Consider the following 144,179-nt stretch of genomic DNA (forward strand, 5'->3'; position numbering starts at 1 on the left):
ATCTCTCACCATGAGGAAATGAATCATCTCCCCAGAATGAACACTAAGGTTCCTAAAACAAAGAGTCTGCAAGTCTTTCCCAAGATTGGCTCAAACACAAGATGGAATCCTATCGCCCCACAAAACAAACAATGATGTAATGGGTAGTTCCAACACTAACCATTAAGAGACACCAACAAGAAAACTCAAGTTAAGATGGTAATGAGTTCGATGAGAACTCCACAGGATCCTATTAGAACTCTAAACGCAAAATCCCAAGTCTCCAAGGATGAGGGAGAGTAATTAATTGCACCAATGCAATTAATTACATGAAACCATTCACACCCCAACCTTAGCTCATATGAGCCGTCCAAGGCAAGACAAGAAGAATCATAGGTCAATGCACCTATCAAATCCCTAACCATCACTCTAAGAAGAAAAGACATGAGAAACCCGTCGTTGAGGCTCAAGAAAATAAACCTCCCAATCCCCAAGGAAGGACTCGAGTCAATCTGACTCATCGTCCCATGACACTAGAAATGAGACCCCAATGACATCATCACATTAAGGTCACCCTAAAACCCCAAGAGATGACACCAACACCCTAGACACTCCCCGACCACGTCATGAAGCCACGAAGGAAAAAGGAAAATGAAACAGAGCCTCCCTGGCCCATGTCTCATTCCATCAGACAAGGACTATGACTCTACGCTCATATGAGCCTTACTCGCATCAAATGTCAGACCAAGGTCTTGGAACACCCAAACCAATAAAACAGACAACAAGATTCCCGGCATGGGGCCCTTATAGAATGAATGTCTCCTACCCAAGGAAGAAACTCCGCAAAACAAGAATATATTTGGGGGGCACAATGGACTCTAAGAGACAATACCCTAGCATCAATCGCTACCAACCAGGCTGAAACAACCCATAGTGCCTAAGCAAGACACAGGAATAAATAGCTACTAAGTAACATAGCAACGGACTACATACTCACACAAGTAGTAAGGAATCATATGAGGCATGTCAATGTATACATCATACAGTCATACTAAAAAAATAACAAGCACATGTAATACGCGAAAGAAAACAAGCACAACCCTCATGCTCAGTAGACAAGCATAAATCAACATGCTATGACAGACAAGCATATACAATGTACTAAAGCCGACAAACATATACAGTATGCTAAGGCAGACAAGTACATACAACATGCTAGGACCTATAAGTATATACAATATACTCAGATAGACTAGCACATACAATATACTAGAGCAACTACCATATATATCATGCTGAGATAGTTAAGGTAACTTCTAAACATATATCCACATAAGCACGTAAACATGTGATCACATTCAACATGTTATCAAAAGCAATTTAACACATAGAACATGGCAACACAAGCATGATATGCACCCAAAACCCGTCGTCCTAAGGTTTTTGAACCTCGGAGCTCTGATACCACTTGTAACGACCCTGGATTTTACAAACCCAGTGTGTCCTATGATGACCCGAGATGGATCCAAAAAAAAAAATGCGGAAGCTAAAAAGAACCACGGCCTCTAGAGATGTACATCGTCCCTAAGACACAAAAAAAATGTCTTCTCAAGGAGTCCCATGACTTAACGGAAACAAGAATGAAACAAGGGTTTCAAAACCCTATAAGAAATGGACCAAGGGTAAAAGGGTTATTTTACCCAGAAATGGGTATCATCGTGCACACCATTGAATAGACAGTGAAAAATTAATCAAGATGGACTCAAGAATCGCATGATTCGGAGTCCGAACGAAGGAGAAATGACAAGATGAAGAAAAACGAGCAAAATCCGTTAATCAAGGGCAAAATGGTTAATTTGCAAATAAGAAGGGAAATTTGATTCCAAACAAGTCAAATAAGGTCCAAAAAACCTATACTAATCATTTCACAACATTCTAAGAGGTTCTAAGAACTTTGGACAAGAATCCCACAAAACGCCCTTTCCCGTTTTAAGCGGAAACAGGCATCCTCTCACTAAAACATGAATAACTCTCACTGTGATTGGAATCTAAGAATGACATTAGTACCATTGGAAAGCTGACTCAAAATCCATAAGTCTAGGCTCAAGAATCACCCCATTTGGATTAGAAATGAAGGAGATATGACCGTTTAAAGTTGGAACTTTAGTGCTGAAACATACCAGAGAGACTATGTGCAAGCAAGCTATTTTGGTCGACCGAAATAGAGTTTCGGTTGATCGAACTGGGCAGAAAATTTTCTGAAAACATGTTTTTGAGGGTTGGTTGGTTCGGTAGACCGAAACAAACCATCGATCGACCGAAATAAGCCATCGGTCGATAGAAATGGCCCTAAATGGCAATTTTGGCTACTGGAATGAGTGCTTTTAATGTTCAAACAAATACCAAAAGCCATCGGTCGACTGAAATAGAGTTTTGGACGACTGAAATGACTTGAAAAGGTGCAAAAACACTTATTATGCACTTGAATTGATAAGGCTTCACCCAAGCCTCAAACCCCATCATGAAATAGTTTAAAAACAAATTTTATGAATTTAATCAAATGATTCATGATATTCAAGTGGAGGACCTGGCTATTAACAATGGGGGATGGTCTTGGAGTAACAAACAAGAGAATCATAGAAGAATCAATGTCAAGCTGGATAGAGCTCTTGTTAATGAAGCTTGGCTTTATAAGTTTACTGACACTCGAGTTCATTTGACAGCTGCTTCGCTATCAGATCATTATGGGTTGGCAATCAATTGGCATTTAGATAGTGCTGTAGGGCCTAAACCTTTCAAGTTTTTGAAAATTTGGTGCTTCCAACAAGAGGTCGAGGAATTGGTGGTTCAAGTGTGGAATGAATCAGTTGGAGGAAATCCTTTACACAAGTTGCAGAAGAAGCTTAGAGCTGTCAAACTTGCTGTCAGTGAATGGAATAAGAAGAAGGGTAAGGTGTCTGAACAGGTTCAAATTGTGACTGAGGAGTTGTATAAGGTTCAAATGGATTTGCTTAATGATCCTTTGAATCATCTTTTAATTTCTAAGGAAAGGGATGCAAGTATGAAGTTGAAATCTACTTTGGATTTAGAAGAACTTCTGTGGTGTCAGAAATCACGGGTAAAATGGCTAAAAGAAGGGGACAAGTGTTCTACTTATTTTCATAACATGGTCAAACAGCGAAGATGTTATAATTCCATTACTTGTTTGAAGCATCTCGATGGGACAATTTCCTCTGATCCTAAAGTTATTAAAGATTGGTTAGTTCATTATTATGATGAGTTATATACTGCTACAGCTTCTGTTGTGACAGAGGTTGTGCCTCCTAGGAAAATTTTACAGATTGAAGAGGGTCAGGAGCTTGATAAGGAGGTTACAGCTGAGGAAATTAAAAGGGTTTTGATGGCTTTTAGTCCTGACAAAGCCCCTAGTCTGGATGGGTTCCCAGCCAGGTTCTTTCAGAAATATTGGTATATTGTAGGTACGGATGTGATCAGTTCTATCCTATTCTATTTCAATGCTGTGGTAATGCCTAGGGGGATAAATTCTACATTTCTTACATTGATTCCAAAGATAAATCATGGTGATAAATTAGAGAATTACAGACTTATTGCATTATGCAATCTCAGTTACAAAATTATTTCCAAAATTTTGGCAAATAAATTAAGTGATGTCCTTACTAATATTATTAGGCTGGAGCAGTTTGCTTTTATCAAGGGAAGGAGAATCCATGACAATATCTTATTGGTGACTGATGTGATTAAAAATTTTGGATTAAAGACAATAGGTCCTGCTATGGCTTTAAAGGTTGATCTCAGGAAAGCGTACGATTATGTTAGTTGGGATTTCATTCATCAAATTCTTCAGTTATATGATTATGAAGTGTGTTACTTCTTCTAAGTTTTCTGTCTTTGCAATGGTGTTCCCACTGGTTATTTCTCAGCTGGGAGAGGGATTCGGCAAGGTTGCCCTCTTTCTCCTCTTCTGTTTACTCCAATCACTGATCACTTTTCTACTCTTATGCATGAAAATTTTTTGGGAGGCCAGATTAAGTTATGTAATGTGGTCCAGAAAACTGATATGTTGGTCTTTCATGCTTTCTATGCTGATGACTTATTTATTATTGTGAAGGCTGATATTTCCACTGCAAAGCACATTGATGAGGTGCTGAAAAGGTTTCATGTTTTCTCTGGGCTTGCTGTGAATAAAGACAAGAGTTCAGTAATCTTTTCAAAAGTTGTTCGAGGAAAGAGAAGGCTGTCATAGATTTTACAAATGAAAATTGAAGATTTCCCTCTAAAGTACCTTGGTATTACCCTAGTAAACAGAGTCCTGAAGAGTGTGGATTGTAAGGATTTATTTGACAAAGTTAATGCAAGGTTGGATCATTAGAATACTTTGAACTTATCTCTTGCAGGAAGAATTGAGCTCATCAGATCAGTTTTTTATTCTTTCTTGTATCATTGGGTTTTTGGATTAAAAGTACCATGGGGCTGTATCATTGCTTTGGAGAAAAAGTTTAAAATTTTTTTGTGGAGTGGAAAAATGGATTTAAGAAAGATGTCTCAACTCAAATGGAACCAAGCTACACTCCCTTATGTAGAAGGTGGGTTTAATCTTCGTAGAATTTTTGACATTGATTTTGCAGCTAAGGTTTCTATATGGTGGGATTTTCTGAGTAATAAGGAGACTTTATGGGTGCAGTGGATGCATGCTAGATATTTATTACAACAGAATTTCTGGAGGGTATCACCAAAAGTTCAAGATTCAAGTATTTGGAAGCAAATTCTGAATACAAGAGATTTCATCCAAGAAAATGTGTTGTTCAAGATTGGTAATGGTGGGGATTTCAATATGTTATTTGATCCTTGGTGTGTAGGTTTGTCTCTGGTTCAGAGATTTGGGTTCAAATTGTTTAGGGATTTTGACACTCAAGCTAAAGTAGCCACACTTATCATTGATGGTGGATGGGTTTTCCCTCCTTTCTTTCCAGGAATTGCTGCAGATTTTGTTGCTAATATTACTTTGAAGGCTGGTAATGATGAGATCAGTTGGGTTCATGGTGAATTCAGTTTAAAGAATGCTTGGAAAGCTTGTAGGGCTAGAGGGCAAGTGGTCAGGTGGAATGGTCTGTGTTGGAAACATTGTAGACCTCGGCTGCGGTTTTTGCAATCATCATGCATAATAAGAACTTATCCTTTGTTAATCTACAGAGGCGGGGATTTCAGGGTCCATCAGTGTGCCACAATTGCTTCAAGGCAGAGACACCAATAATGACTTATTTTGTACTTGTGAGTATGCTAATCAAGTATGGCAACAGGTTGCTCTTCGGTTCAATATTACTAATAGGAGTTTTCAAGAACTCCATTTGGTTATGGAATGGATACATCAAAGTACACAGGGTAAGGAAATCAGGTCTAAGGTGCTAAAGGGGTTGTTTGTGATTTATGTTTGGAAGATTTGGAAGGAGAGGAACTCGGCTTTACACCGTGACATCAAAACCTCATCTGCTGTTGCTGCAAATGACATTGTTTGGGAAGTTTTACACTTCTTTTCTCTTGGCCTTGTTGATATTCTCGCCATTTTCAATGTGGTATAATTTTCTTTGCTGTTTATCAGTTTGCTTTTGATTTGGATTGGTTTCCAATTCATTCTCATTGTAAAGAGGGGTATGCCTCTCTATTGTACTTGTAATTTTAATCTCTTTTTTGTTTTATAAAATCAACCCATTCAGGGAAAAAAAAAAAAAAAAAAAACTTTAAAACTATGTACGCATGCTAATAAGTATACTTTATATATTGAAGTGTGATACAATGGCCCATGGCCTCATTACATATCATTTACAAAATTTGACATGCCAAACCTCCATAGATGATCAAAATGTATTTCAAAGGCAAAACTTAGAGTTTACATACATACACTTGAACTTTAAATTTTGTGGCCCTTGGCCTCATGTCATACACGTCAAACACGTTATAAAAAGTGTACTTATATACACATTACATATTTGGAACAAAATTACAAGTTTTGTCATACAAAGTTACAAATAGGATTTCATGCTAACATTTTCATGAGAATGATACTCCAAGTCTACGAAACTTCTATGGCGTAGTGTGCATCCCAAATCAAGGTCCCTGTACCTAAAAAATGTCCCCACTACGTGGGTGAGTAACATAAAGCTACTCGTTGGAGATGAGCATGTATCGACCTAACTGTAATGACCCGGTCTTTTTCCTCCTTTCCATTTTCGGTGATTTTCTTTTTTTTTTCTTTTTTTTTTTCTTTCTTATTTCGTCCTTTACTCATCTATCATTTTTCCTCGCTTAACCTCACTTCGGGTGTTCGGATTTGATTCCTGTTTGGCATGCATTCATGATACTCAATTTCCATGACATTGGTATTTTCACTTTTGTTGAAAAGCATGCTAGTTATTTATTTTTATTTTTTTTCAAAAAAGGTATGAATGCTTACTTTAGTGTAATTATTCATAACTTTTGGGATTTTAGTGTAATTATGCAAAATTATTATTTTTCATTTGGGAGACCTTTTTGCAATTTATTTTAGAAGATATTTTGAAAAAGGACCATTTTGTAATTTTTGGAAAGTGTGACAAGTGTCACACTCTCATGGAGCCATTTGTTAGCATTTAGGTGAAGAGACTTGGCACCATGACCTCTTGACATTTGGCGGGTGGAGATTCATCCATGTGTTGGCCTTAGATTGGTGCACATGTGACCATTGAATTGTTGACAAGTGTAAGCTTAGGATTAAGTCTTGGAAGAGGCATTGGATTGTTGACAAGTGTAAGCTTAGGATTAAGTCTTGGAAGAGGCATTTGATTAGTGACAAGTGTAAGGCCATGATCTAGTCTTGCATTGTGTGTGTGAGAGAGGTAGTGTAAGAGCACATAGTGAGTGGAGGATCTCTAGCCCTTCGACTCACCCTTTTTCACTTATCCTCTTCATTTTCCTTAGTTCTTCAAAGTTCTAACCTAGCCACCATTGGAGAAAAGCTTGGTTAATAGCTTTTTTCTTCAATTTTGGTGCCCTTCCATTTATCTTAGACTAAGAACCTTAACTAGTAAAAGTTTCCTCTCATTCTCCTCTTCATTAACCCTAAGCTTGTTTTCCATTTAGCGCTTGGTTGCTTGGATTATAGAGATTCAATTCTCTATTGAGGTAGGGGTGGTAGTATGTTTATATCTTAAGTGTTTTATAATCCTTTGGGGTTTAATATATATTGTGTACATGCTTCTAATATGATAGTCTTGCATATTATAGGAAATCCTTATGATTGACTTAGGGTTTTATTTGATTTAAGCATGTATATTGTGTATGTATCTTGTGTAGGATTATTGATGTTGTATATAACTCTTACTGATTTGAATTACTATACTATTGTGATGATAATTCTACATTCAAGTTGACTACTATTGGTGATTGTAATTATTTTAGAAGCTTAATACTATAAATGTTGTAATCTAGTATATAAAGCTTATTGTTGAGACATGGTTTAAATTGATGAGTTGTGGTATTATTTTGCACATTATATCATGTTAAGAACTTGTCATTTATTAGGCCATTCTAGATTTGGAACCCTAAGACATGGTTTATGTGGTTTCAAAGATACTTGTGCATGGAATGTGGTTCATATGCCTTAAATTATGATATATAAGTTTTGAACTTGATATATTTTGGATTCTCTTGGGACATTGTGTTACAAGTGACATGGCTAAGGCTTGGCTTTAGTGCGGGAGGTATGAGTTCTCCCCAATTGAGATAGTGCGCACTAGGGTGGTCTTCCCAGTGGGTTAATGCCCGGAATAACCATATTGATCTTGGTTTAGTCCAAGACGAGATGTCCAAGTTTTCCATTATGTGATTTCGCATTAAATTTCAAGTTGACAACCAATGTTTAATTGTAACTTATAATTTTTGGTTGATTGCAAATTGATGTTGTTAAGTACATTGACATTGTTATGTGTTGTTTAAGAATCATTTAAGTTAGCTTAAGATGATCCCTTAGCACACCTTGAACATAGACGTTAAGTGGAATGCTCCCCTGTATTCGTCTATATTGATCTCGCAATGATATTGAAACTTTAGGGTATACGCATATACTTCTCCTACGAGTAACTTGATTACTCACCCTAGTGGTTTGGGTTGTTTTTCAGGTAAAGAGACCATGTTCATGGATGCTCATCATCCTTAGAAGCTTTTGAGTTAGTTGAAGCATTTTTGTATATTAGCATGCACTTGTTTAGCATGTTTTATCTTTGGGATGTAATACTTTTGTATACTATGGATGTATGGTATTTTAGAAGCTAAGATGGCTTCCTTCATGTAAGGTCTATCTAAGTACTCTCCTTGATGCTTGTTTTGTATGTATAACATGAGGCCAAGTGCCATGTACATTTTTATCACATGTATGCTAGTTTATCACATGAGGTGTGTCAGTTTTTGGCTCAAACCGGGATAGGGCCTTTCTTCCTTCGACTTCAAGACTTGATATCTTTGCCGTCCGGACTCCGAATCAAGTGATTCTTGAGTCTAAATTCATTTAGTTTTCATTGTCTTTCCAACGGTATGCTTGGTAGTACTCACTTTTAGGATGGAAATGACCATTTTACCCTTGGGTTCCTTTTTGTCAATTTTTGAAATCTTGTTTCCACATTTGTTTTCTTTGGGTTCTGTGATCTCATTGAGGGTCTCTTTGGTGTCCTAGAGACATGTTGTTCCCCTAGGGAAGTCGTTTCATCTTTTGCTTTAGCAATTTGGATCCGTTATCGGGTCATCTTTCGGTTCATCACTGACGCACCGGGTTGAAAAACATTGGGCCGTCACAAGTGGTATCAGAGCTCCTAGGTTTGAACACCTTAGGATGATGGGTTTTGGGTGCATATCATGCTTTTGTTGATGTACTTTGATGCATTCACATGCTTATGATAACATGTTTTGACTTTATAACATGTTTAGATGTTTCGTGATAACATGCTTAGTAGTATGACATGTCTTTGTGCTTATATGCCTATGTGGTTAAGAGCATTTTAGTTGAACATGTATGCTTATTTGCTTTAAGTGCTTGACTATTTTAGGAGCTTTCTTTGATTGCTTTAGCATGACAGTATGTTGCATATCGTGTCTTGCTTCGTGTCTTACGCATTCATAGTGTGAAGTACACTTGGTCATAATAACTTGTGTTATTATTGACCTCCCTTCTTTTACACGATTAGCATCATGGTTATCACGCATGGTGAGTCTTCACGTTGGGGAATTGAGGAGTAGGTGGCTGACACCGAGTTCACGAGGGGTCCGGGAAGGCCCATGATTCTAGTTCGTGGCGCGGATGCTGATCCGCCGCGGGCACTGACTTATGAGGAGTGAGTGGCTCAGAGAATCAATCAGGGGATTGCTGAATCCCTACAGGAATTGATACGCAAGCAGGTAGCAGGGGTGCAGAATCTGGCACCGGCACCGGCACCAGTAGTCTCTGAGGCTTTGGAGTATCTTAGGGGACTTCGAGATGGCTTACAGCTTGAGGTCAGGCCACAGTCTCCACTCCCAGACTTAAGGACTTACGAGGATATAATTCAGCTGGCTGTACTCGTCAGGGCAGAGGCTTTAGATGTAGTATGGGTTAAGGAGTCTAGGAAGCGATGTGAGGATGAGGCTTCATCTTTAGGGGTACAGGCAAAGATGGCTAAAGTCGGGGATGTTGCTTGCTCACGGGGACCATCACAGTAGATTCGTCCTACGATCACAGTTCCTTTGACAGCAGGGTTCACTCGTGAGATAGTGTGTCGCCATTGCCATCAGCCAGGGCACATTAGGCCTCATTGCCCACGGCTTCAAGCTTAAATCATTCGGCATGCAGCTGTTGCTATCAATGAGGTTCACTGGACTTGCAACTACTGTAAACAGTAGGGCCACTTCAAGAGGGGGTGTCCAAAGCTGCAGGCCAAGGCATGTAAGGTTGTTTCTCTCCCACAGGCGGATGCTTCCGTAGGGATTTTGACTGACCGAGGTACCTTTCCTCTATTCAGTTTTTCGTTTGAGCCTTCATTTTCGTATGCATTTCGTTCTTTCATCCATTTTTGCATCATTTGCACATTCATTGGGTCGGAGGTCACACTTCGGGACAGTTTTCTCTGTGTTGACACACCAGTAGGGGGTCCAGTGTCTTTGGATCGTGTTTGTCGAGGTTGTGCTATTGAGATAGTTGGACGGACTTTGGAGTTTGATTTTGTTGTTCTCGACATGACGGGTTTTGACATCATTCTTGGGATGGATTGGTTGTCACTCTTCCTGGCTACGATCGATTGCTTCTGCGGGAAGGTGTCTGTTTGCACTCCCAAGGGAGATTATTTTCATTTTGTGGGAGATTGGAGCGATTTCCACTCGGCAATGGTTTTCAGCATTGGTGACTGGAGTCACCACAGATCCTACTTGGCTAGTTTGCTAGTTGATGAGGATAGCAGTTTAGGCCGTGTTCTTCCGGCAGTTGTTGAGGAATTTGTTGATGTTTTTCCAGAGGAACTGACAGAGTTACCTCCTTTAAGGGAAGTGGTTTTTGCCATTGATGTCATTCTCGACACGGCACCCATCTCTATGGCACTGTACCGTATGGCACCGGCAGAACTTGATGAACTAAGGGGTCAGTTGGATGATTTGAAAGCTAAGGGCTTTATTCATCCTAGTGCTTCACCATGGGGAGCACCGGTTCTTTTTGCAAAGAAGAAGGATGGGTCTTTGAGACTTTGCATCGATTATCGCAAGTTAAATCAAGCTACGATCAAGAACAGGTATCCTTTGCCTAGGATTGATGACTTGTTTGATCAGTTGAAGGGAGCGACATGCTTTTCGAAGATTGATTTGAGGTCGGGATACTATCAGTTAAGGGTTAAGGATGAGGATATATCCAAGACTACTTTTCGTACATGATATGGCTATTATGAGTTTCTAGTGATGCCATTTGGTTTAACCAATGCTCCAGCAGCTTTCACGGACTTGATAAACCGTGTATTCAGTGACTATCTTGATAAGTTTGTGGTGGTGTTCGTTGATGACATTCTCGTATACTCAGCTTCTAGAGAGGAGCATGAGTATCACCTGAGAGCAGTTTTATAGATCCTTAGGGATAACCAATTGTATGACAAGTTCGAGAAATGCGAATTTTGGCTACTAGAGGTGAAGTTCCTTGGACACGTTGTGTCAGGGGGTGGTGTTGTAGTGGATCCGTCGAAGATTGAGTTTGTGATGGATTGGGAGCATCCGAAGACAGTGTTTGAAGTTCAGAGTTTTCTTAGCCTAGCCGGCTATTATAGGAGATTTGTTCGGGATTTCTCTCGTTTACTGGCACCTATGACTCGACTTACTCGCAAAGGGGTCAAGTTCATATGGAATGAGGCTTGTGATTTTGCTTTTCAGGAGTTGAAGGTCAGGTTGACATCAGCTCCAGTTTTGATCATACCTGAACGTGGTCTGGGTTATGTGATCTATTGTGATGCTTCATGGGAAGGTTTGGGTTGTGTTCTGATGCAGACTGAACGGGTGGTAGCTTATGGGTCTCGACAGTTAAAGACTCACGAATTGAACTATCCGACACATGATTTGGAGTTGGCAGCAGTTATCTTTGCCCTTAAGGGGTGGAGACACTATTTGTATGGGGAGAAGTTTGAAGTTTTCTCCGATCACCAGAGTCTCAAATATCTCTTCTCTCAGAAGGATTTGAATTTGAGACAGCGCAGATGGGTTGAGTTCATGGGGGACTATGATTTTGTATTGCAGTATCATCCGGGGAAAGCCAATGTGGTGGCCGATGCATTGAGTAGGAAGTCACAGGGTACTCTTGCTAGCATTTCCATTCACAGATGGAAGATGCTAGAAGAGCTTGCAGATCTTGGTTTGCAGTTGTATGAGGATGTTTCACCGGCTATTTTATTTAGCCTTGTGGCTCAACCGGCTCTTGTTAGTAGAGTTATTGAGGCACAGCAGGAGGATGGGGATATCAAGTCCATCCACGATCAGATTTCAGGCGGCGGGAATGTAGAGGGTTGGACCTTGCATTCAGATAGTGGTCTCAGGTACAGAGGGAGAATGTTTGTCCCTTTGTCTTATCGTGACGATGTTCTTCGGGATTTTCACCATTCTCGACTCGCAGTTCATCCAGGTGGTACGAAGAAGTATCACAATTTGCGGAGATAGTTTTGGTGGAAGGGTATGAAACGGGATGTTTCTCAGTTCGTGGCTAAATGCCTTACTTGTCAGCAAGTGAAGGCAGAGCATCAGAGACCGGCAGGTCTGTTGCAACCACTACCAGTGGCAAAGTGGAAGTGGGAGCACATCACTATGGATTTCGTGACGGGACTTCCGAGATCCAAGGTAGGGAATGATGCCGTTTAGGTCATTGTTGATAGATTGACTAAGACGGCTCACTTTCTACCTATCGCAGTGACCGATGATGTAGAGAGACTTAGTGGACTGTATGTGGGGTAGATTGTCAGGCTTCACGGGGTTCCAGTATCCATTGTTTCGGATAGGGATCCCAGATTCACATCTCACTTTTGGCAGAGTTTTCAGGAGGCTCTTGACACGGGGCTTCAGTTTAGCACGACATTCCATCCTCAGACTGATGGTCAGTCGGAGCGTACCATTCAGATATTGGAGGATATGCTACAGGCTTGCATTTTGGATTTTGGGGATAGTTGGGAAGACTACTTACCTTTGGTTGAGTTTGCCTACAACAACAGTCACTAGACCAGTATTGGAATGGCACCTTTTGAGGCGTTGTATGGCAGACCTTGCAGATCTCCAATTTGTTAGACCGAGGTAGGTGATACAGTCGCCTTACGTCCCGATATTGTCCTTAAGACTACAGAGAAGATTAAGTTGATTCGGCAGCGGTTGGCTACAGCTCAGAGCAGACAAAAGAGTTATGCTGATAAGAGGAGGAGATCCTTGTCTTTTGAGGTAGGGGACCATGTCTTTCTCTAGATTTCTCCACGGAAGGGACTTCTGAGATTTAAACAGACAGGCAAGTTGTCTCCTAGGTTCATTGGGCCATTTCAGATTTTGGAGCGTGTCGGTGAAGTTGCTTATCGTTTGGCATTACCGCCAGACCTGGATAGGGTTCACGACGTCTTTCATGTATCTATGTTGAGGAAGTACGAGCTGGATCCATCGCATGTTTTACTGTAGACAGATGTTGTTGTTGATGAGGACATGACCTACGAGGAGGGTCCGGTCCAGATTCTTGATTCACGGGAGCAGGTTTTGAGGACCAAGACCATCCCATTGGTTAAAGTTTTGTGGAGACACTATGGTGTTGAGGAGGCTACCTGGGAGCTTGAGCAGGAGGTTCACTCTCGGTATCCCCATTTGTTCTCTCCTTCAGGTACGGCTCGATTTCGAAGACGAAATCCTTTTAAGGAGGGTAGGTTGTAATGACCCAGTCTTTTTCCTCCTTTCCATTTTCAGTGATTTTCTTTTTCTTTTTTTTTCTTTTTTTTTTTCTTTCTTATTTCGTCCTTTACTCATTTATCGTTTTTCCTCGCTTAACCTCACTTCGGGTGTTCGGATTTGATTCCGGTTTGGCATGCATTCATGATACTCGATCTCCATGACATTGGTATTTTCACTTTTGTTGAAAAGCATGCTAGTTACTTTTATTTTTTATTTTTCAAAAAGGGCATGAATGCTTACTTTAGTGTAATTATTCATAACTTTTAGGATTTTAGTGTAATTATGCAAAATTATTATTTTTCGTTTGGGGGACCTTTTTGCAATTTATTTTAGAAGATATTTTGAAAAAGGACCATTTTGTAATTTTTGGAAAGTGTGACAAGTGTCACACTCTCATGGAGCCATTTGTTGGCATTTAGGTGAAGAGACTTGGCACCATTACCCTTGACATTTGGTGGGTAGAGATTCATCCATGTGTTGGCCTTATATTGGTGCATATGTAACCATTGGATTGTTGACAAGTGTAAGCTTAGGATTAAGTCTTGGAAGAGGCATTGGATTGTTGACAAGTGTAAGCTTAGGATTAAGTCTTGGAAGAGGCATTTGATTAGTGACAAGTGTTAGGCCATGATCTAGTCTTGCATTGTGTGTGTGAGAGGTAGTGTAAGAGCACATAGTGAGTGGAGGATCTCTAGCCTTTCCGCTCACCATTTTTCACTTATCCTCTTCATTTTCCTTAGTTCTTCAAAGTTCTAACCTAGCCACCATTGGAGAAAAGCTTGGTTAATAGCTTTCTTCTTCAATTTTGGTGCGCTTCCATTTATCTTAGACTAAGAACCTTAACTAGTAAAAGTTTCCTCTCATTCTCCTCTTCATTAACCCTAAGCTTGTTTTCCATTTAGTGCTTGGTTGCTTAGATTATTGAGATTCAATTCTCTATTGAGGTGGGGGTGGTAGTATGTTTATATTTTAAGTGTTTGATAATCCTTTGGGGTTTAATATATATTGTGTACATGCTTCTAATATGATAGTCTTGCATATTATAAGAAATCCTTATGATTGACTTAGGGTTTATTTGATTTAAGCATGTATATTGTGTATGTATCTTGTGTAAGATTATTGATGTTGTATATAACTCTTATTGATTTGAATTACTATACTATTGTGATGATAATTCTACATTCAAGTTGATTACTATTGGTGATTGTAATTATTTTAGAAGCTTAATACTATAAATGTTGTAATCTAGTATATAAAGCTTATTGTTGAGACATGGTTTAAATTGATGAGTTGTGGTATTATATTGCACATTATATCATGTTAAGAACTTGTCATTTATTATGCCATTCTAGATTTGGAACCCTTAGACATGGTTTGTGTGGTTTAAAAGATACTTGTGCATGGAATGTGGTTTATATGCCTTAAATTATGATATATAAGTTTTGAACTTGATATATTTTGGATTCTCTTGGGACATTGTGTTACAAGTGACATGGCTAAAGTTTGGCTTTAGTGCGGGTGGTCTTCCCAGTGGGTTAATGCCCGGAATAACCATATTGATCTTGGTTTAGTCCAAGACGAGATGTCCAAGTTTTCCATTATGTGATTTCGCATTAAATTTCAAGTTGACAACCAATGTTTAATTGTAACTTATAATTTTTGGTTGATTGCGAATTGATGTTGTTAAGTACATTGACATTGTTATGTGTTGTTTAAGAATCATTTAAGTTAGCTTAAGATGATCCCTTAGCACACCTTGAACATAGACGTTAAGTGGAATGCTCCCCTGTATTCGTCTATATTGATCTCGCAATGATATTGAAACTTTAGGGTATACGCATATGCTTCTCCTACGAGTAACTTGATTACTCACCCTAGTGGTTTGGGTTGTTTTTTAGGTAAAGAGACCATGTTCATGGATGCTCATCATCCTTAGAAGCTTTTGAGTTAGTTGAAGCATTTTTGTATATTAGCATGCACTTGTTTAGCATGTTTTATCTTTTGGATGTAATACTTTTGTATACCATGGATGTATGGTATTTTAGAAGCTAAGATGGCTTCCTTCATGTAATGTGTATCTAAGTACTCTCCTTGATGCTTGTTTTGTATGTATAACATGAGGCCAAGTGCCATGTACATTTTTATCACATGTATGCTAGTTTAATCCCATAGTTGTCTTATGAAATGATGAGAATTCGAGGTTTGACAGATTGTATTTTGTATATGACATGTTATGTGACCATGAGTTGTTAGAACATGTGTATTTACTCATTTTACATATGTGTGCATGTTCACTTTGGCACACAACACCATTCTTGATGAAATGAACACTTAGAGTAGCATTCATTTGCATATTTTTGTTAAATCAAACCTCAAGGGCATTTTTGGTATTTCACTTGAAAAATAAATGTTGGTCTTAATATGGTTGACCAGAAAACATGATTTTAAGGTGGGTTACTTCACAACTTTTTCCAAAAAAAGACCCAGAATGTCCTCAAAATTGCATTTCAAGGTTGCATTTCAGGTGCAGCTACAGGAGTTCGAGCGCTCTAAAAGGGAGTTCGAGCACTCGAAGTTTGGGCAGAAAGTTTTGGCCTCGGGCATGTACTGTTCGAGCACTTGAAGTCCTAGTTCGAGTGCTCGAAGTAGTGTTCATAGGGTGTGTTTGTGTGTCTTGGTTCAGCATTGTACCTCCAATTTCAAATTGTCATATCTTCCTCGTTTTAACTCCGAATTGGTCCGTTCTTGAGTCTAAACTGACCGCATCGAAATAAGCTTTCCAATGGTACCAATTAGAGTTTCAGATTTCTTTGGGAGCTCAAGTTATTTAAGTTTTAGTGGAGGTGTGTCAGTTTTTGGCTCGAGCTGGGATAGGGCTTTTCTTCCTTCGACTTCAAGACTTGATATCTTTGCCATCCGGACTCCGAATCAAGTGATTCTTGAGTCTAAATTCATTTATTTTTCATTGTCTTTCCAACGGTGTACTTGGTAGAACTCACTTTTAGGATGGAAATGACCATTTTACCCTTGGGTTCCTTTTTATCCATTTTGGAAATCTTATTTCAACATTTGTTTTCTTTGGGTTTTGTGATCTCATTGAGGGTTTCTTTGGTGTCCTAGAGACATGTTGTGCCCCTAGGGATGTCATTTCATCTTTTGCTTCCGCAATTCGGATTCGTTATTAGGTCATCTTTCGGTTCATCACTGACGCACCGGGTTGAAAAACCTTGGGCCGTCACACTAACATTTTACAATTATATCACCTTAAGGTGAAACATGTTAAAGGGGCTCATGCCACCTAACGTCTACATCAAAGCGAGACTTAGGGATGATCCTGAGCTACTCATGTAATTTAAAATGAACAACAACACACAAGTATACATGCTAAAGTATACTAAGCAATGTTAAAACATGCTATACAACATACAAGCATCATTTCCAAGTATACTAAACTGTATTAAGACATGTCATGCAATGCCTAAGCATATGTACACAAGTATATTTTATATGAAAATCTCGTAAATCAAGTATATGAACACAAGTATACTAAGCTAAAAGAGATACGCCCAAAACAAGTATACATGGCACAAACATACTAAACAAAATTTAAACTCATGGAACGAGTATACAAGTTTAAGTATACTAAATAGGATTCAAATATCCAAGGCAAGCATTAATTCTCAAGTTACAAGTAATCAATGTTTAACAACTTGAAATCAAATGCGAAATCAAATAGTTGAAAGACTAGGACATGCGGTCGCTAGACCAAACAAGTATTTTCAGGTAATTACGACCCACAAGGTACCACCTAGTACGCACTTATGACTTAGAAGACTCTTGTCTCTGTACTAGAGTCAAACCCTAGCCATCATATAAATTATGTCCTCACAAGCTTTCTAAAACCAATAAGTTCAAAACTTATACAAAATCAAATGCAAATTTCCACATTCCATGCACAAGTACGGTTGAATCTAGATAATTCATATCTTAGAATTCAAATCTAAATAGCATATGACATGTCATGTCCTCAATATGCAATTTATACACAAAACAAGAATATTTTACAATAATTGAGCCACATTACCCTCCTAAGCCACAAGTACTAAATAGGCTACAATTTAGTATCAAGCTTTCAAGGTAAACAATTGTAATATTCTAACAAGCTATATACCAAGATATATTTAAACAAGCTATTCAAGATAATGATATCACCTATTATGCTAAGTCAAATTACCATCTTTAGAGCTTACGAGTACTAATTCTACAACAAGTTAGTAGCATGCTCACAAGATAATTAAACATATTCCATTTCAAGGGATTATCAACTTAATCATGAAAAGTCTCTGAATTTCAAGTCAATTCCAACTTGGCTCAAATTAATATATGTTAAAAGTCATAACATGGTCTTCACATACATTATACCCAAAAGCAATTTAAGTGACTACAACACTGAAAGCAAAATTAATTAAGCTAATTAATTAATTTTTCTCTAGATTTTCAAACATATCCAAATGTCCTCAATTTAATATATGTTAAAAAACTTACCAAGGCCTACTTTAATATCACATTACAAGTTGATTTCATGCTTGTTACAACTATGTGAATTAATCTTTTATAAAAGATAAATATTAAATAAGTTTTGCAATTCTTATTTAAACGCCCCAAATTTAATATATGTTAACAAACATACCAAGGCCTAATTTACTAACATGCCACAATTTAATTCTAAGCAACATACATCCATGTGAATTAATTCTTAAACATAGAAAATAATTAAATTAAATTCTAAAACTTAAACAAAGGAATGTTTACAAGTTGTATATGCTCATATAACAATTAATACAACATTAATATAAACCTAAGACATCCCCTACCTCATTTTGAGATGAAATCTCAAATCCCCACCGAATTGAAACCGTTCCGAATCCGACGAAACTCCTAGGCTTTGTCAGGGACAACACAATGAACATGAATCCCAAGGAAGCCCCATGAAAATCACAACTTGACTTCAAACCCGAATTCACAAAATGGTCAGAAATGGGTTCTAATAAGGGGAAAAGATGCGCGTCGTCAAGGCGAGCATTAAACATTAAGGCCGAAGACTTTTCACCAAGGAAAAGTGGTTCAAAGGAGGAGAGAGAAGGTGGCAGCCCCATGGTTTTCCATGGCTGCCGGTCAAGAGAGGAAGAAGAAGTGAAAAATCTGGTTTTTCTTCTTAAGTCACCCTATTTATAGAAAACCCTAAAAGTGCCCCGAAAGGGTCCCGCCGGGACCGAAAAAGTAGAATTTGAGCAAACGCGCTCAAACGGCCAAACTCCTTGAACAAAAAAGATTCAAAAATGAGAAAATATGATCAACGGAAGAAACGACATCGAAAATCGAGTCTCGAGAAGAGAGATATGCCCCAAACAAGTTCGGCGGCAACTGGGTCCAGAAACCCTGAAACTGGAGAAAAATGACCAGAAGGAAATTCTATGAGTACATGACTCGACAGAATTTGAAAATGAATCCTGTACGAGGATCCAGGCTCAAGAAAAGGTATTTTGTAATAACTTTTGTTAATTGCACAATGGCCCCTACAAAAAGGGTTAATTGCAAAACTACCCCAGAATGAAAATATCTTCCAAAAGATATTTTCTTAGATACCCCTAAAATAAAATATCTTCAAAAGATATTTATAAAAACACCCTAAGAAAAGAAAAAATTCTAAAGAACTGTGCATCCATGCCCCTATGGACACCGGGAGCAACCAGAGTATTTTTTCGCAAAAGTAAATAGACGTATTTCATGGAAACCAATTAGGATGAAGGCACGTGAAATCAAAAACCAACTCCGAGCATGAGAAGTGAGGTTGTGTCAACAAGGTGACAAACAGAGAAAAGACGAAACAGGGAAAAGGACAAAAAGTGAATAGTGTCAAAAACGAAAAATACGGAAATGACTCAGTCCTCAAAGGAAGTTATCAATCTGAACAAAAGAGTCTCAGAAACCATTTCTGAGCACTCGAGATGACACTATTAGATGAGAAACTGAACTCAGAAAAGAAATTTTAACGAAAAAAATTCATCCGTAAAATTATGAGGAAAAGGAAAGGAAGGAAATAACTGGGTCATTACAGTTGCGGTCGGGCCACCCTGCCTACCTTGGATGGCATTTGGCGCGGTACGAAATCTGGCTCTGATACTAGTTGTAACAGGTGGGTGCTTTACGATTCTAACAAAAATTAAACTTAAGCTTTTAGGTGAGCTACTACTCAATCCATTTGTACCCATTTCACTTACTATCCAGATATTCAATGTGGGATAAGTCTCCCATTGTAACACCTACTTACCTAGTAGTGTCATTTGGTATACAAGGTCTCAAAGTCAACACGAATATGTGAAATTACTCGCAAATCACACATACCATTTATTTTGATATTTTTTGGACACTCTGAAAGTCAAATTCAGAATGTCCGAGTTTTTGATTCACTTCATGAGATTCCTTACCACTGGCATACTGTAATAAGGGGGAGCTTGGCCCATATCGGATCCGAATGGAAAAGTGAATGGGCATAAATGGGTGGGTATGCAACACCACCCAATAGTTTGAGTTCTTGGGCAAATGGGCAAGCGCCCAGCCATTTCAATTGGTATTAGAGTCAGTCCTTGATCTGGTGTCACGCTAAGCACTTGGCCCAGAGGGCGTGTCTTGGCCTTAGTTTTTCAAGCCAGTACGTCTTATGATGACTCGTAAGATGACCCAAAACGGATTTGGAATGTGGAAGAGAAAATATAAACAAGGTCTCTAGGGATATATGACATCCTTAAGATGCCAAGGTGACCTTCCATGAAGTCATGAAACTCAAAAGAAACAAATACGGAAGCTAAGATTATAAAATGGGAAGGGTACTTGACTAGGGGTAAAATGGTCTTTCCAAACAAAATAGGAAGCAACCGAGCATACCATTAGATAGACAAAAGAGAAATTAATAAATCTAGATTCAAGAATCACTTGATTCGGATTCCGGATGAAGAAGATATGAAACTCCAAAGTTTCATAAAATTAGACTTTTGAACTTTAAATCAATGCGGTAAGGGTACATGACAAAGGGGTAAAATGGTCCTTTAAGATATAATTGGATGCAACCGTGCATACCATTGGATAGAAAGCAAAAAATAATAAACTTAGACTCAAAAATCACTTGATTCGGAGTCCAGACAAAGAAGATATGAAGCCTCAAAGTTTCATAAAATTAGACTTCTGGGTTTCAAATCAATGCGGCAAGGATACTTGACAAGGGGTAAAATGGTCTTTTTAGATAGAATTGGATGCAACCGTGTAGACCATTGGATAGACAAGCAAAAATTAATAAACTCAGACTCAAAAATCACTTGATTCGGAGTCCGGACGATGAAGATGTGAAGCCTCAAAGTTTCTTAAAAAAAAAAAAACAAAAATGGTGCTCAAGTGTTGCTGCCAAAAAATCAGCAGATGCAAAAAAAAAAAAAAATTTGCGGTCCAAAGCAGAGAGCTGAAACGGGCTAGAAGATGACGTTTTCTGGAAAAACACGAAGAAGAAATACCCCCTAAAATTGAGTTTTCTACCCATCATTGAGAAAGAAAACAAAAGAAACTCACTGTAAAATACCCAGAATGCCCCCAAGATAAATCAGGTCAAGAGTGCCACAAAGCTGCTATAGGGACTGTTCTGAAATCTGCCAGAATTAAGAGCAAAAACAGGGTCCTTAGCGACATTTTCTAAAAAAACACAAAGAAGAAACCCCCCCCTAAAATTGAGTTTTCTACCCGAAAATGTAGAAGAAAATGAAAAAAACACGCTGTGAGATTCCCAGAATGCCCTTAGATTAGAAAAGGGCAAAAACTCAAAAAAAAAATGCAACTTTGCACCAAGTATGCATTTGACCCTAAATGCATTTCTAGGCTGAAACGAGTATGCACACAAGCGTAATAAATTATTTCAAGCAAACGGGAATGGTCCATGGCTCCCAAGAAGACCCAATGCAAAATTCGACCCCCCGACGGCCAAAAAAGGCGAAAATGCATATTAAAAGGGAATTTTGAAACTTAAAATTATAAAATGGTTTCAAATTACCATTTGGCCCTTGGCGACACTTCATGCATGATTAATGAGACCCTATGGAAGAATAAAAATGCAATACCCACATTTGATGCAATGCAATGGTGAGACAATGACTTGTCATTTTTCTATCTTTTTCTATAATAAACCTTGAAAGTGAAAATGCATGGAATAGAAATTAGATGTCATTGGCCTATGGCCTCATCTCATACATGTCAGATACAATGTAAAAAGTGTACTTATGCACACATTACATGTTTAGATTCAAATATACACATTTTTACATATAAGTCTACAAGTGGCATTTTAAGCCAACTTTTACAAGAATTGAACCCTTCAAGTCTACAAATTATCCAAGCATAATGAGAATCTCAAACCTTGATTCCTGCACCTGAAATATGTCCCTATTACGTGGGTGAGTAACATAAAGCTACTCGTAGGAGATGAGCATGCAAAGACCTAGCGTTTTACAAAGTTATTAAGTTGATACAAATCCATTCATATGGTCATGCCACCCAGCGTATATGTCAAAGGTGAGGCTCAAGGAGCATCCTAAGCTACCTAGAGTATTCCTAGCATAAACCACATAATTCATGCAATTTAAACAACATAGGAGCATGCGGTACACGCAACAAGACATTCAAGATACAAGTATACGTACGCAAGTATACAATCAAAATTGAAATGCATTTAAGACAAGTATGTAAGATACAAGTATACTAGGTTATTTAGAAAGTAAAACATCAATATATAAGTGTACATACTAAGTACGCTAAGCAATATTGAAATGAAAGAATGACATATATTTTCAAATATAAATTTCTAAGTATACTAAGCAATGTTGACATACATAGCATACAAGTATCAAATCCAAATTTACAATGCAAGAAATGAAGTATCATGCATCCTAGAACAAGTTAAAAGCAATCCAAGATTACAATTAGGAATTGAATACGAAATCAATAATTAACGGAAAGACAAAGGACATAAGGTCTCAATGACCAAGCAAGTGGTTCCGGGTTACTAGCCTGCAAGGTACTACCTAGTGCACAACTAAACCCAAAATAAAATCGTTATATTGGTGATTTTAGGTTACTAGCCCTCAGGGTACCACTCGGTGCGCACTATATGAAATAGAGGGAACTCTCATCCCCCGTACTAAAGCCATGCCCTAGTTGTAACAATTTCTAATGTCCATACAAACTTTCCAAAAATCATCAAATTGTGCAACAAGTAGATCATGTATACACAATGCACCAGAATCAATTACCACGCACAACTAAGTCATGGAATACACACAAGCCATGCCCTAGGCATTCAAGCTACAATGGCATATTAAATATCATATAAATAAAATGTGAATACTTACACGTTAAATCATAACTTCAACTCATGGAATACTATCATGTAATCATATTACAAGTTCCAAACTACAAATTAAGTAAGAATACAACATCAATGCCGAATTACCTCAATGGAAGAATAAAAGGGAATTTAATTATTTTAAGTAATTAAATTCTCAAGATTACAAAGCAATTCCAAATATTATACAAATTATATATGTCAAAGGTCATATCAAGGACTATCTTAATTTCATTTTTCAAGTTAATTCAACACTAGGCATCACTAGGTGAATTAAATTTCATGCTAGGAAATAATTAAACAAAGTATTCAAGGCTCATTCAAATATTCTCAATTCAGGGTATGTTAATGAATAGATCAAGTCCTACTTTCCAAGAAGCTCAGAACATCCTACGACAAAATAAAAACACTTTTAAGATCGTACAAACCAATAAACCTGGAGTGATATTTGTTAATAATCTCCTGATTTACCCTCAACAAAAGATTTATATCCAGATGCCATTAACACGTACCTGTCCCATACGATCCCAGTAACCCTGACAGATTCCAATGAAGACATGGGTCTCAAACACAGTGTGCAGGTGGTCTAGGGTATCTTTCAGCTGGTCTTTCAGTGGTTGCATTCTACTCCTTATGTCTGATTCAACCACACTTTCTTTCGAATCCTGGAGAATCTTTTCTAACCTTGTCTGGAACATAGAAAAGAAAAGAAAACTAAGAAATACCCAAGAAATGAAATCTAGATAGTTAATTTTAAAAAATAGAACATATGAATTGAAGAACAAGAAAGCTGGAGTGCTGCACATCACAAAAATGAGTGAGCGGACATTCACACAAAATAGAAATATCACATCTGACAAGAAGTCTTATTTTCTATCCAATCGCGTCAAAGCTTGCATTTCAAGGATACCAACTCATGGCGAGTCTTTCAAAGAACTTTAAGGATAATTTACAAGTGTTATCACTGTAAAAAGAATAATTTTCAACATTTGAAGAAAAATGATTGCAAAGGAAATTAAAAATGGCCATGCCTGGTAGATCAAACACCATTTGGCAAACACAATTATGGAAGATAGCCAGTGACAGGATTCACATGCTTAATCCCAATTATGGTAGATAACTAGAGATAGGATTCATATGCTTAATAAGCGGGCAGATTATGCACAAATTCTTGTGTACTTGCAACTTTCACAAGATTATTTGAGAAACTAACATGTACATCTATTCTCTAGGAGACGATCATCTATATTTCTGAAAGATCAAGCACTCATGTATTTCTTTAACAGGTGATGAGTTTTATATCTTTCCTTATCCGCGAACAAAATGATTATAGATTTAGTACCTTTAATCATTTTCAAAAGACCACTTATATCTTTCATTTACCTAGATGATCTAATAATCAAATATGTTATAGGGAAACCTTAGAGTTTAATATGATTTGTGGTATTGAGAAGGAATTCAAGGTAAGGCATGAAACATAAGGAATGATACTCACATTTTCCACAACTGCTTGCAAGTAATTTCTAAATTTGGTTCTTAACATCACCGTTACTTCACTGAGACTCTCTCCAGGGGCCGTGTTTCCCCCAACAGGAATGCAGGAACCCCATGACTTCAACTGACATTCTATCTTGGGGTGCAGGACATCAAGCATCCTCTTCATAGAATTCAAAAGAATTCCCAGCTGAAATTAAAAGTGTGGGCAAATTAATTTTCAACATAAAAAGGGGGGTGACAAGTTGAGAATTTGACTATTGCAGCTCACCTCATTGGGAACCATATAGGGGCAAATGGATAGTTTTGCCAGCTGCTGGACATATTTGAGTCCAAATTTCTTCAGTGCAATGTTTCCCTTTAGTGGTGACAACACATCGGCATATTGCTTATCCAACGCCTCCACAATTGCCTTTTCTATGTCAGCGATGACCTTTATGTAAATGATACACAACCAAAAGAAAAAAACCAAGAAAAGAACAAAAACAATGAAGTTATAATGTGAGTCATTACATCACAGAATAATAATAACAATAAATAGCAGTCCATAATAAGACGACATATCATCTTTCTTTTTTCTTTTTCCTTTTTGATAACTTCCATGAGAAACAAGGGTAACTCCTGGCTCCAAACTTGGATAGGATGGACCCCTACCCTCTTTTCCTATGGAACAAGTATCTTCAGATTCATATGCAAGTCATAGTGCAGGTAAATTGATGTCAAAATCAAATGGCTGGATAATACTTCAACAAAGTTTAACAAATAACACTAAAAATAAATAAATAAGAAGAGGATAAGAAAAACCCATACATTTTCCAAAACAAAAGTGTATTCCGGCCAACGACAAACGATGAATTCATAATCATTCAAAGTTTCTTTCAGGCGGTCATACATATCATCGACAAAAGGGGTTGTGGAGTGCTGTGTCCTGACACCTGACCATTTAACCTGCAAGTGAATAAACTTTTTCAAGCATCAAAATAATAAACCACAAACGAAAATATGCAATAATGCGTATGATGTGCAATATATCCCAAAGACTCCTTCAAAATAATTTCATTTATGAAAAACAGGGAAGAAAAGCTGTAGAGTTGCTCAACTGTATTTTTTTTTTGATAAGTCAACTGTGTTACTATTAATTATGGGCTTTTCTGTCCAAGCAGTTATGAAAAACCAAATCAAAGCTTCCCCGTGATAGACAAGTGGCATCAAGTGTTAGGCTGTTTATACTACAGGTGAAAATGGCCCCATTATATACTCATTATTAAGTTGGTTTAAAAATAACAAGAAATGCAAGCATAATAAATTCAGCTACCTGTAATGCAATATGCACCCCTTTTTCTAGAATTAAATCTGAATGTAACCAAAATTTGATTTAAATGTTGATGAAGCTGAGGGGTGTTATTTAGTGGCATGCTGCTTAAGTCTAATTTACAAGTTTTCACTATGAAACATACAACATAAACTTACAGAAGTAAATCACATATATAGTGCATTGCTCAATATATGTACCTTCTCTAATTTGCATGACTCGAGCAAAGCAAGGCGCTTATCTTGAATCCATAGGATAATATACAGATGGAATAATTCTTTTGCGTCAAGTCCACCTTTGAAAGGACTGAGAAAGAACAATGAAATGAGCAAAAAAGTTCAAATTAATGTAATGGAATTTGCAACAATGAGCACAACTATGACAAATAAATTACGTTATGTTCCAGCTGACAAGATCTCTTTGAAAATCTGCAGTCGCAATGACAAGTTCTGCTACATGAGGTGATGGACCTGTTGGAGGATATGCAATAAGGAATGCACGCAATCTACTGCAAAGTTCTGCGCTGTATATGGATGCAGAAAGATTTGGAAGGTCTATAAAACTGCAGAAATTAGAAATTCAGATGACGACATAAGATAACCAGCAAGCGACGCCAAGCAAAAAAAATCACAATTGAGCAACTTGTAAAGTTGTAAATGTTACACATATGCATGCAGACAAGACCAATTCCATCAATTACCAGGAAAAAGAAAAGAAGGAAAAACAAAAGAAAGAGAAAAGAAGAGCAATTCCTATCTCGTGTATCATTCTGATTAATGCAACCTTTGACCATTGTAAAGTTAACACAGTCAAATAATGACCAACTCTTCAAAAAAAGATGAATGAGAGAGAGAGAGATAAAGATAAAATTGTCCACCTTTAACCATAAAACATAAAACTTATCTAGTCATGGGTTGAAGCTTTTCTAATTTCTTGGAAGTTACAAGAGATATCAAAGCTCAGAGAAGATTGCCTTCTGTATATATGATCAGTATAGCATCAGACAGTAACCTAGGAAAATCTATCACCATGTACCTGTTCATCGTTTCCTGTGCTTCCTAACAACTATTAGAAGTTTGCAACACATACTGTTCCTGTGTAAAGGTTGTTAAATCTGTTACTCAGGATAAGGGACAATGTGCAGTGATTTTTTTTTTTTTTCCTCCCTTGTCTTTCTAGGTTCCTGTCACACCCAGGATTTCGAGATCCAAAAACCGAGGTGTGATTAGAGGGATTTAGGTGGTTAGGAAAACTAAGGGTATTCAATCTACTAAAATAATCATTTTGCTCCAATGAGTTTACATTTCAAAGTTCTTAAAAGCCATTTCATTGAGAACATCTGTTAGGTGAAAATTTCAGTAATATGTCAACATAATTTTGAACTTCTAGTAGCAATAGGAACCTGTATAAACTATTGATATTCAATAATTAACATATCCAACTACTATACTCAAAACTCAGAAAAATAAAAGATATCTCATTCCCAGCTCATAAGCACAGTAAACACAGGGTTGAATTCTAATTTACAGACCACTTCCAAACATACAAACTTTACATGTGAAATTTACAAGCCTTTTATTTTACATCATCAATTATTTCAAACCAAAAGCTAATATATACATATGGCAAAAACACACAGAAGCTCCTCTACTTCTAGGCATGTGGGTCAAGCAAGCATGTGAGTAGAAAGCATCAAGTCTCAGATATCCCAATCATCTCTAGCCTCCAATGTGTGCTCAATCTGGGAGGGGAACAGATAATAGGGGTGAGCTAATAAAGCCCAGTAGAGAAGAAACACTATTCTAAATCCTATAACCACCTAATATGGAAACTTTGTAACCGATTAAGCATATGTGTATATGTAAGTGCCAGCACAAACTCACCCACACATGATACATGGACATATGGTATATATCTGCCAAGTTAGTCAAAAAGCTTGATGTGGAAGCTTTCTGAACAGCCTCAGAGCCTAGTTATATTAAAGAAACAAAGGGACAGAAAGGGAGTTTTGGCATATATGATAAGTGCCAAATGTTGCACATTCGAGCCGTCTTATTTACATTTGTTAGTTATTTAGTTGTTTTTATTTTATGATTTTATTTTGTTTTCGTGTTTTTGCCATTTTAAGGTAACTATCCTCAAAATCAAGTAGAATCGAGAATTTCGGGCCTTCAAACGATGCTTCTATCCAAGCAAGTTCCTAATGAAGACTTCAAGTACTTGGACCAATTCTGGGCCTAGTTGAAGACAAGGTCATTGGGCCAAGCATTTCAAGCCCAAGGGCAACTTGGGCCAACTTTCAAGACTGCTACCGGTCGCCCATGCTAAATACTGAATTCAATTGCAATCTCAAACACAGAGTTGCTAAGGCAGCGACCAGTCGCCCACCATGTGCACCAAGGTTGCTTGAGGCTCAAACTTTATTCTTGAAGAGAGATTTGAAAACAAAACATGCTAAAGATATTTATTTGCTAGGTTCATCAACTCCTATCGGACATTTACAAATTGTAAAGAAAGTTGGGGTGCATGCCTCACAAGTAAGATGTCGGTGTGCAGATGTGCAAATTGAAGTAACCTAGAAGTCGGTGACTACAAGATAGGCAATCTAAGCTATGGTGTGGATATTTATTTGCTAGTTTCATCAACTCCTATCGGACATTTACAAACTGTAAAGAAAGTTGGGGTGCATGCCTCACAAGTAAGATGTTGGTGTGCAGATGTGCAAAGTGAAGTACCCTAGAAGTCGGTGACTACAGGATAGGCAATCTAAGCTATGGTGTGGACCACTTGCATCAAAACACAGTTTTCCAACATTTTTATTGACCCCGGACAGCAATTGAAGACATATAACATGTACAATTCTCTTGATCCAAAAATCTTTATATATATATACATATATTAGCTTCCAAAGGGATGAACTCATTGCTTAACAAGATTTAACTACACAACAAAAATAAAAATTTGGTTCCATACCCCCAAACTTGGTTCATACATTGTCCTCAATGTAGAACAACAATGAAGCATAAGAGAAAGGAAGGAACAATAATACCATGGTGATGGGCATAGTGCAATAGAACCCAAAAGATGCAAGTGAAGGCCGGAAACGAAAACATTGAGCCTATAATTTTTTTTTAAAGAATCTATATTGCAGAGAATGATTATGAAAATTCTGGAGCACATGCTATCAAATCTTAAATCTTGCCAACTTGAATGCAGAAAGTTGCAATTTGCAACTAACATAATTGGTTTTAGTGAAATGAAATCTGGGAAATTAATATGCCATGATATAATCTAATATATGACCTAGACACTTAGCTCCATGCAATAGATTGAGCATTTTATTTTTTATGATAGCAAATTGAAATCCCAAAGATATCGAAAGTTATGGCTGAAGGTGAAGCTCCATATTGTGAATGGACAGGTTAACTTTTGCTTAAGCTCAAATAATGTTCACGTGAGCAAAAAAATTTACCTGGGAAGAGTGTGTTGATTATTGATCTCGATATCAGTGAAAATTTCATTTCTCAAGTTCAAACAAAGGGATTTCATCTTCTTGTAAGCAGTGGAAACAGTAACAGCATCCATCAAAATGCCTTCATTGTTTCCAGCAACAAACTCATCAGTCTCAGTTAAGTGCCTTCTTGATCTCTTTTTGGCAGCAGCCTGGGTTTTCACAACAACTTACTAAAATGATGGAATAGTAGAAACGAAAACAAGCATCATTACACATATGTCAATTTCACGAACCTGGAAATAGCTATACAGTTTCTTCTGTGCCTCAGGAGATAATATATCATGAAGAAGGGTGTATAGTTTTACAGCAGGCTCCAATCCAAGTGCTGCAAGCCCAGTCGATGGTCTAAAAACATCCATAATCCCAGATGGTGCTGACTCATCCAATGATTTATAGTTCTCCAAGACAAGTGCAAGAATCTGTTCAATTTGATCCTCTATTTCTCGTAACATACGATTCTAATGAACCAAATATTAACATGCAAAGTGTTAGAAGAACTACAGGCAGAAGGAAGCTTATTCTAAACAAAACATGGCTGTAGCACAAAAGCAACTCTAAAAAAAACATAAGTGCCACAAACAGATTAATAGTAGCATAGAAATGGTACTAATAATAATAACAAATTTAAGAATTTGAGTTATACCTCTTGATGACTCCGGGTGCTCTTACTGTGTCTAACCACAAACAATAACAAATCATTTACCAGAGTGAGACAGTCAGCTGTGGGCGTGACCACATCCATTATATAAGAAAGATACCTACAAACATATATAAGAGAGGCATCATTACCGAAGTATATTGCTGCCTAAGAAATACAGAGTCAGAGATGTAGCCACAAGCTGATGAATTTATTACAAATTTACACATCTTAACGGCTTAACATTCCAAAAATAGAAACTAGCAGACAACCAAGAACTCCCAGTACCTTAGCTTAGTGTATATGTCAGAGACCCCATAATATGATGCAATTCCTGCAGAAGCCACTTCCACGGCCCATGGAGCAATAAATTTCTTGGTTGAAAGTGTTGAATTTTCAACACCACTTCCAAAACCAGGTCGTAAGCGACAGTTTCTGCAACAGAACCACACTACAAACCAAAAAAAAGTACAAATTGTAAAACTACTTCCAAAGACAGGATTATATGAAGATCCCATCTCTCCAAGTTCAGACAAAAAAAAAAAAGAAACTTGAAACAATTAATCCAAGTTCAAAGGATAATGATAATATATAAATACTATAATGGAATTTAGAAATGACTCTATCATTGATTAAAAATTATATCAGCAACGAAAGGATACACATTATCTTTAGGCTACCTATTGATGTGATGCCATGGGGGTTATCTAATAAAAAGATATATGTCAATTCTTCTATAAAGAATCAACAGTATGACGAAAACTAAAGTTACCAAGTATTCAAAAATTTAAATATAGAAGTGAAACAGATAATCATCATATTTAAAATATATCTCAATGCTGTCCAAGCTATTACCTCCATTTCAATTTTTAACACAATTCCCAATATATTGTAATACAAAATGTCACCATATAATAACCTTTTTATTAGTTAAAGAGTGCATTTGCATCCTAATTCCTAAATCATCTTATATGGAACATATACCAGCATTATGTCATGCTCAAAACAACATTATGCCTTACACTACTAAATCAAACTTCAACTTAATTACAAGCAGCAACTTATTAAAAAATAATTTCTTTTTTTTTGAAGAGATTGGTTGTTTTAATTATATGTTTTTCTACATGGAGCACAGAGAAGCTCACCTTCAGATTATTGTTCACATCTGAACTTGTTGAATAGTTTATGCAGAGCTGTAGTTTGCCAACAACCTCATGCTCTGGTTCATGATAAATAGACCACCAGCGTAGTTTGTCACCCTGTAGTGATCTTTACTATAAGCCTCACACCAAAACAATCTTCGGTACCAACTAAATTTTACAACTAAAGTTAGGATTTAGAGAACTTCACTGGATCTTCGGCAATAGTAGCCACTTGAGCAAGCACAAGACCATATTGCTTCCCCTTGGAGTCCTGGACTTCAACAATTAGATCATTTCGTAGGCTATCCGGAAAGCTGTAAAGTCATCAATACTTTCAGCTCAAAATATACCTATACATATAGAAGAAGAAGAAGAAGAAGAGAGTACATACAATACATGGGTTTCACCAGATCCAGGTTGCATTCGAATAGTATCCTCTTCAGTTGAGCTTTTCAACCGTAGCAAACAACAGTATGTTTCTGATGACATTTACAAGAATCACTTTAAGTGAGAGTTGCAAAGTAAAGTGCATATATATAAAGTAATTAGCCATTTGATGGGCTCAACATGTCAAAAATCCAAAAGGCAACCAGTTAAATACATGGGGATCAGCGTATAAATGGTCCACTGATTCCAACATCATATGCCTATTTATCATCTACGAATGTATTCTTATCAAGATGGGCACCAGTGCCTTGAATAACTATAAAAACTCCAGTGCCTACAACTAAAAATTGTCAGTATATATTAATTGTTATGGTATTTAAACTATTCCAAAGGTTGTGATCAGAGCCCAAAACTATGGTGCCTACAACTAAAAAATTGTCAGGTTATATTAACTTTTATTGCATTTAAACTACTCCAAAGACCGCCATCAGAGCCCAAATCCACTGATTCCAATAACATATGCCTATTTATCATCTAGGAATGTCTTCTATGCTATTAATTTTTATGGAATTTAAATTCTTCAAAGGCTGCCATGAGAGTGCAACTCTTCAGGAAACACAGCTTCGATGACTAATAGTTGTGTATAAAAAATAGTAAAATACATAATTTTTCCATGAATAAAGCATGTAGTACAATTACCTTGCACAACTTCATAAGATGATGAACTACTGCATAAGGTTGTTACGCCAGGCTGCATGTTTGCCTGGCTCTGCCTTGAAAAATAGCCATTTTCAAGTAAACGAGGTACAAAACAGATTTGCCTCACTGATTGCCACGCAGACGAGAATGTCGATTCTAAACTGGAAAACTGACTTCGGACAGAATTCAGTTTAATCTTTGGTGTCCCAATGGAAGAAAAACTGCAGCCTGTAGGCCGGTCAAGAGCCATTTTCACCTTACGAACTGCATAATGAACAAAATTTCAGGACAGTTTCACAAATGAAAGCACTTGACCAGCAAGAATGCCCAATCTGGAAATCAATACTACCTTGCACCTTCATCTTTCCCATCATTTTCTTAGGTTTAGGGGCAGATCCCTCATTAGCAGGCTTAGAAGAGCGCTTTTTCAATAACTCCTCCTCTGATTGTAGTAGCACTTGTTGCAAACTGTGATACAAATACAAGAAAATCACTAATTGTAGTAAACTAGTGGAACACCCACAAATCAGAGGTCAATATTGCTTTAAAAATCTAAAATTTACAGACAATGTCTTTATAATGTATTTACTTTAACAACAAAGACCAAGTGCCATAGAAGTCAGATTTTCAGGTTGATGCTTAAATGAAGGTAGACAAATGAACAGTTGAGCAACAAATTAATTTCAGTAGTACAATGTTGAAACATTTTCACGTGATCTGGAACTTCAATGGGCTCCTGTAAATTTTGAAAACTTTACTGGTAAGTCTAAATATCAACAATATAAGCCCCGTGTGAGGCTGCAATTATTCGTATATTCAGAATTCTTCATCATTTCTCAGACTGCAAAATATTTTCACTTCTGCAGTGATATGTATGATTTTGTAAAAGGTTGATTATTAGCTGGATGAGTTTAGCTCGCATGTGCATGCACCCAACTAAGATAAAGGTGTTAACTTAGATGACTACAAGTACTGAAAAATATTCTATGCGGAAGGGATACAAAAATTCCATAGCAGATGCATTCTCTGAAAAGTCCTTAGGCCTTTCCACAGGTTGTAAAGGGATGGGATGGGATGGGATGGGTTGGGTTAGTCATAGGTGCACAACCAAGAAAATAAAAAGGAAACAATGAAAAAGTAAAGGATACATTGAGATAATGAGTAAACAGCACTGACAAAGATGTAGAACTTTGAATAGCTACTAATGAAGCACCAATATAATATGATACACAAGGTGGTGAAAATTGAAATGTTACATGAGATAAGATTTCTACGCAAGTTGTAAAGGGAAGTGATGGGTTGGGTTAGGTCTTAGGTGCACAACCAAAAAAATAAAAAAGAAACAGTGAAAAAGTAAAGGATACATTGAGATAATAAGTAAACAAGCACTGATAATGATGTAGAACTTTGAATGGTTACTAATGAAGCACCAATAAAATATGATACACACCAACAGGCCTGTGGCCTAGCGGTACAAGGCTTCTATTTCCCAAATAGGGAGGTCAAGGGTTTGAACCTCAGTGGAGGCAATGTGTTGCGTCCCAACTAGGAAAAAAAAAATATATGATACGCAAGGTGGTGAAAACTGAAATGTTACACGAGTAACATATCCAGTAGAGATAAGATTTTTTTTAATTTTCAATATAATATGATACACAATATGAAGCACCAGTAACATATCTCTACTGGATGAGATTTTTTTAAAAAAAGCAAGTAGTATAATAGGATAAGAAAAGATTTAACTCACCCAAATGCATTTCGCAATAAAGCACATTCATTGTCTAAAAACATGGGCGCTTCCATGCATTGCTTCGCCCAAGCATGAAGGCAAAGCCGAACACATGCGTCATATGCAATCACAGCATGCCACGGCCCTTGGGAACTGATATTAAATAACACAGCATGTAACTACAGATAACAGAAATGACATCATTACCAATTCCATATTCAAAATTCTAATATTTCATTTTATCTTCATCTAGAATGTAAGTAAGAAATACCTAGCACGAAATGTGGGGAGGCGAGCTGGAAATGACCCCGAGGGGACAGTGCTTTCTACACCAGCATCAGTCCTGTGGAACAAACATAAGGTATTATTTTAATCCAAATTACAACAATATGAAAAATATGCTTCTGGATGCTTACAAATATGCCTCCCAATGTACCAGTTATTACACAAGGTTTCTGAAAATGGAAACAGCAACATTTATACAAACCTTGCAGACTGGTTAGATATCTTCTGTCCAGTATTATCCTTTGGATTAACCCTAGTTGCCACACTTTCTGAAGTATTTGGCTCATTTCTAACCGAAAAACCATGCTTGATTTCTTCAGTATCTTGCTTGATTTCCCCAGCTGAACCACAAAAGGGAGCACTCGCAATATCAAAATCGCTCTGCAGGTTTCTAGCACAAAAGTCCTGCAAAACAGTGATCAGCTTGGCAACAAATTATCTACATTTGAACTTTGAAATGATCATTTCAAATACAAATTTTGCAGGTAATTAGTAATGAAAATATGATTCTGCAATCATACTTCTATTATAGAAGAAAAAGTTAAATTCAGACAAATATATAATTGGCACTGAAATTCCGAGAGCAAATAACAATATAGACGACCTTGAGAGTCAGATTCATGCTTCAGTTCAGCAAATTTTTATTTTACATGGACAATATTTAAAAATAAAGTACCTATGCAGGACACAACATGAAATGACTGACAACACTTCGGCATGTACAGTGTACCCACACCTGATCAGAACAACCAAATAAAAGAACGCTAAACATTTTTATGGCCAAGATGCGTACTGTTCCGGGGCGGCCACCGGGAGGAACTACAGATTTTCTTTCTATTCAGCTGGAGAAGACATGTAAATCTATCAAGCTCATGCCACTTTTTTCTCCTACAAGATAGTTTTGCTTCTACCAACATCTTTCTCCGTTCTAAATCCTTTCACTGCATTCTTTTAGGAATCAAAAGCATCGTTATTTTTTAGCATATCCAAAAGGTGGCCACTGTCTACGTTGTTCTGATAAATTCATCTATTTGCCAAGTGAGAATTCATGTAGTGCCTACACGGGCCATTTCCAAAAGATAGTTCTAACTTTTGACACCATTTCTACAGTGACTGCCGTCATGCTTGAAATCACATGTGATCATTCATAAATGTGATAAAATAGCCTGCATTTCCAGCTTCACTTGAAAACAACTAGCTACCCTGAAGGATGACTCTGAAGCACTCATCACGCAGTTACTTTAGAAAGGAAATACTCCATAGAACATGATTTATGAAATACATTAATAGTACAGGATGAGTATTTACTCCAACTCAAAATTGGAATAAGAAGATGCATTATATCAGCTCTCCACTCACAATTACGGGACTCAGTTCTCAGTTCCAACAATCAGGCAGACTCAAAAGGTAAATATTGCAGTACTAACTTCTTATTCTTCAAGATTTCAAATTTGGATTCCCAATACCATAAGAATAGAAGAAATATCTACATTATAAATGAGTTTGAAATACTCAAAATTCCAATTCTTGGGGCCATGAGAAGGCAGGCCCCAAGAAGTAAGAGCACGATTCAAAAATACCCAAGCGTAAGCGTAAGCATCAACATCCACAAAATGAGAGGAGGAGGGGGAACATATTATCTCTTGCACGTTATAGAAAATGCTCTTGAGAATTCCTTCATGTCTTATGTCATCATACTCCCCCTTAAGAGCTCTTGGGAATTTCAATACTTTAAAGATGTAAAATCAACACAAATGTTGCAAATATATAATTTAATCTACTGTCATATTCTCTGCCCACTAACAGATAAACAAAGAATAAAAATGGAGAAAAATCCCAAAATGATTTCCTTACACTAATTTTTACAGATAATAGAGAAGTGAATGTTCTGGTGCTACAAAATCTTTTAAAATTGGTCAATCCACATTTATTAGAATGGAAGCTCAAAATGTACTGCACACATTTATTCCAATACCTTGATCGAGCAGCATAACTAATACAGCATGCAGAAATTTGCTAAACCTTAGCATCATTAATCGCCGTAATTTCTAAGTTAAAACCAAGTAACGATATGTAATTCCTACATCATAAACACACAACATCAACACAATCACTTATCATTTAGCACTTACAAGAGAACCCAAAGTGTATTTAAACCATAAAATACCTCATTTGGAGCAGTTTCTGCACTCGTCCCTGAAACAAAACTCCACTCATGCCCCCTGGAAACATGTGCTCTTGTACGAGGCACGCCTCTACTGTTGCTCTGCAGTTGCGTGGTTGAAAAATCGGAGCTCATGGCAGAATCCGATGACTCGTCCTCGGTAAAACAATTCCGTCCAACTGGATACCCATCGTAAACCTCCTCCTCCGAATCAGTGGTCAGATCATTCTCAGACGCAGACTCACTATCATCCATATCACCAATGGCTCTTGAGACTCGAATTAACCCTGACAAATGCCCACTCCGGAATCTCGACGGGATAGAACCCTGAATTCCAATTTTGGATTTTAAGTTTGGTGAAATGTGAAAAAATCAACACAAAACCATTTCACAGCGCACAAGGAACAAGCAAATATTCATAGAACTATCAGATTATCATTCTTTAAATAATGCAAGTTAAATCAACACCACAATACACCATTAACAATCAAAATATTACAGGGAAAAGCAAAGAAAAGAAAAGAAAATTGAAGCAATATTCATAGAACATTCAGATAAACATTCCTTAAGAATGCAACCAAAATCAAATACCACAATACACCAGGGAAAAGAAAAGAAATCCAGAATCGAAATCACATTTTTCGAACAAGAAACAAACATCGATATCTTCTACTACGAGTATTAAACAGCACTAAAACTCACGTACTAATCACAATCCAAGGGGCGCTTTTCACGCAAATCACCGATTACAAACTGAACCAGAGTGATGTAGAGAGAGAGAGTGAAGCAGTGAAAAAATGTGACCTAAAGAGAGAAAGAGAGAGATCAGAGCAGATCAAAATTGAAAGGAAACAAGAATCCATTCCGCTCAACTCAGACTTATCCATCTGTGACTATACGCTCTGCTACTGAAGTGGAGTTGCAAATTGGGCGGGGTTTTTCTCTCTCTAAAACATTCCCTTTCTCTCTCTAAAAAAGAAAAAGAAAATTTCGAATTTCAAAAAAAAAAAAAAATTAGTGTATCATTTTTACTACAGCATTTTTTAAAAAAATTCCCATTAAAAACCAAATATCCAATAAAGTAAGACAACGTATTGTCACTGTGTCCGTTGGGATCCACCTTAAACGGCGTCGAGTGGGTTTATAAACAAATAATACGACGTTGTATTACTTAGGATGTACAAAATGACAAATATATAGACAATGAGCGAAAATTGAGAGGAGATACAGAACACGTCGACGAGTAGAGGCTGACGTGGCAGGTGAAAAAAAGAGAGTCGGACGGTGTAGTAGTGGGAACACACGCACTCCAACCATTTTACCAGCTTCCCGCGCTTGTAATGTTTACCACGAGAAGTATGAGTCTCACATGGTGTGGTGGGTCCCACCCACCATTCTTTTGTTTCTCTCTCTTAACGGTGATTTGTTTGACGTGCTGCTGGTCGTTTGGTTTGCTCACTTGGGATTCAAGACTCGAGCTAAATGACCAAATTGCCCAAAACTTGTCACTGGACTCACTACATCTGAATAAACTGTCAATTGGTTTATTTGGCCTTTCAAACCCAATTTTATTGCAAACCCTAGGTAAGTCACTTGTATTAAAAAAAAAATGATATTTTAGGCGACAAAAAAAAAAAACCAACAAAATGCCGATTTCAACGTGGCAATAAATAAATAGTTCTCTCCAGCACCTCCACACCATATTAAATACAATAAATTTTTTTAGACAAAAATATCATTTCAGCAATTTTCTTCCATGTCTTCTTTACCTTTTTCTTTCCTGACTCTTTTGTATGATTAATTCATTTCCTTATTTATCATCTTAATCTTTTTCTTTGTATGTTAATCTCTTTATATTTTTCTTTGAAATTTTGTTCTCTATAAAATATTTTTTCCACTAAAAACTTGTTATAGTGAATGAGATTTTTATCTTGATCTGTTGTCTTAATATCATATAAGATTTTCACCTAAGAAAAAACACACAGAAAAGAAAAGAGAGAAGATTTTCAATTTGCGATGGAAGATTTTCGATTTTCTTTCACTTACAACTTTAAAGCAATTAAAATCTAGGTTTGTGGAATTTCGGTTAATTTTTTTTCTCTCACCTCTCATATATACACACATTGCAAAAGAAGAGTAAAGTAAGATGAGAGAAAATAATTAACAGAAATCCCACAAACCCAAATCTTTAAAGATTCAATTTAATTGTAATTTGAACAAATTTTACAAATTGGGCCGTCAAATTGGTGTCCGATCGCGTTGGCGATAAATAATCACGCTATGTCTCCGATGATGATTGCAGTTTCATGGTGTTCCACAAAGAGGATGGTCATTATCTCTTTATTTGAATATAGAGAGAAAAAACGATTTTACAACTTTTGTTAACAGCTATATTGATATATTTAGATTTTAAAATAGTCCATATAGTAATATACACGGAAAAGTCGTAATATATCGATTTTTTCTAAGTTAGGCGAAATAACAATACTCTAAAAAAAAATTCTACTAATTTTAATTTTAACTAAACTAACAAATTTATATTTTAACTAAAACTAATTGGATACAAAATCACTACAACGACAGGGCCTCGACCAACAACAGATATACATTTTTCTTTTTTTCTTTTTTCTTTTTTTATCTCATGTATTGTTTAATATTGAACAGCGTGAAAATACCCGGGAGATGGAAATAGTGTATTGAGAACTAAGGATTTGAGATAACATGTGTATTTCTGTTCGCCAACATGAACATAAACTTTAAGTCAAATCAAAGTAAATCTTTGTTTTAAATATGATGTGTATTTTAGTTTATGTGATTGTATTTTTCGTTAAATTTCTGTTTCAAATGTGATGGACTCTAGCTTATGTGATTGTTTTTGGTCTTTGCATTGGCTTGTGACAAACAGAGCAGAATCAATTTGTCAAGAGAGGTTGGTTGTTCTGAAAGTTTATTTAATAAGGGGGTTTGACCATTTCTTTTTCTCTACCTTCTGAGAATAAAAAATAAATAAATTTGTTTTTCTCTTAGTAGTAGGACTTCTAGAAGTTATGTCTCTTGACGACTGTAGCGTAAAATATACATATATACATAATTTATATGTTATTTAGATGAACGTGCTTCAAGTATTTTTTTTATTTTTTTCCTCCTTGTTGTGTGACAGTTTGTGATTAATTGAGATCATATACTCCCAAACCATCTAATAATTTTTCATTCTTATTCTTTAGGACTAAGCTCCAACTCTTTCATCAGACTCGATGTGATAGGGTCAACTTTAATTGAATTATCTCGTTTCGTCTTTACAGGGAGACCTTGCCTATACTTAATGTTCAAATGCAAGCTAGGTACGCTATTTACCAACCGAAATAACTTGTATGTAATATTAGGAAAAGTTCATGAAACGAAACAATCTTCAACGAAAAAAATGTGTATTTGAAATGGATGCATGTTGAAAATAACCATAAGTGTCTTACAATCATTGATTATGCGTACTCATGACTTGCAGAACCAAATGTTACTTCATAATTATTAAAATGTTATAAGTACTTTTCAAATTTTATTTCTTTTTTTATATATGTGTCAGTGCACGGACCTAACATAGTACCAAGGCCCTTTCCTGAATTTTTAATATTTTCATTTTATATCTCAATTTTTTTAGAATTTATGAAAATGCCCCCACTAAAATTACAATTCACCCCACTTAATTCTTTTATTTATTTATTTATTTTTTTTTTTTTGTCACTTTATACTTCAAATTTTTGAGAATAATGCTACAATAATGTTGATTGGGAAATGGAGAGCCTTTGTCCAAAATGGAGAGACTTAGTTCAAAGTTTAAACTAATTTTTTTTTCAATTTCAAGATAATAATTCCATACAATTGAAAGAATATTTTAACTAAGTCTCATTATAGTTGTCCTTTTAACTAAGTCTCATTATAGTTGTCCTTTTAATTGTTTTTGAAGGGGTAGTGAAAATTAAATTTTTGGTAATTGAATGAATATGGTACTTATTTTGATCCAATATTTGATATACGAAAACATATAATAGTATATTTATGTAGTGTATGATTAGTCGTTATAAAAATATAAACAACTCAAATCTAACGGTACTTCGAGACAAAATTGAATAGAACCAAAAATTATATATATATATTAACCGCCACAATTATTCCTATATATTTAATTTTGGCTATCTAATTTTTTTTTTTTTTTTTTTTTTTTTATAATTACGTATCATTGCGGAAATAATATATAGGACAAAGGATAATAAATCTCCCTCGACTATGAATTTTTTTTACTAAACCCCTCTCGTGACACACCCCAATCCAATTTACAATATTTAATAAATTGAACAATTGGAATGTAACTAACCATCTGCGTTAACTTCATACATAAGTGACGTCATCATATATCAGAATGCTTGCTTAAAAGTTTACAATTAAAAATAAACTATAAATCCACCTTACAAGTTCTAAAAAAACTAAACAATTAATTACAAGTCACAATATTAAATTCTACTGCAATATTTACATTTTATACAAAAGACATTCCATTGTTCTTTTTCCCATTCACACCCAAGATTCTAAGCCTGGCAGTAGCGACCCAACCTTGTACTTGAAAATATAGATATGGAAAGAGTGAGCTTAAAGCCTAGTGAATACAATACTGCTACATTAGAATAATATAAATAAATATTATCTGATAACTTTGATTAAACTTCACTAACATATTACATGCATTAAAATATAGTACTCTCTTTCTAGGCCAAAGTATAGACCTTATTTAAATATAATACTTTCCTTCTTGGCCAGAGTATAAACCTTATTTAATATAGTACTCTCATTCCAAGTTAGGGTACGGACCTTATATAATATATTCATATTATATCAACATCCTCATTTCATATAAACATTATCAATACTTCAATTAACACGTTCAACTGTAAAAATTCCAATGAATACACTTACCTTGATTACTTCTCAAATTGTTTACTTATCATTTGATATTGTCGAAGTGATCGGTTCCTTCTCCTTGCTTGAACAATATTATAACTATGTCATATTCATTTCTAAAGAAAAACAAACAATAATCAAACTTTACACAATTGTAAATAAAAATATAATTAAAGCCCTTTATTTAAAATCTCAAGACAATAATTCTTATAATATAATCATCATCTCAGTCACTGCAATTGTACACTCAATTAACAGAAAATAATGGCAAACAATAGAATTATTCAAGGGCAACTCTCTAAATTACTTATTGAAGACTTATATACAATTTCCAAAAAAAAATTTAAAATACACTGCTCTATACCTGCTGTAAGTGCCGAAGTATTGTATAAGCTCTATCGTGTTTTTTTTCGTCCCTCTACCTCTTTCCTTTTCTTTCTTGGTGGCTTCCAAAACTTACCGTGTAATGGAGTTGGAAGGGATTTTAAAACAAGCTTATCAATATGCCTCTTCAACTATATATATATATATATAGTATCTTCTTCTTAGGAGGTATCCGACGCTAACGCTCCGACTAATCCCTCAAGTTATGCACAACGATCAGTCTAAGAACTAAGCAGGCGAGGTAGGAATCGAACACTGGCCATTGCGAACCAACACCCAAGACTTACAATCACTGCTAGTGTGGGAGTTGTTTGTGTACAGCTAATGCTCGTCCATTCTAAAGCTTTCTATATTTAAAACAATACATAAATTTAGAAACTAACTCCCAGCGGCTATGTACTTATGTAGTACACCCATCACCACTTGCAATCACCAAACACAAACACACTTCCTTGTATCAAACACACACACACACATCTTCGGTACATACCCACTTCATGAGAGCACACCCTCTACACATACGTGTCACCTGTTACAATACTATTACTAATATTATTATTCTTATTATTTATTTTCTTACCATCGCCTGCCACAAACTTAATAAGCTTTGCCATCAACCATTAATTTCACAATACAATTCACTCCACAAAATATTTAATAAATCATGTTTAATCAAAATTAAATTATACTAATGAAATTAATTTTGTATAGGAATCTTACACCTCAACTAATTTTTGCCAACAAATCTCTCTCCCAAACTAATCCAATCGGGTAGCTTAATAGATATTTGGACCAAAATACTCTTATTTTTATTACATAAAAAAAATTACATAAGACACCCTCTATTTTGAATTTTTGACAAAAAAACCTTTTTGAATAAAAATATTCACATAAAACCCTTTAACTATCCAATTTGTTGCAAAGTGATGTTATAATGACTAAAGCGCCCCTTAATATAAATTTAATAAATTGGTTCTTCTTAGTATTAAATTAAAATTAATACAAATTCATTTGGCATAGTGTTGTTCTAAATATTTTGATTTTTTAATTATCATATAGAGTATTATATACGATATAAAATTTCACTCATTTCATAATTGAATTTATTTGCATTCATTAATTTCATAAAAATTATAATTACTAAGATTTTTTATTAACTACGTCAACTCAAAATTCATGGCTAGATTATTTTTTTTTGTCTGGAAGATCTTCAAAAGTTCAATAAAAATCCATCACTAAAAATACATATTTATTGAATTATGTTGTAAAAATTGAAACTTTCGACTGATCACACACACCAGACAGTGTTCAATTCCTTGCAAAAGCAAATGAGTATCTGATTTTGTATTTTTCTTTGCCCATACTCGCTATATTACTGCCCAGTATAGTGAAAAACATAAAGGAATAAGAAAGAAGGAACAAATGAAAGTGGGCATTTTAGACTATAAATACATCAGTTCTAAGCCACCAACTACAAAACCCTAAACCGTACTCTCTGTCTCTCATTCTCTAACTTTCTCTCTCTAAGTTCGAGCTCTGTAGACCGTACGACAATGGCAACGCAATCGCTCGACGAAGTAACAGCAAAGAAAGTGATTCGTCAGGTTGAGTATTGAAGGGTTTTTAGTTCTGATTTTGTTATTTCAATGGAAAAAATCTAACCTTTTTTATGTTTTTCTTTGGTGTTGTTACACAGGTTGAATTCTACTTCAGCGATAGTAATCTTCCCAGAGATAACTTTCTCAGGAAAACGATCAGTGAGAATGAAGACGGCTGTATCCTTCAATCTCACCATTCGTATTTGTGCCGGTCTATGCCGGTGTGTATATGTGTGTATGCCATCTGTCTCTGTGTTACTAGTCTTATACGTTTATGGCCCATTCTGCTGAAAGAACATTGGAAAGAAATGAAGAATATATATATATACACACACGCACACAAACCAAAGTTAATGTGGATAGAGTGAGTAAAGAAAGTATGATAGCATGTGGATTGTCTATGGCCTTAGATAGAAAATACGGGATTCATGTAGAATCGGGAAAAGGCTTGGTTGTTGTTGTGGATATAAACATTTGCCTCTTTCTGATTTATGAGCTTTGAGTGCTTATGCTGATCTGGTTGCTGAAAAAATGTAGGAAAGAAAAATAAAGTCAAATTTTTGGAAGTTAAATGGCAATAAAATTAGGATTTAGGTCTTTATATTCCTTTTATCTGTTTCATGGCAACTGGATGGAGAGAGAATTGATTATACTTTGATTGTTTGCTGAGAAAATACAGGATTAAAAGAGAATTTGGGATCCCCCCAGAGTTCTTGTTATACTTGCAAAACAGTATGAAACTCGAACTTTTGGATCCTATATTCTTTACTTTCTTCAATTTTATGTTGCAACCGAAAGAGTGTTGACCATAATGTTGCAACCGAACAGAGTGTTTACCAGAATGTTGCATCCCTTGTTTCTATCATGTTCTCTTGACTAAAACACTAGTGATTAGTTTGGCTTTGATATGTTCGTTCACTCGAATGAGAAGCCATCTTAATTTGAAGGACGTGAAGCCAGAAGAGGTTTCAGAAGATATGGTTAAGGCTGTGGCTGAAACTTTGAGGACTTCTTCTTTTCTTAAGGTCTCTGAAGATGGTGAGTCCTTTTTATTTATTTTTTACTCTTTTAATAATTAATTTTGCCTTATGCCCTGTTTGGGCTCTGAGAAAATATAGGAAGAAATTTGGAACTGTAGCTCATATGTGGTGTATATATATTGTTGGTTATGCATTTAGGGAAGAAGATTGGTAGGGCTACCGAGCTTCAAAAGCCAGAAGAGGTTATAGAGCAATTAGATGTGAGGACAATTGCTGCATCACCGCTAGAGTATGATGTGAAGCTTGAAGATGTGGAATCCTTCTTTGGTCAGTGTGCCAAGGTATTAGCCGCCCCCACCCCTTCTTCTCTCTCTCTAAGATGCCAAGGTTGAAGATGCTTGTTTTTATTTTTTATTTTTATTTTTATTTTTATAAAAAAGAATTAAATTAAATATCTTGTTCACTTCCTTTTTACGTATGGATTTCAAATTATAGTCTTGTTCTAAGTTAGTTTTATTGGTGTCTGATTATTGTGACATAGGTTGAATAAGAATCAGAAAAAAGGATGCATATCTGTTGCTTAAGCTAGTTAAAATTATGGACAGAGAAGTAGAATTTATTTGAGTGTAAGACCACCTGGTGTTATCATCAGAACACTTCTCTTTATGGTTGTCAATGTTGGATTCCAGAGGCTAGACTCTTATGAACATGTGCCTATGGTCCAAAAATACTCAGCCACCAGTTCTGCCATGTCAAATGTATGATTCTCTGTAAACGAGTTTATTTTTGCTGATTTCAGGTTAATAGTGTGAGGCTTCCTCGCCATGTCACAGACAAAAGGGTTTTTTGTGGCACTGCTTTGATTGAGTTCTCAGCTGAGGAGGATGCCAAGAAGGTCTTAGAGCAAAGTTTGGTTTATGCTGGTGTCGAGCTAGAACTGAAACCAAAGTAAGTTATGCCTATGCTTGCCTTTTAATCAGTTGTAATACATTTTAATAATAAAAACTGAATGTGTATTGCTGGAACTGATTTAAAATCATAAACTCTAGGCTTCTCCCAGCACCCTTCGTTCTTTGAAGTTATAAAAATGGTTATAAAAATAGTTCGTGCTATCTGTTGCATGGTAGATCGTGGTTCACAACGGTCATTATTGGTTAGACACAGACAACAATGCAGGGTTCCTAGAGACATGCTCATCAAAATTTTAAAAATTAGGGACCTGGCCTCCTTTTTAGGTTCAAACTTCTCATATGGATGCATACGTAGAGGCAGACAGCAGACGTTGTAGTTGAACAATCAGCCATCTATGGCGTGTTCTTTAAGGGTACAGCCCATCTTGATGGACATGTTGGAGACTGTCTTTCTTTGTTATCAACTTATCATATGGTTTAATGCTCCTCTTTCTAATCCCTCTTCGGTGGTGTCATTTATAAAAAAAATCATTGGTGTCGCTGGTCCTTTTTTTTTGATAAGTAGTCACTGGTCCTTTTACTTGTTCTTTCTTTTGATATATTGTTGTTTTTTCTAAAATGTTAATTTAGCTTTTAGTGAGTACTATGGTTTTCTATGACAAAAATAGAAAAAAAGGAAAGTGGGTCTTTGTCATCTTGCTGGAATGCATTTCTAATATATGTTTTCTTTCCAATTCAGAAAGGATTTTGATGAAGAAAGAGCAAAGCAAGCTGAAGAAGTTGAGAAATCTCGTCCCCAATTCGATTCAAATCATAAAAACAGATCAAATCCTGAAGAAAAGTAAGTGATGACATAACTATGTGACTTCCGGCTATTTACATTTTTCCTGCTTCAAAATTAATCTTTATTGTTATCATCCATGACAATCACAGCTACCCCAAAGGCTTAATTGTTGCATTTAAATTGAAGAGCACGTCAACTGGAGGTTCAGCAGAACATAATGGAAGTAATAAGCCAGCTAGTGATAATTCTGATGTTCGCAAAACGGATGGGGAACCAGACTTCACAGTAAGTGTTACTGAAGGGGCTGAAGACAAGGTGCCAGAAAACAGTAAAGATGATGAAAACCCTGGGAGTTGTATTGAGGAGAGCGAAGTGAAGCTTAATGAGGAAACAGAGTTGGATAGTGAAGGAAAAGAAACCGAAGATGGAGAGAACTCTCTTGACAGTCCCGTTCAAATGGATGAGAATGATGGCAATGGGGGGAAGAAATCGGCTGCCGTGTACAAGGAGGACAAGGATGTTGTTTTACGGGAGGATCTGAAGGGCGTTTTTCAAAAATTTGGCACTGTTAAGGTATTATGATGTATCCTATTCTTTGTCTTAGTTGCTACTTCATGGCATTGTTTCTCGTAAAATATAATATTTTTTTATATTCCTTTATGTTTCAGTAATATATATATATGTATATATATTTAAAATTCATTACCTATCATTTGTTTCTTCTCTATTTCATTTCCTCCTTTTCCAGACCTTATGTTAAGCTATTCTTTGTTTCATTCTTGCCTACGATTGAACCTGGTAGAAACTTGATTTTCTTGCAATCCTTGATTTTGAAACTGAACTATATGTTGTTTGAAGTACTACATATCATTGTTTTGTTATTAGAAGGTCTTTGTTTTCTTAAATACTCATTTATCTGCGTGTTCTCCCCGGTTTACATTAATTTTGGTCAAATGACATGAATATTTTGCCATCTCAAGAAGCTGTTGACAGTAAAATCTCAGTCTGAAACTGCCCAGAGGCTATTGCATAATGACTATTTTTACGGGTATCAGAACATGTACCTTCAGCAAACTCTCTCCCTATTTTCTAGGGACACGGCCCACTCCACTCCACCACATGGTATGATATTGTTTGCTTTTGGCCCGAGCCCGCACGGTTTTGCCCTTGGGTTTTACCCCAAAAGCCTCGTACCAATTGGAGTGTTCAAATCTTACATATATAACACTTCCCTTTTTCATGCCCAAGCGATGTGGGATTGTGCACCTATAGCTCGCTCAGTGTAGTAGCCTGCAAGTGCCTCGCACTTGCCTACATAGGTCTTCACAATCACACCCAACCCTCTAGGGGCATAATGTCCCCGTTGGCCACACTTCCGGCTTAGTCAGGCTCTAGTACCATTTGTAACTTTCCACACTACCATGTGGTATGATATTGTCTGCTTTGGGCCCGAGCCCGCACGGTTTTGTTCTTGGGTTTTACCCCAAAAGGTCTCATACCAATTGTAGTGTACAAATCCTACATATGTAGCACTAACCTTTCCAAACCTTTAGTTCGCCCAGTGTGGTAGCTTGCCAGTGCCTCGCACCCTCCCACACAGGTCGCCACAATCACTCAAATAAAATGCTGGAGGAATTCTCCATCGGGGCGTTGAAGTTTTCTATTATTAATTCTCTTTTTAGTTTGGTGATGGGGAGAAATTGTACATCTTTAGATGAAATCGTGGATTTTTTGGATTCTTTGGGTCCATAGGACTCCTTTTTTGGTTTCGGTATATGTATAGCTCTTGGGAGGCGTTCCCCTTTTGAAAGCTTTCTATTACACTTTTACTTATAAAAAAAAAAGAAAAAAAATTATTGCAGAATCGCAGCCAAGATGTGGTATCACCCACCTAACCCCTGTATCAACTATGTCTTTTCGTTGTTAACTTTCAAACATTATAAAACACAGCAAATATTCGGCTGCTTATGATTGTCGTACATTAGAAAAAAAAAAAAAAAAAAGTGGACATTCTTGCATTCCACCTTGACCCACCAGAAGATCACCAACCAAGCCCCCCTAAACTGTTCTTGAAAACATACCATGTAATACCTCCATGATTAAAATAAATAGAAATAGAAGAGCACAGAGAAGTGTGTCTTTAATCCCTGGAGCTTGTAGGATATGCAGATGTCAGTGTTACTCAGCTTGTGTGGAATGCCAAAGAGGAACATGCATTAGAAGCTTAAAATTTTATGTATGCTAAAATGTCTCCAAGTAAGGTAGATGCAACAGAACGCGTGCCACTGCAATCTTTCATATGATACTCAGCAATTCAGTGTCTTGGTTATTTAGTGTGCATATGGAAACCCTGTGTTGGTTTTTCAAAGTTGAAATTCATGCAGATTTTACTTGAAATTTGTGCAGACAATTAGTTTTACTTGTTTAAAGCTGAATATAAACAATATGTTACTTATACCTGTATTGGTTGCAAATATAGTTATTTAAGAAAATGCATCGTGTCAGATCGACTTCGTATATGGATAAATTTTATTGTTGCTTGCCTCCATGGAGATATTTTGTGGACCTTAGGTTGATGTCATAATAAAAGCACCTCTAAAGTGGCTAATGTTTTGTGTTATAAATACTTTTAAAAATATATAGTTAGCGTTATAAAAAAGTAATTGTTGAGGTTTACCAAAGTTTATAAGTGTAAAATACAGGATCATGAAATCTGAATAGCATGTTAAATTACATTTGGAATGAAGCTTACAGTGCCTTGTCCTTGGACAATGATATAGTGTGAAGCTGGCTTTCATGCAACTTGGGGGGAATAGATGTCAGATGGGTTCCTTGTTAAGATCAGTGCTTGTTCCCTGTTCCCTGCAAGAAGTTCAATTAATTGGATATTGTTAGATGTTCTGGCCTTGATAATGGAACACAATAATGCAAGATTTGTTGGCTCAAACTTCTCTTGTTCACAAATAGATAGGTAATGCCTTTCAAATAGGTGCGTTAATACTTCATTTTTACCTCTTCTATTCCTTCATTTCTGTATCATTTTCTGTTAGTTATGGTTCTTAAGCTTTGAGTTTATGGGCTAGACTACTGTCACTGTTGTATCCAAAACCTTTCACAAGCCTTATCTCATATTCTTTGTCATTATAGCTTTCATAATCAAATTATTGAGCGTGAGCTTAATTTTTCTGCCTCAATTGTGTGTGGGCTGGTGCTCTTGAATGCTCAATACTCGCAAATTGCTTCAAAAAGAGAGGAAAATATTGATTTCTTATTAATCTTTTGCCAAACCCATAGTTTTTATAAACCCTTACAACGCTCATCATGCAAGCCAAATTTTAATTTGTTCAGATACGTAGAGCTATTCAATCAATTGGCTCATATTTCTTTTGCTCATTGATAAATTTTGACTCTAGTAGTAAGGATTAAGCTCAGATTCGTTTAGTAATTGTTGTTTTAATCATTATTACTTCATCCCAATTAAAATGTCCCTTTGTGGATTCGAATTTCCAAGAAAGTGGCATTTAATGTATTGACATTCTGTTGGAAAAGATTGACATTTCCCTCTAAGATATAATTTTTAACTGGTAATTTTATCATGGCCCAACCATCTTGACACATGTTCCCCTTCATTTGTTATGCTTAACCCACTATCAATTGAAAACTACCCAATTTGCTGTGTCTGAGTTTGTGATTATTCTTTTAGATTGAGCGCTATTTTCGTTTGGTGTTGTCATTCTGTGCTTCACTTGGGTTTCATTTTTGTCATTGTGAAGACTGAACTAATTATGCCTTGCATGCCTCCAATCACATTCCTCTTTTGTGGAGTGTGATAAAAAGAGCTTTTGGGGGGTTTCTTGAGTTTTAATTTAATGTTTTTGCCTTTGTTCTTTTTTCTCCTTGCAGTACATTGATTTCCGCATGGGGGAGGATTCAGGATACATTCGGTTTGAAGAACCAGGAGCAGTTCAGAAAGCACGCACTGCTGCTGCGCTTGCCGAGGAAGGCGGACTGGTTGTGAAAAATTACATTGCTACTTTAGATCCTGTGACTGGTAGGCAGCAACTCGTTGCTCTGTGTTCATTTCATTTGAAGCGTTTCTTGAAAGTTCCTTTGTTGCTTGACTAGATTTTGCGCTACTACAAATATCTTTCATTACTTTTGAATTCCCAGCCGTAGGATTTGCCGTTTGGAATAGTTATGTTATTTGAGATTCACAATACATAGTATGTCATATGCTATATACTGCTCAATCTATCGATGTGAATGTGCATATAGATCCAACAACATTGGAGCAAAAGAAGAAAAACACTACACAAAAAGATATTAAAGGATATTTACAAGTTGGAATTACTATAAAAAATAATGAATGCATCAGTTATGCATTTAGCTAAAGTGTACAGTTTTTACAAGTTATAATATTGAATTTGTTGTTCAAGTGGGAGTGAGGGAACTTACTCCAAGGGCAACTCCTGTAGCACTCAAAAGCGTAGGAGAGGGCCCATTTGAGGTAGTGATGAATGACCCGTTGTACAATCTTATAGTGCATGCATCAGTGATGTTTTATGGCTGAAGTGTATAGGGCTCCTGCTCCCTCTCTGCCTCTTTCATGCATTTTTTATGTTTTCTTTTTTCTTTCTTTTTTTCTCTGAATTGGGGGATGCGCATCTTTTGGTCTTCTTTGGGTGTTCAAATTTCAAATTCAACTCTATTTCTGTACAGCGTCTCCTTTGATGACTAATTCAACCCTAGAGATGTCTCCGGCTGTATTAGACTTTATTTTCATAAATGCATCTGAGTTATCTGAGCACGTGGTTCCTTTTGGTATATACATGCATGCCTTTGTTGGTTTATACACTCATCTCTTGCTGGGGTATCTTGAATTGGTTGGATACTGATGCCAATTTTCCTTGGTGATATATTTTTGGTATATAAAAGACAACCTATACAGTGTACTTACATGTGTGTGTCATGTTTTTATTCTGCAATATTGATTTTAAAATGATAACAAAGTTTAAGGGTCTTATGTCCTGTCACTCTTTCAGGTGATGCTGAAAGGGAGTATTGGAGTGTACTTCGAGGTAGCCAAGATAAGCGCAAAGAAAACTGGAGCAACCGTGGAAGGTATGAATCTTCTCTCCTTAGTTCAGAATGCCTGTAGGAGCTGTTTGGTTCAGTTTTTCAAGGACAGTTTTTGTTCTTTGAGAACTCGAAAACAACATGAAAATTCATTTGGTTGATAATTTGTTGAAAATTGTTTTCTGATAGAGTTAGGGGGAAAAAAAAGGTTCTCTTTTAAAAAGTCCTATGGATTTCTGGAGAACTGTTTTAGAAAATTAAATAAAAAAAGTTTCTTTTTTCTGGAGTTTAATTTGCTTTTTGTTTTTGTAGAACTCTGAGCTGAATATGTATGTACAAATATGGGTCATTGCATAAATTCCATTAAAGCATCAGCACCGTAAAAAGAGTTGAACATATTTTCTTCACATTTTAAGCTATTATAGAGGGCCTTTTTTTTTTTGGTCAATTTTCTTATCAGGGGAGGAGGAAGAGGAGGCCAGAGGGGCGGGAGACATTTCAACAAGAGGCACTCTCGCTCTAGAGGAAATGATTCTGGAAATCGCTCAAATAAAGTTCAGAAAGTTGGAGCTGCATGAGTTTACCAAACACCACCTCAGTCGGTTTTGTGACCTTTTTCCTACAACCCGCCACAATTTTGTGCCATAACGTTTGTGTTGTTCGATGGCTTGGTTTCTGTTAGAGCTCACAAGAATATGTTACTAATTCGTGCTCAACAATTATATGTTTTAATTCTTATTATCTATAATGTAACTGCGATTCTGTTGACTAATAAGTTCTATTCTCGTTTTTATGATCTAGATTTTGTTTGTTGATCTTGTTAGTACACCCAATTCCAATTCTAAATTTGTTGAAAAATGCTGTGACCAACTGCAGACTTGATTTTGGTTACCCCTTGTGGCGCTGAAGCTCGTACAAGTCCTCTCATGACTTCTTTCTTTCTCTTTCTATTCTTTCAAGTTACTGTGTCGTGTAAGCAAAGATTAGTGAAAAAGGGTAGTTCGGATCTAAAGAGTATTAGTCAAGTGGAAGAGGAGCAGAATGAAAAAAAACTAAGATTAGTGTTGTTGATAAGCACCGAATTGGCAGCTTAGATTTAAAATTAGTGAAAAATTAGTTCAAAATGTTGTATTAAAATTCTTCTAATCTCAAATTCAAAGCACCAATATTATTTGTAATCAAATCCTTAAATCATCATTCTTTTATAAACTCGTGTTAAAAGTAACGTAGGTCATTTCTAAGTTAAATTACCAACCTAAAATCCAGTTTGGTTTGTTGGATTTGTCTAATCCTATTTAAAGAAATTGTACCTTAAGGGTGTTTTTGAAAAAAAAAAAAATAATAATAATAATAATAAAATTGGCAGGGGATAAACAACACAAATAATGGGATGGATTAAATGGACTACAGTTATGAGGGACTCTTGTTTCCATGCCTATATTTTGTGGGTGAGAATTATATATCTTTTAACTTATTTAACAAAAAAGGAAAAAAAAAAAAGAGAAAAAGAAAGAACTAAATAAACCACTTTATTAGATAGATTTTTTTTTTAAAAAAAGAGTTTAATAAACGATGTTTGGGAGAATCCATACAATTTGAGGCCATTTTAGCTCACCGAATCGCTGACGCGATTAATAAATTATACAACTATACATGCTATTTATAAAAATAAAAAAATAAAAAGAAGAAAATCGTGACCCGACCCTGTTCTATTACCCGACCCTTTCTCAAACCATTTTCAAAGCATGCCGTTGAGGGTTTAAATATTTAAATCGTTACCAAACAACCCTATTGAAAATGGAAGGCCGAGATTGCTACGTGAGTCAATTATTCCCGTTGTTATATTAGAACATGTTCGACGTTTAGCAGAGGATTTGAACTACGTTGTCCGCCCCTTTTTATGTTGGAATAGAGCTCCTTCAGATCGTTCTTACTGTCTCTCTCTCTCTCTCTAAAACTCTATCTTCTCTCTCTAAATTCGCCGAGCATCTGCAGGTTCCTCTCTCTGTCTCCACTGGGACTTGCAATGCGCGGTGAGTCGGCAGACTCTTGGACTCCATTTCTCATCCGATTACATTATTTTCAGCACACTTCGGTGAGTCTCTTTTGGGTTTATGTTGTTCTTTTCTTTTTCTTTGTGTGTGTGTAGGAATTGTTCTAATTTGTTCGAAAATGTAAAAACCCCTTGGTTTTCTTTGATATCAATTTTTAATCCTAAATTTTTCTCTGATGGGTTCATGAAAACCCTATTCAATTTTTTCTTTTTAATGTGTTTTTGGTTGATGCTCTTGTGCATTCGTTCGTTTTAGACTTGGTAAAATTAGGGATTGGGTGCCAGAATTCGATGAATTTTGATATACTGATCTGTTGAAAATCAAGTTTCAGGGAAAGAGGCCGCGGGACTAGTATTTGGATTTTGCCGAGATTTGATAGTTTAAATGTCTAATTCTTTTTCCTTTAGCTGGTTTTTGGCTAATTTATGTCCGAGCCATTTATAAGGCTATTCAATTCAACAAGTAATATTTCCTTATTTCGTTTCTTGAATTCTTGATCTATTGTAAGTTAGGTTTTTAATTTCTAAAATTTAATGCTCAGAAGTAAGAGATTTGATTGTACATTCATTAAAGGCAATTGAATGCAGATTGTGTATTCCAGTAAAGTTTTTACTTTCTTACTGAGTTTTGATATGATTCCTGTTCTTTCTCCTTTTTTAGCCTGTGAGTTTATCCTGCAAAAGGGTAGATCCTGCCACATCTTAGAGAAATTGATAATGATTTGGGTAAGACATTACGGGAAGAATTGCCGTCGTGCTGGAATCAGGATATGTAGATTTGCTTTTCTGTCAAATGACTATGAGAGGTGATAAGATTAGTACTACTACTTCAGACGGGGTTGGTGATGGTTATCAGAAATTGCGACCTCCACACGGGTATCATTTTAAACCACACTACATGGTTCTTTGCATGTCCTTTCATAGTTCCAACTTTATTTTTATTTATTTCTTGTTTTTCTTATATACATTTTCTCATGCCATATCTTGTAGTAACTTCTATTAGTTCTATACCTTGAAAAAGGGGATAGCTGCTACACAATAATATGTGTTCATGGGGTACTTTAACACCTATTTGTTAGTGAAAGCATGTGTGGTGACAAAAAATCTTGAGACAGTACTAATTCTACACTCTGTAATAGTGTTTGTAACTCCTTCACAATAATATGTGTTCATGGGTACTTTAACACCTATTTGTTAGTGAAAGCATGTAAATCTCGAGACAGTGCTAATTCTACACTGTAATAGTGTTTGTAACTCTTTCACAATAATATGTGTTCATGGGTACTTTAACACCTATTTGTTAGTGGAAAGCATGAGCGGTGACAAAAAATCTTGGGACAGTGCTAATTCTACACTCTGTAATAGTGTTTGTAACTCCTTCAGCTAGATGAAATATTCCTATTGGTGCCTGGCACCTTCAGTTGTTACCAATTTACATGTTTAACTTGGTGGTGATGTTGGTCCTTGTTGTTGATAATGTAAATCAAAACTACATCAATCTCTATCAGCTTGTGCTTCAAGAGCAATCCATTGTTAACTTCTTTTAGTAAACTGATAATTTGTGGGAATTCTTTCATTTTTGTTTTGTTGGACATAAGTATTGCTATTCTTTTTCTTTGTTAAAATTTATTAAACAAAAAACTAATATTGTATCACTTACTTTCTAGCCAGAATATTCCTTACAAAATGTCAAAAGCCTTCTTCCAAACCCACACCGATACATCCTCACACACATGCACACAACTAATCTATAACTATGGATGTTTTACATGGCGAAAATCTCATTTGATTGAGAGAATTACCATTATTTCAACAACTTGACAATGTTTAACAGTATTCCACTGGTTTATAGGAGGACTAGTGGCCCTACGAGGCGTTCTACGAAGGGACAGTGGACAGCTGAAGAGGTATGTGATTACTTTTTTTTGAAGTAGAGATATATATGTCAAGGTCACTAACCTGTTATTGTTTAGCTTTAGCTTAATAGTGTTGCTGTCTTGTGCTGTCAATTTTTATGCATTCCATTTATATCGGATGCTCTATTAACATTAATACTATTTATGCATGAAGATGTTGAAGTTCAAAATCATTTCATTTTTTTTTTACACTTGTTGTAGTCTCTTGCCCATTTCTTCAATTTTTTCTTTAGTAGGTGACTGGGATGCAAATTGGCATTTTTAATACCTATATTTATTTTAAAATGTGGATTGAGATTTTTATAGTTACTCTGCAAACTTGTATGTAATATTTGCCTCTTGGCACGGTTCCAACCTAAGTCACATAAAGCGGGAGTGGGAGCGAGAGTGAATTCGAGAGCGGGAGTACGAAAATGGAAAAATTAAATCACAAATAGTGAGAACTTGAGCGAGAGTGCGCGCTTGGAGCGTGAGAGCGACACCCGTTGCGAATGATTGTGTGACTTAGGTTCCAACAACATAAATTTATCTCTTTATATCAAGTTGTACAGACTTGTATTTGTTATTTGCACCTCTCACTGTATGCATGCAGACCTGCGTCTATGGGTTTATATATATCATCATGATGTGCATATATTGATGATAATCACTGCACCGGCATTTATACATCTAAAAATGTTCCTTATCTAATTTGATCTATCAATTATTTTGCATGTTATTACTGCAGTTTATTTTTTTTTTTGGTGATTGATGTTATTCTTATATTCTCTCCATTTGTCAGAAGTGCACTATTGTTTTGTATGGTAATGATGTCTTGCAACCATAGTTGTTTGCATCTTAGTTTTTGTTTTGATTGAGCTTCAATGATTATTGATCTTCATAAAAATCTAGATTTTTTATTTTTCTTTGCACATATTCCTAACGGGATGGATTTTGCTTTTAATTTCAGGATGAGATTTTGCGCAAGGCTGTCCAACGTTTTAAAGGGAAAAATTGGAAAAAGATAGGTATGCTTGTGAAATCAATGCATTTATTTTCATTAGCATCTCATGACACTAGATGTAGGTTTGAGTATCATATACTTTCCTCCTTTTTTTCCTCTTTATTGAAATGTATAAACATAATTGGACGCAATGGGCTTTCTAGCTTCTTGAATTGTGCACAATAGGATATATTTTCTGGAAAGAGAAGCAAACTATCTTCAATTCTATCTTTAAACTTTACTTGCATTTGGATTTTTGGGTCTTTGTATCACCAAATCTGATTTTGTGAGAAGATTTTCAGACCTTTTTATCTATTTAAATGGTCCAGATCAGATTGATGCATTTGTTTTTGGATTAAATGGTCTTGCTGCAGGCAATAGTACCCTACTTGCATTTGGATTTTTGGTTCTTTCTATCACCAAATCTGATTATGTGAGAAGATGTTCAGACCTTTTTCTCTATTTTAAATGGTCTAGATCAGATTGATGCATTTGTTTTTGGATTAAATGGTCTTGCAGCATATATAGGCAATAGTACTCTACTTCTTCTAACCTATTATTAACCACCAATTAGATATTGAGTAAATTTCTTTCTTTCACTTATTACCCTGTGCTTATTATGCTCAAGATATGTAGATTGCAACACAACAACATCAATCAGTTAAAGTATAGAGAGCAGAAATAAATAAATTATGCACCTGAACACACAATTTTTACCTGGAAACCCAACGGGGAAAAATCACAAGTCCTGGTCCAGGAAGACCAAATCCATTACGAGAAGAGACTGTACAAGTAGGTTGACTGTCCAATTCCTGGGACTCCTCGTTGTTACCTCTTGATACAGACTGATCACCAAACTCCACACTTGAGTTAACAGATTGTGGTCCTCACGTGATATGCTTCTCCACAAGCACTTTGATCTCCTCGGCTAGTCGTCCAAGTTGCGTGTTCGTTTTGTAGAGACACTTTGGTATTGAATTCTCCGTATAGCAGAAGGATTAAGAAATAGCACTCAGAACAATAACTCACCATCTGATGCAAGATGTAGATGATGAAAAATAAAATATGCTCTCTAAAAATATATAATTTGAGATTAGAAGTCTTCGTATAATGCTTTGAGTCCAAAGGAATTATGGTTTCTTAATTGTAATTAGGTTAGAAAAGTCTCCAAAAATTGTTCCTGCACAGGTCGATCAATTGAGCTATCGACCTACAACTACTATTCTGGACTTCTATATAATTTTATTTGGAAACTTTCAATTGATTTACACATTCTATCTTTGTGAAAAATTCTTGTTTAAACATATTTATGCCAAAAACAACTTCATGCATTCAGAACATCGAAACATGTGTCTGTCATGCCTTAAAATGAATCATGGTAAGAATGCATGACATGAATCCTTTAATTACTCCCTCCGTCCCATATTAGTAGTCCATTTTTCTCTTTTTACATGTCCCAAATTAGTTGTCCTCTTTGAAAAGTCAAAGCATCTTTTCATTATATTTCCATCACTATCCTTTATCTTTTTAAAAAATTTTGAACTTTATAACTATATATATTTAAATTAAAAAGGACAATTTGGTAATTTTAAAAGGAGACAATGCATTAATTGCATGTCCCCTTAAAAACTCCAATTTCTAAACATGGACTTCTATTGTGGGATGGAGGGAGTCGTTAGTTATCCAAGTGGTGATTTTATCTTTTTGCTCTTTGATGTGTCTTCAAATTGTGGTTCTGCCCTTGGACATAGGTATCACCATTAAGTCATTAACTAACTATCTAACTAAATTGAACTAAATTGACTTTTGAAAAACTAATTAAAAGAAAAAAATAAAAGTACAGACTCTGACTTTATAACAAAATTGTCAACTACTAAGTTCTAGTCCTAGCAAGTTCAGTTTTTTCAGAAACATGACCCAAGATTCCTTTGGCATATCAAAAGTGCAGGTCCTCCATGCTTAGATGCTTTTCTTGAGAGACATGTCCACTTCATGTATGCCTTGCACTCATGCACGATGGTTGTTTGTTGAGTTAGCCCTTGTTTCTTCCTACAGAATTCTTTTGGAAAATGATGTGGACAAATGTTTAAGGATCCTTACTTACTGGAATATCATAGGCATACTTAACTGAATACTTTCTTTTTCTCAACAAATACCTACCCGATTTTTGCCAGGTCTAATTTAACAAACAGCTACCTCGTATGCACTGTGATAGGAGGAAAAAATTGGAGGGAGACAAATTTAACATTTGTATTATAGACATAATTTTCTTTCAATTGTGAAATTTTGCTTTATGTAGCGGAATGTTTCAAGGATCGAACCGATGTACAGTGCTTACACAGGTGGCAGAAAGTTTTGAATCCAGAACTTGTCAAAGGTCCATGGTCTAAAGAGGTTAGGCTTATTGTTGTTCTTACTTCTTTGTAATTTCCCTTCTTTAGTTTGCTTTTCTAATATATACAATGGTTTTGACTATTGGAATTCCTTTTCGTAATTCATAATAACACAATTGTATCTGTAATGATATGTACAGGAGGATGAAATAATAATTGAATTAGTGGACAAATATGGGGCAAAAAAATGGTCTACCATTGCACAGCATTTACCTGGACGAATTGGGAAGCAATGTCGGGAAAGGTAAGATCTGAAAGGCTTTTCTTTCTATTTTTGTGGGATTTCTTTATCTTTCCTCGTTTTATGCTTATCTTGCCTCCCTAGTCTGAAAGTACTTTCTGATTATAAACAAGGAACCAATTTAGAAAGCTAGCAAAATATAGCCAGACGTATCTGCATGAGAAATCATTCAATTACAACGAAGTTGCTACAGATACATTATACAGTAGTGCCAAACTTAAATACTGTATTTTGACTATGAATACCTTAAGATACTTGGTGTTAGTATTAGTAGTTGTTTTTTATTTTGTCTTTTTCTAGGTGATAGAATACTGCCCAACCAATCTTCACCTATTATATTGATTGGCATGCCACATTCTAAACTGGAAAGCACATTATGATGGTTCACTGAAAGGTCAACTGGGTGGGAGTTGGCTTTTGTGTTTTTAATTGGTCATTGTTGTTTACAAGGTTTTATGACATGTTATAAACAAGGAGCTAATATGATAAAGCTAGTCGATTATAGCAAGACATTTCTACATATGAAATTATGCAATTACAATGAATTTGTGGCAGATACAGCATATAGTAATGGCAAATGTAACTAATATTTTTTGTGATTTAATTGTTAATTTGTAAAGAACCATAATTTTGTTTGAGGTTTAGTATTTTTTTCCTCTTACCTGACTGTCTTTGACCACTAAAAGGAACCTTTGGATAGTCATTTTTCTTATTGGTTTTTGTTTTGTTTTGTTTTTTTTTTCTTTTTCAATTTGTTATTATTGGTTATTTGGGTTTCCGTGTGATGGATAATTATCCATACTGGTTTCTTTATTACTTATGGAGTCCCAGTATGATCTCTCTCTAAGTTGAGCTTTCACAGTGTTACCTTAGGAATTAGGATAGTGATGATTTAGGTTTTGATTGATTGAGCATTAGAGGATGCTGGTACAAAACAAAGTTGCTATATTTCACCCATTTGGAGGAATTTTTTTTGGGTTCTACAATTATCTACAGAGGCCATACTGTATATTGAATAAAAAATTATAAAAGCTCATCAAAGCATATATTGGTCCATTTCTTTCTTTTGTACTTCCCTTTTTGCTAGGGGATTGATTTTGGCTTTACTCCATTTATTTATTTTCCTTTCATCTAATGTCTGGAAGAGTATTGCTTGAGCTAGTGGATGCAGTTTGATTGCATTTACATGTCTAATTGTTTTTTATTTCTTACTTGTCCCATACATTTGGTGCAATGCTTCATGGCTTTAAATGATACTATTTTCTAGGTGGCATAATCATCTTAATCCCACCATAAACAAGGAGGCTTGGACACAGGAAGAGGAATTGGCTTTAATTCATGCCCATCAAATTTATGGGAACAAGTGGGCAGAGTTAATGAAATTCTTGCCTGGAAGGTATGCTCATTAGTTATTTCAATGAAATAGTTTTTAATTCATTTTTATTGAATTTAGAGCTTTAAAATCTTCTGCTGTCAGATATATACTCCTTTGCTTGCGTTTTTTTATATCTTCCAAGATTTACGCTTCTTGAACTTGCTCATTTGTCTGGTGGTAATGTAATGCCTTCATGTGGAGTTCTGTTTATTCAAAATTTGTGAACTTCTGTTTTTATGTTAGAACTTATATTTATTAGCATGATTTCTGAAATATTTGTTTTTATATGATCATCAGGTCAGACAATGCCATAAAAAATCATTGGAACAGCTCTGTGAAGAAGAAACTGGACTCTTACTTGACATCAGGATTACTAGTGCAGTTCCAAGGCCTCCCTCATGTCAGCCATCCGAACCAATCCATGGCTTCGTCTTCTTCAAGGGTGATACAGACCAGTGGGGAGAATGGGATAGAAGCGGAGGAGATTTCAGAATGTAGTCAAGGTTCAAATGTTGTTGGTTGTTTGCAATCTACAAGTGACATGGTCAATGTAGATGCACATGCTAGAGAAGAATGCCGATTAACTGAAGAATCTTCTCATGGAAAGAATCCATGCTCCAGTCCAGCATCATGTTCTGAGCATTATCACGTAGCTCTTGAAGATGTTGCTTTTTCAACTCCAGAAGTACTTTACGAATTTGGTGACTCCTCAAACCTTGATCACAATTTCTCACACGATTGGGGAATTTCTGCAGGTAAAGATTGGCAGCATAATTTGAAGGAGTCATCTGATATAACTTCAATGGATTTGGGACAGGAATCATCAGGGTTGTTGATGCATTCTATAGGTGGCAATGGAAATCATGAGGCGGTACATTTCCCATTACAAACTACTGAGGGTTTAAGTGTGTCTACTTCCGTGGGAAACATGATAACAGATTCTGATAAAACAGAGTGCATGTTGATATCCGAAGATAGCAGTTGCAGGGTGATATTCTCAGATACAAGGACTGATGGAGGGAATCTTATGGAGTGCTCAAATATCAACTTAGATGGATCCACAGATTCATTACTATACCAATCATCAAACTGTCAGCTCCCCGAAGTTTCAGGCACTTTAGCTTCACAATCATATTATCCTCTGAGGTCTGAGATTCTGGAATCGTCAGAATGTCAGCCGTTTTCTGTTCCTCCACTACTTTCAGATGATGTTGCACCTATCTTTGTTAATGATTCGAATCAGTTTGATATTCTTTCACTTGAGAACCAAGAAGAGGAGCCAACCATAGGTTTACATGATGGCTTCATCTATGCCAATGACACTGCCGGTACTCCTTGCAGTGACAGCATGGATAACATGGGCCTGCAAATGCAACAGGATCAGACAAAGGACTCCACAAAGCTAGTTCCTGTGGATGATTTTGGTTCGGTACCATCAAATGATAAAACTTGCCCTTCAATGGATGAAAGTGCAATTGTACCAACTGAACAGCAGGATGCAGGATCTCTATTTTACGAACCTCCTCATTTTCCTAGCCTGGATATTCCTTTCTTTAGCTGTGATCTAGTTCAATCTGATAGTGATATGCAGCAAGAGTACAGCCCTCTTGGTATCCGACAACTCATGATGCCTTCCATGACCTGTTTCACTCCATTTAGGTTATGGGACTCACCGTCTAGGGATGGTAGTCCAGATGCAGTGCTGAAAAGTGCTGCCAAAACTTTTACATGCACACCATCCATATTGAAGAAACGGCACCGTGATCTGTTGTCACCTTTGTCAGAGAAGAGGAGTGAGAAAAAATTTGAGAGTGACATGAATCAGTTTTCATTTTCCAGCTTGACCAAAGATTTTTCCCAATTAGATGTTACATTTGATGGCAATGCGAACCAGAAAGCATCTTTGCGTTCTTCATTGTCAAACCAGAAAAGGAATTCCACAATCTCGTCCAAAGATAAAGAAAATCTGGGTCATGATTTTGAAGTGGGCAAAGATGACACTGGACTTTTGGACAAAAGAAACTCAGAGAAAGAGTTTGATAGCACTATTTCCCAGGACAAGGCAGGGGAAGGGACTTCTGCCACTGATCCTAAAACTAAGGGTTTAGTTGATGCAGCGGTTCGAACTGTGAGTTTTTTTTTGGGATTAATTTTACATAACCTTATAAAGATAATGGCTATAAAGTGTCTTTTCTAAATTACGTCGTGAAACTTGTAAGGACAAAGATAGTTACTCTGTTTGAAAAAGAATTTAGTTCTGAACAGGGTCATACTTGTCACTTGTCAGTATCAAGCGTCTTTCACTTGGACTCCTGTCCATGTTACAAATTTCTCAGCTCCTTGTTGGCATTTTTCTTTTCTCTGTTCAATTCTTCAAACTCTGTGTTGATGCTTAGATTGTTGGAGTAAAGAGTTAAAAGTGTCGTTACTTAATTTGGCACCCCAATATGGAGATTTTGGGAGGGAGGGATTGGATCCCTCAGTTTTATTTGCATGTCAAGCGGTTGCTCCCAGACTTGAATCTTAATTGTGCTTGCCAGCTCGTTCTTTTTATGATTGCATTAAGCAATGGCCCTTACTATGACAATTGACTCATTTGATTTTAGTTGTATAAATCCTGTCCAGATGGTTCAAACTTTTATCATTATATTGGAAGTTGAAAAGTACTACATTAGATTGGTTTTTTAAATCTTTTTGTTTGTTATTTTCAGGTGCAACATCCTTCTGGAATCCTTCTTGAACATGACATAAACGATCTACTTTTCTTTTCCCCTGATCGATTCGAAATTAAATCAGACAGAGCCATGGGTCCAAGTTCTAAAACTCTTGGAAATCAGCATTCTAGAAGATTGGAGGCTGCACCAAATCAAGGCACTCTTTCAGAATTTTCATCCACAAATTCCCACTTACCTGTTGTTACCTCTACAGTTTGTGAGAAGAATGACACAAATCATTTGGTTGCTTCTAAGTCTGTAAAATCTGCTACTACATTGACCCCCTTAAAGATTACAGTTGAAAATTCTGGGAATAATGCTGGTGTTGAAAACTTGAGCATGTAAGATACTGCAGCTTTTCCTGTTGTTATATTGTCATTTTGTATACTCCATAATGCTGTTTCCTTGTCTTTTTTTTTTTTTTCCCTTCTTTTTGATCACTTAACAAAATGATGGCTTTTTCTGGGAGATTAGGAGATTTTTTTTTTTTTTTTTTTTGTTGGATTTGTACAAGTTTCCATTATAGATGTGGTTAAATTTTACTCATATTACTTTTATGTCAGATTAGTATCATACATTGTTTTTCATTCGTCTCTTGTTTGTTAGTAGAAGAAAAATCTTCAGATGGTTTTTAATGAGAAAGCTTATGATAATAGGATACCTAGAGATCTAATGTGTATGTTATCTGCTATGATATTATTTCAAATGATGAATCTAGAGATGAGTTAAGTACTAAATTGGAAGTTTAGAAGGATCTCTAGAATTAAAAGGATTTAAGATAAGTAAGAATGAAACTTAATATATAGTGTAATTTTAGTAAAATCGAAAAACACAAATAGGGATACAGTGAAGATTGAGGATAAAGAGAGTGAACATTTTTGCTATTTAGGCTGATAGTTTACAATAAAGAAAAAATTGGAGATATTTTTAATCATAGAATCAAGGCAGGATGAGTTTAGTGGAGGAGTTGATGTTAATCATAGAACCAAATAGGGATACAGTGAAGATTGAGAATAAAGAGAGTGAACATTTTTTGTTATTTAGGCTGATAGTTTACAATAAAGGGGAAACTGGAGATATTTTTAATCATAGAATCAAGGCAGGATGAGTTTAGTGGAGGAGTTGATGTTAATCATAGAACCAAGGCAAGATGGGTGTATATTGTGTGATTCGCGTATCCCTCTAAGATCGGAAGTTAAATTATATAAAACAGCTATTTGACTAGTCATTCCATACGAGTCAGAATTTTGGGCAACTGAGAAACAACATATACATAAAGTGCATATGGCGGAAATGTGAATGTTGAGATGGATGTGCAGTAAGACAAGAAAGGATACAACTAGAAATGAACACATTATGACATTAGTGAGTTAATTTGAAGTGGTGATCATTGCGATAAAAAGTGAGAAAATCGACTAAAATGGTTTAGACATGTGCAAAGAAGACCACTAGGTGCATTTGTTAGGAAGGAGTGATATGGTCCACAATGGGGGTAATGCTAGGGAAGAGGAGATCGAAATTAACATGAATAGAATTAATAATGAAAGGTGTGGTAACATGTGGTTTGCTGAAGTTATGGCATTAGATAGTGTAGAATGGGAAAATAAAATTTATGTAACCACCCTAAATGTTGGCAAAAGCTTTGTTGATTTGAGCTGTATTCATCTATTGTTTGTTTCTTGGTCAACAATCACATTAGTATCAGAAACATCCCATGACTGATGATTTTTGTTTCCAGATTCGGCGGAACCCCTTTCAAGAGAAGTTTCGAGTCCCCTTCAGCTTGGAAGTCCCCCTCAGCTTGGAAGTCCCCTTGGTTCATTAACTCTTTTCTGCCGGGTCCAAGAGTTGATACTGATATAACAATTGAGGTATCTCAAGTTCTTGCAGTTACATGTAATATTGAAGTATATGATGGATTTTGTTATAGGTTCTTTTTATTTTATTTTATTTCTTCTGATTTGCTTTTCCATCTGTGTAATACTTGGAATTTTCTTCCAGGATATAGGGTATTTTATGAGCCCAGGGAACAGAAGCTATGATGCCATTGGATTGATGAAACAGTTGAGTGACCATACTGCAGCTGCATTGGCTGATGCGCAGGAGGTTTTGGGAAATGAAACTCTTGAAACAGAATTAACAGAAAATGACTACCACAATCAGAAACTGGACCGGGAAAATAATCATATTGCTGATAGTCAGCCAGAGAACCGTGACATTGTGGCTTCAAATGTATTGGTATGAATTTTTTGGCATAATTTTCAATATTTGGTTTAGATTCTCTGATTCTGTTGCTTCAGTCAGCTCCATAGAATGGTAGTACTAGTTTCTGAACGCAACTAGTCCAATTTGTTAATAAACTTACAATGGAACTCTCAGGCAATGGTACGCCTACCACCCTCATTTGAGTGCAATTAGACAAGCAATGATCAAATGGGTCCATGCCACTATTTCTTACTTACGCTAGAAGTGGGTAATTCACGAAACTGGAGAAGTCGATGTTCTTCTCTCGCTCTTTTATTTTTATTTTATTTTTTATTTTATTTTATTTTTTTTTCTGACTTGTTTTGTGTCGTGTATGTTGTGAAGTCCTTTTCCAATGATAATAATGTCAAGCCCCTCTTCCCATATTGCTCTCTTTTAAGTGAACTAAAAAGTTTCTTCTTGTAAGTAATTTTCTGGACCTATAAAGATGACATGCCAAAGGGAAAAGGAAGAACTATCAAATCCTAGTTCTTCCAAAGATTAGGTATATAGTTTGTGAAGCAAAAAGGAGAATTTTGCAATATGTATATATATAAAATATATGAATTTGGTAAACATTTGTTATAGTTAACTAATTGGAGCCTCAAAAACTATTTGTATTATTCGTACTAGTAGCAGCAGCTGCTGAGCAATTGGAGCGAAAAAGTATAATTACTATTATCAGTTTATTATCGTCATTGTCATTTCTAGCTTGAATTAGTTTTCTTTCGACACTTCACTTGAGCTTATCTGATCACCACTCAATATAAAATGTAGTTTGGAGTTGACGAAGTTTAGGACTGATTTGGGTAATGCAAAATTTCTCTCCTGGAATAACTAATGGGATCCTTGCTACATATAGCATGGGACTCCTGAATCTGCATTTCCCAGAATTTGGATGAATTGTTGAATTAACTTGATGTTTTTATTTTTTTATTTTTTTTTATGACGTTTTGTATTTGGTATCCTTTGCAGAAAGAGTGGCGTGTTCTTGATTTTAGTGAATGTGGGACTCCTGGTAAGGGGACAGAAAGCGCGAAATTGTCTACGTCCACAAGCTCCTTAAGTCCATCTGCCATCTTTTGAAGTGCTGCAGGTAGTAGTAAGTTGTTATAGCTATAGAGGAGTATTCTGTAAGATATTACTGTAGAACTAATACATGTGTGCATATCTGCCTTTTTTGGCTTCTCAATCTTTGTTATGGTGTATGGATTTTGATATAATTACTAATAGATTAAAGATTGTTCTTGTGCTTTCTGATTTATCTTTTGGTGTTCCTTCATATCTTAGCACATTAGTATGGGAGGAGTTGAAACTTTTTATTATTGGGATGCAAAATGGATTTTGATACGACTATTTTTAGTGTTCTCTTTTCTCAATGATGATCCCTTGAAATGATTTTTCTTGATAAGCTCGTACTTGAATGACAAGAAAATGTCAACACCATGCAGCACAATATTTCAAATTACAGTTCTATGATGTGGAATAAAATTCAATTGAGATAAACCTATTACATAACATAGCTATAAAGACTCGAATAATATTGCTCTGCAACTTAAAGATTTGGGAAGCAATGCACAAATGATGCGAACTATGTGACAGATCAAAATTCTTATTATTGCAAAAAGTAAATAATGGAACAAATATTATGTAATAGGCATACACTTATCATCAAATTCAAAAGTTTAAATTGTTTTATGTTGCTGCGTATCCACTCTTGTAAGCCAAGATATCCTCCGTATCCGGATTTAATATGAGCCATAACACTCTCCTCCATCATTAAACTCACAATGCTCATTGCAGATATATTATTCTATCTATCTCGTACCTTAACCGTGAGAATACCCAAACACATACTGCACTCATCATGTGTGCACTTAGCATAAAAGCCATCGAGAATTGAATCTGCTCCAATACCACTTCTAATGAATTAGACCTTTGTCATCTCCCTTAATAACTTAAATTTTTAGTCAAAATATAAACTTCTATAAATTCTTGATCCACCTAATTTTTAAAACTGCTCTCAATTAAGTGTTATAATAATTTTTATTTATCTGAGTTGGTATCATGCGGTGCACTTAATGCATGATGTGCAAAAAGCTTTTCTTCTTTTCATTTTCTCCCCAATTTGCAAAAAGTTTTGGTATGGATCAAGGAATATCTCTCGTAAGTCTGTGCCCTTTGAAAAAAAAAAATTTGCCATGGTCAAAACATTGTGACCCATGATGTGCAAGAAGCTGCTGCTGCCCCTTTTTTTTTTTTTTTTTTTTTTTTTTTCATCTCTCCTATGTTTGCAATTATGATGCAAACAAAAGAACTAAGTAAACCACCACTACGTCGTGTCCTCCGGAATCGATTTAGGAAGGAGAAATTTATGTAGAGAGATTTTTTTTATTATTATTTCAGTGAGGGTAATTTTAAATTTTTTTGAATATAAATATAAAAAAGTACAAATTTAAAAATATAAAATATAGTAATAAAAAATTTCAGCGGGAGTGCATGCTCTCAATGAACCTTTCACAAATCCGTGCCTGCGTGTCCTGCCATGTTCTGAAGGTGCCACGTTGGCATGCTAGACGACAACATGGCATATGCATCATGCATGACGTGTGTATTATATAGATAGTATCTAGAATATTTGCTTGGCACATAGGCTTGTATATAATAACTATGATGGTAGCTATACTCTCTAGAAGTTGTGTGGAGTCTTGTAGTGTCCTGAAAATCTTAGAACTATTTCCTAGTGATTTTAGGCACTTTTAACCCCATAGTAACTGCTTATAAATGGCCCATAGTAACTGCTTATAAATGGAGTGAAATATTATTGGTGCACCATGTCCATATCAATTCATCACTCTTCAGAAAAATATTTTGTAATATTAGTAGAATCATTCTCGATTAACTCTTCATCCCTCTACAAGAAATCCGCAAATAGCTGTTTTGAAGTAAGGTTGGAGCATTTTCTCATTTAACTTTCTTGTAAATAAATGCACATTGAAAGAAACATAGATATAAGTACAAAATGCATGATTAGTTACATGTCTTACAAAACAAAAGAATTTATAGGGAAAAATGGAAAAATTCAATTGCTCCAAATGATTATGAAGTTTGATTCTAACATTTTTTTTTTATATTTCTGTACACACAAATTTTGATTCTAGAATTTCAGGAAGGAAAATAAATGTGATAAACAATAATTTTATTAAATATTGTCAAAAAATAAATGAATATAGTCCTCTGTTTGGCGATTCTATTACAGTATAGAATCTCCCTCTGATTGAATCTCCGTAAAACGTCGGTGCAAGGGCTTTATAAGCTTAATCTTAGGCCCCTCTAATTGAATCTCCGTGGAACGTAGCAAGGGCTTCATAAGCTTAATCTTGGGCTGGTGGTTGAACTGTATTTGAGTTCATCAAAATTGAAGAAAACTCAAATGGATTTCTGAGGGCCGGTGAGGCTTGATCTCGAACGGTGGATTTGAAAGTCTTTGAAGGAGAACGACACTTGTGTGCTTGTTGTTCTTCAGAATCTTTGAATGTTGACTAGCACGCTTGTTGTTTTCTTCTTTAGAAACTTCGTAGTTTTTGTTGAGTCAAAACTTTGATAGAGTTTCAATGTTTTGTTTGTCTTTTTCTCTGTGTGAGCTCAAAATGTGAGGGATGGCCTTGTATTTATAAGCCAAAAGGTAGGTTGTTTAATTTGGAAATTCCCCAATATTATGAGATTTTTCCATAAATAAAGGATTTATTTCCTTTTATATGGAAATCAATTCAAATTCAAATTTGAATTGAATTTGAATTAAACCGTCATTTTCTTTAAATGTCTGCATCTTTAGGATTTTGACACGATGGAACCCGTATTTGTGAAATTTAATTAATCAAGAAATATTTGACTTCTTGACTAATCGGACGGTGATTAAATCATTACAAATTTTAGGCGTCTACAAATTGCCCCCACTTCAAAACTTGACGACATGCATGTATAGATAACAAGCTTTGAAGTATTTGTTGGTTCGCCGATGTATCTTAGTCTTATCTCGACCAAATGTATCTCTTTGGTGTGACCCCAAGCAATTCACTTTCAGCCATTACCCCATATATATATATATATATATAATAACATGCTAGATAACATCCTTTGTGGAAGAATTTGAGCCCACCCAAGTGGTCTTGGATCTAATGGGTTGGGAACCTTCTTGTAACGTTTCTGATTTTCTGTATTTTTTTTCATTTTTCTGAAAATTCATTGACACAGGGGTATTTCGGCCTTTTCACATTTTTCATATGGGATTGTGGTTGGGTCCAGTTGCATTTTGTGCATTTTAATTTATGTGATGATGTAGTATTTATGTGGTGGTGCACTTATATGTGTTGTGGTGTGAAATTGATACAAAAGAAAAAGGAAAAAGAAAAGAAATTCGCGGGACCCACCACCCACTTAATTTATGGTCTAGAAACCATTTATTTTCCTTCATTCTTTCTCTCCCCGTCACTCTCTCTCTTCCTCCCTTTCTTCTTCATTTTCTTTTTCACTTTGGTTTCAACTTTTGAATCTTGATAACTCACTTAATTCTTGGAGTTTTGGTGTACCGTTTGAGGCAAAACGAAGCCCACGACAAGCTCTACGTGGTAGTACCATCAATTTCAGTTTCAGGCCTTCCCTTGGAGTTCGAAATTCTTGACCCATTTTAAGGGTTTTGTGCAATCTTGAGGTAGGGGCCCTTAATCCACGAAATCTTGTACCTTAGTAAGTTAATACCCTCTAATTGTTGCTTAATTTGATTAATTGTTTGATATCTAGAGAATTGTTGATACATATGCATATATGTTGATTAAGTGACTATGTGTGTTATGTAAAGAGCATGTGTAAGAATTGACTATATGTATTCATCTTGCTAGATTCTTGTTGTTTGAAAGCATGCTTTGATTTTTCTTGATATTCTTGTGAGTTATGCCATGTTGCTTAAATTAGACTAGTTGTGGAATGATGAGTATATGCATGTACTTGAAGCATCCATGAATTGACATTGGGCATGAAAGGGAAGAAATGATTTTGAAATAAAAAGAAAAATTTTAGGGAAAGAGTTTTGATGAAAAAAAAAAAAAAAAAAACTGTTTTATGAAAACCCGGTCGCCGCGGGAGTACCAAAGGGCCGGAAGGTTAATATAGCCTAGAAAGAACTAGGGAGTCGTCCTAGCGTGGTTGTGATATCCCTCGGATCTGAGACACGGGTTGATCAGGCCCAAGCCCAAACCCGAGGGATATCAAACAATTAATATGTTATAACGAACACAGATTACTAAATGAAATAAGAAATAAAGTTTAAGCTGAAAGGAACTAAAATAAAATCCTCAAATATAAATATTGAAACCCATTCAATCCAAACTCCAAAACTCCATTAGTTTACAACTCGGGAATCCATCTCTAGTGGACCCCTAATAACATCCAGACTGAAAATAAAACAACTGAATAAAAATTCAGAAATAAACTATGGATAGAATCCTACATCGTCGGAAGAGTGAATAGAAACCTCTACTCAGCACGAGCACGTCTAAGTCTGGAACTGTCGTGTACCTGAAAAATAGAAGTGGGTTAGGCCCACGAACAAGTTCTATACTACTACAATCCAAACAGAGGCCCGATACGCATGTACATCCTAAACAATTCAACAATAGCTAATAGTCCGTAAGTGTATATATATATATATAGTCACACTAAAGGACTCTCACTGGACTACAGGCCGGTCTCAACCTGAATAGAGGTAACATGCTAAAACGCACACGAAGTGGGCATGTGTACCTAAACCTAAATAGGGTACACCTCTAACCATCGTATCCAGCTATGCATCCCAATGCATATACGCTCCCTAACCGTCGATCCTAAGACTCAAGCTCATATCGAGGTACCATAACAATATATTTAAAATCCATCATGAATCCTAGTAGTGCCGCTCAACTAGTTGTTGCTATAACACTACAATAAATAGGACTTAACTTTTAGTTAAACCATTCCATAATCTAGAGTGGGTAGGTTTTGGTATTTTGAAACCAAACCGTCCCTAGTATACCACCGTCCCATACTGGTGTATACTATCCAATCATCCAGCAGTTGATAATATCAACAATTAAAATAACCATCAGCTAAATCCATATTTCCATTACTAATACTAACAGGCATAGTGTAAGCATCAATAAACACAACCAACCATATTCATAAACAGGCTCAGTTTTATATCCGTTACTGATACTATCAATTAAACACAGCCAAACTATTTTTCTATACATGCTCAGTTTATGCAGTTCCACAAAATCCGGTATATTATTAAGTGTAAATATTAATAGCGTTCAACAGCCAGCAATTGATATTACAAATATTAAAATAAATATCAACTAGGTTCATACCTCCAACAATTGATCTTAACTGTAATCAGGTAAACAACAAAACAGAAACACAGAACGCATATAGACAGACTTAATCTATATTGTTTTCCAGAATCCAATAATGCTAAGTTGGTTTAACCCTTAATATCATTCAACACCAACTCATTCAGAACAGTTATAATTCAGATACATGATCATGTTATGACGTTAATCATGCTATCATTATCATCTATCTCAGAAAATTACTAGTGCAGGGAGAGTTAATTATTTTTAGCTTCCCAAATTTAAACACAGTGAAATTGTCTGTTTAAATCCTTACTGTCCAAATTAGTTTAAGCACGTAGATTTAATTAACACCCTATCTAGAGCCTCAATCTAACTATATACATCAATTAAACCTTTCATATTTAATCCTGAACTCAACTGGAAACTCTAGAAACAACCACTACATGCATAAACTGACTGAAGAATGAAAAAAAAATAAAAAACACAGCAAAGAGGCGTCTCCAAAAAGTGGAGCCGCCTCCTTTAGGCCTTGGAGCCGGCTCCCACACTTGGGAGCCGCCTCCACCTCAAAGGGAGCCGGCTCTCTCCAAGGGAGAGCCGGCTCTCTCCCTCTCTGTCCTGTCTCTTCGCCTTCTGTCTCCGTTTTACGCCTCTGTTACCTCACGCCATGACTTCCAGAGGCTGCAACCTAATCCCAGTACATTCCCAATCCATGCTTAAGTCCAGTTAACATTACATACATAGCTTTAAACAGAGATTTATGCAAACAAACATCATGTTTTAACAGTTTTACAAAGCATAAAAACATACAGATAAAGTTCAGTTTAAGCACGAACAGAGAATGTTTTAATTGATTCAATTAATCCTACAACTATTTAAGAATGCAAAGAACACGAAACCTAAGGGAGAGAGTGAGGATAGAACTTGCCTTACACCGACGTTCGTCTAAATCGTCCGGCGAATCCTCTGTTTACTCTCTGTTTTCCTCCCAGCCGTCTCTAAACTCTTTGTGTCTTACTGTGGTATAATATGCTTCTAAAAACCCTAGGCAGACACCCTAGAGAAGTATTTATAGGCCACATTAATCCTAGACTCTCTTAAACCCTAAGTGGATTTGCTCGGCCCATAGAGAAAAACAAGGTTAAATGCACTGTCGGCTGTGAACTATGATTCTAATGTATAACCATCCATGTGCAACCTTTCATACAGCCACGTTAAGATAGAAACTAATTTAAACTAGAAACTAATTAAATTTAATAGACCAAATTCATTTAACAAGTTGCTACCTAATATAATTTAAACCAATAATTAAAAACTATCAATTAATTCAAATAAAACAAATAATAACAATTAAAGCAAATAATTCCTACAACTAAACAATTAACCAGTAAAATTGCAAACAAACGGTTAAACAATAAATAAATAAAAAACAATCAAAACAAATGAAACAGAGTTACAATTAAATGACAATTAATTAATGCTAACCAATTCATCATTTAAATAATTAAAACTCAACTTAAACAATTAAATAAATTCCAGGTCTATCCTTTTAAATTAGGGGTATTACAGTGGTTGAGCTAGCTGGGCCCATAATGACGCCGCGGGGGTACCAAAAGTCAGGGACACTAGCCAATCCTTCTCCCGTGTCGCTGCGGGGTCACCAAAGGGCGGGTTATATTAACAGTTTGAAAGTGATGGTTTAAAAGTGAAAATGGGGAGAGACATTGTCATAGATTGCATTGCATAGCACCTCCTTGTTTATACTTAAAAGTTGATTGTTGTATGGTTTTATCCTGGCATTGTATGATCCCTATTTCCCATTGCTCTATTCTTTGTATGGATTCACGGGGACACAAGAAGCGTGTCTTAAGTGCTACCTACTGAGCTTTATGCTCACCCTATTATTTAATAATTTTTTTCTAGAAACGGGAAAAAAGTGGCGGATGACTTTCCACCACAGCCCTAATTTGAATTAGAAGACTTTTTTTTGCTAATTTTGTATTAAGTCCCATATTTTTTGTAAAATTTTAGTTTGTTATATTTGGTATAGAGATTTGTGAACTCTTGTTAGTAATTATATTTTGTGAGTGTAATTATGATAATTTAGATTAAACGATATGTAAATGTTCCACCGTGAGCTGAATCATGTTGAGGTATAATGAACGGATGAATGGGATGTTAGAGTATATTATTTTTATTATGTGTTGGAACAGGTTGGAGGTGTTTTGAAAGGCCAGGAAGGGCCATTGCATTTTTTTTATTTGAGCAGGTTGTGGTAGTCCCCTTTTAAGGGGAGGTCATGCCGATTTTTTTTTTTATTTTTTTTATTTTTTTTTATTTTTATAAACGGGATCAGTTTAGGGTCGTTACAAATTTGGTATCAGAGCGATGGTTCGAAAACCTTAGGACGACGGGTAGAGGCCTATGTAGGATTGCGTGGGAAGTTGTTTGCATTGCGTGTGAGATTATTTGTAACGTGGTTAGATATTTGAAGAAGCATGCTAAATTGTTTACTTGTCTATATGCTACATGTTAAAGTGTTTAAATGTTTGAGCAGCATGCTTTCTTGTTTACTTTTTTAGTTGCTTATGTGTTTACTGTTCTGAAAAGCATGCTCACTTGCGTACTTGCTTATTTTCTTACATGATTACATGCTTATATGGCATATGTGTGTAGCACTGACTTAAATGATCTATGAGTAGGTGTTATGGTTTCAATATGTAGTTGTTTAGCATGCGCACTTTTATGTTGTATTGGTTCTATGAGGTATTACTTACGACTGGGGTAGGTATTAGCATTGTGGGCAAGGGTGATGTGAATAGCACGATCTTTTGAGTCCGGTTTGAACTGAATGCGTCGTCCTACTAGAAGTCTTTTTCCTAGAGACTGGCAATGGTGAAAAGGTTTGATCTTAGGTGTCTTCCGGGACGGAAGTCCTCGTTTTCTTGCACGGGTGAGGGTTTGTCTTGTGTTTCCTATGTGTAGTAAGTGGATTCTTGAGATGATGGATTCGTAGAGTATGGTGTGTGAGTCATGGTATCATTTCATGTAAGCAAAGTTGATTGGATGTCATCGGACGTGAGGTGGTATGTAGAGTATGACTTGTGAGGTTCTAGTGCTGTATGGGTTGAGCAAGGTTTGTATTTGGATTTTTAATTAGAAGTTCACTGATGTTAAGGTTAAAAGTTGTCCCTTAGATTATTGTTTGGGAGTAAAAGTTGAGGTTGATCTTGGTTGGTGACGAGATGAGTAAGTTGCACCTTTTGTTATGATTCCAGTGAGGAAGGCAGAAGCTAAGTGTGATGTTATTTGGTGACCATAGAGTGTTGGTTACAGATTGTGTTGAGCCATGATGAAGAGTGACCTCTTGGGCTTGGTGGCCTGTTCTATTTGATTTATTTGTTTTGTGGCCTTATGGGCGGGTGTGTGTGAGCGTGTGCAGGTGGCACCAGAAGGTTACCACACAGAGTGAGCTACGGGAAAACAACTCGGATGAAATCGACGTGAACATTCCATTATGTTGGATGGTAGTCACGGTTGTAAGTGTAACCTGAGTGTCTAGTTAGATACCAATTAGAGACCATTGTTTTGTAGTTGTCGTCTACTTCAGTTTATGTGATTGACCATTTAGCGTAGTGTTTGTTCTCCTCCTAGGGACTGTTTATGTAGTGCGCCACGTATGATTCTTTTCTTGTAACGGGTTGTTGACTAGGGTGTCGGGTATCACGAGTGATGTGTGTTTTCATATCGAGTTAGCGTCACTTTTGAATGAGCGATTGGTTAGTAAAGGCTTGTTGTTTCCAAGGGATTAGAGTTTGCGCATCTATCTTGGGAAGGATGATCATGGGGGTGTTAGTACTTGAGGTTCCTGTATTGGAGAGTAAGTCAGTTTGGGAGTGATCTCAGTATTCAGGAGGACAGCGGTGATTAATCGCATCGTTGATGGTTTCGAGGTGACAGTTGAGTGTTAAGCGTCTTGGTTCTTATGCTTATTTTATTTTTGAGGATTTGTCGGCATGGCATTACCGTATAGTGGCAATTGTAGAAAAGTACCGAGATTGATGTTTATTCTCTTGTTATAATTGTGATCTCTTAAGGATGTTTGAGGAAGAATTCCTTAGTAATGGTTTAATGGTACGGTGGGACGATTGGTTAAACTGTTGATTGGGTGAGTGGCAGTAAAGTTGTTATGGTGTGATGTTTAGTGTTGAAGAGTTTAATGTTCGAGGTATGATTCGAAGGTAGGTTGAGAATCATGAGTGTTGTTATGTGCTGATAGGTATGTGATGGGATGGTATGCCAATGAGGCGCTTGTGGACGGTTTAGTCTTTGGAACCTGATCGATAAATAGGTGTTGCTATGTAGGTATCTTTTTCCTTGAAGAGTCAGTAGGTTATTATGACTGAGGTCACGGGTCTTGCGCGTACAGTGATTGAGGCAGTGTCGACTTCAAAGGGTAGAGATGGAACAGGTGATTAGGTGTCGTTGTATTTCATTGAGTTTTTCATTGGGTGATTATCAGGTAGGATGGGACGTAGTGTCCAACGTACAGTGATGATTCCTAGTGTCAGTATGTTAAGGACGTTGGTGTTTTTATCTGATTAGTTTTGGTTAGCATAGTATTGCGGAAAAGTGTGTGCAAGGTCTTTGTGTTGATAGGTGTGACGGTTTGTTTGTGGCGAGGTCGCCTAAATTGTGTTCGTAATTTTGTATATGATTCCAATTGGTCTTCTCCTTATACGTAAGGAGTTCTTTTCGTCTCAGGTGTGATTGAGTGTCCATGGTTGGACGACCGGTGAGTAGTGCGTGATAGGGTGTCTGGTTCATTAAGGTGTGAGTTATTGGTTTCTTGTGAGAACGGGATTTTTTACCTTTCCATTTGTTCTAGTCTTGGCAAGAACGTCGTTTGTTGTGAGTCTTGTCTATGTCTAGGAGTTGTGCGCGTCCGTGGATGGACGGATTTGTGAGTGGGTGTGGCGCTGTTAAAGTTCGTCAATTGAGGTTCTGATTGAAGGAGGACGACTTACTTCTATGGAGGGAGGTATAGCCTTTAGTTTTGTGGTGTTCGTTTTGAGAATGGTTTTAACTGGTAGGATATGAGTCACGGGTCGCCGAATAGGGGATAGTGTTTTCAATGTTTAGTACTAGTGGTGATAGCTAGGAAATGGGTCCTGAATCGCAACTTGAGGATAATTAGGTGATGTGACTCATGTGTTTGGGTGTTTTTAGAGGTGATTGATTCTAGCGGTGTTTGAGGTTTAGACCTGAGGACAGGAACGATATTTGTGTTGAGATTGGATCGATGATGAGAATGGCCTGGCCAACAATTTCTCCTGAATCAATCCTTCTTCAGCATGGGTCAAGGGTCAATGATTGTTCCGACTTGTTAGTGATTGTGAGATTATGGTACTGTACGTTGTGTGGGTGTGATAATGTGGACTTACATGATTTATCTTGGGTGACGAAAGGTGTTAGGTGGTATTGGGTGTTTGATAACGGGTTAGTAGTACAATCATTGATTCTTAAAGATCTTGTTTCGAGAAATTGTGCCTTGGGCACAGGATGGTACGTTTTATTGGTTTGGTTATTCATGATGGTATAATTGTTGGGAGATTCATCAATCAGTTATCTAGAGGTTGACCAGTATAATAATTAACGATTAATGTGGTTGGTGGTCATTGTATGATGTTGTTGGAGTATAGTCGTATGTTGAATGACGAGTATTAGTTGGACAGAGATGTGTAGATGGGGTTTGAGTCTGATTGTGTGCTGGATGAGGTTCCTCATTTGAGGTCTGGGTTGCCCTTTAGAAGGATGAGTGTGATAGGACGCTGTCATGTTCCAGGGTCTTGTGACCATTCTTCTTCGAGCTCTGAAGTATTATGTAGCAGTGTAGAGGAGACCAGTGTTGGTCTTAAGTCGAGTATAGGGTTCAGTGGGTTTTGCACATAATGTTGTGAGTGATGAGTTCCCTCATGGGGTGGTGATCGTTGAGTTTTCTGGCGGCAGTGTGTGATTGCCTGTTGGCGCTGGTGTCAAAGGCAATATGGTTATTGAGTTCTTAGTCTCGGAATTTTGTGAGGAGTCCTCGGAAAGACTGTGGTTGTGAGCCTCCTTCTTTTAACGAGGGTAGATTTCGAGGACGAAATCTCTTTAAGGAGGGTAGATTGTAACGTTTCCGATTTTCTGTATTTTTTTCCATTTTTCTGGAAATTCATTGACACAGGGGTATTTCGGCCTTTTTATATTTTTCATACGGGATTGTGGTTGGGTCCAGTTGCATTTTGTGCATTTTAATTTATGTGATGATGTAGTATTTATGTGGTGGTGCACTTATATGTGTTGTGATGTGAAATTGATACAAAAGAAAAAGGAAAAAGAAAATAAATTCGTGGGACCCACCACCTACTTAATTTATGGTCTAGAAACCATTTATTTTTCTTCATTCTCTCTCTCCCTATCACTTTCTCTCTTCCTCCCTTTCTTCTTCATTTTCTTTTTCACTTTGGTTTCAAGTTTTGAATCTTGATAACTCACTCAATTCTTGGAGTTTTGGTGTACCGTTTGAGGCAAAACGAAGCCCACGACAAGCTCTACGCGGTAGTACCATCAATTTCAGTTTCAGGCCTTCCTTTAGAGTTCGAAATTCTTGACCCATTTTAAGGGTTTTGTGCAATCTTGAGGTAGGGGCCCTTAATCCACGAAATTTTGTACCTTAGTGAGTTAATTCCCTCTAATTGTTGCTTAATTTGATTAATTGTTTGATATCTAGAGAATTGTTGATACATATGCATATATGTTGATTAAGTGACTATGTGTGTTAATGGTTCTATGTGAAGAGCATGTGTAAGAATTGACTATATGTATTCATCTTGCTAGATTCTTGTTGTTTGAAAGCATGCTTTGATTTTTCTTAATATTCTTGTGAGTTATGCCATGTTGCTTAAATTGGACTAGTTGTGGAATGATGAGTGTATGCATGTCCTTGAAGCATCCATGCATTGACATTGGGCATGAAAGGGAAGAAATGATTTTGAAATAAAAAGGAAAATTTTAGGGAAAGAGTTTTGATGAAAAAAAAAAAAAAAAAAAAAAAAAAAAAAAAAAACTGTTTTATGAAAACCCGGTCGCCGCGGGGGTACCAAAGGGCCGGAAGGCTAATATAGCCTAGAGAAAACTAAGGAGTCGCCCTAGCGTGGTTGAGCTAGCTGGCCCATAATGACGTCGCGGGGGTACCAAGGCTTAGGGACACTAGCCAATCCTTCTCTTATGTCGCTGCGGGGTCACCAAAGGGCGGGTTATATTAACAGTTTGAAAGTGATGGTTTGAAAGTGAAAATGGGGAGAGACATTGTCATACATTGCATTGCATAGTACCTCCTTGTTTATACTTGAAATTTGAGTGTTATATGGTTTTATCCCGGCATTATATGATCCCCATTTCCCATTGCTCTATTCTTTGTATGGATTCACAGGGATACAAGAAGCGTGTCTTAAATGCTACCTACTGAGCTTTATGCTCACCCTATTATTTAATAAATTTTTTCAGGAAACGGGAAAGAAGTGGCGGATGACTTTCCACCATAGGCTTAATTTGAATTAGAAGACTTTTTTTTTGCTATTTTTGAATTAAGTCCCATATTTTTTGTAAAATCTTAGTTTGTTATATTTGGTATAGGGATTTGTGAACTCTTGTTAGGAACTATATTTTGTGAGTGTAATTATGATAATTTGGATTAAACGACATGTAAATGTTCCACCATAAGATGAACCATGTTGAGGTATAATGAACGGATGAATGGGATGTTAGAGTATATTATTTGTATTATGTGTTGGGACAGGTTGGAGGTGTTTTGAAAGGCCAGGAAGGGCCATTGCATTTTTTTTATTTGAGCAGGTTGTGGTAGTCCCCTTTTAAGGGGAGGTCATGCCGAATTTTTTTTATTATTTATAAACGGGATCAGTTTAGGGTCGTTACACTTCTGTCAGCTGGCTTTCCATGGTAACTATCCTGACCCTATCACATGGTCATCACATTCATGCAAAATGGGTTTCAAGGAGCAGCAAGCATGTTGACCTTTTTTTTTTTTTTTTTTTTTTTTCTTCCAAATTTATCCATTACGTGCTGTTTGGCTCCTATATATAGTTTACTTAACAAAATGGAAACTCCAAAAATTCCCTTTCAATTTCATTTCTAAAAGGAAGGATATATATATATATATATATATATATATATATAATTTCTTATATTGGTAGGCGCTGCAAGCAAATCATTCGATGCATCAAGATAGAGCTTTGTGATTTTCCTCGACTTGAATTACAGTCCTATTTCGAATATATATATTTTTATAACGTCCGCAACAACATGGCAGCAATGGACCAAAATAGAGTTGCCATTTTAATTATTTGACTTTTTCCTCTTCTTCAAGTAATTTCCTTCTCTTCAGAAATCTCCTTGATTACCATTATTTCAATGCCGCGACACTAAGGACCCCTCCACCACATGGTATGATATTCAGGCCCGCACGGTTTTGCTTTTGGGTTTCACCCCAAAACCTCATACCAATTGGAGATGATTCACTTACATATAAGCACTTCACCTTTCCTCTACCCAGGCGATGTGGGACTTGTGCACCCGTAACTCGCTAGTGTGGTAGCCTGACAGTGTCTCTTGCACCCGCCCACGGCACACCCGCCAACAAGGTCATCACAATCCACCATACTTCTTTCTTCCCCTCTGTAAGGTCACCGTGGGAACTGCACCAGCCGAAAGTGAACCTGGTATTATGATGATCATCAAGTTTTTTTTTTTTTTTAAACATTTCATGCACTGACATATTTCACTCTAGGTGGATACATACTTCCTGCCCCAAATTATTTTTAAAGTACCACAGAGCATTTGTTGGTGTTTCACAAGTTCATCTATGCATAAGTAACTGCTCCTCCTCTCCTTTAATTGTTTTGTGCATCCATCAAGTTTTCATATATGGTCTTGAACGAAGGAATGCCCATAGCCAGTGGGTATCCAATTTCACTTTAAAACATGCAGTATCAATATGCCTACGATTTTATGAAGACTTCATATATATATATATATATATATTGGGTACACCATCCTTGACATGCTTGTTACTTTCTTCGCAGATCAGTGAGTGAGGATATTGTCAACTTTCGGCATCGCAACAGTGAGTAATTTTTTTTTCTTCTTCTTTTACTTTTATTTCCATCCTTAGGCAAGCTGTTACTTGGGTTCAGTGTGTTGACTTGGCCATGCTCCGTCTCCAAACTTCTTACGGGCTCATACGCATGCTGATTTTGAGAACCAGACCCGTTGGATCATAGATATCATTATTATTATTATTCTAAGAAGTAATGATATAAAAGCGTCGTGCAACCAATATTTGAGATTTTTTTCAAGGACAAACAGATAGTGTTATTTCAACCATAGATCTAAATATCTCTGCTAATGTCCTCTTTGCATAAAGCTTTGATCAAAATAGCAAGAGTTCAAGTGTAGTTACTGAACCTATTTCCAACCTCAACAAACGCTTCCTCATTTGTTGTTGGGGTTCCAAATAAATCAGAAGTAACCTCCAAAGTTTCACCAAATCAGAATAGAGTAAACAGGGAGCAACTCTCACAAAACCTTTCAGTCTCTTTTCCTCTGTTGATGCCCCCTTAACGTAGATCCAGTTCCTCCACCTACGGTGTATGATGATATTATGGGGGAGCTTGATTTTTCGGCAACGGACAACAATTTCCTTAATTATATACTGCTGTTAATTAGCAATATTGCAAGAATTCTCAAATATCATTGGTCTTCGGCTGCAAGTGTAGGCTGTATTTTTATTTTTGCCTTGTGTAACCAATGCATTACGAAGTAGCTATATACCAAAATTCAAGCCATCTTTTCCCCTCGTATCTGATGTAGATGCAACACATCACATTTCCCATATATATATATATACACCTTATTTGACCTTTAGCTACTGAATCTTACTACTTTAGTTTGAATACCAACATGGATTATTTTCTTCTTTTCTTTCTCTCTATTGTTTGGGAACTTCTGAACACCCCGGCTAGCTCGTCGTCATTATTTGGCACCCCCATCGGTCCTGTGTCAATCACCCTTTTGCCCATGCGTTCCTGTCGGTAGCCAACACCGCGTACCGATGACAACCGGATTTTTTTTTCCCCTTAATATTCTGTTGAACTTGGTCTTCATGATATGCAGAAAATGTGCCAGTACCATTCACTTTCTAGCAAATTACTCTTTTTTTTTTTTTTTCACTGTGATTGAATGCTTTGTCCTTTTACAGAGAATAAAGAATTCTTTTCATGGCAACTGCACTGAGTGAGAATGTCACCTCAGTAAAACAAAGCTTCTTGTACAGATATTTGACTGGTGTTGAAGCTTGATTTCGGGTCAAGTCAGGTTAGAACAGTCTTGTATATATATATATACATATAATTTTTTTTGTCAAGTCTTTTTTTTTTTTTTTCCACATTCAAACCCATCTTAAAGTGCCACCAACTGGGTCCTTGATAGTGATTTGTAGTCAATGAAATGGGCATGGACTTGGATTCACCAAATCGCTTTGTGTATGGACTGAGTTCCATGGAAATAATTCCTTCACAATTACATCCTGTTCCTCAAATTTTTTAGCAGACCCTTTTAACGTGCATTCAATTTGTAGCAGACCCTTTTACACGTCATTGGGATCATATGCTTACCTTAATGCCTTAAAGTTCACCTCTATGTCTTGCATATCTTCATTGTAGAAATGATGTTTGATTGATACACTTTGTGTTATTCATTTCATTATTCCACACTTGATAAGGTTTTTCTCAACATTATTGCTTTGGCGAACCACAATTCCCCGTGACTCGCCTATATTCTCCTTTTACTGCTAAGGACAATTCTGGTACCCTCTTTTATCCTTGTTGTCCAATTTTCCACGTGTCAATCTTATACGTCATGCGATTTTATTATTCTCATGTTCATGACCTTTATTTCTATCATAAACATGAATCAGGAATTCTTATTTAATTGATACTTTGCCCCAAACATGCATAGTGTATCTGCTCACTTGTGGAGGCTTGCCTGCATCCGATCTGACTCACCGTACATTAGCTCTGTCTGGTACCACTAGTCAACCGCGGAGGCTCACTTGCATCTGATTCGGTTTATCGTGCATTGACTTTGTCATGCACTACTGGTCAATCGCGGAGCCTCATCTACATCTAATTCGGTTTACCGTGCTAGACTTTGTCTTTTACTATTTACTGCTCACCCAACGAGGCCTTTCTACATCTGACCTGATTCATTGTACATCGACTATGTCTGGTACTACTGGTCAACCACGGGGGCTCGCCTGCATCTGATTCGGTTTACCGTGCATTGATTTTGTCATACACTACTGGTTAATTGCGGAGCCTCGTCTGCATCTGATTCGGTTTACCGTGCCAGACTTTGTCTTCCACTATTTACTACTCACCCAGCGAAGCCTTTCTAAATCCAACCTGATTCATTGTATAGCGACTTTATCTTGTAATATTTATTGCTCATCTTTGGAGACTCGACTTTGCCTCTTTGCTTTACCTACTCTAGGCTTGTTTGGTGTCGAGACTGGATTGTAAGTCACGTGCATTTAGGAATAAAATAATTTCTTATAAACTCATCGTTTCATTTTATATTGCAGGAATTGTATTGCACCATGGTATACATCAAACGCTTCAAAGAAGGGACCATGACTATTATTGAGAAATGAGGCGACCCTATCAAGAGTGGGACGACGTTGGATGTCCACAAACCTCTCATAGGGCAGTATGCATTAAAGGTTCCCCGCCTCGATAATTCTCTTCATCTGCAATGGTGGTCAAGCAAATTTCCTTATGAGCTTTTGAACATTGGCCAAATAGAAGATCCAAATATCACACCTACTCCACGGGCCTTAACATGCAGCCTTCTCACTATGATAGATCGGTGGATGTAGTAGGACCAGCTACTGGGTCACAAAATACAATCCAAAGAAGTAAAGTGGAACACATCTTTTAAGATCATGGGGGACTTATCATTCGTGGAGGGTTATTGGGAATGGTTGGAGGATATTTTGGCCTGCCATCTGGATTTCCTCAAGAAGATGAGGTTGTATGATGTTGTTTTCGCCTCTTTGTTCTCATACGATTGCCATGGACGTGTGCTGAAAGCGTTTCAGGAATCTTGTTGTCCTTCTACTAACACGCTTCACACCTCCAGTGGTGAACTGTCCATTTCCATATGGGACTTGAACAAAATTGGTGGCCTTCCTTTTGACAGAAATTTTTTTAACGAAGTTGTTCCCCATGCAGAGGAGTTTTCTAAAAGTGGGGATGATGGCAAGCCTCTCCTTTCGTTAAGCTGTCATCATTTGTTTTTGGCATTTCATCGCCTTTGCAAGAAAGGAAAATGAGCGCCTTCTGTGAAGATTTTGGTTCAGGGGCCCAACAAAACATAAGAAGCCACTTACCAAAAAGGCCAAGAACAAGACCCAATGACCTCGAGAGACGCACAATCCCACCAGAGCCATTGGACCCATTAAAAAAAGGTCATCTCAAGGAGAGGAAATTTTCTCTAGTCTTGGAGTGGGCCCTGAAATCTGAGAGAAGACTTACTTAGCTGTATTTTTAGCTTGTTGGTTATGTAGATTTGTCTTACATGATATGCTTGCTGGCATGATTCGTCCGGGGGTGCTCAAGATTGCGAGCATGATGGCTTATGGGAATGAGTTCTGTCTTTCTGTTCCCGTCTTAGCCAACATTTATCGAGGTTTGAATGAAATTGTTAACTTTTCTGATCCCGGGAGCACTACTGTGGTATTCCCTGTTTACTATGTCTATGGGTGATTGGGTGAATATTTTAAGACTCACTTTTGCCCCTTGAATGCTCCAACCACACCTCATGTGGCTAAATATTCTGGGGAAGTATCAGCAAAAAACTTTGAGGAGTCCGAGGCACAATTTTTTATTAAATCATGTGAAGGCGTGGTTATGCATCATTTAGCCAAAGGAATAGCAGAAAGGAAAACCTTAGTTAATGATAATGATATTAGCATTCCAGATTTCGGGTACTTTGCTAGTCTCCGTTCTGGATATCTGACTTCGCGAAGGAGAGATCATTACAAGCTAGATAGTTAGCCCAAGCTAACCAAACATTACATGCCCAAAAGTGTAAAGTCCACCACAAAGGCAACCCATACAAGAGTTGCATAAAATAACAGTTGCCCAAAACTGGACACAACACAAACCAATGATCATAGAGACTGATTCTCGCCCTTCAAGATTTAATTGTTGTCTGGAGGCTTTGCCGGTGGTCGGATAACAGAAGCTGGGAGTTCCCACTCTTCAATAATACGCGTGGAGCTTGGGGAATCTGTGAGTTGAGAGGACAATAGCTTCTGTCTAATTGCATCTAAGACTTACTGTAGAAGTGCATTTTGGGATAAGAAATTCTTCTTGAAAATTCTTCAATTACGCTCCGTCTATATGTTGTAAACAAGCGAGCTCAAAGCAAGCTTTGCCACTGAATTGCTATAGAACCCTTTATTGTTACGCCAGTGATGAGAAGCCCAAGTGATAAGATGCTGCCATGAGTTGGGATGGATATGGATACCACACCTTGATTGAATAAATGACCATAAGGGCTTTGTGTAGTCACATTGGAAGAAAATATGGTCATGGGACTCCAAGTGAGAGTTGCATAGAGAACAAATGGTGGCATTGATGTGGGATGTGCATCTTCGATTTAGTGTAGGTAGTTTCTGTTATATGGTCACCCATAGGGTAAATGAGTATTTAGGTACTGAATTCTTGAACCAAACAAGGTGAGTCCATGATGGACTTGGCAAGTGAAGATTCAAATGCTTTAGGGTTTGGGCTATTGAGAAGATTCCACTGGGGGAAGGAATCCACAACATTTTGTTTTGTTTCTCTGTACGTGGTAGTGGCATGGCATGTTATTTACTTGCAGAAGTTGAGGGATTAGAGTGGTGATGGAAAGAGAGAAAAACCAAGTGGAGTTTAATATAAATGAGCTTAGCTTTGTTTTTGTGTCAAAGCCAGAATCTTTGAGCTTATGTGGTTGAATAAGTTGATGAAGTGGTCCAAGACTGCACCAATTGTCAAACCAAAAATTGGTGATTGAACCATTACCAATTTCATGTTTGACAAGAGGTTTAATTGAAGATCTGAAGCTGAGTAGCCTCCTCCAGCTCCAAGAGCACTGACCTGTAATCTTGACCTCCCAAATACTTCTCCCTTTGAGCAAGTATTGATTGATCCACTTAACCCATAACATTTATTTGGAATTGATGATATGCTAGTAATGCTTCATTACAGCTACCTCATTCCACATTTCTAGGTTTGGAATACCAAGATCTCCAGCCCTTTTAGGCATACAACAAATGTCCCAAGCCACTTTTGAACCAGTTTTCTTGAGAGAGGGGCCTAGCCACAAGAAGGATCTAAATAGGCTATCCATTTCATGGATGATACTCATTGGTAAAATGAACTTTGAGCTCCAATGGAGTTGAGTAAAAAATAACACAGCTTGAATAAGTTGTAGCCTGCCAACAAAGGATAGGTCTCTGCTAGTCCAGTGAGCAATCCTCTTGGTGATCTTGTCAATCAGCCATCTGCAGTCATTTGCTTTCAACATGGAAGTGATCAGAGGCACACCTAAGTATCTCTATGTCGTGTAGTCCTTTTCCAATGATAATAATGTCAAGCCCCTCTTCCCCTATTGCTCTTTCTTTTAAGTGAACTAAAAAGTTTCTACTTGTAAGTAATTTTCTGGAACCTATAAAGATGACATGCCAAAGGGAAAAGGACGAACTATCAAATCCTAGTTCTTCCAAAGGTTAGGTATATAGTTTGTGAAGTAAAAAGGAGAATTTTGCAATATGTATATATATAAAATATATGAATTTGGTAAACATTTGTTATAGTTAACTAATTGGAGCCTCAAAAACTATTTGTATTATTCGTATTATTAGTAGTAGTAGCAGCAGCTGTTGAGCAATTGGAGCAAAAAAGTATAATTACCATTATTTTTAATTTACAGATGTTGATGTTTTAGTGGTCTACATCAACTGCAGGACAAAAGTTGTCAGAACTTGTTTGGGGCATATCTCTCTGCACGGGAATCAATTTTTGACACTGTTTCTTCCGTTATGCATATTTTCTCATTTTGAATCTATTTAGTTCCCGAAAATTCCAAAAAAATCCTCAATTTATACAAAATCAGATACATCAAAATACACACAGGATCACAAAAAAATGCCCTCTTTTATATAAAGTCAATTTTCTCTCTGATCACCACTCAATATAAAATGTAGTTTGGAGTTGACAAAGTTTAGGACTGATTTGGGTAATGCAAAATTTCTCTCCTGGAATAACTAATGGTATCCTTGCTACATATAGCATGGGACTCCTGAATTTGCATTTCCCAGAATTTGGACGAATTGTTGAATTAACTTGATGTTGTTTTTTTTTTTTACGACGTTTAATTTGTATTTGGTATCCTCTGCAGAAAGAGTGGCGTGTTCTTGATTTTAGTGAATGTGGGACTCCTGGTAAGGGAACAGAAAGCGCGAAATTGTCTACGTCCACAAGTTCCTTAAGTCCATCTGCCATCTTTTGAAGTGCTGCAGGTAGTAGTAAGTTGTTATACCTATAGAGGAGTATATATTCTGTAAGATATTACTGTAGAATTAATACATGTGTGCATATCTGCCTTTTTTGGCTTCTCAATCTTTGATATAATTACTAATGGATTAAAGATTGTTCTTGCGCTTTCTGATTTATCTTTTGGTGTTCCTTCATTTCTTAGCACATTAGTATGAGAGGAGTTGAAACTTTTTATTATTGGGATGCAAAATGGATTTTGATACGACTATTTTTAGTGTTGTCTCTTTTCTCAATGATGATCCCTTGAAATGATTTTTCTTGATAAGCTCGTACTTGAATGACAGGAAAATGTCAACACCATGCAGCACAATAATTCAAATTACAGTTCTATGATGTGGAATAAAATTCAATTGAGATAAACCTATTACATAACATAGCTATAAAGACTCGAATAATATTGCTCTGCAACTTAAAGATTTGGGAAGCAATGCACAAATTATGCGATAGATCAAAATTCTTATTATTGCAAAAAGTAAATAATGGAACAAATATTATGTAATGGGCCGACACTTATCATCAAATTTAAAAGTTTAAATTGTTTTATGTTGCTACTTATCCACTCTTGAAAATCAAGATACCCTCTCTATCCGGATTTAATATGAGCCATAACACTCTCCTCCACCATTAAATTCACAATGCTCTCATTGTGATTATATTATTCTGTTGGAAATATCCAGAGACATACTCTACTCATTGTATGTGCACTTAGCATAAGAGCAAGAATTAAATCTACTCTAATACCACTTGTAATGGATTAGATATTTGTCATCTCCCTCAATAACTTAAAATTTTAGTCGAAATAGAAACTTCTACAAATTCTTGATCCACCTAATTTTTAAAACTGCTCTCAATTAAGTGTTATAATAAGTTTTATTTGTCTGACTTGGTATCATGCCGTGCACTTAATGCTTGACGTGCAAAAAGCTTTTCTCCTTTTCATTTTCTCCCCAATTTGCAAAAAGTTTTTATATGGATCAAGGAATCTCTCTCGTAAGTCTGTCCCCTTTGAAAGAGAAATAATTGCCATGGTCAAAACATTGACCCATGATGTGCAAGAAGCTGTTGCTGTCTTTTTTTTTTCTTTTTTTTTTTATAATTTTTTTTCCTCTCTTCTACGTTTGCAAGGTAATTTTAAAATTTTTTAGATATAAATGTAAAAAAGTATAAATTTAGAAATATAAAATATAATAATAAAAAAATTTAACGGGACATGCTCCCAATGAGCCTTTTACAAATTCGTGCCTACGCGTCCTGTCATGTTCGTGAAGGTGCCATTTGTGTATGTTAGACGACTACATGACATATGCATTATGCATGATGTGTGTATTATATAGATAGTATCTAGAATATTTGCTTGGCACATAGGCTTGTATATTATAATAACTATGATGGTAGCTATTTTCGGAGGCTAGTGGAATAGGATTACAACTCTCTAGAAGTTGTGTGGAGTCTTGTAGTGTCCTAAATATCTTGGAACTATTTCCTAGTGAACAAATCTTGGTCGTCAGTTATAATTCATCCCAACCACTCATTCCTGATATAGGCACTCTTAACCACTCGTTCCCATAATAACTGCTTATAAATGGAGTGAAATATTATTGGTGCACCATCTCCAAAGAGTTGGGATATTCTATGGCTGACAACCCTTCCCCATATCAATTAATCACTCTTCAGAAAAATATATTGTAATATTAGTAGAATAATTCGCATTTCGCTGCAGAATTTAAGGGGTCTTAAAATTTATAGGCCCATAAATGATGGGTCATGAAAATAAAAAAAAATAAAAAAATAATTGTAACTAAATGTAATAAATTATTCGAATCGCGTCCAAATTCATTATTATAATCTCTATTTACTTTAATAAGAATTTTATACTTTTATAATTATTTTTGTTATAGCTCTTCACATTTAAAGTTCGTCTAAAATTTCTCAAAATTTTTTTAATCTAAGACCGGCTCTGAACTCATGTGGGTTAGATACGAAATTCGAAATTAGTTCAATGTATAAATCTTCAACCCAAGCTCGAGAATAATTCCGACCTAGTGAACCCAAGTCCAACTCATACTTAATTTTTAAATTACGGACTGAACTCGGGTCCATCTCCGAGATCTCCTTTTCTCTCTTTTAAATTATTTTGAAGGAGTTCATCCGTTCGTTGTTCCAAGGCGGAAGGCTCAGAGGACGAGTGATCCGAAGGATTTATCATATTTAGTTCGATCCCCGAAGTAATAAGAGCTTTAGCCAATCTAATGGCCAAGGAAAGCCCAGCAAAGCATCCCAGCTTTAGCAAAAAAAGCGAGTTTACATAGTATATGAAATACATGTTATTGGTGTAGGATTTTCTTATATCATATAGTTTTCAAATAAATGCATAAAAAATATATTTTATAAGTAAAACTAATTGTGCATAATATATATGACCATTCACTATCCCATTCAGTGATAAAAAATTGTGATAAGAATATTGAGGAGCGTATTGAGTAAAAGTCATATAAGATTATCTTTTAATTTTTCATTCGAAAACATCTTTTTGTATTCAATATACTTCATAATCACATGTTACATTTTTATGAATAGACTTCTATATAAAATATAATCATATATAATGATAGATTATTCTTGAACATTTTAAAAGTAATTACTTTCACTAAGATTACATATTTAAAATCTATTAACCTGGATGAGTTTTTATTTTATTTTTTAATATTGTTCATCAATATTAAACCATGCGTCACACCTGATTTTTAAATATTAATATAAATATATAATATAAAATTTATACATACTTATTTTATTATATTAATTTATTAAATATTAGTATTTTATTGCATTTAAAATGGCCTTTGATAATCTATTTAGTGCATATATATATATATATATATATATATATATATATATATATATATATATTAATCAATGTTGTACTTTGAAGACACGAAGTGGATAAGTGGTAGCCTTTGTAAAGCGCCGTTTGGCATGTGTTTTTTTTTCTTTTATTTTTATTTTTGGGCTGTTACAATGTTGATTTTAGTAACAAAAGCATGTTTGGTCTAGTGTCATTTTATTTTATATTGTACTAAAACACTTCGTGAACTGGCCCAAAACCAAAACACCAAATTTTTTTTTTTTTTTTGATAATTGTTTATGGCCCAAAACCAAGTTCTAAAGAAAACGCCTAAAACAAAGCGCATGCGAAAAACATTGTTCCCAAACATGCTTTTCATTTTTTTCCAAAACACTGTTTCAACAAAAATACTGTTTCTATTTTAGTCAAAAACAAAACGCCTAAAAACAAAGTGCATGCCAAACTTACCCTAAACTATAGAAAATTACACTTTTCGAATTTTAATTTTAGTGAAGTGAAAGTGAAGTCGCACAAAGTATTTGAACAGTAGTAAAATGGAGCCACATTGTAAAATGCTCTCATGACTTTGAAAATGAAAAGTAAATAAGATCCAAATTTATAAGTCAATCCTCCCGTGTACAGAAAAGAATATGAGCTCCTCATATAAAACCTTTAACACGTTTTGTGTGTTTTCTCCAAATTCCTCACACAAAAATCAAATAGCTAATATGAATATAAACTCGGTGTAACAATTTTGTGCTCTTCTTGATAGGTAAAAAGTCAAGCAGCTCGGAAAAAGCTGAAATATTACCAAAAGAATATGCTTATTATGCACATTTATTCCGGTTTATTCTTATGGACACTTTTCTTGCAACTGGCTATGTTGATGCGTTTTTTTTTTTTTTTGGTTTTTATTTTATAAGTTTTGCATTATAGATGCGTTAGGGCAATAGGAACGAATTTTCTCTTGTATCATTTCATCGTGTGTCGTGTTATGTATCATTACATCACTTACGCAACAATTACGTTACATCACTTATGCAAAAAACTTTTTTCATGTATATGTTGCAGTAGCTATATACTAACGACATAGGACCACGGCACATGGTCCACTTGGGAGTCCAGATTCTATGACAATAAAGATAAATTTTGAAAAAGGTCATCACCGGAAATAAAATAGTTGAAGTTATTTTCAAGAGAAAAATATTATCCAATACTAGAATTGATAAAATCTACTTTTGGTTATCTCTTACACACAACCTTTCCGCAAATACAAGACAATAAACTAAAATTACATTCAAGTAGTTTTGAAATTTAGCATGCTATTAAATCAGGACATCTAAACATGCCCTGTTATTGAGTTGGACATCCAGACACGCCCTTTAAGAGTTGAGTTTCATAAAATGCACAACATACACTATTCATAATGTCAGAGTTTACGCATTCTAATTGCTTAAAAGAGTCTTGGTCCTGGCTACAATCTGTCCCTGGTTATAACCCAGAGCCATTCTTGATGAATTTACAACTGTTTAACTCTGAAACTAAACAATTAAGTATATAAATGCATCAAAATAATTTTTTTTCTTAAGGCAAACATAAGTTTCATTAAACTTGAAGAGCCAAGTATTGTCCATAAATAAAACACTAATAACTAAGAGGAGTGAGTCTCACTTCCTTATATTTTTGGTATATATTAATCAATTAAAAATATTTATTTAACGATTTCTTTTTGGTACATCAGTTTTATAATTATTTTCCATTAATTAATATCCATAGTTCAACCCCACTTACTTCGTATATACTATGTAGAATTTTTATATAACTATGTAGAGTACTCTAGAACATGGGAGTTATTTTTGGGAACATAGTTATTTTTAGGAATTGGAGTACAACTCTCTAGAAGTTTGTGCAGTCGTTGTAAATATTTTGACAGAATTTTCTAGAGAAGAGATTTAAGCCATTAGATATAATTCATCCTAACCCCTAATTCAGTAATTCATATAATACTTGCTTATAAATAGAGTTTAATTCTCATTTGTCCCACTAATGTGAAAGAATAGTAGTATCCTATGACTGGTTTCTTCCGCTTATCAATATTTTGACAGAATTTTCTAGAGAAGAGATTTAAGCCATTAGATATAATTCATCCTAACCCCTAATTCAGTAATTCACATAATACTTGCTTATAAATAGAGTTTAATTCTCATTTGTCCCACCAATGCCAAAGAATAGTAGTATGGTTTTCTTCCGCTTATCAATTCATTTCACTGCAAAAAAAAAATTTGAATTACAAATTACACGAGTATATAAGGCCAATGACACAGTATCGGTTGTCTATTCGGTGTGGTTTAGAACAAATCAATTAATGTAATTATGTTAAAGTTTTATTCCCGATTAGTGTAAAAGTTTTATTATACGGTAATAATATGTAATAATTATTGATTTTTTCAGCCTTTTTTAATCAAAAATAATTGAAAATATAGATTCATCTCATTTTTTAAATTTTAATTTTACTGTCAAGTAAAAATGGAAGGACAATACTATTTTTTATTCTTAAAAACCAATTAACGACATTGTTTTAAGAACCAATTATCTACCAAAATAAGTGTTCATTTTTTGAAATCTAACTTTTTAGGAGAATTATTTTGTTATCATTATTATTATTTTACTGTTTTATTATTATTATTATTTTTAATGCATTAGTAGTAAAAGAATAACTAAATTTATGATAGTTTATTTTTTATAAAAAGAATTATATCGAGCACATTTACTTTAAGAACCCACTAATATTATATTAAGGTAACTTCAAAATAAAAAATAAATGAGATTCAATTTTTCTCACAAGAATCAATTTAGCTAATAAAAGAGATCCAAAGTTTATCACAAGATTCAATAAGCTAATAAAAGAGATTCAATTTTTCTCACAAGAATCAATTTAGCTAATAAAAGAGATCCAAAGTTTATCACAAGATTCAATAAGCTAATAAAAGAGATCCAATTTTTGTCACAAGAATCAATTAGCTATTTTATACTTCTCCCATGACCTTGAAAAAAAAAAAATCCAAATTTAATAATCAATCTTCTAAATAAAAGAATATTATGGGTTCCTCTCAGAAGACCTTTGGTCAAAATCCCTTGCACAATGAGAGAATAAAGTAATCTCTCACAGCACGCGATAGTGTTCAACTCTTAGTAATAAAAACAGAAAACACCGAAGGATCAAATAGCGAATATGAATATAAATTTGGGCGTATAGACTTGTATATAACTATTATGGTAGCTATTTTCGGAGGCTAGTGGAATAGGATTACAACCCTCTAGAAGTTATGTGGAGTCTTTCAGTGTCCTAAATCTCTTGGAACTATTTCCTAGTGAACAGATCTAGGTCGTCAGTTATAATTCATCCCAACCACTCATTCCTGATATAGGCACTTTTAGCCACCCGTTCCCATAATAACTGCTTATAAATGGAGTTAAATATTATTGGTCCACCATGTCCAAATAGTTGGGATATTCTATGGCTGACAACCCTTCTTCAGAAAAATATATTGTAATATTAGTAGAATCATTCTCGATTAACTCTGCATCCCTCCATAGGCTGCAACGGCTTCAGAATTTGAGGGGTCTTAAAATGTATGCGTCCACGAATGATGGGTTATAAAAATAAAAAATAATTATAACTAAATGTAGCAAATCATTTTAATCACGGTTAAATTCAATATTCCAATCTCCATTTACTTTAATGAAAATTTTGTATTTTTATAACCTTTTTTTTATAGAGAGTCTCACATTTAAAGTTCGCCTACGATAATTTTTTAATCTCAGTGCTGGCCCTGAACTTGGGTGAGTTGGACGAGTTAGACACTAAACTCGAAATTAGTTCAATGTATAATTCTTCAACTAAGCTTGAGAATAATTTCGACTTATACTCAATTTTTAAATTGCGGGCTAAACTCCGGTTATATTTTAGAATTTTCTTATATTATGTAGTTTTCAAATGATTATAAGTAAAACTAATTGTGCATAATATATATGACCATTCAGGCCCATTGAGTGGTAAAAATTTGTGATAAGAATATTAAGGAGCGTATGGAGTAAAAGTTATATAAGATTATCTTTTAATTTTTCATTCGAAAGCATCTTTTTGTATTCAATATACTTCATAATCATATATTACATTTTTATGAATAGACTTCTATATGAAATATAATCATATATAATGATAGATTATTCTTGAACATTTTAAAAGTAATTACTTTCACTAAGATTACATATCTTAAAATCTATTAGCCTGGATGAGTTTTTATTTTATTTTTTAATATTGTTCATCAATATTTAACCATATGTGTCACACATTATTTTTTTAATATTAATATAAATATATGATATAAAATTTATACATACTTATTTTATTATAATATTTTATTAAATATTAGTATTTTATAGCATTTAAAATTGCCTTTGAAAATCTATTTAGCATATATATATATATATATATATATATATATATATATTAGTCAATGTTGTACTTTGAAGACACAAAGTGGATAAGTGGTAGCCTTTGTAAGACGCCATTTGGCATGTGATTTTTTTTTTCCTACTATTTTTTTTTTTTTTTTCCTAGTTGGTACTCACACACACTGCCTCCACTGAGGTTCGAATTCCTGACCCAAGCCTGTTGGTCCTACTGTTTTTGTTATTAGAATGCTACAGTGTCGATTTTGGTAACAAAAGCATATTTGGTGCGGTGTTGTTTTATTTTACACAGTACTAAAACATTTCTTGAACAATGGCCTAAAACCAAAACACCCAAAAGTTATTTTTTCTTATTTTGATAACTGTTCATGACCTAAAACCAAATTCTAAACAAAACGCCTAAAACAAAAAGCATACCAAAAATATCGTTCCCAAACGTGATTTTGATTTTTTTTCAAAACATTGCTACAGCAAAAACATTTTTCTATTTTAGCTAAAAACAAAACGCATGCCAAATAAACCCTAAACGATATAAAAATACACTTTTCAAATTTTAGTGAAGTGAAAATGAAAGTCACACAAAGTATTTGAACGGAAGTAAAATGAAGCCACATTGTAAAATGCTCCGATGACTTTGAAAATAAAAAGTAAATACGATCCAAATTTATAAGTCAATCCTCCAGTGTACAGAAAAGATATGTGGCCTCCTCATATAAAACCTTTAACGCGTATGAGTTTTGTGTGTTTTCTCCAAATTCCTCACACAAAAATCAAATAGCTAATATGAATATAAACTTGGTGTAACAATTTTGTGCTCATCTTGATGGGTAAAAAGTCAAGCAGCTCGGATAAAGCTAAAATATTACCAAGAGAATATGCTTATTATGCACACTTATTCCGGTTTATTCTTATGAACAGTTTTCTTGCAACTCGCTATGTTGATGCGTATTTTTTTTATTTTTTATTTTATAAGTGATGCATTATAGATGCGTTAGGGCAATAGGATCGAATCTTCTCGTGTGTCATTTCATCATATGACGTGTCATGTGTCATTACATCGCTTATGCAATAACTACGTTACATCGCTTCTGCAAAGAACTTTTTTCATGTACATGTTACAGTAACTATATACTAACGATATAGGATCACGGCACATGATCCGCTCAGGAGTCCGAATTCTACGACAATAAGGATAAATTTTGGAAAAAGTCATCGGTAAATATAAAATAGTTGGAGTTGTTTTCAAGAGAGAAAAATATTCTCCAATACTAGAATTAATGAAATCTACTTTTGGTTCTCAAATACAAGACAATAAACTACCATAAAAAAAAAAAAAAAAACTAGGGCTGTTTTTTTATCCAGAACCAGAGGAGGGAGAGGGGAGTACTCTTACAACTACCATAAAAACTCAAAAGAGAAAGCGAAAAGACCAAACAGAGACCGGGAAACTCAGTCCAGCTTTATCCTGTCCACATCAGTCATCACTGCTTCAATCTGTAATCAAACATTATTTAAGAGTTTATGATAAAGTTTGTCCACAAATTTGTCAAGCAAGAGATAATACAGCAAAGTTACAAAATAAGAGAGAATGACATACCTTAACAATCCGACGCAAAAAGTAATCTCGGTTTAGATTCCACAATGTGGATCATGTCCTGCATTAACAGAGACGATGAGTCCGATTACCAGAGCATTAAAGCTCTAAAACATGCAACTTCATTTACAATAGCTAGAATCTATGTTACATTACATGGTCTGAAGTAAATACTGCGTTCATCTCCCTATGATAATACATAAATAAATTCACGTGTATGTACATTTATACATGTGTACTTATAACAGTGTGTACTCGAGACTTTGTATACTCGTGTATGCTGCACTCATCCAAAGGCAAGATCCATCCATAAACTAAAAGATTGAGAGCAAATTTAAGGTTAAATCTTCAGCTACACTGCCGGACCAAAGCTACATAAACTATTAAGTGTGAGCTACTTAGAATTGTAAATTTGTATTTGGTGCACCAACATTATTCAGACATAAATGAGTTATATTTACAGTGTTAGTCGGGGAATCTTAGCTGCTGGATAATATCTGCAAGTTGTTTTGGACACGTTTAAGAGATCAAAAGTTGACTTAGATGGGACATTTTGACTACCACATTTAACACACAACATTGAGTTATCATGTGCTGCTGTCTTGCGGTGTTCCCTTAATCATGAACACTCCGAGTGCTTTGAAACCTAAACATATCACTTATATAAGTTTCGCATGACCTCAATTTTTATTTCTGTGGCCAAGCAAATCGATCAACCAATGTGTTGACTATAATTTTATATGTCCCCATTTGCAATTTTGGAAAATCAAAAACTGACTGCCCCAATTGAAATACTGCACTTAGATGTGTTGACATGAACTTTGGCCATGTTATGCTTCTTAGGTCGGTTCGGAATCACTTTTGCTATTGAGGATGGTCGGTTATGTGGCAGCCGCATGCACAGCTTGTAGCTGTAGGAATACGAGTTCTATTCTAAATTTGTCCACGCGCGTCGAACTTGTGGAAGCCAAAAAGTTATTTTTATTTTTGTATCGGTCGGTTCGTAACTTTTTTTTAAAAGTTCGATATCGTTACACACGTCTATAAATCGACTGATTTACACCGATATTCGTCCTAATCCGTTACATCGCGACTGCGAATCATGGTTTGTCGTATCGGCCAGTTCATAAACTTCAATAAACCGACAGATCCGTCCGGTTTACACCAATATTCATCCGAATTCATTACACCACGACTGCAAATAATCCCACGACCACACTGCAAACCATGGTAGTAGGCTAATAAAACTGTAGAATAGCCAATAAGTGTAGTTTTGGCATTTCACATAAATGATGTGATTGAAAGATGGATAAGTTTGTACAATAAAGAGAAAAAAAATATAGGATAATACTTGGTCCTCTTTTAAGTGGATGTTTAATTTTTTTAAAAAAATATTCATTGTATCAAATTCTATGTGTTGAATGGGAAATGAATAGGTGCTAAATTATTATATGAAAAATTGATGTTACCCTATATTTGAATTAAAATTTTCTATTAGATCTATTTTTTTATTAGAGTTTGATGAATCTTTTCCATCCTTTCCAATTTCTCAACACCTTCAATTGATAGGGTCAACAGTTGATAAATCTTTTTTTTTTTTTTCTCTCCTCTATTGAAAATATGAAAAGAAAGATTAAAAATTTGTATGAAAATATTGGTTTATATATTATTTTTATATTGATTTGTATGTTATTTTATATATTGAATAAAATATGATTATTTCATTAATGTAGAGAAATTAGAATTTCATATGAAGGTTGGGTATGGAGATGAAAAGAGTCACACTAAAAAGAGGGATTCTAAACAAATTTAAATTAGGAAAGGAAAAAAAAAATTAGGTTTTGATTTAACCTGTAACAAGTTGGATAATGACTATTTTTAAAAAATATATATATTAAATTTAAAACATGTATCTAAATTGTATTGAATTACATGGGAGAATAACATTCTCCTAAGAGAAAACCCAAATATCTTTCGTAAAACACTGATAACTAGGAAAAGTGAGTTCCACTTCCTTATATTTTTTATATATATTAATCAATTAAATTATTTAGTTAACGAATTCTTTTTGGTACATCAGTTTTATAATCAATTTCCATTAACTAATATCGATGCATTAGAGGAGTTCAACCCCCACTTACATCGTATATACATAATAGGTATATACATAATAGAATTTTTATTTAACTATGTGGAGTATTCTAGAACATGATATTTATTTTTCGAGGCAAGGGAACTGGAGTACAACTCTCTAGAAGTTTATAGTAAATATTATTTATTTCACATTTGTCCCACCAATGCCAAAGAGTAGGAGAATGCTATGATTGGTTTTTTTCCGCTTATCAATTCATTTCACTGTAAAAAAAATTAAATTATAAATCACACAATTATATTAGATTACAAATCACACCATTATAGAAGGCCAATGACAGTATTGGTTTTCTATGCTCTACCAACAACTCTCTAGAAGTTTGTGCAGTCGTTGTAAATATTTTTATACAATTTTCTAAAGAAGAGATTTAAGCCGTTAGTTGTCGTTCATCCTAACCCCTAATTCATATAATACTTGCTTATAAATAGAGTTTATTTCTCATTTGTCCCACAAATGCCAAAGAGTAGGATAATGCTCTGATTGGTTTTTTTCCACTTATCAATTCCTTTCACTGTAAAAAAAATTAAATTACAAATCACACGATTATATAAGGCAAATCACAGTATTAGTTTTCTATTTCTTGTAGTCTACCAACAATAAATCAATTACTGTAAATTTTAGAGTTTTATTCCTCATTACTGTAAAAGTAGTTATTATACTATAATAATATCTAATAATTATTGATTTTTTTAGTTTTTTTTAATCAAAAAATAATCAAAAAAATTGAAAATATAGATTAGTCTTTATTTTTGAAATTTTAATTTTACTATCAAGTAAAAATTACTAAATTTTAATTTTATCTTTTTAATGTATTAGTAGTGAAAGAATTACTAAATTTATTATAGTAGATGGTTTACTTTTTATAGAAAGAATTATATCGAGCGCATTTATGTTAAGAACCAACTAATATTATACTCAGGTCCCATGAACTTCAAAATGAAAAATAAAAGGGATTCAATTTTTCTCACAAGAATCAATTTAGCTAATAAAAGAGATCCAATTTTTGTCACAAGAATCAATTAGCTATTTTATCCCATGACCTTGAAAATTGGAAATATATATATATATCCAAATTTAATAATCAATCTTCTACATAAAAGAATATGATGGGTTCAACTCTTAATAATAGAAACAGAAAAAGATCAAATAGCGAATATGAATATACATTTGGCGTCGGCAGTTGTTTTCTCCTCTTGATAGTAGAGGTCAAATAGACCATCCAATATGACTAAAATATTACCAAAAGAATATGCTCTTCATATCCCTGGTACAAATCTACTGCGGTTTATTCTTACGGACACCCTTTTTTTTTCTTTTTTTTGTGTTTTTTTCCAATTAGGTTAGGGACACTCCTCTTGCAACTGCTGTGTTGATGCATTTGTTTTTCTTGCAGATGAAACAACAATACCCAAATGACGAATATAAGACTGTGTTATGACAATAAAAATGAATTTTGAAAAAGTCATCTGTGAAAATAAAAAAGTTGTCCAACTATTTTTATATGAGAGGGGAGATTCTCAGATACTAGAATTGATTAAATCTACTCTGGTTTATCTCTTACAGAGGCCATCTTTCCGCAAATACAAGACAAGAAACTAAAATTACATTGTAAATAGCCAACCACATTCACCAAGTCAAAATAGGGCTTTTTAGATCCAGAACTAGAGGGGGCAAAAAAAAACTCTTCCAACTAACATAAAAACCCAAAAGAGACGAGGGCATAGACCAAACAGAGACGGGAAACTCAATCCAGCTTTATCCTGTCCATATCAGTCATCACTCCTTCAAGCTGTAATCAAACATTGTGTAGGAGTTTATGATAAAGTTAGTCCACATTTTGGCAAGCATGAGAGAATACGGCAAAGGTATACATATACTACGTAAGAGATAAGGGCATATATACCTTAACAATCTGACGCAAAAAGTAATCCCCATATCTCTTGGTTGGTTTAGATTCCACAATGTGAATCATGTCCTGCATTAACAGAAAGAGGATGAGTCAGATTACCAGAGCATAAAAGCTTAAGATAATTTCTAAACCATGTAACTTTTTATGTGCCCATTGAATTATCAATTCTTAACGCAACTTCACTTGCAGTAGCTAGCGTCTATGTTACATTACATAGTCTGAAGTAAATCCTGTGTTCATCTTCCTATGATACATAAATAATTCACGTGTGTACATTCGTACGTGTGTATTTATAACAGTGTGTACTAAGACTCTGTATGCTCTCATGTATGCTGCACTCATTCAAAGGCAAGGATCCATCCACAAACTGAAAATTTGGGGCAGACAAGAACCTATGGCTGGCATTTCAATTGTTTCATTGCATTCTGCAAGAATGTGAACACCAAGCATCCAAGTTGTTCTAAAATTTACCATGCTATTAAATCAGGCCATATAAAAATGCCCTGTAACCAAGTTATTAAATTGGACATCCAAACATGCCCTCGAAGGGCTGAAAGTTTCATAAAATGCACAACAGACACAAAGCTAAGGCTTCTATGAACAGGAAACTAATAAATAGGAGAGGAGGTATAAGCGCACATCATCAATGTAAAAATCAATATCCGCATTGGAGATGATTTTTCCTTCAGAATCAGCAGAGTGTGTTTTGTGCTTGTATGTCATCAGAATTGTCCTGCAAAGGCAAACAGCTCAAAATGATCATACCAACAAATGGCATTTATCAATGAATGGACTCAAACTAAACCAAATTTCTCATGATATCTAACCTTAGAGTGGGTTCGTCCACTTCCATGTAATTCGCAAGCTTCCCAAGGGAGATGGTCGAGTACACCTTCAAGAAGGTCCGGACACCTGATAATAACTGTTGCTGCTTCACTTCATAAAGGAACAGCTTTAACTGAAGTCTATAGGCATCCTGCAAAATGAATAGCATTTGACAAATAAACCCATATCTATATCATAGAGAGAGAGAGAGAGGTTGTTATCTTGTAGTTGGAATTAAAGCAGTTGGATTCTTAAAAAGAATCAAGTTCCATAAGTTGAGCATGAGTGCACGAATAGAAGAGAAACTATCAGACAATCCAACCATAAGACAAAATAAATCTGTAGTTTGAAGCAGTAAACTGCAACGCTTTGGGTGGGGTCGGGTGAGGGGTGGTGGGGGGAGTTGTTAAGAATTTGATTGATGAACATTTCAATGGGCAAATACACCAACCAGGCATCTAACTGTAAAAAGCATTCTCACCAAGTTAACACATTTGTGGCAACTGACTTATTATCTTCAAACATTTGTGCCAACTGACTTCTTTCCTCTTCATATTCAACTTAAACAGCAACTTAGGTTACTTGCTAATTTTTCTCTCTAAAAACGCAAAGTCTATTTGTTTCCACTAATATATGAATAGCCCCCAACCTGACAAACCTATTTTAACACCATCGTGCTTCTCTCTATCTCCACCCCTCTATTATTCTTTCTCTAAAATAGCCCCCAACCAGGCAAACCTATTCTTTCTCTATGAAAAAAGAAACATATTTCTAAATACCCCTGATTTTTTAAGATGTCCAACTTATACTTCCATCTAGATTTATTAACATTCACATGAAAATACAATAGAAGGGACCAAGGACAGCTTATTTGCATGACAAGGAGTGAGAGGAAACCGTTCACAGATTCATTGCACAGATAAAATAATTAATAGATCAATTTACGGTTTTGCAGATTTTTTACAAAAATGTTACACTTACATCCACTGACTACCCCAAGGCTTGAAAATGCAACCTTCAACTAGAAATGTAATCAAATTAGTAACAACTGATTTCTTTGCCTCTATATCTATATATAAGCGTTAAAGTTGGATGTCAATACATATATATATGTTTCCTATATATGCACATGCACATTCTTGTGGTATTTTCTGAAAATACCGCTAGTGCTCACTCCACACTCGGGTATCCTATAATGTGATACTGTAGCCCATGAAAGGCCCAAAAAAGAGCAAATGTAAAGTAATCTTGGAAGTTGATTCAGCCTCAAGCCGGACTCCACTCGGGATTTCTCCAATCAAGTCTGACACTAGGGATTTTCTTGAAAGTTGATTCAATCTCAAGCTGGAATCCACTCGGGATTTCTCCAATCAAGTCTGACGCTTGCGAATTCTCAAATCAAGTTCTAGATTTAGCCACATCATTGTTCTAGAAATTTTCCTTTGGAAATCTACGTAAGGTAATCTTTCGTTTGGAATTTAGGTAGGGCAATACCAGGTGACATTTGGTCACTGTTTTGTTTAGCCTCTTTATTGTTGTCACTTTCTTGTTTTCATTTTTTCTTTTATTTTAATAAGACTCTTTATTGTTTTCTCCACATATGAGGCACTCCTCTTTGACTTTTTCCTTTCTTTTGTACTCCTCCCATTGGCTTATACTTTTTTCATCGTCGTCGTTATCATCCTTGCCTTTATTTCAAACGAATGGGGTTGGCCGCATGAATTCTCTTTTCACATTGTATTTTATTATAAGGTTGTCTACTCGTGCATTTAATTTTTAAAAATCCTTTTTATTACTTCATTTTTTTTATTTTTTTTTTTATAAGTAAAAATCCTTTTTATTACTTCATTAAAATTCCTTTTTAAGAATCTCATCTTTGTTTCTCACCTTCCACATAAACTAAACATCCTTTTCATACATGTGCAAGCATGGACCCAATATAGGACCAGCGGGGGGCGGATAACCCCACTGGATTTTTTATATTTTCATTTTATACCTCAATTTTTTTGGAATTTATGAAGATGCCCCCGCTAAAATTATAATTCGCCCCCCCTTGGATTCTTTTTTTTGCATTTTATACTTTAAATTTTTGAGAATTTTTTAAGATGCCCCCACTAAAATTATAATTCGCCCCACTGAAATTTTTTTATTTTTATTTTTTGCATCTTATGCCTTAAATTTTTGAAAATTTATGAAAAAAAACCCCATTAAAATAATAAAAATAGACTCACTATATAAGTTTGCCCCAACAAATTACAGGTTCCCCCCTTCACAAAATTTTCTGGGTCCGCCACTATACATGTGCATCTATGGGTCTACGTTGGATGTGTCCATACCACCTAAGCCAGTTAGTTAATCAAAACAAGAAAAGTTCTTTCTGAAAAAGAAAAGGAAAAGAGAGGACTCATTTGTGCACTTGAGTCCGAAGTCTTGTTTAAAAAACAGGAATAGATAATACGGTGAGTTCATACCTGGTTATAATTTACAAGAGGCTCCTCATAACTTGGAGCTGAGGGAGTAATAAACTTGGGGCATGCATATGAGAAGAGCTCATCATATAGAGCAAATGCCTCATCATCATATCTCTGCATTCTCAACATTTTCTCACCATATTTCTCCCGCAATTGAGAGTTCACAGTCTCCTCAACAAGCTTCACTTGAGGGCAAAGAGAGAGACAAATTGCCAGCAGGGCATACATCTGCTCATTCTTCTTCAAAATCTGCTCGTACTGAGGAGATTTCTGATGATATTGCTTTGTCTTATAAATGTATAATAGAATCTTATTGAATTCTCGAATTGCTTCAACATATCTGCAAAAACACCAGCGTATAAGTTGGGCTGAATAAACAAGAAATCAACAATAAGGAAATGTACACATGCAAACATTTATAATTGATTTGAGACAACAAAAATGACACAGGTAAGACAGTAATCCTGTTTTTATTTACATTAGTTTATGTACGAGAGATAAGAGAACATCATGCAGTATAACCATTCTAAAGTTTCAACAAGGGATTTAAATGCTCTAAAAATCTTAGAATTAACGGTGGATCATGATAGGTATGGACTAACAATTCCAGTCGTTTATGGAGATTCCATAGGCCACTACTTCCCATGGCCCTGCACAACTTTGTGAGAACAGTAAGATTCTGAGCAATGGAACCTAGCTAAACTTTTTGAGAAAAAACGGCATTTCATGAACCAAGACTAAAACCTCTTGTACTCTTGTGTTATCAAAGGCTCAAGATGCACTAAGGCGCTACAGGTCCTTTGGAGCCTAGGCACAAGGTGAGGCACACAAATGAAAATTAAATTACCATTAAAGCATATTCATATTCCAAATTAAAGGCACAAATGTTGTCAAAGTCGCAGCTGGGCACACAACAAGCACAAGTGTTGTGCCTGTATGAGCCTGAAGGCACGCGCCGCGCCTTTAACAACACTGCTTGCACTTGCAGATGAATACTAATGCACACACGTGGTATGTAGGTGGGTAGAAAAGCAATGACATAAAACTGATAAAAATAAAATAAAATATAATCTTAAAATTTAAAACATACTAGTTATTGAAAAACCAAAACAAAAAACAAAGTAATGGATGTATCAATGCAAACATAAAAGGGCCTATCATTAAAAACTTCATTGTCAAATCTGTCTTAAATTCTTAATAGATATTTACACAAGCATTACTTGAAAGCACAACTCTTCTCCTAATCCTATTTGATGAAGATAGAATTCAATAGTGACGTCAATTGGAATCCACCAACAAAAATTGATTACAAGGAAACCTCTATTTTGTTCAAGGGTAGAGTTTGAAACAGTCAAGTACCAAGCCCCACAATCAAATCCTCAGGCACATGAGTAGGGATCAGAAGCTTAAGGGTCATGCTAGCCTATGGGCCAGTCCAGAATACGGTTTACATTTAACCGAAAACAAACAAACAAAAGGCTACTTTATCAGGGACTTTCGTTGGCAAAATTTATATGTTACACAAATGGATCAATAAGCATTCAAATACTTATCACTGTGATGTATAGGTCAAGTGCAAATGACATTCCTGCTTGCTCTTATACCAAGCTGATCTACTCCACTACTACAAAACCTATGATGATGGTTGGGTAAAGGTTACAATAAGCTTTTGGATTGCGGATTGACAAAGGGTTGTAATTTGCTTGAATTATAGACAATTTGTCACATGAACTGCAGAGAATATTCAGCAGGATTTTCTGAACATCAACTAATTATGATTTTAGAAGGTTAAAGTAAAGGCCAAAAGCATAGGGGAAGGGGATCAAAGTATGCACTATGCAGTAGGGTTTTGAAATGGGAAGATAAAGAAATTTACAGCTGACGGTCATCAGAAAATTAAATTTTAATTGTACAGGAGATGGAGAAGAAAAGGACATGCAGCTCACTTAAGATTCTAAGGCTCCATCCCTTTAAGTGCAAGGTTAAATCATACGAACACTCAAAGCTAGGGACGGCAATTTGACATGAAATCCAGATAACCCACCCCACTCCTGCCCTGTTGGAATGGATATAGGAGGGTTCCAATTGGGCGGGGTAACCAAGGGTTGTAGCCTAGTGGTATCTCTTCTACCTTCTAAAGTGGATGGTTGAGGGTTCAAATCATGTTAGGGACAAAATTGAATGCATGAGTCACTTGCCAAGGTAAAAATAATAATTTAAAAAAAAAAAAAAAAAAATTGGGTGGGGTAGGATATTGGTAAAAAGCTAGAACATGACACGAGTATGGGTTGCCCACCCTAACACTACAATATTTCAACAGCACAAAAACATCCATCCAATGTTATTTAGACATGAAACCAAGAGGCTTAAACTCAATTAATACAATGACAGATTTAGATGAGGTGACTGGTAACAATTCCTCAATTAATGCTATATTGCCCTCAAAGTTCAAAGGGCAGGATACTGAAGCTGAAAATCCAAAGAAAATTGAACCCAAAAATAATAATAATAATTAAGTACAATGTATACGTGTAAAATATGAACTATGAAATCGACTAAAGATGATACAAGTAATAATTTCAAGTATCATTAATTAGAAGTAAATTAAATGTCCAAAAACCTTGACCAGTCAAAGTAATAAATGCAATGATAAGAAGAAAAAAATGATAGAAAAACTAACAGATGAACATACCTCCGCAACATAAGATTCGCAAACCCATAATGATATATGGTGGTAATGTGGCTTCCAATAACACTGGTATAAACTCCTTGTTGACTTATGTCAATGGGAAGCAAGCACTTTAGACCAGTGTGATAATCCCCCAGAAGACAATGGACTCGCAGCAAGCCCACCATGCTGAAATATCCCAAGACCTTCAAGACATTACTTCCACCATTGTAATCATATCCGTCAGTGGCGGTGAATTGTTCAAGGCCTTCCTTCTCTTGCTCCAGAATTTGAATGATCAGGGACTTCTCCACAAGTGCTTGCAAGAAGTTGAGCACACCATACACATTCCAAGCCTGAAAAAGAATTAGAAAAACACAACTAGTGAGGAAGATCCTCCAATAAACGCAAAACAATATCAAGATAAGGTAGCACAAAATAATATGATACATATCAAAATAAAGGAATGCTTGTTCTGTGTAACCTCTAAACATACTATAATTTATAGGGGCTTTCAGTTTGGGTTGGTTTAAAACGGTAAACCAGAATCACACGATTCTAATGGTCCAAGAAACTGCAAGCCGACCAACAATGGAACCATGTAAATTGAAACAACCCAAACCATATAAGAATTATTTTAGTCAATTTGGGTTTACATCCCTAAAATCAAATCTTACTCTAACCCAAAAATACAAGTGTGACCTTGATTTGATATAAGTAAGCTCACACTAGCTAATACCGTCATTTAACAAAAAAAAAAGTATATATAATACACACGTGCATACCACCGTTCAGTGGCAAAACAGTTCCACAATATTAGAAACTGAACCAAATGGTATTTCCATTAGAAACTGAACTGTATGACGCACTCTGATTTGGTACAGGCCAAGCATTTAGATCAAGAGAAAGAAGGTGGATTGCACAGGATATAAATCACCTCTACTCCATGGTAATCATCTAGTCTTCCTCAACACAAAAATACTTTTTCTCAGCCATTTGGCATGAGCTACTTGAATCCTAATTAATCATTTAGCCCTATCAAGGACGACTTGGGTAAATTACATAGTAATACCATATAGCATCTTACTATCCATATTGCTTTTGGTCTTTCTCTCCACCTAGCATTGCCCCTTCTATGCGGATTTTTCTTTCCTTAATGCTTTTCGCTATATAAGGCCAAACAATCTTGATCAATTTTCTCTCATTTTATCTCCAATATATGCTACTTTCAGTCGTCATATGAATGTGTCCATTTCTAATTTTAGTTTTTTACGTCTTGTCAAAAAAAATCCAAAATAGACCCAAAAATCAACAATATGAGCCCAATGAGGGGAATAAAAATAATCAGCATCATCCTTGCCTTGGATGGAATAACCATTGAAATCAAATCCTCGAACTATTCTGAATCTTCCCAAATTGACTTTATAATTTCATCAAACAAATAAAAATAAAATAAATTATCCCGTTATTGAAATACTTCTGTACTTACTCCCAAATTGCAACAAGAAATAATATATTACAAGAGGTTTCAATGCTCACAAATTTACACATGGTATCTCCAATAATATCACATTTTTCAAGGCAAACTACCAATAATTCTAAACCCAAAAAATCTATATAAATCTCAAATTTGTCACCAAACCCACAGTAAACGATGCCCACTTCAAGCAAATATCAAAGCAAAACACAAGGAGAATAAACAAACGTACAAACATCACAACAATCACAACATGTGTAACATTTTGAACAAAAAAATTATCTTCAATATTCAAAAATTACTTCCGTGAAACAATTCAAAATGAGAAGATGTGCAGCAATTCCAGATCAACACCTGATCAAATTGACGAAGAAGCGCAATTTCCTGCTCCGTCTTGCTTTTCATCTTGGCCCGATACTGGCAAAAGGACTGAAACTGATACACGAACTCATCCACCATGTCCCACAACCACTGGTTCGGTAGCTGCATATTCACCACACCGTGCAACACCACCTATGTACCAAGAGAAGCATTGAATACTGATATATATATATAAATAAACCCAAGTATATATATATATATAAATTGATACTTGCCTGAAACAGACTACAGTAATTGTCCCAAGAATCAATCCTCTGCTTGAGAGTGGGCGACAATCTTGCATACAAATGTCGGAACCACATCTCGCGGTAGAGCAAACAGAAAACGTGGTCGTTGTCGACGTACTGAGCGACGGCGTCGACGGAGGGCCATGGGGTGTCCTTGAACATGCGGTCGCTTAGGGTTTGGAAGGAGGTCTCGTACATCTGGTGGATCTCGTACACATTCTTCTCGCGTATGTGTCGATACAAGTGCACCACGAAGGACTTCACTGAGTCAGGGACGAAGTTCGGATCGTAGCCGAGTGAGTCTTGTTGCTGAGGGTAAGTCGCTGAATCTTCGAAGTCCATTGTCGATCGATGTGGGTTTCTCGCGAGAGACAGAGAGAAAGATAGAGTTGTGAGATAGGGTTTATTGATAACAGTCGGGAGAGAGAGTGTGCGCGCGTGTGTTTTGCCCTAAAGAACTGAAGAAGAGTTGGAGACAATTAGGGCCTGCTAACAGTGACTTGACCCAACGGGTTTCAGGTGTTACGGGTTAACTTGGTGGATTTGCAGCCTCCTCTTGTTTCAGTTTCAAGGGGTTTTTTTTTTCTTTTTTTTATTTTTTTATTTTACCTTCCTAAAATATATATATATATATATATGAAAAAATATAAACTTGAATTAGAGCCAATTTGGTTGTTGTTGGAATAAAAAAAGTTACAAATAAATTATTATCAAATAATAATTTTATTGAAGAAGGAGTGTAATTAATTGTCTTTATAAAAAAAAAAATAATAAAAGGATATAATTGTCTACCTAAAATATTCAACATCTACTCCAAATATAATTTTGAAAACTTTAAATTTTAACTTTATTCAAGAGTTCCTAAATTTGATAACCATTAAAGACATTTTTAATGGTCACTAAACACATCTAAATGAAATTTTAAAAATAGAGAAGTAATCTCAAACAGGCTTTTTAAAAAATTAAAGCATTTTTAAAGAGTAGAGAAATAATCCCAAACAGGCTCTTAGGAAAAAAAATTCAAGCTTGTATTAGTTTATGAATGAGTCAAACTAATTTTGAGCATAATGTCACGGGCCTAGAGATTTGGCGCAGCGGCACGGCCCGTGCGGCACCAAGGCGTTGCTTCGGCTCGCGCAAGCGCCCTGGTCAGCCACCACGACCTGCCCTCCCAAGGATACATGCTGACTGGTTTCGGCCTGCCATGGCCTCGTCAGGGGAACGGCTCCAGCTCCCGACTAGTTTGTGCAGGGATGGCCAACTCCCTTCTTCATAGTCAAGTCCACGACCAGCGACAAGCACCTCGAACTGAACCGAGTCGACCTGCCTGAACTCTGAAGAGGTACCATCCTGTGCTCCTGCACGCCCCTTCCCTGGAACCATTCCCAGTCAAACTCTGCTCTTTGCCAACCAGCATGCGTGTCTTCCATCCTCCAAGCGTCTTAGGAATCACTTCGTGACATTCTCCCCCACCCAAATCCTGCGACGTCCTCGTCGCAGTGCGGCGCTTCACTACTGCGTCCACTCCCTTCCAAAGTTTGCCTCCATGCGGTATGCTCGCCTTCCCACCATCACTTCCTTGTGCAGCTCCCTGCACTGCACTCGCCCAATGATAGGCCTCGGACCAAGGGGACGTCCACTCCTCAAGGACGTGACTCTTCTCCGTCATGCCGCCTCCGCGACATCCCGAGCAAGCAATGGCCTTCTGCCGACTTGATGCTCGCCCTTCACCATGGTTTGCATCACCCAAGGACTAAGCACGAACTTTGGTGCGCGCGGCCCTCCGGCCCTTCAATGCGCAACTTCAACGGACGCCTCTTCCTAGGGAGATGGAGGCTCTCCCCCCCAACTGCATTGATTCCTCCACATCGACGCAACTTCAATGCACCGTCTTCATTCTCTGACCCCTCCCGGACCGACAAAGGGGCACCCCACCGTGCTTTACCCCAACCTGGCTCTGATACCATTTGTCACGGGCCTAGAGATTTGGCGCAGCGGCACGGCCCGTGCGGCACCAAGGCGTTGCTTCGGCTCGCGCAAGCGCCCTGGTCAGCCACCACGACCTGCCCTCCCAAGGATACATGCTGACTGGTTTCGGCCTGCCATGGCCTCGTCAGGGGAACGGCTCCAGCTCCCGACCAGTTTGTGCAGGGATGGCCAACTCCCTTCTTCATAGTCAAGTCCACGACCAGCGACAAGCACCTCGAACTGAACCGAGTCGACCTGCCTGAACTCTGAAGAGGTACCATCCTGTGCTCCTGCACGCCCCTTCCCTGGAACCATTCCCAGTCAAACTCTGCTCTTTGCCAACCAGCATGCGTGTCTTCCATCCTCCAAGCGTCTTAGGAATCACTTCGTGACAATAAGCTCAGATTCCTTAATAAACAAGTCGTGCTTGAATTTCTCAAAATAACGACCTGAGTTGAATTTGAATTCATCATTTTGAACTTGTCAAAATCTAAAATTGAGCTAGTAAGCCAATATGTTAAATTAGCTCAACTCGATTCATTTACCTTTATGCGTCCCTATATGCAAATCAGCCACATAGTTTCTCTTTTCTCTTTTTTGCTATTATAAGTTATTTTTCCTATTATATTTAATTTTTTAAATTTTTTTTTTTTTTTTATTGCCTCATCCCATCTTAAATTTGTCCAAAAAAAAAATGGAGTTGAAAAATCATATAGCTTGTTACTTTTATTAAAAATAATAAGCATAAATAAATAAAAACATAGCTTGTTTGTTTGACTTTTGCTGAAAACAATTTTCAATAAATTGAGAAAATCTTTAAGTGAACTGTTAAGCAAACAAACGAATTAGTGAACTGTTCTCTATTTTTGTTCTATAATGGTACAAGCATACTGTATAACCAAACTTGCTCCCTCTCCCTCTCTCTCTCTCTCTTTCCTCCTACAAATGCTTGTAGGCAAACTCGGTGTTTCAAATTCATTGACAAGTTCTCAATCTCAACATTGGTGCACATTTTTAATGGTAAAAGTCTATCTTATATCAAATTAATTCAAGCTTACCGTTAGACCAAACAATCCGGTTGAAAATAGCATTAGGAAAAAACATCCTATGAGCAATCACAAAGATTACATAGTCAGAACAATAATATATTGTTACCGGGGAACCTAATTGGCACCAGCAATCTTTCAAGAACAACTTCCCACAAGCAGTATAGTTATGGCCTAACAATCCTCCATAGAGTAGGAAGATGTTCATATCCATCACAAATATATACATACATAAACGGGAATAAACCCAGCACACATGCATTCACACATCAATGCTTCCAGCAGTTGTTAGTAAGTTTCGTACTTCCGTGTGACACCATAACTACGACACATTTTTTTTGCCCATCAAAGGTTAAGAGCAACCATCACCACCACCTTCTGTTTTAGTAATATACGGAGTATATCATATGCAATAAAAGAGAGAGATCCACCTTCTGTTGATCGTTTGAGAATATGTATCAGGTTATTAGTGAATTTTCAATTAGTAAAGGAGTCAGCTAGAGAGCACAAAATGGTTCCCTTTCCATGGCCCGGGCTTCCTGGGCAAAGAAAATGAAACGTAAGATTACCTCTAGAAAAATTTATACAGGTTATGAACATTACCTAAAAGGTGTCTGCTGCATCAGCCTAAAAGACATACAAGCTTGTCATTAGCATCGATCTGTGTACAAGTATCAGTTAAAATCAACAGAAAGCTGATGCCTTCAACGTTCCAGTATTCAACTCAAATGGGAAAAGGATGCTGGAAAGCTGGGATGAGCGGAAGACTTGATAGAAAGATGGACGTCAAGCTCTCTGCCTGCTATTACTACGGGTTGGATAAGGCACCTCCTGATAGTCGTCAGGTTCATCCTCCTCATCAGAAGATAGGAAAGATGATCCCATCCATGACTTAAAACCTTCATTCACACGCCTCTCCACGTCAGGTGTGAATAGGACAGGATTTGCTTCGAGCATTTCCAACCCAAGATTTCGACCACCAAAGTCGTTCTCATCGAGAATTACAGCAGCTTTCCTTCTCAGGAAGAAGGCACTTCCACCATATAGAACAACCAACCCCCATGATGCAATCTCGTAGCACCAAAACAAGGGCAAGGAACAGTTGCTCCCTAGTGTGAGGAGACTTGAACCAAGAAATAGTGCAAGAAGACCAAAAATGATGGCAAACACGGCATTTAGAATGGATAAACAGCGCACCCCACCTGTAAAATACAATACAAAAATTACAAAATGCGCTTGACATACAAGTTAATGAATATCAATGCATTAGTCAGCTATCTGGCATTGGAATCCTGCTGGGACGGGTGCAACTATTGTACAAAAAAAAAAAATCTGAATAGGAAACGACTCAATCATAATAGTGATCTTCCATTTTCAAAATAAAGAATTCTACATTAAGTGGAAAGGCAGGTAGCCACGTCCCAACTCCCAACATAAGCCACTCGCAAGTGAGCTGCAGAGATATTGCATAGTCATTTAATCCCTAGACGATCCAACAAGTAAAACAAAAGTTGCAATATATACCATGAAAAATAACATAAGATCACAAAAACACCATCTATGGTTGAACCCGTTTGTATATGTTTGATGGAAGAGCGGATACCGTTTTGTAGTTGCAGTTCAGCATGTCTAACAAAGGTCCTGTTAGTGTTTTCTGAGAAGAATAACTGTGGCAAGCTCTACTCCAATTTCTCCAAATCCGCTCAGTTTCTATGCTAATTACACTACCAAATTGTTAGCTAAGCCCTACTGCATCTTTGAAGTTCGAACTCTAAGTTATCAACTAATCACGAATATAAATTTCTCGTCATCAAGTATACAAGTGTTCTTTGGTCAGTTCCTTCAGTCCACTTTTCTTTTTCGCCAGGTCCGTCATAGAACTTGAAATGGATTAAGGAAGTTCTCTCTTCCCTTTTTCATAACCTCTCTGTTTCTGGTCGTCAGTTTACACCATTTTTATTCCATCAAACAGAATATGAATAAAAAGCAATTAAGGTGATCTAATCGTAATAAGATCATTTTTGTTTTTGAGAGAGTAAGAGAAATATCAACCTGCATCACATCAGAAAATCAATAATCATGGTGGTAAACAACTTCACCGCATATAAACTGGACATATACTATTCTAGGTTTCAAGATCCTTTACAATCTAATTTTTTTGGTAAGTCCTTTATAACCTTTTTAACTTCCTCTTAATCTTATGTACATCTTTCAAAACTTCTCTTTATCCCTACATAAATGGCAAGGTGTTCACATCCTCCACAACAATGATGCTTGAAAAACTTATCTATATTGTATCTACCTTTGTCTATTCAACGGAAAAAGTCTTACCAAATAATTGTTAGTATTTGCAACATCATTTGTCTTCTTAGAAATCAAACAACAGATAAAACAAGACTCGAATGTTAAAAAAAAAAAAATGTGTTTATCAAATTAAAATATATATATGTATATATATAGAAGAAGAATATTGTTTCACATTTCCTCTTCCAATAAAAAACCTAAAAAAATCCTACATACTGCTATAAATGGGACAAACTATGTAAACACAAAGAAGAATGAATGAAAATTAAACAAAAGGGTAAATCACACTAACCTCCCCTAAAGTTAAAACACTTGCACCCTGGCAAAGTTACACTTAACACCAGATGTGAAATGTCCTTTTGACCCTCAAATTTTTTAAACATTAAAATTGCAAAAGTCAACTAAAAGTTTAAATTTAGGTTACTTATATAAAATAAAAATAAAAAAGTTTAAATTGAGGTTAAGTTTGAGGTTGGCAAAAATCAACTAAAAGTTTAAGTTTAGGATGGTTGAGTACGATCCGGAATAACAATAATTATATTGGTGAGTTATCTCACATATGATATTGAGTCACTAGACTTAAGAAATGTTGAATAGAAGCCACAAATGGGTGAAATATTGTATAAGCAAGGCAGTCTATCTAATTAAATGACAGTAAACATAAATTCAGAAACAGATTATGTGAGTATAGTTAGTCTATAGTTGTTTAGTTAGAATACAAATTATGTTAGCACCTTTATTTTCATACATTATGTTTTGGAATATGGTAAGAGTGTCACTTGTTGGCTGATGAACTAGTTTTTTTTTTTAGTTTTTTTTTTTTTTTTTTTTTTTTTTTTATAAGTAAAATTTTATAAAAGAGCGCTCAAAAGGGGAGCGAATCCCAAAGAAATACACAAGGCCAAAAAACGCCTCAAGCCTTCAAAGAGGCCAAAAAAACAACCGTCTCCTCAACAGATCCATAATCTCTCCCTGAAACCCAACAAAAAAGAGTAGAAATAATAGAGAACTTAAGCATAGAAATAGGCTTCTCCATTCTATCGAAATATCTCCAATTTCTCTCAAGCCAAATGCACCACCAAATACAAAAAGGCGTAGCCCTCCAAGCATCCCGAATGAGAGCCCCAACTGAAAAACCTCTCCAAACCTCAATCAACCCTCTAGAGGATCAAGGCATGACCCAAGGAATCCCAAATAACCCAAGCATCAAATCCCAATAGTCCCTAGCCATACTGCAATGTAAAAGAAGGTGATCCACTGTCTCCTCATCACGCAGGCACAAGTAACAGCGATTAACCACCACCTGATTCCTCCACCTCAAATTATCCTGGGTTAAAATCCTATCCGAGACAGAAGTCCAGGCAAAGAAAGGCACCTTGAGAGGAGCCTTGGAGCGCCAGATAGACTTCCAAGGGAAATAGCCCCTAGAACGAGCCGTGAGACACCTAAAGAAGGACCGAACCTCAAAGCGGCCCTGAGAGTTAGGGTCCCAAAGCCAACAATCAGAATCCCCAATCACAATCACCTGACGGTATAACAACTCCAAAATACGCTCAATCTCCCAGTCCTGAAAGTGCCTCTTGAACTGAACATCCCAAGACAGTCTCCCGTTATCAAGATGATAACAGTTAACCACCATGGCCTGCCTATCAGAAGCAATTCTGTAAATCCGTGAGAAAGTGAGAGCAAGAGGAAGCTCCCCACACCAAGGGTCCTCCCAAAACCTGACTCTCCTACCATCCCTGATCCGAAAATGAACATGTTTGGAAAACTCATCCCATCCCTTCCGAATGAAGAACCTCCAGACCCCCACCCCCCTAGGACCACGCACCTCCAGAGAGCTCCACCCACCGCTACTCTCCCCAAACCTACTCGCGACTATCCTCCTCCACATCCAATGCCTTTCCACCCCAAACCTCCATAACCATTTCCCAAGAAAAGCCTTATTAAAGGGCACCAACCTCCTAATCCCTAAACCTCCACTCCGGATCGGACTACAACTCTGCTCCCAATGAACCAAATGAAACTTGAACTCCCCCCCCCCCCCCCCCCCCCCCCCCCCCCCCCCCCCCCCCCCAAAACAGAAAATTGCGTTGCAACCTCTCAATTCTCTCAGCCACAAAAAAAAGAATCTGAAAGAGAGATAAAATAAATGGGAAGGCATGAAAGGGTACTCTTAAGCAAAGTGACTCGCCCCCCTTGGAAAGGTACTGCCTGTGTTACCTGGACTCTCCATAATTGGCGGGAGTGTCCGTGTCGACACGACACGACATGACACGAACACGGACACGGGACTCGTGTCGGACACTCTATTTTTTAATCGGAAATTGTGCGGAGCTCCCTGGTTCTCTGATTTGAAGTCCTGGTTATCTCTGGTTTAAAGTTTACAAAGGTTGAAGACAGATTTGTGGAAGACAGGGAAATTTGTGCCTTAATTTTTTATTCATATAATATATGTATATACATTTTTTAATACTCCCGTGCTCACTGTTTTTTAGGCTAGGATCATCATTGTAATATTATATTATTATAGGTAACAGCTGTCTATCAGTCATTATAACATTATATAGTACTATATTACAGCAATAATTACAGTATAATATTATATTACTACTTCCAAGTAAGTGGTTTGGGGGGCCCATTCTCTTTTATCACCCATCAACAATCAAGTCAGACAAGTCCACTAACATGCCAGTGGCTTTATAATTGGAGGAGGCTTTCATGTACCATCATTATAATATTATATTATTATATATATTACAGCTGTGGGTAACGGCTGTAACCCACATCCATTTCACACATACAAATTCTTTGGGCTAAGCTATTTGGGTGTTTGAATTATTGTTGGGCCTTTATTATTTTGGACCGACTTTCGGGCCTTCCCAGCTCCTTTGTACAACATATATGAAGTGTCCAAGTACCCGTGTCCAAATTTTGGACACTTATATTCCGTGTCCCCGTGTCCTATAATTTGAGAGATAGATGGATCCGACCTCTAGACACGTACCCGTGTCCAACACTCACACCCGAGTCCGTGTAACATAGGGTACTGCTTCTTCCAACCCGCCAGCCTTTTCTTAAACCTATCCACAACCAGATCCCAGCTCCCAACAACCTCGAAGGAACTCCCAGGGACAAACCTATGTAAAAGATGGGAAAAAAGCCAGTGCGACATCCAAGAATCTAAGCAAACATCTCAATCTCTGGGACCTCCGCAACCGGCACCAACACGCTCTTACCAACATTCACCTTAAGGCCAGACACAACTTGGAACCATCAAAACGCATTTCAAATACCTTAGTTGTGACGCATTCGCATCACAAAGCACTAAAGTATCATAAGCAAACATCAAATGGGAGATCTCCAACAGACTAGCGGCATCCCTTCCCATTCTGAAACCTCTCAAAAAAACCTAACTTAATAGCCCTCTTCATCAATCTACTTAGAGCCTCCATCACCAAAAGGAACAAGAAAGGAGAAAGTGGATCCCCTTGTCTCAATCCCCTCGAACTAGAGAAGAATCCCGTCGGAGCTCCATTCACAAGGACCGAGAAGCGAGCACTAGAAATACAAAAAAGAATCCATATCCTCCAACGCACTCCAAACCCCATCCTCTCCATCAAGTAAAGGAGGAAGCTCCAGCTCACATGGTCGTACGCCTTCTCAATGTCTAACTTGCACAACACACCTGGAACCCCACTACTCAATCTGGAATCCACACACTCACTGGCAATGAGAACTGAATCCAAAATCTGATGACCTCCCACAAAAGCATTCTGAGAGTCTGAAATAACGCCATCCAAAACCTTCCTCAACCTAGAAGCCAAGACTTTCGCAATCAACTTGTAAATACACCCCAGCAAACTAATTGGGCGAAAATCTCTGATATCCAGCGCCCCTCCCTTTTTTGGAATGAGAGCAATGGTGGCATTCAAACTCTTCTCAAAAGAGCCCCCAATATGGAAAGCATGAAAAGTGCCCATCACCTCCTCTCGAACCACCTCACAGCACTCCAAAAGGAATCTCATGGAAAAACCATCTGGACCTGGGGCTTTATCCCCGTTACAGCTCCTCAAAACAATCAAAACTTCCTCTTTAGAAAAAGGCTCCTCCAGAACATAGCACTCCTCACTCGAGATAGCATCAAACTGAAGCCCTGCAAGCAAAGGTCTCCATCCAACAGATTCTATGAACAACATCGAATAGAAATCAGTAATCCTATTAGTGATGTGAACTCACTCTCCTATTATCCTTTTAGGTTATAATTGAGCCATAATTGGATGGTCAATTGTAGACACTTGGATATTGATGACGCATGAATATTGTTATAATTTCTGTTAGGTTTTATTTCCTCAGTTGAGAAGACTGTGGGAACTCTTGATGCAGGAAAGATTTCCTAGTGGTTGGATTTTGGAATATTATTTTAATTTAATTGTCCACATTTTGTATGTTGGTTTGGTATTTAGAATTTGTTACAGTGCACACCTCAGATTTGGAGTGTGAATGAGAAAAATATTAATGAAATCTGGGGGCCTAACAGCACTTCCCCTCAAGTTTCCATGGCTGAGGAGACATCCGTAACAAAAAATTCACCAAACTCTCGCTAAAACTTTGTCCAGACAGTTCACTGCCATAACATGATAATACTATCACTCTCACCCCTCTTAACATCATAGCAACACAGCCCCTTAGAACAAAAACCTTTACCATCACTTGCTCCACTATTATACCTCCATTACTGGAACCAAAACATCAATAGTAAAAGCCCTCAAAACATCCGCCACCCTAAATCACTAGACAACTAACCAAATATGGGAGCACCAGCATCATCTGACACCATCACCGCTACCAGTCTCTATATCTAACATTATCATCCCTTTCTAGTGTCACCACTTTCCCAATTTTAGAAATTTAATTAGGGCTAGATCTCTCTTCTTTCTCATAGATTTGGTCCTAACCACAAATTTTGATGATTGGGGCTTCAGTGACATTGCTCAGTGTTGGTCCTGTTTGGGGGTTAAGGTGGTGCAGATTTGGTTATGGTGAACAGCTTGGGATCTTAATGTGATAGGTTTTGGTTGAGTGATTAGTCAATTCATGCATGCCCCTCGCTCAGCTCATATGGATGCAGTCTACCATATTTTGAGGTACCTTAAGTCGTGCCCGGGTCTTGGTCTGTTCTATGCCTCAGGAAATCAGTCTGGACTCTCATGCTTTACTGATGCAGACTATGCTGGATGTAAGACAGATAGACGTTTTACCTCTGGCTTCTGTACTTTTTATGGTAATCATCTCATATCATGGAAGAGTAAAAAGCAAGCTGTTGTTTCTAGATCCTCTGCTGAAGCTGAATACCGAGCTATGGCTCAAGGTACTTGTGAGCTCCTTTGGCTTCAATCAATTTTGGGAGAGTTGGGTCTTGTACAGAAAGGTTCTTCAAGGCTGTTTTGTGACAATAAATCTGCCATAATCGTTGAGTCAACTTATAGATAAGATTTCCAACACTCCCCCTCAAGCTGGAGCAAATATGTTGACTAAGCCCAGCTTGACTATGGAAGACTGGAGAAGAGAAGGTCCAATAGACTTTGTGAACACATCTGCAGTCTGTTCTGAAGAAGGAATAAAAATAGGATTAATGATACCTGATCGAACCTTCTCTCGAATAAAGTGAATGTCTATTACAATATGTTTCAACCTTTCATGTAAAACAGAATCAGAAGCAAGCATAATGGCTGATTTATTGTCACAAAACAGCCTTGAAGAACCTTTCTGCACAAGACCCAACTCTCCCAAAATTGATTGAAGCCAAAGGAGCTCACAAGTACCTTGAGGCATAGCTCGGTATTCAGCTTCAGCAGAGGATCTAGAAACAACAGCCTGCTTCTTACTCTTCCATGATATGAGATGATTACCATAGAAAGTACAGAAGCCAGAGGTAGAACGTCTATCTGTCTTACATCCAGCATAGTCTGCATCAGTAAAGCATGAGAGTCCAGACTGATTTCCTAAGGCATAGAACAGACCAAGATCAGGGCACGACTTAAGGTACCTCAAAATATGGTAGACTGCATCCATATGAGCTGAGCGAGGGGCATGCATGAATTGACTAATCACACTAATAGCAAACGTCAAATCGGGCCTTGTGTTAGTCAAGTAGATAAGACGACCTACTAAACGTTGATACACGGATGGATCTGGAAGTAATTCCCCTGACTCAAAAGAGAGTTTGAGATTGGGGTCCATAGGAGTGGAAGCGGGTCGACACCCAAGCATGCTAGTATCTTGAAGAAGATCCAAAACATATTTCCTTTGAGATAAAGAAATTCCACGACGGGATCTAGCAACCTCAATTCCAAGAAAATATCGAAGAGGACCTAAGTCCTTCACATCAAAGGACTTTTGAAGATGAAGTTTCGCCTGAGCAATCCCTGAAGCATCATCACCTGTGATAATGATATCATCCACATATACCAATAACATAATGCAACGACCATCAGAGCGACGTCGAATAAAACAAGTATGGTCTGAGTGGCAGCGCACAAAGCCCATGGATAAAACAACATCGCTGAAACGACTAAACCAAGCTCTAGGAGATTGCTTCAGACCATAAAGAGACTTCCGTAGCCTACAGACTTTCCCAGCATACTCCCCCTCAGCCCGAAATCCAGGGGGTGGATCCATATATATAGTCTCAAGTAAGTCTCCATTAAGAAATGCATTCTTGACATCTAACTGATGCAAAGGCCAAGAATGGGCAGCAGACAAGGAGACAAGCAGTCGCACAGACGTCAACTTAGCCACAGGAGCAAAGGTAGCACTAAAGTCTTTGCCCGGAATCTGAGTAAAGCCTTTTGCCACCAACCGAGCCTTATACCGATCAATAGAACCATCGGCTAAGTACTTCACATTAAAGACCCATTTGCAGCCAACCGTTTTCTCCCCAAAAGGTAAAGCAACAAGTTCCTATGTATTATTATGGTGTAAAGCATCCATTTCTGTTGTCATGGCAGACACCCAATTGGGATCCTGGAGGGCCTCTGACACAGATCCAGGAATAGAAACAGTCCCAATCTTGCCCAGGAAGGATTTATATGCACCTGAAAGACCATCATAGGAGACATACTGGGAAATAGGGTGGTTAGTGCTACTAGAAAAACCATACCAATTAGGAGGATGACGATCACGGGTAGGATAACGGGAGGTACGTTTAGGAATTGTAGGAGCAATAGGAGAAGGAGAGTTTACCTGGACCTGGTTCTAAAGATGATTCTGGCAGGGGAGGTTGAGTGCGATGGCGACGAGAGTAGACCTGTAAAGGTGGAGGGGAACCCGGCATGGATGGAGAAACAGATTCCAGGACAGTGTGATTTTCAAAGAGAGGAACAGGACGGGCAATAAGAGAAATCTCCTTCTCCAGATCACAAGAGAGAGAATCCTGTACCACAGAATTAGTACTATAAAAAGGAACAGTTTCATGAAATGTCACATCAAGAGAATGATACATATGTTTGGTCACAGGATCATAACAACGATAGCCCTTTGACACAGCAGAATACCCCAAGAAAATACACCTAATAGATTTATCATCAAGTTTATGGCGAGAAGGACTACGGTTATGAACAAAACAAGTATAGCCAAAAACACGAGGAAGAAGGTGAAACAATGTATAATCAGGCTGGAGAATCTGAAGTGGTGCCTTACCACCCAAAACTCGACTGGGAGTACGATTAATCAGAAAAGTAACTGTAAGAACAGCCATGTGCCAATAGAATTTAGGCACATGCATACCACTCAGAAGACATCGGACCACAGACATAAGATGACGGTTTTTGCGTTCAGCCACGCCATTTTGCTCAGGAGTATAGGGGCAAGTGAGTTGATGTAAAATCCCCTTTTTATTAAGTTCAGACCGGAACTCATTTGAAACATATTCTCCTCCATTATCAGAACGAATATTATGGACAACAGTGTTATACTGGGTTTTGATCATTTGAAGAAACTGGGTAAATAAAAGAAACACATCAGATTTCTTTTTCAATAAATAAACCCAAGTACAACGAGAATAATCATCAATAAATGTCACATAATATCGATGTCCAGATAAAGCAGTAACTGGGGAAGGGCCCCAAACATCAGAATGAATAAGATCAAACATACTAGGAGCACGACTCATATGAGAAATATAGCTAGTTCTAGTATGTTTAGAAAGCTCACAAACTTCACATTGAAACTTATGGTCCTTACATGCTTTATTTAACGAAGGAAACAATAGACATAGATATTGAAAGTTTACATGCCCCAAACGTGCATGCTACAGACTAAAAGTGCGAAAATAAACATCATAAACACTATAAGTAGGTAGGACAGAAGCTTGAAGACTCGTTCCTGGTGGTTCCCCAAAGTAGTAAAGCCCATTACGCTCATAACCCCTGCCAAAAATCCTCTTCGAACAAAGGTCCTGCAGCAAACAGTGATCCGGTAAGAATATAACTGCACATTGGAGGTTTTTTGCAAGCCGGCTAACAAATAAAAGGTTAAAGGCAAATTTAGGTACATGAAGGACAGATGAAAGAGTAATATCAGGAGACAGACAAACATCACCCTTACTGTGAATGTAAGATGTAGAGCCATCCGCAAGATACACAGATTGGGTAACAGGTATGACATTAGAAGAAAAAACTGATAACTCACCAGTCATGTGATCATTGGCCCCAGAATCCAGAACTCAAGTGGGCTGCTTGGCCTTAACATGAAATGCAATAGGAGTACCTGTAGCAATAGTTGCAGTGGGAGCAGTTGAAGGAGCACTAACTCTAGAAGCAAGGGAGCCAAGCTGGTCCTGGATCTGCCCAATCTGAGACTGAAGCTGGCTCAATCCAGGAAATACAGTAGATCCACCAGTAGTAACAGGAGTTTCTGCAACAGCCGCAGTACGAGAAGAACCAGTTCCAGATAAATGGTTCCTAGAAAATTTTTGCTTCAGTTCAGGATGAAGTTTGAAGCAACGAGCCTTAACATGTCCAACCCCTCCACAATGGTGTCAAATAATCTGACCTCCAGAAGCTCGTGATCCAAAGTTGGCTGCAAAAGCCATACTATCCCCAGCAAGCTCAAACACTGGTACAGGAACAATTGAGGGCTGAATTAAACGATGCCTGCGTGTTTCACCATCAACAGTAGCAAAGGCTTCCAACAGGGATGGCATTGGTGATGCATTCAAGATCTGAGACTTTAGTGGTTCAAATTATGGGCGTAATCCCATCAAAAACTGATAGGTATGCTGACGATCAAGACGTTTGACAAGAAGAGAGGCTGCCTCAGAAGGAAATTCACTGAGAGGCTCATATTGAGCTAGTTCCTCCCAACGAGATCTCAAATACCCAAAATAATCAGTTACGGACAAATTCAGGCCTTCCTGCGAGGCCTTAGCAATCTTGATATAATTCAAAAATACGAGCATCATTCCTAGAATGAGCATACATTTGATTCAAAGCAGTCCACAAGTCATTAACAGAGTCATAAAACATGAATATATTATAAATGCGTTCCTCCATAAAATTAAACATCCATCCTAAAATGGTGCAATTGTCCATATCCCACTGAGCATATTTAGGATCTTTAATATCTGGCCTCTTTTCAGTACCCAAAATCCACCCTGATTTGCCTTTTCCACCAACATAGAGGCGGAGGGAACGAGTCCAGGATGCAAAATTACGGCCATTCAACAGCATACTAGTAACTCGTTGAGCCGGTGTGTGTTGCGCCGAAAAGAGAGTTTCTTTATTATTACTTGATTCAGCCATAATATTAAATAGATCAATCCAACAGACTATCAATAATTTCAAATAAAGGAGGAATAAACCTGATTTTGATCAAACCAAGAAGCCGAAGACACGGCGGTCTGATTCGAAAATGCTGCCGAATATCCCGGCAGCCCAAAAAATTACAAACACATCTTCTGACCCTTAGTGCATGAAAAAGACTAAGGGAATACCCCTACAGGGGTCGAACCTAGAGGAGATTGACTCACCCTAGGACTGTCGCAACAGCGACTTGAAAAAGAAAGAAGGTCTGTGAAAAAAAAATAGGGAAGAGGCTTTAACGAGATAGAGAGAGATATTAAAAGAGGCTGTGACAGAGAGAGAGACGGGGGAGGCGTAGGTTTAAGGCTCTGATACCAAAAAGTAACTTGGTAAAATTGGCGTACTCAATTTGAGAGCCTGACTATCATTATATACAAGCGGAAAATTACAAATATGGAAAAGAGAATAAAATCAAATCAAAATAAAAAGAATAAAATCAAATCAGAATAAAAATAAAATCCCTAAAAATTAGCCTATATTGAAGACTCAATAAATCTGCCATAATCGTTGAGTCAACTTATAGATAAGATTTCCAACAGTTCGGGAGAGTGGTGGTTCTTTGGATGTTGTGTGATGGTAGCTGGGTACTAAATCGGCAGTAAGCGAGGAAGGCATGATGATCGATCTAGGCAGAATGGTAAGTATTTGGGTCTTTCACCATTTGATTGGTGGTTTGGGACGGCAAAGCTCTAGTGACATGAAGAAACTGCTATTTAGGTTTTGTTTTTAGAGAGAGAGAATAGACAAGAAGAAACTTATCCAAAAAAAAAATAGCAGAGAAGTAGAGAGGGTTGATACAAAAAAAGAACAGAGCGTCTTTACTACTTCAATGGGTTTGACTCGCATGCCAGACAGAAGAAGGGATTTTCCTCCATCTGCTAACAAGACTATTACCCAGTCAGCAAAATCAATTTGCAGAAGGTGGTCGAGCAAGTTATGTTAAAACTCTGGGAGTGAATTGTGGTTTGAATACCATAGGGTTTCAAGAGACTAACTTTGACTATTTTGATTAAGAAGAATTGGATGTAAAACCTTAGAAATTATGTGAGAGACATTGATGAGAGGCTTGAATTATGAGGTGTGAGAGAGAGAACGTCTGCATTATAGTGAGCGGAGTTGAAGGGCAGTGGCAATGAGAGGTGACGGTTGTTATATGGGTGGTGTATGGGCTGTTTTCCAATAGTTTTATTTTATTGTGGGTAATTTAGTAAATCCATGTCAAAAGTTTGGATCATAGTTGTTAAAGGCTAAAGGCGCACTAAGGGGCAAAGGCCTTCTGGAGCCTAAGTGCAAGGCACAGTATAAGGCGCGAGCCTGATCGAAATACGGCGCGTGTATATAATAATGGATATTTAAACATATATTATTATATATATTATCAAGCAGTAATTGCAGTTAATGTAAGTAGTGAACCATAAATTTATGAATTTTGTCAAATATTCATAAGGTTAAACGATACGATATATGATATAGAACCTTTTAATTTAGTAGTCATTAAGTAAAAAAGAAAATGATATGTATAAATGATAAAAATATATATATATATATATACAATGCGCGCCTTTTTTGAGCCTGGAGGCTACTAAAAAGCGTGAACTTGAGGGCTTTATATGAGCTTAATTGAAGGGGCTTAGCCTGTAGTACGTTGAGGCGCTTTGTCTAAGCCTTGACGAGCCTGGGGCTTTTTTGGAACCTAGGCACGCCTTTAACAACTATGGTATGGATAATTATGTCTTCACACAAATATTGGGAAAATATGGAATATTGAAAAGTTCTGGTTAATAGCCCTAATGACAAGATAACAAGAGGTGTTTACGTGAAATGCTATGTCATTTCTTAGGGGAGGACAATGTAATATTGCCTATTCTTTATACACACGTGTAATAAACCCAAGGAAGGTGTGTGTCATTTACCCTAAAAAATAAATTAATCTCATTCTTCAAAAATTAGGCTACATTATCAAATAATTATTACTGGAATGGGAAAAAATGAAAAATTATAAGTATTATTAGGCCATGTATTTGGCATGAAACAAGAGCAATTAATGGAGGAAAAACCTTTCAGTAATTGATGTTGTTTCCTATTATTGAAGATTTGGTGTTACTAGAGGAATCAGTAGAGAAAAATTCTCCTTATTTCATATTTTCTAATTCTTTCCATTCTTATAATTTCTTCTCCTATATAAAGGAGCCTCCACCATTGTATTATGTATGTGTTGAGAGAGCATTATAAAAGTGATGTAGCCCTTTGGGCTCTTTGTGCCTTGGACGTAGGCCCTAGTGGCTGAACCACGTAATATCTTTGTGTTTTTCTCGTTTAATTTCTCTTCACATATATTTCATTATTTGCAACATGGTATCAGAGCCTAATTTCTCTTTCTAGGTTCGGACCTCTATTTTTGGGTATTCCCTTAGCATTTGAAATGTTGCTAAGGGTTTCTCAGTGCTATTTGTGACTTGTTTGGGCTGCCGGTTGGTTCAGTGGTAATGTTCTTCGCCTTTGTCGTGTCTCTGGCAGTTTTTATTGACTTGTTTGGGCTGCCGGTGTGTTCAGTAGCATTGTCTTCATCTTCGCCGTGTCACCAGCAGTTTTTATCAACTTGTTTGGACTCCCGGCGTGTTCGGTAACATTGCCCTTGCCTTTGCCGTGTCTCCGGCAATTTTTTGTTGACTTGTTTGGGCTATCAGTGTATTCAGAAGCATTGTTCTTCGTCTTCTCTCTTCATCATTGACACTTGTTGTTACTCGTCATCTCAATGGCAAGTTGGGCATTCATGCTCCAACTTAAGGGGGAGTATTGAAGATTTAATGGAGGAAAAATCTTTCAGTAATTAATGTTGTTTCCTATTATTGAAGATTTGGTGTTACTAGAGGAATCAGTGGAGAAAAATTCTCCTTATTTCCTATTTTCTAATTCTTTCCATTCTCATAATTTCTTCTCCAATATAAAGGAGCCTCCACCATTGTATTGTGTATGCGTTGGGAGAGCATTATAAAAGTGAAGTAGCCCTTTGAGCTCTTTGTGTTGTGGACGTAGGCCCTAGTAGCTGGACCACGTAATATTTTTGTGTTTTTCTCGTTTAATTTCTCTTCACATATATTTCATTATTTGCAACAAGCAGCACCAAAAATTAATCACAGAGGGAACTACTACGTAACTTTAGACATAAAAGACATACCCCTTCTTGAGGCACAATAGTTGTTCTCCACTACCTTTAGACATCCATGTCTTCTTGGAGCAGCATAAGCTACAATAATTCCTGCAGCATGGTTAAAAACCATCAGAAATTAGAAAAGAAGAACCATAACCAGAACAAAGAACCGCATAAGCTCCAGGCAAATCAACACCAATGCAATAACATCCCTTAAAGAATAGAATTGACACGAGAGAGAGAGAGAGAGAAGAAAAAATCAGTAAGTTTAGCCCAAAAGAACAACCATATTGGTTTTGATTTAAGATCTCCAACCATATTGGTATTCATGCGAGGACTTTGTATATCAAAATTGTGAAAATCGGATGAAAATGTGACCTAACACAATGAAAAAATTCCAAAGAATATAATGTCATCATCATTTCCCAGTACGTTGTTTCATGTTATGCGGCAAATCCACATTCATCAATTGAAATCCCAATGTAATCTGAAAGATGAATTTTAAGATCATTAAAGTAGTTTCCCATGGAACAGGGGACATTACCTAATTTAGGTCCCATTTCAGCAGGGTCCTAGGAAGGAAGGACCCAAGACAACCCTAACCTTTGATCATTCACAAAACGGAAGCTTTGAGGCTCAAAATCGCACCAATGGCATTGATGTTCAAGCCTTAAACCCCTAAACCAAGCAAAGGACCTCAATGTAGTTTCCAACTTTCCATATAAAGGATTGATTATATGCATACTTTCCATATAAAGGATTGATTATACTGTGCGTATGTATGTAGAGAGAGCAAGGTGGATGTTCCCACTTGAAGTCATGAGAAAAATCCATGTTACCCTCTTAGACCTCACAGACAGTCACACAAGTTGATTTCCTCTGTTACGTTATGATCTAAGGCAGCCAACAGTTCTCAAGTCTTGAGCTGTCTTCTCCACAACACATTACCTTGCTGTCATACTCTAGTTAATGTACAAAATCCCATTCGGTACTGATTTTAGATATTTTAGTCATTCAGATGAACTTTTAACTTTTCCATAACAAGTCTGGACTAAAGAAACATTCTGGTGCACTTATAAAAGGACAAACAATAGTGATTCAACTGTAGGTTTAGTCTGTTTAGAGGTCATCAAGTCATGGAATAAGTCAAATTTTCAAGCATTCCTGGAAATGCATCATTCACTTTAGCTACATAATGCAATATACCAGCTCGTGGAAAGGAATTTCTCTCTCTCTCTCTCTCTCTCTCTCTCTTTCCCCTAGGGAAAGAGATGATAGACAGCATTTGGAAACAACATGGAGAATCCCCAAATAGTAGGAGATTTAATAATGCTGATTAAAGCTTTTTAGGTATCAAATCACGAAGTAGGTTTTGTGAATTAAGGCTCTAAGAGGTGAAACTGAGAACCGAGAAAGATATAAAAATAGTAACAAAAGAGTCAATTTTCATAATTGGAACGAAAAATAGATTTGAGCCTTTAATATCTGACTATAATTAGTCACAATAAAGCAATAAATGATTGTTAACAATATATAAACACTTGCTCCTCCGCAATTCGATTGTGTTATCAACAAACAACAATGTGGTTCTTAATTATCTCCAATGAAATTAATATTATTTGGTAATTTCATCAAGAAATGCTTTTAATACTTGAAATCATTCACCCTCCCATATCCCATATATTCTTGGACCACATTACTGCTTCCATTTCAAATGTTATTTCATTCGTGTTGGTTGTCTCCAAACTATGATAAGTGCTTGAAGAACTTAACAAGAATTCAACTACATTTGCCAACAAGAGAATCAAACCATAGATTAACATCCACTTTCTCAAATCACTAATAAAATGTTAGCAATACAACAATAAAGTCCACAAAACATGTATTTTGGATTATGTTTTGCACACAGATAAGCCAAACAAAAACTCCTTTTTCCAATTTCTTTGCAAATAATTCCCTTATGTTTATCCTCACTTGACTTCAAGTATCAAGCTAGTATAGAGTTTATGCCCAAAATACCAATCAATTAAATCTCTTAATCCTTCTACATTGTTTATTTCAATTGCATAAGTTAAAATGAAGTTTAGTCCTATCACTTTAATTTCACTTCCAACAATACTAATCCACATAAAAAACAAGAAAAGAAAGTAAAGTAACAAGTGATTAGTGGTATTATGTCACCTGCGATGAGATAAACAGCCGAAGCAAAGAATAACACCGTTGAAGGAATGAACACCACCATCCAGAAAAAATCCACAGTTTCTTGATCAGTAAGGTAAAATGCTCCCGGAAAAATATCCGGATCCCCACTGCTCGAAGCGTTAATCGGCAGCAGCTGCAACCGCCGGTTGGAACAAAACGGCCGCCTCCCATTCTCACCGAGAAAGACAATGTTCAAGCTGATAAACGTGGAAATTATTATTGCAGCTGTAATTAGTGCCACACCACCCATCAAAAGAGGTCTCTGCAATCTAGACCAAGCTCGGTCTTCCTCGCGGAGACTCTCGTACTCGTGCTTTGGCATGAATGCCTGCCGTAGAGCGTCGCCTATTATCGCCATTTTTTTGAATTCGTAAACCCTGGCTTTCTGGAATTTCGAGCTCCCAGTGGAAAATGGTGATCTAGGGTTTTGGAGGTTGGATTTGACGATCTAGTTTGTTGAAACAAAAGATTGATTAAAAAATGAAGCGAAGCCTAGAGTTCTTACTGGATTTGAAGATATCGTGAGAGATTCAAAACCCTAATCATCATAATCGCCATTTTCTTTAATCTGGAAACTATGAGTGAAAATTGGTGGTCAAGGGTTTGAGGTTTCTTGAAACAATAAATTGATGGAAATTGGAAAAAGGAATGCGTGAAGTCTTGGGTTCATGTTGGATTTAAAGATGTCGTGACAGATTGAAAACCCTAATCAGCATTGTTTATAGCTAACAAGTATGGATACAAGGCTTGAGCTTATAGTTTGTTGAGCTGACACAAACGGTTGCTTTCCGTTTTGTGGAGCACTATATTCACAGTGAACTTTTTGTCATAAAGCAATAACTTTTCCGAAAGAAAAAAAAAAAAAAAAAACACAATAAATCAAAAAAAAATCGATTCATAGGATGAAACGCGGCGTAGCCCTAATGGTAGTCCTCGTTTGGAGAAGTATTGACCGTATATGTAATATTGTGGGTAGGGGTACACAAAAATTGGGTCAAATCGAATAGTACTGCTTCGTTTAATTTACTAATTATTTGATTCGGTCACGTTCTAAATTTGTAAAATTATAAAAAATTTGATTTGATCACGGTTTGAGGTCTTCCAATACCGAACCGAACCATTATATTATACATATTTATTTATTTATATATTTATGCCAAATTAAAGTTTATAGCACTTACCAATCTTATTCCACTCTTAATTCTCTTAGGTCTTATTAATTTATTAAATTAAATTTTTTTTTTTTTATAGTGGCTGAATTTTGAATTATGACTGATTGTTTGTTGTTGAATTAGTAATTCTAAATGTATTAGGTTATTAGTAATTTTGAATTTATTCACTTCAACTCCATAAGGCTACATTTGGTGTGCAAGAATGGAATGGAATGGAATGCAGCTCGGAATAGAATGAGGATGAGAATGAGAATGGAATGGAATAAGAATATTATTCCATTGTTTGGTGTGACACGGTGAATTGTTATGGAATTGAATGATTATTACCATTCTATTATTTGGTTGACCATCATTAAATCTGAAATGTAGTGATTTTTTTCAAAATTACCCTTTTCATTGGCTTACATTACTTCTTTTTTTTTTTTCCTAAATGGAGGAAAAATTTTCATAGATATGAACAATAATGTACATAAAACTCATAGGGGCATACCCCTATCCAAAACAACCCAAAGCAACAGCTAAACAATTCTGACTTCTCCTATGCTAGGAAAACATCAAAATTGTATCATGTAAACTTAAGCCTAAAATATCTTGAACTTCCCAAATAATACTTTTAGCAGTCTCATTTGCATTGGAAAACTTATCAGAATGAAATCTTTCATTCCTCTCCTTCCAAATGAAGTAAAAGGTAGATATGAACAACAACTTGCAAAACTTATTCCTAACATTCTTCACACTAAATTTCTGAGTGAAATCTGTAGCCATCCCTTGAATTATATTATACTTCTAAAACTGCCCTTGACATACAGCAACAATCTCGATCCATACCTGTAAGGTGAAGTCACAACAACAAAAAAGATGATCCACATCTTCAATATGTCTATAACACAACTAGTATCTCGAAGCCATGCTAAAACCCCTTCACTGTAAATAATCACTTGTTAAAATATCACTCTGCATCACAAGAACTGCATGAGCAGACCACCTTGGCCGTCCCCCATTCTAACAAAGGTCAGCCCAAAACACTTCATTTCTTCTAATTTTACATGCATTCCATGCAGCCTTAAAAGAAAACTCCTTCGCCTGCCACTCAAGTCTGTCTGATCCACCCCTAATTTGAAACTGCACTAGGAACTGATACAGCTCATTAATAATGTCATCAAACTGATTTGCATCCCACTCACCTGCTATAAGAAAGTCCCCAATCCAGCTCATTCTATTTCTACTAAAATGAGACAAGATCCTATGATTAAATATCTCCGATATCAGCTCTCCATTACACCATGGATCCATGAAAAATTTTGTATTCCTGCCATCCCCAATAATGTATGTACAATTGCTTTTAACAATATCCCTCACATCAATAATACTCTTCCAGATAGAAGATGACACAACCCTAGGCACCACCTGCCAATAAGAAGTATCTCTCAAATAAGCATTCCTGAACCAAGCAACCTAAATTTTAACCTTGGTTAACAACAAGTCCCAAGCTAAAACACATTTTGAAGCAATATTCAAATCTTTGACTCTCCTGATACCCATACCACCTTCCTCCTTTAGAGCAGATAATTTAGACCAATTCAGCCCATGCATTTTAATTCTATTTCCCTCATGGCCCCAAACAAAATTTCTCATCCTTTTCTCAATAAGATTGATAACAGCTGCAGGTAAAGTATATACTGAAGTTCAGTACTGTATCATGGGAGTAACAGCTGCAGGTAAAGTATATACTGAAGTTTAGTACTGTATCATGGGAGTAACAGCTGCAGGTAAAGTATATACTAAAGTCCAGTACTGTATCATGGGAGTAACAACTGTCCTGCACAGCTACACTCTACCTGCTAAAGAAATGTTCAAGCCATTCCATTTAGTAGTAAAGGCATTAATCTTATCTAACAATCTGGTGCAGTCTTTCCTTCTCAATAATTTGTCAAAGATAGGAAGCCCAAGATAAGTAAGAGGAAGAGAACCTGATTTACAACCCAGCAATCTATAAATAGAGACCTTTCTTCTCACAGATCTGGTCATGTAGATTTCAGATTTATCTTTGTTAACAACAAGACCAGACAAGTTTGAGAATTTCTCTATAATATTCTTGAGAGTTATCACAGTTCCCATATTGGCTCTAACCACAAAAAGCAAATCATCAGCAAAGAACTGATGAGTTACATCAACACCTGCCCTCTTTACACTTTCACACTTCACAATCTTCCCTTCCCTTACACTGGCATCCATCATACCAGAAAAATAATCAGTGATGAGAGTAAACAGGAGAGGAGACAGCTGACAACCTTGTCTCAAACCTTTTTCAGGCTTGAAATGACCATAAGGACTGCCATTAATCAAGATGGAAAACCAAACAGTGGTAATACACTCTTTTACCCAAGTATTCCATTTGGCCCCAAAACCATATAATTGTAACAATTCGAAAAATAAAATTCCACTGAGCAGAGTCATAAGCTTTCTGTAAATCCACTTTCCATGCCAAAGTAAGCTTTGTATATTTAGTACAAAGCCCTCTCATCAATTCATGAGTAGTGATAATATTATCTTGGATCTTCCTACCTTTCAAAAACCCATTTTGTTCTTTCCCAACAACTTTCCCCAACACTCCAGCTAATCTATTTGCAATAATCTTAGAGATAATCTCGTAAAAAACATTGCATAAAGAAATAGGTCTAAAGTCTTCAACCCGTACTGCCTTTTTCTTTCTCTGAATTAAGGTAATGAATGTACTATTCACCCCCTTTCCCAATGAAGGATTATCAAAGAAAAATAACACTGCATCAGTGAATTCAATACCTACAACAGACCAATACTGTTGAAAAAATCTCACAGTAAATCCATCAGGCCCTGGGGCCTTGTCTAGACTCATAGAAAAAATAGTATACTTAACCTCCTATCTAGTAATCATCCTTTCAAGATCAAAAACATCCTCCTCTAAGATTTGCTTTCTGATGAATTCCATACTTGGAGTCAACTGGGCTGGTTTGTCATTTGTAAACCTTCTCTGAAAATGATGAATAAACTGGTATTGAATATGGACAGGATCATGAATGAAATCTCCTGCAACATTTTGAATAACTATGATATTATTTCCCACTCTATGTTCCTTAATTTTTTGATGAAAAATTTTGTAGCTTTGATCCTGATCCATTAACCATCTGATTCTAGATTTCTGGTGTAAAAGGGTAGATTCATTGGAAATAGTAACCTCAAGGTTTTGCCTACAACACTTTTCTTGATTAATTAACTCTTCATTCATTTGATTGCCAACCAGCTGCACCTAAGCATCCTCCAATCTCCTTCTACAATCAATGACCTTCTCATACACAGAACCTAACTTATCTCTATTCCAAACTTTGATTGCCGCTTTGACAAGCTTAAGTTTAAACATCAAACCCTGAATAGGATTGCCTCTTATGTGCCTTCCATGTGTCAGTAATAAGGTTTGTGACAGCTGCTTATTTATTCCATAAATGCAAAAACCTAAAAGGTTTAGGACCCTCTGCTAATTGAACTGGAAATTTGATAAACAAACCCCAATGATCTGATATCATGTGAGGTGTGAGAAACACTTGAGAACTAGGAAAAGTATCAGTCCAATCTTCATTCATAAGCCCTCTATCCAATCTCGCATAAATCCTTCTATGCTGAAACCTATTGTTACACCATGTATAAACCCCATTAACGGCAGACCTATCCACTAATCCTAGCTGATTAATGATATAATTGAAATCATGCAGTATCATAGGACTAAGACACCTTCCTCTTTTCTTCTCTGAATTATACCTGACAACATTCCAGTCCCCAATCAACAACCAAGGACCATTGAATAACTGAGCACATTCCATGAGATCAATCCACAACTGTTTTCTTTCATTGTTAGTATTCTCTGCATAACCGAAAGCCACAAAAAACTTCATTGCAGTCCCTCTAATCTCTACCTGGAGAAGCATCATTTGATGTCTGGATTCAAGAACATGAACATCCAACCTCAAAGAATCCCAGCTGCACCAAATCCTCCCACCATCCACAGCATTATAGTTACCTACCCATGTCCAATTAGATCTAATTCGAGTAGCAATCGTACTAAAATTGTGACTACCTGTTCTAGTTTTAACCAAACCACAAAGACTAATAGAAAACTTACTCAACCAGGCCCTAACTTCCACTTGCATACTTGGCCTGTTGAGTCCTCTCACATTCCACATCCCAATCATTGGATTACAATAGGTGGGATACTCCCACCTGCTACCATACCTTTGGTAACTCTTATCAAATTAGGATCAACTTCAACTTCTTTCTTCTTTACTTTTTTCCTCTGTTTCTTAGAGGATCCCTTACGAGAATTTTCATCTAAAGAAATGACCTCAGATGATTGAATCGACTCCCCTGTATCATTGTTTGCCTCTTCTCTTACCGTATCTTTAACACCGTCTATAATTTCTGTAAATTCCGATTCTAGATCCCTTGCTTCCTCTCTCACAGTGACTTCTTCAAGCAGTTGGAATGCATTATTCGACACCACCTGAGTTTGTTCAACCAACACCTGGTTATCTTTAGCTTTTAATCTGGAAGTAGAAGTGACTTGTATAAACCCTTCCTCATCCTTTGAAGAACTTCCTTTCTCTTTCTGTGTTGAGATCACCTCCACCGAATCATAAACCTTTTCTGGCCCCTTACCATCCCTTTGATCGACATTCTCCACGGTAGTGCTCTTTTTGATCACCCATTGTTCGACCATCTTCTTCGATTTATTGTTCTTTGGGCAAAGTTTATCACTGTGATCAATGCTCTTACACATCTTACAAAATATTGGCTTCCAATCATACTCAACTTGAATCTTACATTTGCAATCATGTAGCTTAATGTTTATAACATCTGGAAATCCTTCAGAAATCTCCATCTCTGCCAGTACTTTAACATACAAACCCCTTTCTCGACATAATTTAATATCATCTATGTAAAGCGGCTTGGCTATGTTTGAAACAACCTTTGAAATCGATGTACCACTTCTTGCATGCACGGGTAAATCATACAAATTCATCCATATTGGTACCGTTGCCAATATATCTCTCTCCAACAATATACTTTTATGCCACTTCTTGACAATCACAGCCCTTCCTTGAAATGTATGAAATCTGGACATAACCTGCATCACATCTTCTTCGCTGGGCAATCGAATCTGAAAAAATCCATATTTCAGCGAGACAACTATTGCATTCTCATTCCATCGCTTTTGAATGCAATTCTTGAAGTATGGAAAATAAGGCTTCGATCCAAGTACATAACAAACAATGGAATTCTTCCAAAACCGCATTTCATCTTCTATATCGGCATCATCAATAACCACACAATCAATATTACATATCTCACTATAATCGGTCAGCGGTGTGAAACCAGTTTTTGAGGAGCCCTGAAAAAGCGAACTCCATGAAGACAATTGGGGGGTGGGGCGAAGGGAAGAAGGAGGGTTTGTAACTCTATCCCCAGGAGATGAGGAGGGTAGACCCTCCTCCATTGGAGACGTCTCCCCTGAAGAAAATTAATTTAATTAATATTTTGACGATAAATTATGGAATGTTATAAGATGCCCAATACTGCTGAAAAAAATAAAGAAAAATCTTAAAATAAAATAAAATATTATTTTTGACTCCCGATGATTGTTAATTTTTATTTTATATTATCATTGCTCCATATATAAATGTTAAAAAAGAAAAAGATGGAGAAATCACACAAACGTTTCAACACAAAGATACAATGAAAAAAAAGAAAAGTGATATACTCAGAAGATAAATAGATTAATACATGCAATTTGGTTGAAAATCCTACAACTTTTTGTTAATGGCAGCCTTAGGTATATTCAGAAGAGAGGGAAGGTGAAAGACCTTTACCACATCTAAGAAAGAAGTTGAAAAATGGAATGTGAAATATTTTTTTGTATATACAAAAATTTTTTGCCTTATTAGAATGTGATGAAGGGCTTATTGGGAATATTATAAAAATATTTAATCTTACTATGGAATGGAATGGTCATTCCATAGGTTTAGTAATGTAATGAATTTTCATTCCCTGTAATGAATTTTCATTCCAATGGAATGGTCATTCCATTCCTACACACCAAACAAATGAATGGTTGGAATAGGCATTCCATTCCATTACATTCTTGCATACCAAACGTAGCATAAGTGTAATACCCCGATATTGTAAAAAGGATTTCTCAATTAAATTAATTTATATTATATTATTATTATTATTTTTAAGTGATTTGTTTTATTTAATTGGGTGCTTGATAGTTGTGATTTGTTTTATTTAATTAAGTGCGTAGGTAAATTGTATTGTTTTAATTAAATTATATATTTTGTAATTTTATTTGTTAAATTTATACGGTGTTTGATTTGTGGAATGCTAGTTAGTGAAGTGTTTATTTGATTTGCGTGATTTTGTGTTGGTGTACCTTTATTGTTAATTATTGGTAGCTATTAAATTTAATTTCATTATTTTAGGTATTTAAGTTATTTGTATTGGGATTAAAGGAAGTTGGACCAACGAATGTGGTATTGGGCTTGAAGGAAGCCTTGTTGGGTTAATTGGTAAAGGCCCGTGGTTGTGAGGATATTTAATAATTATCTTTGCATAATTATACCTATATAATTACATGTGTATATTAATTCATTATTAAATCATGTGGAGGGGTATATATGTCAATATAATTATCTATTGATATATATAGGTATATATAATTTATTTAACTAATGGTTATATATGGAAGGTAATATATATATGTTTATAGTAAAATATATGTATGTATATATATTATTTAAAAGATAAATATTATTTATTTTATATGATAATCCTAATGGGAAAAGGATTTAGTTTTTGTATGTATATAAATAGACACATAAGACTCTAGGGTTAGGAGTTTTTCCACGTTAGAAAAATAAGAGAATTAGAGAGAGAAGAAGAAGGGCTAACGAAGAGGAGGCCGGATCAAAGAACGTAAGAGGAGACCGGATTTGGAAAAGAAAAGGCGAGTTCCTCCCTACTTCTCCTCTTAGAACTCATAAACTTATCACCTTGATTATCGAAATTATAATTTTATTTTATTAAATTAAATTATTATTCAGATTGGAGGAGCATATTTATTCTTTACAAAATTATAGAATTAAACATGTGAATATATGTATGCATTGTTCTGATAATTTAGATCTTGTAGGTGAGGTTAGGTTAATTAAATTTTATTTTTCTAAAATTTTTATATTTTGCGTTAACCTTGTGTAGCACGATTAATTAAATTAAATGGATTTTAATTTAATTGTATATGTTCATTTATGCCCAAAATAATAAATAGAGCTTTTGGGATTTTTCTGAGATTTTCTGAACAATTTCTGAAATTAATTTATATTTTTAATGTTAATTTAGAAATTGTTATATATATATATATATATATATATATATATATATATATATATATATATGTTAAATTGTTTAACAAACACACTGGAGGCGGCTAGTATTTGCGCATCAATAGGATTTTTATCCAGTGTGGTCGCGTGCGTAGGAAAAGGGTGCACTCGTTGATCTAGGCCATAGGATTAATTTTATTTAGTTGGATTGATCTGGTGTGATGCGGTCCATTGTAAGTTGATACACATGTGGCATCAATGGTTAGATGTAGTTGATTAAGGGAGAGGATCCAGTGCATCGCGGCTTACCAAGAGCACCAAACAACAACCAATTAGGAGCTGCCAACACGCGCCGAGAGTGGCTCAGGCGCGTGAGGGCGCGTGCAGGCGCGTGGACGCGCCTGCCGGTAAGGGGAAGCGCGTGGAGGCGCGTGGGAGTAGTCTAGGGCTATGTGGCAGCGCGTGAAGGCGCGTGGGGATGCGTGTGAGGTCCTGGAAAGTTGCTTGAGACTCCGGTGAAGTTCCAGTATTTATCTTAAGCTTGTTAGGGTTAAAATTAATCGTTAGAGGGTGTGTTCTTGATATTTTGAGAGCCTCAGAGTGTTACTAAGATACCTAGTAGCATTTAGTGGTATAAATATAATTAATTAAATATTTTTGCAATGAAAGGAGGTGTATATATGTGTATATATATGTAGATATGATTTTAAATAGTCAACGATTGGTATGGAATGTATGATACACACATATATATATATTACAAAATATATGTGTATATATATATTATTTAAGATTATTAAATATTATAAATCTTGTTTGGTATGACTTGATTCGTGTATGGTATGGTTGATTTAAAATCGTAATAGATACACGGTTATTAAATTAAGGACATGCTTATTATATGCATGTGAAGTCTATGTATAATTATACCTAGAGTTAAGTTTAAAATTAATACATGGTTGAATTGTAGGCATGGATGAGTTGCCAAAGGCTTTGATATACTGCCTTATTGGTTATGAATAAATTTCATATATGGGAAGCATGGTTGAATTGCTAATTAATTGTAAAAGTAAATATATTGAAGGAAGCATGGTTGAATTGCTAGTATATAAATAAATATATTTATAAATGGTATGGTTGATTTGCCGGTGCATATTTAAATTGCTATATGTGTAGATGACTAAATTACTGTTTAGGATGGAGTTAAGGTGAGTGGGGTTTACTTTATGAGAAAATTATAAAAGGGAGGGCTTGGTCTAGGTATGACTAATAATTAATTATTGGTGAGTGGTTTTGACAATTTAATGCCCTATTAACTGGTAGGATTCTTGCACTATATATATAAGTATTTATATATATTTGTAGCATCGTATATTAAAGTTAAAGCTTAATTAGGGATGGTTTTGGTAAAGATGATCTGTTTATTGGTTTTCAGAGGCTTGGTAGAGAGAACTTGCTCGTAGGGTTTAACCCGCGATTTATTTTTCAGGTTGTAGAAGGTCAAGTCTCAAGGTTGAGGATCCGCAGCTGGAGGACTTATCCAATCCTTCTATTTACTTAAAAGTAGGATATTAGTTTTGTTTCAGTTGATATTAGTACTTAATTGGTTGAAATTCTAAATAGTAACTTTTGGTTAAGGGGTCCTTGAGTTACGGGATTCCCGAGCTGTAACCATTTGGAAGTTATTAATGGATTTACTATTAATTGGATTTCTTCAGCGTTTTATTTTATTCTTTATTTCATTTTGTAATCCGTGCTTGTTTAAATACTTTAATTGGTTTGATATCCCCTGATTTTGTGCGCGGACTTGATCAACCCGTGTTCCGAAATTAGGGGGTATTACAGTTGGTATCAGAGCACTCCAGGTTCAAGTGTCCCTAGGGTGTCTTTCGTTATGTGAATTCCGCTTTGTGTACTCGTTTCTTTAGAGCTTAAGTTTAGGATACATTGTATTCCTTTACGGTCCGTTAAAATCGTACTGATGTCTGTCGTTCTATGTTAACAGCATGGTTAACACTGGAAGAGGACAGAATCTGAACCGTCGACAGAGGAGAGCTGCACGTAGGCAGCAAGAACACCTGCAACGTCAGCAAATGGAGGAAGAGCAGCAACGACTTGAGTTTCAGGATGAGGGTCAGCTTCAGGAGGAGCAAGAGGAAGTTCAGGCTCCGACTCAGGGCAGGGATCCAGAGTATCCTCCTCACATCAATGACCTCATTGCTCGGGCTATAGAAGCTGGGGTGGCAGCTGTACTTCGGAATCAGCCTCAGGTACAGCCGGCACCGTTACCAGCACCGGTTGTTCAGACTGATACTTGGGAGAAGGCCAGGAGTTCCTTCACAAAAGGGAGTCCACCTGAGTTCACGGGCTCCACGGGTGCGAGAGCAGCTCACCAGTGGAAACAGGACATTGAGCGACATCTTCGCTTGGTTCAGTGCACGGAGGTTCAGAAGCAGATGCTTGCTACCTTCAAGCTAGTTGGGGATGCACTGCAGTGGTGGGAGTCAGTTACCACCATAGAGTAGAGGATGGCATTGACTTATGATGAGTTCAGTGCACGCTTTGAAGAAAAGTATTTCCCTTATGCAGTTAGGGCAGCCATGAAGACTGAGTTTCTTAATCTGCAGCAAGGGAACATGACAGTGGCGGAGTATGAACAGCAGTTCACACGCTTATCTCTCTTTGCACCGGAGGAGGTGGATACAGAGGAGAAGAAGCGCAACAGTTTTGTCAAGGGACTGATGTGGTCTATCAAGAGAGCTATTACTGGTAGTCCAGCCTACACTACTTATGCTCAAGTGGTGGACGCAGCTTTGCAGCTTTATCAACTGAATGAGGATTTCAGACAGACTAGGGCTGAGAAGCGGGGTGGCAAAGATTTTGCTAATCAGCCAGCTGCGAAAGTGAATGATAATGGGAACCGACAGAATGACAAGGGCAGATTCCAGGGCCAGCAGCCTTGGAAGAAGCACAAGGGTAATTCAGAAGTTCAGAGAGAGGGAGTTTCCACTCAGCAGACTGGAGCACCTCAGACTGGACTGGGACAGCTACAGGGTAATCACCAGGAGGGGCAGTCAAGTATATTTAGGGGTCATTGCTATAAGTGTGGAGATTATGGGCATTCAGCCAAACGGTGTCCTGGGTTGGCTCAGAAACAGCATGGGCAACAGGGACAGTGGCAACCATTACCTACTCCACAGATTCCACGTGTGCAGGCTCAGACATTTCCGGCCTTACCAGCACCACCGCCACCGTAGGGACAGCCTATACAGCAGTTGCATCAGGGTATGGTGTACAATGCCACACCTTGCAATGCATGGGTACCTCAGAAGAATTGAGGTATGTTTTTTTATTTCAAGGTAAATGTAGAAATGACTTAGTAGATATAAGTGCATCATGTTCATTAGTATCTGGATGGTTTTGGCTTATGATGGTGATATATATTTATACATATATATACAAATCATTGACTGTTAGTATATTACACCACTAAGTGTTTAAGTAATTTACACAAGTGTGAGCATTTTATTATAGATATTTACATATTAAATATCTTACATGGCAAACAGTGGAATAAGGGAAAATGAAAGTTTGGGACAAATAATCAAAATTTCATTTCATGGATTCGTGAATTCCGAGGACGAAATTCCTTTTATTAGGGGGGAAGAATGTAATACCCCGATATTGTAAAAATGATTTCTTAATTAAATTAATTTATATTATATTATATTATTATTTTTAAGTGATTTGTTTTATTTAATTGGGTGCTTGATAGTTGTGATTTGTTTTATTTAATTAAGTGCGTAGGTAAATTGTATTGTTTTAATTAAATTATATATTTTGTAATTTTATTTGTTAAATTTATACGGTGTTTGATTTGTGGAATGCTAGTTAGTGAAGTGTTTATTTGATTTGCGTGATTTTGTGTTAGTGTACCTTTATTGTTAATTATTGGTAGCTATTAAATTTAATTTTATTATTTTAGGTATTTAAGTTATTTGTATTGGGATTAAAGGAAGTTGGACCAACGGATGTAGTATTGGGCTTGAAGGAAGCCTTGTTGGGTTAATTGGTAAAGGCCCGTGGTTGTGAGGATATTTAATAATTATCTTTGCATAATTATACCTATATAATTACATGTGTATATTAATTCATTATTAAATCATGTGGAGGGGTATATATGTCAATATAATTATCTATTGATATATATAGGTATATATAATTTATTTAACTAATGGTTATATATGGAAGGTAATATATATATGTTTATAGTAAAATATATGTATGTATATATATTATTTAAAAGATAAATATTATTTATTTTATATGATAATCCTAATGGGAAAAGGATTTAGTTTTTGTATGTATATAAATAGACACATAAGACTCTAGGGTTAGGAGTTTTTCCACGTTAGAAAAATAAGAGAATTATAGAGAGAAGAAGAAGGGCTAACGAAGAGGAGGCCGGATCAAAGAACGTAAGAGGAGACCGGATTTGGAAAATAAAAGGCGAGTTCCTCTCTACTTCTCCTCTTAGAACTCATAAACTTATCACCTTGATTATCGAAATTATAATTTTATTTTATTAAATTAAATTATTATTCAGATTGGAGGAGCATATTTATTCTTTACAAAATTATAGAATTAAACATGTGAATATATGTATGCATTGTTCTGATAATTTAGATCTTGTAGGTGAGGTTAGGTTAATTAAATTTTATTTTTCTAAAATTTTTATATTTTGCGTTAACCTTGTGTAGCACGATTAATTAAATTAAATGGATTTTAATTTAATTGTATATGTTCATTTATGCCCAAAATAATAAATAGAGCTTTTGGGATTTTTCTGAGATTTTCTGAACAATTTCTGAAATTAATTTATATTTTTAATGTTAATTTAGAAATTGTTATATATATATATATATATATATATATATATATATATATATATATATATATGTTAAATTGTTTAACAAACACACTGGAGGCGGCTAGTATTTGCGCATCAATAGGATTTTTATCCAGTGTGGTCGCGTGCGTAGGAAAAGGGTGCACTCGTTGATCTAGGCCATATTTATCTTAAGCTTGTTAGGGTTAAAATTAATCATTAGAGGGTGTGTTCTTGATATTTTGAGAGCCTCAGAGTGTTACTAAGATACCTAGTAGCATTTAGTGGTATAAATATAATTAATTAAATATTTTTGCAATGAAAGGAGGTGTATATATGTGTATATATATGTAGATATGATTTTAAATAGTCAACGATTGGTATGGAATGTATGATACACACATATATATATATATTACAAAATATATGTGTATATATATATTATTTAAGATTATTAAATATTATAAATCTTGTTTGGTATGACTTGATTCGTGTATGGTATGGTTGATTTAAAATCGTAATAGATACACGGTTATTAAATTAAGGACATGCTTATTATATGCATGTGAAGTCTATGTATAATTATACCTAGAGTTAAGTTTAAAATTAATACATGGTTGAATTGTAGGCATGGATGAGTTGCCAAAGGCTTTGATATACTGCCTTATTGGTTATGAATAAATTTCATATATGGGAAGCATGGTTGAATTGCTAATTAATTGTAAAAGTAAATATATTGAAGGAAGCATGGTTGAATTGCTAGTATATAAATAAATATATTTATAAATGGTATGGTTGATTTGCCGGTGCATATTTAAATTGCTATACGTGTAGATGGCTAAATTACTGTTTAGGATGGAGTTAAGGTGAGTGGGGTTTACTTTATGAGAAAATTATAAAAGGGGGGGCTTGGTCTAGGTATGACTAATAATTAATTATTGGTGAGTGGTTTTGACAATTTAATGCCCTATTAACTGGTAGGATTCTTGCACTATATATATAAGTATTTATATATATTTGTAGCATCGTATATTAAAGTTAAAGCTTAATTAGGGATGGTTTTGGTAAAGATGATCTGTTTATTGGTTTTCAGAGGCTTGGTAGAGAGAACTTGCTCGTAGGGTTTAACCCGCGATTTATTTTTCAGATTGTAGAAGGTCAAGTCTCAAGGTTGAGGACCCGCAGCTGGAGGACTTATCCATTCCTTCTATTTACTTAAAAGTAGGATATTAGTTTTGTTTCAGTTGATATTAGTACTTAATTGGTTGAAATTCTAAATAGTAACTTTTGGTTAAGGGGTCCTTGAGTTACGGGATTCCCGAGCTGTAACCATTTGGAAGTTATTAATGGATTTACTATTAATTGGATTTCTTCAGCGTTTTATTTTATTCTTTATTTCATTTTGTAATCCGTGCTTGTTTAAATACTTTAATTGGTTTGATATCCCCTGATTTTGTGCGCGGACTTGATCAACCCGTGTTCCGAAATTAGGGGGTATTACAATAAGTGATAGAGAATAATGAATTAAAAGTTCTGAATGTGTTGATAACTTGATTTATTTTTGTGCATGTGGATTTTGAAATATAATACTTCTGTAACAAGGGAAAAAAAAAAAAAAAGGAATTGTGGAACCGAACCGAACCGAACAAATCCGGTTTTTCATGATTTGGTTCATTTGGTCAAATGATTTGATTTGATTCCAAATTTTATGAATCCGTTAGAATTGGTTTGATTCCAAAAAACTCTTAAACTGGTCCAAACCGAACTGTGTGCACCCCTAGTTGTATGTGGTGTGTAGGAATGGAATGAAATACAAGTGATAATGAAATAAGAATGAGAATGGAATGGAATGGTCATTCTCATTCTATTAGTTGGTTGTAAATATGAAATGTATAGAAATAAAATGATAATTACCATTCTAGTGTTTAGTTTGATCAATTTAAATTTTAGAATGAAATAAATTTCAAATTGAGTTTTTCAAAATATCTCTCTTAGTAGTAAATAAATTAAATTAACAAAATGACATTCTTCTATAATTTTTTAAAAATAAATGGTGGCAGTGATGATAGTGGATGGTGGTGACGATGGTGGTGGAAGTAAAAAGAGGTAGTGATGTAGGTGGTGGTGTTGGAAGGCTGTGGCAGAAGTGTGGTGGTGGTGGTGGTGGTGGAAGAAGATAATGGTGTAGGTGGCGGTG

General features: G+C 36.2%; 4 protein-coding genes and 1 pseudogene across 6 annotated transcripts; 2 read left to right on the forward strand and 3 right to left on the reverse strand.

Annotated features, from left to right (window-relative positions):
- Positions 1 to 23,328: 23,328 nt before the first annotated feature.
- Positions 23,329 to 36,497, reverse strand: LOC132281408 (uncharacterized; annotated as a pseudogene).
- A 6,514-nt stretch (positions 36,498 to 43,011) lies between these two features.
- Positions 43,012 to 51,725, forward strand: LOC132286979 (la protein 1). Its single transcript, XM_059789428.1, has 10 exons — positions 43,012 to 43,180; positions 43,273 to 43,351; positions 44,063 to 44,212; positions 44,353 to 44,495; positions 44,954 to 45,102; positions 45,805 to 45,906; positions 45,999 to 46,422; positions 49,753 to 49,900; positions 50,892 to 50,970; positions 51,386 to 51,725. The coding sequence occupies exons 1-10, from the start codon at positions 43,130 to 43,132 to the stop codon at positions 51,501 to 51,503; spliced, it is 1,443 nt and encodes a 480-aa protein (XP_059645411.1). The 5' UTR covers positions 43,012 to 43,129; the 3' UTR covers positions 51,504 to 51,725.
- A 101-nt stretch (positions 51,726 to 51,826) lies between these two features.
- Positions 51,827 to 66,109, forward strand: LOC132286978 (transcription factor MYB3R-1-like). The gene is made up of 12 exons (XM_059789427.1): positions 51,827 to 53,020; positions 53,640 to 53,854; positions 54,831 to 54,885; positions 55,844 to 55,901; positions 58,176 to 58,270; positions 58,410 to 58,513; positions 59,778 to 59,906; positions 60,183 to 62,013; positions 62,597 to 62,940; positions 64,338 to 64,470; positions 64,601 to 64,837; positions 65,819 to 66,109. The coding sequence occupies exons 2-12, from the start codon at positions 53,772 to 53,774 to the stop codon at positions 65,927 to 65,929; spliced, it is 3,180 nt and encodes a 1,059-aa protein (XP_059645410.1). The 5' UTR covers positions 51,827 to 53,020; positions 53,640 to 53,771; the 3' UTR covers positions 65,930 to 66,109.
- Positions 66,110 to 99,488: 33,379 nt separating this feature from the next.
- On the reverse strand, positions 99,489 to 108,448 carry LOC132283038 (uncharacterized). Its single transcript, XM_059784910.1, has 8 exons — positions 107,968 to 108,448; positions 107,726 to 107,884; positions 105,919 to 106,250; positions 103,227 to 103,566; positions 100,758 to 100,906; positions 100,570 to 100,663; positions 99,925 to 99,996; positions 99,489 to 99,810 (listed from the first exon to the last, which is right to left on the reverse strand). Exons 1-8 carry the CDS (start codon positions 108,319 to 108,321, stop codon positions 99,766 to 99,768), a joined length of 1,545 nt encoding a protein of 514 aa, XP_059640893.1. The 5' UTR covers positions 108,322 to 108,448; the 3' UTR covers positions 99,489 to 99,765.
- A 2,589-nt stretch (positions 108,449 to 111,037) lies between these two features.
- Positions 111,038 to 129,346, reverse strand: LOC132283039 (retrovirus-related Pol polyprotein from transposon TNT 1-94). Of its 3 annotated transcripts, none has more exons than XM_059784913.1 (3): positions 128,493 to 129,346; positions 126,339 to 126,419; positions 111,038 to 112,195 (listed from the first exon to the last, which is right to left on the reverse strand). In XM_059784913.1, exons 1-3 carry the CDS (start codon positions 128,869 to 128,871, stop codon positions 111,780 to 111,782), a joined length of 876 nt encoding a protein of 291 aa, XP_059640896.1. In that variant the 5' UTR covers positions 128,872 to 129,346; the 3' UTR covers positions 111,038 to 111,779. The 3 variants fall into 3 exon arrangements, with proteins under 3 accessions (XP_059640896.1, XP_059640894.1, XP_059640895.1); XM_059784911.1 differs by lacking the exon at positions 111,038 to 112,195 and adding an exon at positions 119,335 to 121,755 and having other exon boundaries at positions 128,493 to 128,545; XM_059784912.1 differs by lacking the exons at positions 111,038 to 112,195; positions 126,339 to 126,419; positions 128,493 to 129,346 and adding exons at positions 119,335 to 121,755; positions 121,989 to 126,323.
- Between the last annotated feature and the right edge of the window lie 14,833 nt (positions 129,347 to 144,179).

The sequence above is a fragment of the Cornus florida genome, unplaced genomic scaffold (assembly GCF_030987335.1).
Source record: "Cornus florida cultivar Cherokee Brave unplaced genomic scaffold, ASM3098733v1 CherokeeBrave_3.0.0_Hap2_Chr11, whole genome shotgun sequence".
NCBI classification, from domain to species: domain Eukaryota; kingdom Viridiplantae; phylum Streptophyta; class Magnoliopsida; order Cornales; family Cornaceae; genus Cornus; species Cornus florida.

Excerpts from the sequence above, each read along its gene's own strand:
- LOC132286979 (XM_059789428.1), top strand. The coding sequence starts at position 43,130 with ATGGCAACGCAATCGCTCGACGAAGTAACAGCAAAGAAAGTGATTCGT. Across the intron at positions 45,103-45,804 it reads GAGCTAGAACTGAAACCAAA|AAAGGATTTTGATGAAGAAA; the intron begins GTAAGTTATGCC and ends TTTCCAATTCAG. Across the intron at positions 45,907-45,998 it reads AGATCAAATCCTGAAGAAAA|CTACCCCAAAGGCTTAATTG; the intron begins GTAAGTGATGAC and ends TGACAATCACAG.
- LOC132286978 (XM_059789427.1), top strand. The coding sequence starts at position 53,772 with ATGACTATGAGAGGTGATAAGATTAGTACTACTACTTCAGACGGGGTT. Across the intron at positions 55,902-58,175 it reads GAAAAATTGGAAAAAGATAG|CGGAATGTTTCAAGGATCGA; the intron begins GTATGCTTGTGA and ends TGCTTTATGTAG. Across the intron at positions 58,514-59,777 it reads GGGAAGCAATGTCGGGAAAG|GTGGCATAATCATCTTAATC; the intron begins GTAAGATCTGAA and ends ACTATTTTCTAG.
- LOC132283038 (XM_059784910.1), bottom strand. The coding sequence starts at position 108,321 with ATGGACTTCGAAGATTCAGCGACTTACCCTCAGCAACAAGACTCACTC. Across the intron at positions 103,567-105,918 it reads GCGAATCTTATGTTGCGGAG|ATATGTTGAAGCAATTCGAG; the intron begins GTATGTTCATCT and ends GTGTTTTTGCAG. Across the intron at positions 99,997-100,569 it reads TTGATTTTTACATTGATGAT|GACATGATTCACATTGTGGA; the intron begins GTGCGCTTATAC and ends CTGTTAATGCAG.
- LOC132283039 (XM_059784911.1), bottom strand. The coding sequence starts at position 121,470 with ATGAGTCGTGCTCCTAGTATGTTTGATCTTATTCATTCTGATGTTTGG.